Below are 144,179 nucleotides of genomic sequence, written 5' to 3' on the forward strand. Positions count from 1 at the left end.
GTTAAGCATCTTTTCATGTACCTGTTGGCCATTTGTATGCCTTCTTTGGAAAAATGTCTATTCGGGTCCTCCCCATTTTTAATAGGACTATTTAGTTTTTGGCTATTGAGTTGTAGGGATTCCTTATATATTTTGGATATTTATCCCTTAACAGATATATGGCTTGGAAATAAGTTTTCCAATTCCATAGGTTGCCTTTTCATTTTGTTGATCATTTCTTTTTTTTTTTTTTTAAGGTTTTATTTATTTGCGAGAGAGAGAATGAGAGACAGAGAGCATGAGAGGGAGGAGGGTCAGAGGGAGAAGCAGACTCCCTGCTGAGCAGGGAGCCCGATGTGGGACTTGATCCCGGGACTCCAGGATCATGACCTGAGCTGAAGGTAGTCGCTTAACCAACTGAGCCACCCAGGCGCCCTTGTTGATCATTTCTTTTGTTGTAAGAAGCTTTGTAGTTTGGTCTAGTCCCACTTGTTTGTTTTTGCTTTTTGTTGCTTGTGCTTTTGGAGTCATATACAAAAAGTTATTGCCCAGGCCAGTGTCAAGGACATTTTTCCCAATTTTTTCTTCTAGAAGTTTTATGGTTTCAGGTGTTGTGTTTAAGTCTTTAATACATTTCAAGTTAATTTTTGTGAGTGATGCAAGTTGGGGTTCAATTTCATTTTTTTGCATGTGTGAGTAACCAGTTTTCCCAACACCCTTTATTGAAGGGAGTATCCTTTTTCTTTTTTTTTTAAGATTTTATTTATTTATTTGACAGAGAGAGAGAGACAGCTAGAGAGGGAACACAAGCAGGGGGAGTGGGAGAGGGAGAAGCAGGCTTCCCGCCGGGCAGGGAGCCCGATGTGGGGCTCGATCCCAGGACCCTGGGATCATGACCTGAGCCGAAGGCAGACGCTGAACGACTGAGCCACCCAGGCGCCCCGAAGGGAGTATCCTTTTGCCGTTGAGTACACTTGGCTCCCTTGTCAAATAATAGTTGACCATATATGTGAGGATTTATTTCTGGGTTCTCTATTCTGTTCAATTGGTCTATATGTTCATTTTTATACCAGTACCATCTGTTTTAATTACTATAGCTTTGTGATATACTTTGAAATGAGAAAGTGTGCTGCCTCCAGCTTTGTTTCTCTTTTTAGGATTGTTTTGGCTATTTGGGGTCTTTTGTGGTTCCATATAAATTTAAAAATATTTGTTCTATTTCTGCGAAAAATACCATTGAAATTTTGATAGGGATCATATTGAATCTAGAGATGGCTTTGGGGAGTATGGACATTTTAACAGTCTTAATTCTGTTAATCCATTAACATAAGATATTTTTCCATTTATTTGTGTCTTCATTAATTTCTCCCGTCAAAGTCTTATAGTTTTCAGTGTACAGATTTTTCATTTCCTCGGTTAAATTTATTCCCAAGTTTTTTGTTTTGTTTTGGTTTTTTGGTGCTATTGTGAATGGGACTGTTTTCTTTATTTCTTTTTCAGATATTTCACTGTAAGTATATAGAAACACAACTGATTTCTATATGTTGATTTTGTATCCTGCAACCTTACTGAATTTGTTTATTAGCTGTAACTTTTTTTTTTTTTTTTTGCGGAGACTTTAGGATTTTCTATATATAAGATCATATCATATACAGAGACAATTTTGCTTCTTCCTTCCTGGTTTGGATGCCTATTATTTCTTTTTCTTGCCTAATTGCTCTGGCTAGGACTTCCAGTACTATGTTGATTAAGAGTGGTGAGAGTGGGCACACTTGTCTTGTTCCTGATCTTACAGGAAAAGCTTGCAACCTTTCACTGTTGGGTAAAACAGTAGTTGCAGGCTTGCCATATATGGCCTTTATTATGTTGAGGCACTTTTTCCCTATACCCAATTTGTTGAGAGTTTTTATCATAAATCATTGTTGAATTTTGGCAAATGCCTTTTCTGCATCTATTTAGATGATCATGAGTTTTCTCTCTCATTCTATTAATGTCGTGTATCACATTTATGGATTTGATATTTGAACCATATGGTTCAAACCATATTTGAACCCAGGGATAAATCCCACTTGATCATGCTGTATGACCTTTTTAATATGCTGTTGAATTTGGTTTGCTAATATTTTGTTGAGAATTTTTGCACCTATATTCATCAGGCATATTGGCCTATAGTTTTCTTTTCTTGTACTGTCCTTATCTGGCTTTGGTATCAGGGTATTCCTGGTCTCATAAATGAGTTTGGGAATGTTTCCTGCTTTTTGATTTTTGGGGAAGAGTTTGAGAAGGACTGGTGTAAATTCTTTAAATGTTTGGTAGAATTTCACCAGTGAAACCATCTGGTCTTGAGTTTTTCTTTGTTGGGAGGTTTTTGATTATTTGTGCAACGTCCTTACTTGGTATTGGTCTGTTCAGATTTTCCATCTCTTCATGATTCAGTCTTGGTAGGTTGTATGTTTCTAAGAAGTTATCAATTTTTGGTTGATTATCCAATATGTTCGTATATAATTGTTTATAGTAGTCTGTGATGATCCCCCATATCTCTGTGGTATCAGTTGTAATGTTTTCTCTTCCATTTCTAATTTTATCTGAGTCTGCCAAAGCTTACTCTCATTACTGTTGTGAGCATACATAGGGAGCTGACCACGGGTAGGGTGTGTGTGTGTGTGTGTGTGCATGCACATGTGTGTGTATGTGCACATGTGTGTGTGACGTACATGGAGTGCTGGGGGTGCCGGTTGGGAAGATCTGAGGGCCAGGAGTTTCCAGGGGCTTGTGGGTGGGCTTCTTGATAGAGTCTGTGACATGGTTATTAGGATCTGCTTCTCTTTAATGCCCTCAAGAATCCCATCTACCTCTTTCCCAGTCACTCTCTGCCCCCCAGTCATGCAGTTCATAATTCAACTCAGTTGGTTTGAGAGAGAAATGGGCCTCATTGGTAGCATCCGGCATTATCTGGGGAAGCCGGATGTTTACTCACACATGTTCACCTCACTACCCCACCCCTTGCAGAAAAATCATTCTCTTGGCCCTAAGCTGTCTTGCCTTGGGGGAAGGATAGTGCTGATAAAGTCAAACTATTCCTCTTATGCTGTCCAATGTATCCAAACTTGGATTTTTTTTCTCTAGTGCTCCAATCTAGAACATGTCTGCTAGAAACTTGGACTTCCACAAAGATCTCTCATTTGTGGGTGATTGTTTAAGAGTGTGTTCTCCAGCTGCTCCCAGGCCACAGCCAAGAGAGGCCGAGACGAGAGCAGTTTCATGGTCCACTTCAGGGTCCACAGTTGGAACCAAGGTCTGTATACCTGTTACTCATAGCATAGGGGTGGGTGTGGGATGTGGCAAGAGTATTTCTGGATCCCTAGGCATATGGTGCTGAGTCCCACAGCTTCCACAAAGGCAATTTTGGGAGCCAAAGACACTGTATGGATGCCAAATTGTTGAGGTGGGGAGGTACTCATGGGGATGTCTTATTTGGTCATTTTGCTGGTATCACTCCTAGTTTGAATAATTTGGGGTATCTCTGGGGCATGGGAGCTGTGCCTAGCTGTTTGCCTTGGGTGATTAGGGCGGGGGACAGTGGCTTTAAGTGTGACAGTTGGATAAAGGAGATGGTTGGGGTATGTGCTATGGATTGGTTGGTTTGCTTATGAAAGGTGTGCTTGCAGGCTAGTTGTTGGCTATTTTAGGAATTAGCTAACCCTAAGAAGGGCAGTCCAAACATGTTTGAAGGCAATAGAAGAATAAAAAAAACCTATTCTCTTATTTTGCCCAATTAGATTTATCCTATTTAGCACATTGATGAATTCATATGGTGTCATTTGGGTAGTGGGCCTGGGTTGAGGAGGGAAGATAGACCTTAATTTTTCCTTTTACACTTTTATAATTATTATGATGTTCATGTATTCCTTTTATAAATCAACAAGTATCACATCCAGAGGAAAGAAAATCCTAAAAAGTATAAGAAAGAAAAGTAAGAGTTGTAAAGTGCATATTTTTGGGTTTCACAATGCAAAAGACTACAAAAATTGCTGCTGCATGTATTTGATGAAAATTTTGCATTTACTCTTTCACTACTACTTAGTTTAGCCTTGATCAGAGTCTCTGCAGGGTGGGAAATAGATTGTTTTCTTCCTCCTTTATATTGTCAGTTATTTCTCACATAAGCAGGTTTTCAATGATCTGAGTACCACTGAAAGTAGATCTGTCATAACTACATTGATAATTAAGGTTATCATCTTAACCAGGACACATTTGAATGTGAAAGTGAGTGCTATTAATAATTACATTGGGACCACAAGCATAAACTGGAACAGTCTTGGTCAAACTGGGAAATATGTTCACCCCCAGCAAAACTCTTCTTCATTAGATTCCCCTTGCTTGAGGGCTGCATGTCAAATTCTTCAGAAAGTCACCCAGCCCTATATGATTTGGACCCAGGCTGCCTCTCACAGAACCCCATACTCCATTGTACACTTGGGCAGCATGGAACTGCATGTAGAGCCACCCACTCCTGCGAGCTACACTCAACCCTATGCTAGCTTCTAGGACTTTGTCCATGCTGCCCTCCAGCCAGAATAAGCTCTCTCTCCCACAGATGATACTTATCCCCACTTTAAGATTTTAAAATTTTCCTTCATGAAGTCTTGCATGCCCTCCTGTGCAGCCCTGTGCTATCATGTGCTTATTTTTATTGTCATCTACCATATTGTTTATATTTACCTATTTAGTTCTTGATCCCTTCACTGGAGTATGAGTTCTTCCAGGGAGTGAGAGCTGCCTTTGTCTGCTTCTGACACACTATCAGACACTTAGATATTTGGGGACTGAATGAACGAAATGGGCAAATAATACACTTCTGATCCACCTTCTTAAAAGCCCAGAGTCTTCGGATGGTAGAATGACTATTCTTAACAAGAAATTCAGTGTATCTGCCTGGAACATCCTTTTTAGTTTTTCTTTTGGTCTTAATGACATCATTAATGTGGGCGCCTGGGTGGCTCAGTTGGTTGGGCGACTGCCTTCGGCTCAGGTCATGATCCTGGAGTCCCGGGATCGAGTCCCGCATCGGGCTCCCTGCTCGGTGGGGAGTCTGCTTCTCCCTCTGACCCTCCTCCCTCTCATGCTCTCTGTCTCTCATTCTCTCTGTCTCAAATAAATAAATAAAATCTTTAAAAAAAATGATATCATTAATGTAAAACATGGTAGTCAGGTTAAATAATTATTTTGAGATGATGGGTTTTGGAAGCATTGTGGTTTGAGACTTAGTTTTGAAGATCAGTTCTTTCTCATATATCTGTGTTCTTTACTGGTTTCATTTTTTTCTGAAACCCCTTCAGACAGGGTAACTCAGTCCTGGAGTTTTGAGTTTTAGTTATTTATTTAATTTTTTCCCTTGACATCTAGCAGTTGGAGTTGCAATCTGCTATTGAGAAGTTGAGTTAGCTATGTATAGATATGTGGACACTTCCTGGATTCAGAAGCAGGCTTACTGATTCTAGAATTGCTTATGGAAGATGTGAAGACAGGAAGGGAATTATAAGAATGATAGAAATAAGTTCTATCAGTTTATAGTAGAGGAATATTGCCAGATTGCCCAGTTTTTAATTTTATTACTCAAAGGGAATTTAGAATTCTTCTGATTTGATAGAGTACATAACCTCTAGAAAGGGAAACAACCTAAATATCTGTCAGAAGGTGCTAGCTAATAAATTACAGAAAATCCATACAGAGGACTAGAATGTAGCCATTAAAATTAATAAGCTAGACCTATAAGTGCTGACATGGAAATAGGTACAAAATATATTAAATGGAAAAATATAGGATAATTTGTAAGGTATGCCACTATTTTTTGTTAAAAATAAATAAGTATGACAAGCTAGAAACATTCAACTGTTTGAATTATTTTTTTAAAGGATTTTATTTATTTGAGAGAGAGAATGCAGAGTGAGAGAAAGAGAGCATAAGCAGGGGTGGTGGTGATGGGGGCTGGGGTAGGGGTAGGGCCAGAGGGAGAGGAAGAAGCAGGCTCCCTGTTGAGCAGGGAGCCCCCATGTGGGGCTCGATTCCAGGATCATGACCTGAGCTGTTGGCAGATGCTTAACCAACTGAGCCACTAGGCACCCCTGAATTATTTTTTTTCTTTTCATTTTTAAGTAACTATGGAATCTCATGCAATTGTAAGAAATAAGAGAGAGAGAGAGAGACCCCCATATGCCCTTCACCCAGTTTTTCCCAAGGGTAACATTTTGTATAACTATACTACAATATTGCAACCATGAACTTGACCTCAATATAATTCATTGACTTTATTCAGATCAAACTATTTTTTTAAAGATTTTATTTATTTATTTGACAGAGAGAGAGAGCGAGCACAAGCAGGGGAGTGGCAGGTAGAGGGAAAGGGAGAAGCAGGCTCCCCACTGAGCAGGGAGCCCAAAGTGGGGCTTGATCTCAGGACCCTGGGATCATGACCTGAGCCGAAGGCAGACACTTAACCAACTGAGTCACCCAGGCACCCCAGATCAGACTATTTCAAATTAATTTTTATTTTTATGAAAATTATACAAATACATGTTAAAAATTTAATACTAAAGACTTATTACTTTTAAGGACTAAAAGACTTAGTCTCCAGTTATCTACTTCTGTATAACAAACGACTCCAATATGTAATGGGTTAAATGAACAATAATTTTATTAAGTCTCGAGATTTTGTAGATCAGGAATTCAAGCAGGGCTTGGCTGGGTGATTTTTCTGTTCCATGTAGCATTAACTGGATCTATTCACTGGTGTCTGGTCTGGTCTGGTGACTCAAAGACAGCTTTGTTCACACGTCTGCTATCTTGGAGAGATGGCTATAAGGTTGGGCTCAGCTGGTTCTCTCTCTCCTAAAGGCTTCTCCTTGTGGTCTCTCAAGGGATGTGGTTGGTCTTCTTACATGTTGGTTCAGGGATTCATGAGACCACAGTGGAAGCTCCTAATCCTCTAAAAAGCTAGGACTGGAAATGGCAGAGTGTCCTGTCCACTGGGACATTATTGGTAAGCAGTTATAGGTCAACCCAAATTCATTCATTGGGAGGAGAAATAGACCCTTCTGTGGGAAGAGTGTCAAAGAATTTGTGGCCATCTTTAATCCACCATAGCTAATAATGAAAAGAGGAAGTCCCTTGCCTTTACCTCACCTGATACCTATTCCCCAGGGGCTACCACTTTCAACTTTTAGCTTGTTTTTACTGGTATTTAACTCCTCTCTTTGAACAATGTGCTTACAATGTCATTTCCCTGGATTTAACAATTTTACACATTATTTTTTGGCTTCTTTTCAGGGTAAATGAAGTCTTACCTCAATCTCCCTCTCTCCTTCTCTCTCTCTCCTTCTCTCTCTCTCTCTCACGCACACACACATACACACACACACACTTTCCCTTCTCTGATTAACCCACTAGAGCAATGTCACAATTTGGACAGTTTTAGATAATTCACTAATTCTCATTATTCCCCTGCAGACAAGCTCTTCTTTCTCGAGCTTTCTGTCCTCCTATTTCTATTTGCACTGGTTGCTCTAGGCCTGCTGCTGTTCTTTATTATTCTGGGAAATTTCTTTGCCTCTCTCCTGTGTTAGAGCCTTCTGTTTTACTGGATCCTACATTTTTTTCTTTTTTGGTTAACCACCTTATTTTACTTGAGTCAATCTCTTTTGTCCCCAAAACTCATCTTGGGTTTGTCTTTTCTTTTTGGCATTTGTAGAAGTCATTTGTCTTATTTGGGAATAGGAGAAAAGTAGTCGTGAATGTTTGGGCAACCTTCTCAAGCATGGAAAACAAAGCTCTCTCTTCCCTTCCATAGGTGGGAGATCTGGAAATCTATTTCTGGAGAAAGGTCTTCCTGCTTTTGAGGAAAAGGAACCATTGCTATGGGATCCTGGTTTAATGGATAATCTTGGCTCCACCTATTAGCTCTTAGCAGCTACTGTTAGAAAAAGAGAAAAGATAACTTTTTTTGGTAGTGGCAACAGGAGAAGAGGGACATAGGTTTAATTGGGAGAGGTTGAGGACGGGAGCAGTAGTGTGTATGGAAATGCAGAGATGAACACAAGGGCGAGGAGAGAAGGGTCACTTCCAGAGAAGTTCAAAGTCACACCATTGATGGTCCAGGTATTTACTGGGAATTTTGTATTACTGTCTTCAAGTGTCCTGCTAATAAATCATATAGTCACTGTGGGTATGGAAGCAATACCCACCTAAGTTTCCTTTCCTTGGCTCTACAGCAAATAGAGAAAGTTATTCTCTTACTTGTACCCTACCTTTGCCTCCAGGACAACTATAAGACCGAAGGAATCCTTGGATACCTAGTGTGGAAGTTTGTGAGTTGAACTGAGCGTGCTTGAGCATCTCAAACTAGAACAAGAGAAGTAGACACTTAAGCTATACACAACAGTAGGGTCAAACTGAAATAATCTAAAGTGTGTATTTCTGTAACATGTTCCTTTGGAGTTACTTAAAATCCTGGTGATTGCAGAAAATCATTATTTAAAGCTTATTATTAGAAGGTAATGTCATCTATTCTAGTTTATAGTTTCATTTTTATGGTTGTATATGTTTAAGCAATTTGAAATTCATAAGATAAGCCCCACCAGAGTTGTTTCTCTTCTGAAGAGTCTTCCTTCCTTTTCCTTATGCCCACGATGGCATCTAGGTGCAAGGAGGAGCTTATTTATCCTCATAGTTTTGGAAAAGGGTTCCTTGACCAAGTAATATCATTCTCTGTTTTTCTGTTGATCACCAGTTGGGATACATACTCACCTCTGCAGTGAGTGACTTTTGTCCTCACTGCATCCACTGCTGAAATGTCCAGTCTTGTCCTCCATTGGCTCTCTGTCCTACCCTGTCTAGCCTATGGCCTTTGGTGTCATCTCACTTTTCTCTATAGTAACTCAAAGGCAAGCTCTCTGGCTTTTGATTCTTGGCTCCAGGAGCAAGTATAGGAACACCTACATCTTTTCCACATCACATGGTAAAGTATGGGAGGCGTGAGGATAGCTAATACAATCCTCCCTGTCTAACAACTCATGCTTATTTCTCAGTAGCTGCAGACCCACATGTTGGTTTAGGTCAGCAGACACTGTGAGATGGCCGCTCATGTGTTCCAAAGAGAAACTGCAACGTACAAGCCTTTTTCTACACAGGGCACAATTTACCAGTCTGAGGCTTTTCTCTCTTGTCTACCTGATTTCTGTTTCCACAATCAACGCTTCAACTGGCTAAATCTTAGGGGTATGGGATGTGAGCTCTGAAACCCAAGGGAACCTAGGTGGGATATGCATATTGTTCCTTCTTAAGCTTTCCCACTGCTCAGTAGAAGAGCAGGTATTTTTCCTAATCTGGTGGAATCTTCTCTCATCATTTTTTCACTGGGGACTTTTGTTTTAAGTGGTATCTGCCATTCCCTTCCCTTGGGTGATTAAGCCTTAATGGTGGAAGGAACTTTAAGGAAAAATAATTCTGGATTACTGAAAAGGAAAATGTTCTGGGAAGCAGTGATTTCTCTCATTACCTCTTTGAAAATGATTTTTCTCATTACTTCTTTTAAACCCACTCTATAGGTCCAGTCCTATACCTGTTCTGTTGAAATTTTGGGCCAATCCCATACTTTTTTGGGTCACTCTTCAATAGTTATAAAGCCCTTTCTTCACAATAACAGTCTCATATCAACAATAAAAATGTGCAGGCCAGTGTAATAATCAAAGCCTCATATGCTTATCTAATTGTCATATAGGTTTTGGCTCAAAAGTCATCTCCCAGAAAAAACTTTCTTTGACCATCCTATATTAAAAGTATCCTCAAGGTAGCTTCCTAGCCATTTTTTCTTTCATATCACCTGATGTAATTAATTTAACATATACATATTGAGGGCTAACTATGTGCCATCCAGAATTATCCCAGGCACTGGAGATATTACAAAAAACAAGATAGACCAGGTCCTATCCAGTAGGAGGGGGGCAGACAATAGACAAATAAACTTAAGTGAGTAAAAAAAGTATCACTTAGTGATATGTGCTGTGCAGAGAATTAAAACAATGATATGGTAGTGACTGGGTGACTAATTTACATTGTATGGTCAGGAAAGTTCTCTCCGAGGAGGTGACATTTAAGCTGAAATCAGAATAACAACCTTTTATTTGTTGCATACTGTGTAATCAACAGAGGCAAGAGCTTGTAAGATTGTACGTCATGCAGCATAATTCCTAGATGAGAGTACTCGAGCGTAACCACACAACATTCCCTGGAGTACTGGGGCAACCTGGTGGAATGCTGTGTGATCCCAAGCATGGTCAGAAATTCTACCGTTATTTTTCCTGAATCAATTCACGGTTCAGTAGCACATTAAGTTCCCATGACCCTTCTACTTTTTGATTGAAGGAGATTCTGGATGCTGGGCTGATGACAAAAGTGGATGACTGTACCAATTAACCAAGCCCAAGGAGTTGTGCAATTTGTAATGCAATTGCTGTGTATCTGCAGATGATGTAGCATCTGAGAAATAGAGGGTCAACATGGAGGAAGTAAGGAACTCAGGCTCCCTTCTGCCCAATGAACTTTAGGCCTAGGTATATTTGGAAATGGAGCACTCAGTGGAAGGGGAAGAGTTGGAAAGCAGTCTACCATTTTATAGATTCTCTATGGACACACAGGAAGGGAAGCACGTTGGATGGCTTCAGGGCTTACCCTCCACCAGCTACCCTGACTGACAGATTTAGAACAGTGTGAAAGACTCTTTAATGTTGAACAGCTATGAGATTGGGAGATGTTTATAAAATAAGGGCTTTAAAGCATAGTTATGTAGATAGTATGCATCTCCAGCTTATTGGAAATTTATTTTCCCTGGTAGGTTCCATAAGAAAATGTGAACATGTAATGAAATGATTTTGGTTTTTCTTGTGTATTTATTGTATAACTGTGATGATTAATTTTATGTGTCGATTTTATTTTCACTTTTCTGGGCTAAGAGATGCTCAGCTGATAAAACATTTTTTCTGGGTGTGTGGATGAGAATGTCTCTGAGGAGACCAGTATTTGAATGAACAAAGTCTTCTCTGAGTTCCTATAGCTAGGAGCTGACCAAAGTGAAGTGTTCGCCATACAGGTGCACTTGGTATCTTTCCAGGTTGTTCTTGTAAGGTATGATTTAAAAATGACTCTCTTCTACCTACAGTACAAATAGGCTCTACTCTTGTCCATAAGCCTAAAACATAGACAAAGGACAGTCATAGGTTGGAAGATGTATAGTGTAGCCTTATTTGCAGTAGCAAAGGACTGAATAAATTAAATGTAAGATAGTAGGAAATCACATGCCTGAAGAAATAGATGCTATTGATTAATTAGTAAGGCAGAATCTTCCTCCCTCCATCCCTTCCTTACATTTCTTCTTTCCTCCCTCCCTTCCTTCCCTCTTCCTTCCTTTTTCTTTCATTTGCATATAGTTGACACACAAAGTTTTTTAGTTTCAAATCTTTCCTTCTATTAAAGGCTGCCATATCTGACTCCTCTATCTTCTCTGGGAGTTTGATCCATCAATTACCTTCTTTTTTTCACCCATCCACGATCTCTTCCTTCCCCTGGCCTCAATTCTTCCATCTTAAAAATGCTGAGGTGGTTTTTCTCTTAAAGAAACAAAAGCCTTTCCTTTGACCCTGCTGTTTTGTCAAGCTGCCATCCTAGTTCTCTGGGACTGTCATTGCCCAACCCTTTGAAAGAGTGGTCTGTGCTTGCTACCTGCACTTCCCAACCCCAGGCTGACTAATTGCATTACCTCTCTCATTGATTTCCAGCTTCATAAATGACTGACCCTTTCATTTGGCAGACACTTGGGAGAGGCATGTTCTCCTAAGGGTAAGTATAGTCACATTCCATTAGAAGTAATGTTGCATGCACAGAAAACCTTAGATCTTGCAATGGAGCTCCTAGAGTGGTCTGTGTGAGCATCCAACAGAAAACATGCTCTTTTATAACAAATGGGAACAAAGTTGAGGGCGAGGAAGTTTGGACTGCCAATTAGTAAAGAGATCTCATACATCCTAAGATGCCCCAGATAGAGAAATCAAAAGAGTAGTTTCAAATATGAGCCCCAATTCAGTATGCTAAAGAATCTAATATGTTCATTGTCGGAATTTGCCAATCACATTTGCAGTGAAATAAAAAGTGTGCTCTCTTTGGTCAGGTTCCTCCAGAAGCAGTCCTTGAGCCAAGGATTTGGGCGTAAGTGGTTTGTTAATGCCCAGCCCCAGAAGAAGAAACCAGTAAGGGAGTAGAAGAAGCAGACTGGGGAGACGGAAGAACCTAAGAGAGGTGAGGTTTCAGGTGAAGTCACAGACTCAGCCCCATCTCCTGGGGTGCTGGGTGTTAGCCCCACCTGAGGCACGAGAGCTGGACTTTTGTCCTCTCACACCAGTAAGTCGTTGTCTGCAGGTCATGGTGGGGGTTGTAGGTGGACATAAAATTTCCAGTCACTTATTCTTCTCCTTATAAGCTAGGGGGCTCCCATATCCAAGGGCAGGTGCAAATAGTAGCAAAAACCATGAAGCTAGGGATGGGTGAACAGAGTTGGTACAAGGGATCCAGAAGGATCTGGACAGGTCTCTAATAGCATCTGTACGTATGCCTAAAGGTATATGCACCCCCAATGTGACAGCGCCAGTGTACAGTGGTGTAGCTGCAAGGCACCCAGAGCCCTGAAATAATAATGGCTCCACCCAGACCTGGTGGGGACAGTCTGGCAATACATAAGGACAGTAACTGTGCAAAATCCCTGTGACCCAGCAGCAATCCTACTCCTCTATAATTGTCCCGGGGAAATCACACCAGTCTCCATGAAGACTTGTATGAAGATGTACAGTGGAGCCTTGTTTGTGGTAGCAGAGGACTAGATAAAATAAATGTAAGATATATATGTAAATATAATATATTTAAATATATCATACATTCTATTTAAAGTCTCATGTATAAAGATTCCCCCTGCTTGACTACATGGATCATTCATTAATTATTGTTTTGTTCTGGAAGGGCTTTAAATACATTACAGATCTATTTTGTATACGATTTTTATAATTTGAAGAGCGAAAATTCTTTTGAAAGAAAGTATTAAAAATTGAAGAATTAGCTAAGCTAAAAATGTGAAAAAGCAGCAGAAATCAGGAGCAGCAGGATATATGGACGATATCCTCAAAGATGAAGAAAGGAAATGGTGCAGCTGTTCTCCCTTCCCCTTCCTAAAGCCATGTGGGGTTTTCTTCAGGAAGTCACCCTTCCCCCATCCCACCCCCAGTTGGCCCTGTTTGGCCTAAACTGATCAGCAGAAATCCCTCCCTCCCAACAAGGTCTTGATTGCAAATGAAGAGCAGTGATCCAGGCCTAACCCCATTAGGCTTCATAAAATAGAGAAAAGACTGGATCAAAGAGATCAGTTTTGCATTAGGCACAAATGTACGCCTGAAAAGCCTAAAAGGGCCCATATGTTCCCTTCACCTGAACACATTTAGCAGATTTTCTCATTTCAAGATATTTAAAAAACCTAAGCATTTAACTGCAGTTACTCTCAATGGTCACACTTTGAGAGAAAAAAAGAGCTAAGAGAAATGGGTTTATTCTGTAAAAACTTGCATAAGTGTAGTGAGTCAGGGCTGTGTCCTGTAGGTGCCGGGGCCTGTGATTTGGCTGGTCATATGATACTTTGCAGTCTGGGCAGCGCGCATTACTGTCTCCCATCTGGGATAACACCAAATAGACAGTTGTACCTATCATCATAGAATCCAGTTCAAATAAAAGACGGTCAGTCCACATAGATAAATTAGGAAAGAGGACTGTGGTTTAAGGCCAGAAAGGAAGAATTTGTGGAATACTCTATATTCCCTCAGGAGATTCCATGACTCTTCTTATTATAGTTAGGTTTGGCAATGCCATTCCTAATTTATTACCTCCCAGGAAGAAACAAGGAAATCTACTGAATAATACTGATGCTAAAAGCTTGGGAAACCATGAGATATTAGGACTTCTGGCTTCATCAAATCAAAAGTGATCCATGCTAGTTTGCTTGAAGGGGAAAGCCTAGCTTTGCTGTTATAATGTTATTTTTGGTTCTTGATTATTCCCTGATTCTAAGAACTGTGTCTTCTCCTTTCAGTTTTAGAAACAAAAAAGTCAGAGTGTCAGTGCTGACCAAATATAGACAAACCAGTGTCTGTAAAAAGCCAGTCTCTAAAAAACATAAAGAGACAAACATATAGACATAAAGACACAAACATATAGACAAACCAGTCTTTAAAAAACATAAAGCCTCTGAATTCAAGCAATAAGGAAAAAGTACTTAGAGGAAAGTGTGACAGAAGCTTCTCCAAATGTAAGATTTATTAAAAAAACAAATAAAAACATGGGACGGTTTTCAATATGAAGACCCCACTGGAATTTGAGAGACAACTGCATATGGTGGACTTGTATCCTGATTTAACTTTGCTTGTTTGAGGAATGGAGAAAAATCAATCAAGAGAGTGCTGTACTAGATTATGTTACAAATGAAGGAATCGTAGTAGTCTCAGAATTCAGGTCTGGAGAGGTTTGGGAATAATGGTAGTGCATTTTCTTCATTCCACACCTATATATTGTTTAACACTATATTATGGACTAGTAATACTATTAAAAATAATGATAGAGATAATAGACTAGCAAAAGATTCATATTTGTCTTGGCTCTTTCCTGGACTTAATCTCCAATTTGTTTCATTACCTTAATAATTTTAAATGCACTGATATTAGGTTTATTTTTGAATGGAGAATAACATGTATTTACAGGCTTAAGAAAGCTCATAATGTACAGACAATAGTCTATTGCTTTTTATTATGCTATTCTCCTGGCAGTGATATATTTTTGCATTAAAATAAGAATCATAGAAGCAAGAACCCTCACACTTTTGTTCACTAATGTGTTTGTTCACTAATGTCACCAGCTGAAGTTTAAAGAATTTTGACTACTTTGTCTTTGTGCCTTTACTGGCCCTGATGCTGACATCTACTGAGTCATCACTAAGCACTTTAGTGCATTTATTTATTTATACATCTGGTTTCCTATTCCCGGCAACTCGCGCAGCGTAATAATGGAGGCTGTTCACTACATTTGTATTGGGTGAAAAGATAAAACAAGGGGGAGAAGGAAGGAGGGAAGAAAAGGTAGAGCATAGGGGATTTTTAGGGCAGTGAAACTATTCTGAATGATCCTATCATGGTGGATAACTGTCACTACACATTTATTAAAATCCATGCAATGTACAATATAGTGGACCACAATGTAAACTATTTAATAATATTGTATCAATATTGGCTCATCAAGTATACCACACTAACACAAAATGAAATAATAGGGAGAACTCTTTGTTTTTTAAGATTTTATTTATTTATTTGAGAGAGAAAGAGAGAGATAGCATGCACAAGCGAGCACAAGCCAGGGGAGCAGCAGGCTCTTGCTAAGCAGGGAGCCCAACGTGATGTGGGACTCGATCCCAGGACCCTGAGATAATGACCTGAGCCGAAGGCAGATGCTTAACCGACTGAGCCACCCAGGCGCCCTTGGAAAACTCTTTGGAGGGAAAGGGGAAAAGAGGGCAAGTGGGAATTGTCTGTACTTTCCAATCTGCTCTGAAACTCTAAAAAACATAAAGCCCCTGAATTTAAGCAATAAGAAAAAACAAATCAAGATAATTTAGATGAGATGTTCTTAGAATGTATGTATCATAAGCAACAAAAACCCAAATGTAATTAGCGTAAGCACAAAGGTGAATATATTGGTTTGCTTACTCAAGCCATGGGAATGCATCAGGGAAAACTGGCACCAGGAACTTCTATGCCCTCTTCCATCTTTGTAACACTCTAGGTTGACTTTCCTCATAATGTCCAAGGCATGGTGGCCAGCAGCTCCCAGGCGCATGACCTACTAGGTGTGCCACAGTGGGAAAGAGCTCTTTCCTATTGGAAAGTTGTTACTGGAAAATTCCCCAGGGGATGCTGGTCAAGTTAGCTTAGAAATATGAATACCTTTAGACCATTTATGGGGGTCGAGAGACAGGCTCCAATTAGGGTATAATGTTTACAAGGCTGGAAACAAGTAGGCATGATAGGAGCCTATTGTAGTTTTTCTGGCAAGAGGCATTGGTGGCTTAGAAAAGGGAGGTAGAGGCAGAGAGAGAGAAGCGGTCAAATTAGGAATGAATGTATATGTATATTATATATATATATATATTTAAGATTTTATATATTTATTTGAGAGACAGAGTGAGAGAGAGCACAAGTTGGCCTGGGGGGGGTGGGGGAGAGGCAGAGGGAGAGAGAGAAGCAGTCTCCTCGCTGAGCAGGCTCCTGAGATCATGACCTGAGCTGAAGGTAGCTGCTTAACCGACAGAGCCACCAAAGTGCCCCAAGAATATATTTTGAAGATAGGGCTGTCAGCATGTATTGAAGCATTGAGTGTAAGATATCAGAGAAGGAATGGGCAACGACTTCAGGTTTTTATCCTGACAGCTCAAAGGATGGAGCTGTCTTTATCAAAGCTGTGACAGTTAACGTTATATGTCAACTTAACTGGGCCGAGAGACACCCAGAAAGCTAGTAAGATAATTACTTCTGGGTATGCCTGTGAAGGGTATTTCCAGAAGAGATTAACATTTGAATTAGGAGGCTGAGTAAAGCAAATCTGCTCTCACCAGTGTGGGCAGGCATCATCCATCTGTAGAGGGCCTGAAAAGAACAAAAGGGCAGAGGAAGGGTGAATTCTCTGTCTTTTCTTGACATGGAACATCCATCTTCTTCTGCCCTTGGACTTCGGTGCTCCTGGTTCCTGGGCCTTTGGACTCTGGGACTTCTACCAGCAGGCTGCTCCATGGTTCCCAGGCCTAGGCCTCAGACTGGAGTTATACCATCAGCTCCTCTGTTTTCTTCAGGCCTTTGGACTTGGACTGAATTATATCACTGGCTTTCCTGGTTCTCCAGCTTGTAGATGGCAGATCATGGCATATTTCAGCCTCCATAATCATGTGAGCCAATTCCCATAATGAATTTCCTCTTCTTTCTATCTATCCATCTAGCTAGCTAGCTATCATCTATCTATCTATATGTCCTATTGCTTCTGTTTCTCTGGAGAACCCTGACTAATACATGAGCAGAGGAATATTAGGGCAGCACAGATTAGAGAGCTATGAGTAGCTTAGTTTTACATATAGTATGTCTGTTAGCCATTCAATTGGAGATGTCAAATAAGCACTTGGATATATGTGAGTCTCCTCATCCAGGTATCCACCTGATGCATTGTTTATTGTCCAACTCCCTCCTCTAGAATGCCAGCTCCATGAGAGCAGGAACTCTGCCTGTTTTGTTCACCACTATGTCCCCAGTACCTAGAAGAATGACTGGGGCAAAGTAGATCCTTAGTGAAATATACTGGAAAGGTGAATGAAGGAATGGATGAAAGAGTTAAGTGTTCTGTATGACAAAGTGGGTTGCAAATAGGATATAGTTAGGAAATACCTGTTTGAAAGTAAAATTGCTTGCTGGGCTATTACTAGGGAGATGTTAGCAATAGATATCATGTAATCAACATTTTCTGTGTAGAACTATACAGAAATGAAGAGACACTTGCAAGGCTTCTGTAAACTTTTATTTTATACTTATGGGCCACTGCCAATGCAGGGGCCTTGGCTTCTGGCTCATTTCTACAGATTTACTTGGAAAGGTGTGATAAAGGTAGAAATTGGAAATATTCCTTCTAGTAAACCATGGCTACTTACTGGTCCATAAACAAAATGCTCATTGAAGCCTGTGTGTTATTCAGAAATCTATGACCTTCTGAACTTATGAAATGTATTTTTTCATATGCAAGAGAGAAAACATCTTAAAAAAGAAGACAATCGTCTACACAAAATGCTGTGAACTATGGCTTATATTATAGGTATATATCACTGCATGTGATGTACCAGTAAGTTATGGAATTCGACTGCTAACACGTAAAGGAGCCCTGTGATTGGATCAACTGGAACCTGATATCATTTTATACATGACTATGCTAAAATATAGCCCAACAAGTCAGCTTAGTTAATTTATCATCAGCAATCTGGTGAAGTCTGATGGGAAACATCAGACCTCTTGTCAGTTTCATCAGCATACTGAGTTGAGGAACCAGGACAATATAATACTTCAATATTTAATGACTTTTGCTGTAGCACAGGAAAAAGTACAATCTCAAATGCTGTTTTATCAAACCAACCCACCAACCAGCTAAACAAACACTATTGTTAACCCATGATTCATCCCCATTCATGCTGCCTCCCATATTCCATTTGTAATGGTGACATGTTCACAAGAATTATGAACACAGATAGATTAAAACTGACTAAGGCCAGTGGTCATGATGAGCAACCGCTTAGATTCCACTCAGAGTGTGTCCTGTGGTACGACTGCAGGGCAGTATTATTAGATTACATTAAATTCATACATACCATCACACACATGCATATATCACACACACAAGTACATTCCATAAAGACAATCACAGAAAAATTGGCTAAAAGAAATGTACAGTTGTTTATATATATTTATATACACACAGTAAAAGATTTTCTGCTGTACTCACAGTCTGTAAACATCTTGGAACATGCCCAGCAAAAGTCACTGTGGGCCCTTTGAAATGGTGACCATGTGAGAAGTAGGGGTGGGGGAGGTGATTAGATTCATACTGGAAACCCAGAGAAGTGAAGAACTGTAAGTTCATGGTGGCATATGGGGGTAATTATATTTCACCGACATGATAAACTCAGCTGGCCACTTTGAAATGGTTTCTTATATGGAAAAGGGAATGACCAAAAAAGTGTTATCGACAGTTAACATTTTTAGAGAAATCAAGAGACTATGAGGTGATATGTAAAACATATATGTATGTGTATAGCAATTACCAATTACCAAATACATGTTACTATTACCAAAAAAAACAACCCCTCAATGAAAATTTCCAAGTCTTCTAAAAACATTCAGTTTCTTTCTACTAGTTGTGCTTTAGACATCAATACATTCCACTGAAAGTCTTAGGTATGGTTGAATGATACACACATTTAAATTTTGGTACATGATACTGATTTTACATAAATTTATCTACAGTAAAAAAGATTGGGCTTGTGAAAAATAGAACTATTTGATTCAAGCATTATTTTAAAATTTAACATAAAAATATGCTCCAGATCTCCTGTAATGAAACACCATTACAAAAGAAAATATAGGTTCTTAAAAATTCTTTGAATAGCAGCTATTACACTGCCACATGTGGATATCAGTCTGGGCTTTAAGTGCCTATATCTGCTGCAGCTTAAGAATTGATGTTTTAAAAATAAAAAAGTGACATGAAAAACATTAACCTGATTGCTCACCTTACTGTGTCTGGCCAATTCAAAAAAATAGAAAATCTTGTCATATTCGCTAAATTTTCATGGTAACCAGTTCTCACTGGACATTCCACAGAACTGCCAGGGAAGCTGTTATGTACTCAAAGACTCTATTTTCATGCAAAAGTAGTAAATATCCCTCTGATTTAGTCGAACAGTCTCCTTTCCCCCTGCCAACTCCCACCATTTTTTGGTGCGGAATATAACATGCAGAATATGTAAATTAGATAAATTAAAGAATTAAGATTCATTGAATTTGTTACCAAAACCAGTCTACCCTCCGATGTTTTGGAAAGCATTTTTCTGGGTTTGGGGCTGAGTCACGGGAGAAGGATTGGAGAAAAGATTTCTGGAAACACAGTTGCTGTGTGATTTTTTTTTTCTCCAATAGAATTTGAAGGATTATTGATTAATATCTCTTAAGATGTTTAGTTAATACTGTCCTTATGGCTGCTCCTCTCTGTGTTGTGGTTGTTTTGTTCATGGTTCTTCCATTGTATGCTTGTTCCATTCATGGGGACTGAGGTCATCAGACTTTTGGACTGGTAACAGCAACAGCAGAGGCAAGACTGGGGGAAGGAAGAGATTCTTAATAAATGGGCCTACCAACCCATTCCCAGCAGAACACAGAAGCCTTGGGCTCCTACCAAAAAATGTGAGGACAGAATGTGAGCCTGAACAGTAATCTAGAGTATGGAGCCTGTAATCTCTAGGTAGAAGTTCAACAGTCCATTCTAGTGAAGAGAAAATAGATTCCTTGTTTCTTGTTTTAGTGATTCACCAAATCAAAGTGGAAGGGAAGGCAATGTTGGCCCAAGGGAGCGTGTCCTATGACTTGGGGTGGGCATGGGTGGAGAAGGGTCCGGAGGGGCCTGGCATTTCTGCAGAGTGCATCACCTGTGTGGCTCTCTGCTTTGGGCACCTCATGTGATGCTCCTCACAGCCTTAGGTGGTACGTGCTATTTTCCCCATTTTATTAATGAGGACAGGGAGGCTTAGAGGGGAAATAGGCAGAACTGGAATTAGAACCCAGGACTCTCTAGATTAAGCTCTTTCTCCTGCATATGCTGCCTCTGTATGAAGATCAGTCAAAAGGTAGGTTTAATTTCTGAGTTTGTACTTTGATTTTCCCTTCCCCTCTAATTAGTATGTAAATTTATTAAAAGGATGTTAATTCCAGATATGATGGATTAATTATGACCAGCATTTTAGTCAATCCTTCCTTGGGCAGAATCTTTCTTAGAGCACTTCATGACTTGTAAACATTATCAAGTAGACTTCAAAAAGGTAGCGGCTAGAACTTCTATACCAAGATTCACCTGTTTGTAAGATTCTTTGGTATGTTTATCTCCTTCTAGATGGTCCATTCCATGAGGGGAGCCATGGGGTTTTTCCTCTCTTCTCTATCCCTAATAATAAAAAACTCCTACTGAGAGCTTACTATTGTTCCAAGTGCTTAACATATATTAACCCACTATCCTACCTATGAGATAGATACAGTGATCATCTGATTTTACAGATGATCGAACTGAGGAGGCAGGAGGGGTACCACCTGGACCCGAATTAGACAGTTAGCAAGTACAGAGCTGTGATGTAAATCAAGATTGCTTGCTTCCAGATCCTGCACCCTTGACCTCTATACTACTCTTCTTAATATGTGCCATAAACTGAGGTGAAACATCCTGGCCAAAGATAACAAAATCCAGTTAGGATTAATGCCATGCTAATCGTCCCAGGAACTGGAGAGATGATACCTCGGGAAGAAGTACATGGAGCTTCTGGAAGACATGGATTGGCTTAGCTGCAAGGAAGTTTGAAGAACAGAAGGAAACTGATTTCAAATGAAATTACATTAGTTCAGATTGCTAGGGCAATAAGCATTTTCTTTTCTTGAAGAGGCTATTATTAAATATCCTATTATTTAGCAAGATCTTTTTTAACAGCAGATTTCATGTTTTGTTGAGGCTGTGGTTAACATCTAAGATAATGTGAGGCATGACTAGGTTGTGTGTATTTTCTGGAGCCTAGAGCTTACAGTTGAGCATTTCTTTATAAAGCAGCATACAAAATTAACATGTTATTAAGTTAGTTCTTTTTATTTGAACCCCTGAATATTTTGTTGTCTGAATTGGTATTGCTTTTTGGACAATTTTTCTGACAATATTGCTTTATGCTGACAATCTGACCCTCTGTCTGGGTAACAAAATAGGATTTTCACTTCTCTACTGGAAATTAGCCATGATTGTTGGCTACTTCATGTAGTCCTTTGGTTGTCCTTAAAAAGATATGTGTAAAACAGTCTTACCTGGAAACAATTCTTAAATTTCTTGCTCACAAAGTATAGAGCTATGGGGTTTATACAGGAATTCATGGTTGCCAAGTTAATGCCGATGTAATCCATGAGCAGCAAGAAACTAGAACAGAAGAAAATAGTAGAATAATTAGACGGTAATGTTTTTCAATCTGCTAACTAGCATTTATCCCTAGAATAAGCATTTTTCTTGCCCAGGAGCCATTCCTTATAGGTGGCAGTCAGAATTTTTTTAAAGTCCTTGTTTAAGTGGCAGTTTCAGTTCTGCAGAACATTTACGGATATACCTGCCACTTGGTTAGCTCAAACCATGACGCACAGCCCCAGGAGGGGTGCCGCAAAATTACAGATATGGCTCGCACAAACTCTGGGATCAGTCACGGGCTATGTCAGCGAAAGAAAAATAATCAACTCTGCAGTTTTAATTTTCAGGGCTAATGAGATTGTAGACTAGATGGTTTTGTAAAAGTATTATAAGCTCAACAACCGGAGAAACTCCGATTTCCTAACGAGTACACGGGCCCGTACCTAAGTAATTCACATCGGTTCTTGTCCATCTCATTGTACACGGTTTTCTTCAAAATACGGCTCAAGTGAAGAGGGAACCAGCAAAGAGCAAAAATGACAACCAAGCAGAAAACTGTTTTTGCCACTTCTCGACGCTAAAGGAAAGCGAGGGGGAAAAAAGTACAATAAGTTTAGTGTTTTTCTGCTAGAGGAAAGAACCACACAAAGGAAGCAGTAGATAGCAGAGAAAGAATTACTTTAAAAACGGCCAGAACAGCGCTCTTCCCAGTGCCTCCATCTCGTCAAGATTTGAAGTCCAACTTTCTAATCAAGGAGTTGCTAATGATTCTTTTGGGCAGCTGCCAGGGAGGATGGTGGCCTCAAGCTGGTTGTTAGGGTCAGGACAGAAGTTCCAGGTCAGGGAAATGGGAACTGGCTGGAGTTGAGTGCGTGTGCGCGTGCGCGTGCGCATGTAGGTGACTATATGGGGGGAAGGGTTAACTAAAAGCCTAACTAGCATTAATGACAGCATGGCAGTCAAGGTGACAGAACCTAGCATGATAAAAAACGAACAAATCTATGAAGATATTTAGAAAGCAGAAGTAGGGAATAGAAGAGAAAAAGCCAATAGCAATGTGTTTTCTCCATTTCTTGATGTTGAAGAAAGCTAGCATTGGGAGTTCTTCTGCTTTTAAAATTCTTTTATTAATGACATGTAGCTTCCAAAGACCTCTTGTTTGCAAACAGAGGGATGAGGGTAAAGGATTATCAGCAATGACGATTAGAACGACTGGGACATGTTGACCCCGGGCCGACTTCGGTTTGAAGGTTTACATAATTTAGAGTTCAAGGGATTATTTGGATGCTGGTAGCAGTAGGGTTCAGAAAAATCATAGGTTAGGAATTATCTGCAACCAGACATTTGTGTGCATCATGCTTGAGTATTACAATGCATGCATTTGAAAGCCTAAATAGGAACATAAAATGCAACTTGTCTGTAACTGGGATCAGTTAATGTCAAAATAAAATTGATTGAAAACAGAATTTGGCAGGGTAATGCTGGTTCAATCCAAAGCATATAGCATTAAGTATGGGAAGCCTACAATAAACCCACATGATTAATAGAGCCATTTAGAAAGATTTCAAGGCAGTTGTCACCAATTGCTGCTCTAGCCCAAAGGACTGGAGTTCTTTAATCTTTCAGAGTTATTGGGTGGGAGGCTGGGCTATGGCTTCAGAGAACATACAAGCTGAGCAACAACTGAGAAAATGAAGAGTTCCAATCTGTAGGAATAGGGGCTCATTTTAAAGGGTACTTTTGTGTACATGGAAAGACAGTATGACCGGAAAAAGAGAAAAGGAGGGTACTGGGGGAGAGGCTATCTCCCTTGAGCACATCCTCAAAGAGGACGATCCTTCAAAACCTAATATTAATATGTTGCCATGGCAGTCTGGTATTTGCTTAACCAGTATCTATTCTCCGGTTTTCCTTATTATCAGTCAGATCCTTGATTTTGTTGCTGCAGCAAGAGAGCTCGGGCTAATCATCTGCAAGGCCACCCGACACAGTCTGACCACGGAGATCAAGTAGAAATCGTTGTGTGAGGTTTCTGGGAAAGCTACTAAAAAGTGGAGGCTAGTCCTCTGATGCACACACACGAAGGTGACCTATATTCTTTCCCTTTTTGCTGCCTGGAAATCTGATATAATGGTAGAGTTGTATCTCCTGTCTTCTAAAGGAAAAGTCAGCAAAAGAGCTGAGCCCTGGCTTCTGAGTCCCTTGAGCACTGAACCAGTGACATCTGATTTTTTTGCTGTGGGAGAAAGAAGAAACCTTCACTTGCTTTACTCAATGTTATTTTGGGTTTTCTGCTACCAGCATCCAAACACAATCCCTAACTGATAAAAGTTGCTGTCAGAATAATGAAGAGAAATTCGAGAAAACCACGCAGGAAGCATGACCGAGAGCCATATACTGGATACTGGTCAAAGGGTGGCAGGGCTTTTCACTGTGAGCTTAGCTCCCCACAGTCCCAGTGGAAGGCCTTCCCAGCCGGGCCTGCTCTCCTGCTGTTAGAACCTGCTACAGCTTTGGGTGTGACACTAGGCAATGCCTCATAGGACCAAGACTTCAGTTTTAATCTCCATTTGGATGAGCCAATCTCATAAAACAAGTGTATAAGGACATCTGTCCTGCCTATATCACAGGGTGCTTGGAGGAATCAAATAAGCAAATAACATGCTCTTTGGAAACTTAAAGAATGCTATGGAAATGTGAAGCAGCATCCTATTATCCTCGTGACCAATCCCTATTCAATTATTTTCAGAGCAGGTACCATTCATAGCTTAAACAGGCTCAATCATGGTACTAATGAAAAACTCAACATTGAAAAACACTGTGTTTTTGTTTTTTGCTTTTTACAAATCTATTCTAATTAATTACCTCCACTGCAGGAGTGAGAGGCAAGAATTGCTTGATATATTTCCCATCTGGAGCCCTTGAAACATGTCTGAACAAAGTCATACTCAATATACTTTTTCTGTTAAATTTTACTAAAAGATAATAGCTACCATTTGTATGCATGTTAGATTTTACAAAGTACATGTATGCACTTAATTCCTTTGATTTCTGTAGTGATATCAATTCATATACTATTATGCCCAATTTACAGATAAGAAGCTGAAGCTCAGAAAAATCAGTACAGTAGTGGAAAGGAGTTGCTGATGAAGAATGGTGTTTGTGTATGGCAATTGTAGAGGGCAGATTTACTGGCTCCATCAACAACTCATTAGCTTTTTGTGTGGTTGGGTATTCTTACATCTCTGCTGAGACTGAGAACTTACCTGTAGTCCTGCTTTTACTCTTTGAATTAATATATATATCAAACATTCTCTGGGTACTTACCCAGAGTTGAGCTCTGTTAGACACTGTATATGCATTAGGTAATCCCCTTGATGTATTATTATATACGTTTTATTTAATTTTTTAAGACTTAAAATTGAATTAATATTTGTACAGAAAGATGCAGGCCTTATTATACATATTTTATGAAGAACTAGAGGTTCCGAGAGAGTAAGCAATTTGCCCAACATCACAGAGCCAGCAAGTATAAGTGTAAAGGTTTGCCCTCTAAAGCCATGGCTGTACCTGTTCTATTTGCTGCCTGGGGATGGGGGTTGGAGGTCCAACAGCATTCTCCTGTTGATATGTACAATTTTGGGGCTCTCAAAAATTTGACCTCTTTTTCTGTACCCAATCCCATATCCTATCATGAGTCTTACCTTAGATATTTCTCTAATGAGGTTCATCTCTTTTTCCCACACCCCAAATGCATGTTGCCCACACCATGTTCTTACTGGGCTCTTGTCCTCGCACCTAAAATGCCCTGTCTTCTCCCTCCCCATCAAACCCATTAATCCTTTATGAACAGTTCAATCTCCCTCATTCATGACAAGTGGCTCTGTGACTTGGTCTTACATCCTCCTTGGCTTCCCACAACACAGTCTACTTCTACCATACATACCTTGTGATTCTGTTTTCCAACTGTTTGTATTTTATTTCTGCACCAATACTGCAAAGCTTGCTTCTTTGTGTCCTGGCACAGTGCGAAGCCCAGTTCAATTCACAGACACACAAACACACATGTTGAATATACTCTTGGCAAACTAAATAATAATTCCTCTCTATTTGGCCCTGCCCCCAGGGCCACCTGTTTTATCGGCAGGCTCTCCACATTCACAAAAGAAATTCCTGGGGCTCCTGGGTGGCTCAGTCGTTAAGCATCTGCCTTCGGCTCAGGTATTGATCCCAGGGTCCCGGGACTGAGCCCCGCATTGGGCTCCCTGCTCAGTGAGAAGCCTGCTTCTCCCTCTCCCACTCCCCCTGCTTCTGTTCCCTCTCTCGCTGTCTCTCTTTGTCAAATAAATAAATAGAACTAAAAAAAAAAAAATTCCTAATATTATAACTATAAAGAAAACAGTTATAAGACACTATATTTTTAGGAAACCAGGCTACATCGGCTAAATACAGTATGTAGGCTTTCTGTTGTCTGGGACAAATCAGTCTTGGCCAAATTTTCACGAGCTTATGAGGTTTACCTGTTTAAGGTGCTCACTGAGGGCAATTCTCAAGCTGCCGTTCCTTCTGTTTAACATCTCACAGGTCATAAGGGTGTAGAAGATCGCAGTGCACACCAAGGGCATGCAGAAATAGAACCCGAAGAGCCACCAGTCCTTTACATCTTGGTAAAACTGTAAGGTGAAGAAAAGGGAGAGAAAAGGAGGGACATTATAATCTAAATTTATTGGGCAGTGCCTCTGGTAGCTTCAAAATCTTCACGCCTGCAGGAATGTTTTTATGTGCACGCCCTCTGGTTGTGGCAAAGGGCTTGGGGCTGAAGCTCAGAACTCAATTAAATTGGAAACTCCAAAAATCATCCTGGATTTATAAAAGCACATGAAGGAATGGCACTTCAAAATAAATTATCCTGACAAAGATACGTTTTATGAACTGAAGTTGGTTTTAATTACACAATGGGAGAGCCCTAGTCAAGAAAAAGAATTCCCTTCCAAAGCTCATAAAGCATGATTTTGAGATATACAGAATATGTATTTATCTTTACTTATTGATGAGCCTCAAAATTTTGCTAGTGCCTGGTTTCCTTTTGCCCCTTGTGGTTAAAGTGTACTTAATGTGAATCTTGTTTGGTAACAGCGAAGGTTATGAATGGCTTGTCTGTGTAGCTTTGGTTCCTGGGAGTTAACCCTTTGCCTGGTATGCTTGCTATGTGACCTCGCAGCCGGCCAGTTTGAGCCATCAAAAACCATGCCCTTTCTCACTGTTGTAATACTTATCACCTGGAAACTATTGAGGCCGAGTATCTTATCTAAAGGCATAGTTAGCATTATCTCCTTGTGGGCAGGATTTGTAAATGCAAGGATTATTCAGTTTTATGTCTTTTTAAAGGAGAAAATTTAGTACCCAATAAAAAATGGAAATTAGAAAATTATATCTACATTCTTCCTCCCACTAAATTAATCACCAACTTAGAAATGCTTTTCCCTATGCTCTTTCTCCAGATTGTTTATTTACGAAGGATAATGGGGCCTCCTGTATCATCTCAGTTCCCACAGTAAAAAATAATCATGCTGCTCTGTGAAAAACTGGACAGTTGCTGAATATAGAAAGAGGCCCAGTAGGCTACATTTGTAACATGTCTATTAAAATAATCTATAAATGGTTCCTGAGGAAAAAAAGTTCTGGGCAGAGGTTCTTAACTGTTCTTATGCCATGGATTCCTTTGGATGTCTGGTGAAGGCTATAATCCTTTCTGAGAATAACACTTCTATATGCATAAAATAAAATAAGATTACAGTGGTAACCAATTACATTTAAACACAGCTATTGAACTATTGAAAATAAAATTCTGATATAGTAATAAAGGTGTTTATTAACAAATTAAGGGAAAAATCTAATGGTGGTTCTAATAACTATCAGAAGTTGAAACAATGATGAGCATAAATGATATTTCAAGATTATCCAACTGTTATTGTGACATGAAAATGTCTATTATTTCTATTAGTGGAAATATAATGGTTTTGTTAAATATGATCATGGTTTGTTGTCTACATTCATAATAAAAGGAAATGATAAATTTCAGTTAGAAGTTAGTGAAAATAAATATGTAATTTCTTTTCCATTTAAGTTCACAGACCCCTGAATTCTATCCTAAGGTTAGTGCAAACTACCAAAGGAGTAGGTTTATTCAGATGTGTTCATATAAATATCTCCCTCTCCACATCACACGGTAGAAAGATTTCAGTACTGAAGTCGAAAAACCAAAAAAAAAAAAAAAAAAAAAAAATCAGAACTCTTTGTTTAAGTGCACACAAACACTCCTTTGAGCACCCCCTTCACTTGTACCCCCGTCTTCCAGATGCATTGATGACCGGGTGTGAATGCTGCAGAAGTAGCTGCAGAGCGTCTGGAAGCTGACCCCTGAGGGGTCTGGGCAGAGTCCAGCCCTGCAGAGGCCTGTAGCGAAAGGGGTCACATATTTCTTTTGAACTGATGTCATCAGCCAGGGTGTGGGGGGACCTCCCTCCAGCCTAGGTTAGGGCAAAGTTGAGGAGGAAAGAATGGAACACAAACTGGGGAATCAAATGAGGAAAAAAGAACAGGAGGAGAAAAAGAATCTGAAAACTTCAGGCTTGGAATGGAATCTAAAAAATGATCAGTTTGAACTCCTACCCGTTACTGAAACCCCCTAAGGTAGCTAGCCTTTGCTTGCCCACTCTATACGGGAGACTCAGTCTTTGCAAAACAGCCCATTTCATTTTGTCTAGTTCACATGATTAGTAAGCCCCTTCTTGACATTGAACTCCTGAAGGCTAGTAAGCCCCTTCTTTTTTTTAAAGATTTTTTATTTATTTATTTATTTTGAGAGAGAGAGAATGAGAGAGAACACATGAGAAGGGATAGGGTCAGAGGGCAAAGCAGACTCCCTGCCGAGCAGGGAGCCCGATGCGGGACTCGATACAGGGACTCCAGGATCATGACCTGAGCCGAAGGCAGTCGCTTAACCAACTGAGCCACCCAGGCGCCCTAGTAAGCCCCTTCTTATACTGAGCCTCTTCTTTCTAACACTTTAGTCAGGAGTATCTAGATTGCTTATTCCCAGTGCCCAAATTCTGATAACCTCCTGCCATCTACTTTGTTCTTTCACTATGGAGACTGACTTAATAAAAAGGTCAGTAGATAAACAGAATACCTTCATTTTTACCATTGCCAGTTTGGCAGTTTTCAAGAGCACTTTTTTTTTAAAATTTTATTTTATTATGTTATGTTAATCACCATACCTTACATCATTAGTTTTTGATGTAGTGTTCCATGATTCATTGTTTGCGTATAACACCCAGTGCTCCATTCAATACGTGCCCTCTTTAATACCCATCACCGGGCTAACCCATCCCCCCCACCCCCTCCCCTCTAGAACCCTCAGTTTGTTTCTCAGAGTCCATAGTCTCTCATGGTTCATCTCCCCCTCCGATTCCCCCCCTTCATTTTTCCCTTCCTACTATCTTCTTTTTTTTAACATATAATGTATTATTTGTTTCAGAGGTACAGGTCTGTGATTCATTAGTCTTACACAATTCACAGCACTCACCATAGCACATACCTTCCCCAATGTCTATCACTGAGCCACCCCATCCCTCCCACCCCCCACCACTCCAGCAACCCTCAGTTTGTTTCCTGAGATTAAGAATTCCTCATACCAGTGAGGTCATATGATACATGTCTTTCTCTGATTGACTTATTTCGCTTAGCATAATACCCTCTAGTTCAAGAATACTTTTAAATTTAAAATACGAATTTCCAAAGAGGAGAACTGGTCAACTGTAAAACCACTAATTTTGTGAATTTTCCATGTTAGGAAAACATACCTGGAGGTGTCTGTAAATGATTAAATGTGGAATCTGAGCTGCGTGAAACCTACATCAAAGCACTAAATTATGCCGATTTAAGAGAAATAGTTATCCTTTTGGTTTTTCTCCTCAGTCCACATTTGACTAGTTTGGCAAAGGAAATGTGCATTTTAAACATGTTTTCCAATACATTCAGTTACATAATTAAACTTTTCAGAGAAACATCAATGTGGTCAGGTATATTAAACGACAAGGAAATTTGTTAAACTAAAACACTTTTTTTTTTAAAAGATTTTATTTATTTATTTGAGAGAGAGAGAGAATGAGAGAGAGAGAGAGAGCACATGAGAGGGGGTAGAGTCAGAGGGAGAAGCAGACTCCCTGCTGAGCAGGGAGCCCAATATGGGACTCCATCCCAGGACTCCAGGATCATAACCTGAGCTGACCTGAGTTGAAGACAGTCGCTTAACCAACTGAGCCGCCCAGGCGCCCCAAACTAAAACACTTTTTAAGAAGTTCTGCAAATTTATGTTATTTGTATATTACATGCAGAATTTGTACGAATATAAGTACAGGCAAGTATGGCTTCCTACTTTAAGTTAATAAATCTATCTTTTAAAAAATGTGAGCAATGTGCATTTGCCCAAGTAACATAAAATACCTATCAGCATGCCTGTCAGATGGAAATTGTTGTGCTGTATTACTTATTATAAAAACAAATAGCACATCTGTCTTTTTTTCTCAGTTTGCTTCAGTATATGTGCTACTGAATTGAACACTGAGTAAGTTTGTTTCAGATTCTGAGTTGTTTGGTGCAGAACAACAGTCGTGTCTACAATTGTGCTATAAGAGTGAAAACAAAATAGTTATTCTGTTCAAGAAGCGAAACCCTCCTGTAACATGTACTTTTCACGCAACTGAAAAGTGTATGAGTGAACTGACGGAGTAAACCACGCTGGGTATTGTAGAGACTACATTGTAGAGACTACCATCAAGTCTTGGTGATGGTAAAGTATAAATGAAGACCTCCCCTTCCCCCCCAATTAATTTCCTTTATACTCTCCATACCTCCATGAATTTTGACGTGGCATTGAGCATACAGGTTTTGTGCTGTTCACCCTTGTATTCAAAGGGCACCATGACGAAGCCGATAGCTTCAGGGATGGCCAGGATAAAAGAAAGGATCCAGATGGAGACTATCTCAATGGCAGTGATCAAGGGAATCCCAATTCCCTGGACTCGACTCCAGGAGGCAACTGCTCTGTACCTGAAAAAAAAAAAGGGGGGTGATGGTGAAGGAAAGTAGTTGTTAGGAAATTTAAAATTTATTTCAATTAAAGAAATTAGAAATGCTGGAAAGATCTTCCCCTTGGCCAATGACGAATCATAGGCTTTTTACAAACTTTCCGTGAGCCCTGATGTGAAAAATAAGTGGCATCATGACGAGTTCCACCCCTTTGGGAATCAGCAGGCCTAAGTCTGAGATCTTCATTTGGGGTTCAGCAAAATCTTGTGACAGGTTATAATGTGGCAGCATCAGATAGATTTGCCTGTGTTTTTTTACATGGGGGGAAGAATTGGATGATGGAAGGAGTAGTGAAAGCTGCTGGTACTCATTCAGGTCATATCTTATTTCTTTTTATATACTAAAAAAGAAACTTGAGGGAGGTGGGTGGGGGATGGGCTAGCTGGGTGATGGGTATTAAGAATAGCACTTGTTATGATGAGCACTGGGTGTTGTATGTAAGTGATGAACCCCTGAATTCTACTCCAGAAACCAACATTACACTGTATGTTAACTAACTAGAATTTAAATTTAAAAAAAAAAGAAACTTGAAACATTATCTATGAGGTAGATCTAGATACCCTTAAGTGAAGAGTAGCCATAAATAGTCCATCATCTTCTCCTTTCCTCTACTCTCACTCTACATCTTGTACTGTGGCCTTGTGCCATGTGACAGCATTAAAAAGTAAACATTTTTGGCAAATGTCAAAGAATGACTGTATCTCTCCCATTATGGTCCCATGCTAGAATAGATAAAATGGAGTTAAAGATACCTTTGTCCCTAATCTTTAGAGTTTACAATCTAATAGAAAAGAATGGTTCATACCAAAATATAGAACATAAACGTAACAGAACAATGATGTCAATCAAAAAACAAACTGGCATTAAGAAGTTGTTTACCTTATTTTTTGCTTCAATATTTTTGTAATAATAAGCACATTTTGATGTCAAGTCTAGAGAAAGTTTGGTCTCAGAAACTCTGCTTTGACCTAATGTGATGGTCTGATGCTAACGACTTTTAGACCTACTATTAAGATGGGACCTGTGACGTGGTATGGTATTTTTGTGGCTTCATTCTTGAAATGTTTTTTGCTGTTGTAATGGAAAGGAAACATTCTCTTTTTATAGCTTTCATTAGATAATGCCAGAAGAAGACTGTAAAACAGACCAAGGCATTGGGGACAGGTGCACATGGGTTTGTAGGATATGTGACTTAACGTCAAAGATTTGTCAGTGAAGCCAAGGCAAGCTACCTCTATCCCTTATATTTAGTGTTCCATTTCAGTACATCTATGAAAACACAAGTCATAGGAATTATGCTACCTAGTTCTTCACCGTAGATTAGAACCTATACTTTGGGTATGCACGATGATGCCACATGGCATAGATATAGCACGATTTACTGGAGAAATGTCTTTTGCAAAAGATTTTTAGGGTAAATAAGATTGGTGTATGACACAAATCTTTAAAAAAAAGTCTGGATTAGTTCAGAAGAGAATAAAATACAGCTATGCAAACAGACCAAGAAAATCCTTTCACGATATAGCCAAGGTTGCATTTTTAAATTTATGGTTATTTCCAGTGGGATAAGGACTGCTATTTATTTTGCTTTTTATTTCTGTTTACTTTTCTTTGTTGCCTTATTAGACTGGCAGCCTGATGTCCAATAAAAGCTAAAAGGAATGGAGACAGGATGTCTATATCCTGAGGCTGTCAGTGAGTTATATCTATTTCTTTTCTCCTTTCCCTTAGAGCAACTATCAGGAAAGGTGATTTAAATAAAATGCTTTATCTCCTAAGGGAGTAAGAAAGCCAGATTTCTTAGGCAGGATTGGCGATAGAAGGCAGTTTGAGTAAGAAAATATGGTCAACATGCTCTTATGATGAATACATTCAGAGAGCAGCTTCATTTTATAATGTGCCATGAGTTCCCAGAATATTACATATTTATAATTTAATGTAAATTCAACATTTTAAATAAACAGAAGTAATGTTTAGTGTGTAGTGTAGCAAACCCACATGACTGAGAATTAGATTATTTTCATTTGTAATCACGTTGATTTTGATTACATTTCCATGAGATGAGAAAACAATCATAAGAACAATTAGAAACAATCATTTGTGATGATGCAGGCAGGGAAAGGTGTGGAAAATCAGAAATACTCGATGTTTCAAAAATGGTGTCTATTTGGAATATTATGATACAACATACATATATGCAAATATGTTCTCCTCACTAGGTGTGATTATTAACATCCTTCAGTGGAGTTGGTGTATACATATGACATCCTCACTTGCCATAGAAAATCTGCAAGTGTAGATTCAACGACTAACAACTGATAGTCCAGAAATGATGTCTCCTTTTGGAAATGCGTTCTGCACTTGGCTTCTACTACATTCTTCTGGTTTTTCTCCAACTGATCCATCTCATCTCCTTGGCTGGAACCTGCTCAATTCTCAAACTCTTAGCATTGGATTCCTCCTTAGTCCTTCGACCTCTTTTCTACTCTATTGACACAGTTTCTTTTAGTGATCCAGCCAGTCTCATGGCTTTAGTATCATTTAAATTTTCTAAATACTGATAATTAATTCCCAAATTTATAACTCTAGCCTAGAACCTCGCCTCTAGCTCCAGACTTGTCTATCCAACTGCTTGACCTAGATGGTCACTCGATATCCGGTAGGCATTGGAACTCACCCAAGCCAGACTCCTGGTCCTCTTCCATGACACCCACCCTGCCCTCTCTCCAGTCTACCATCTCATGCCCAAAATTTGAAGTTAGCTTTCACTCCTCTTTTTCTCTTCGTTACCACAAATCCAGTTCTTTAGCAAACCCTGCAACCTCTTCCTTCATGATGCATCCAAATGCAACCACCTCTCACTACCTATCCTGTAGCTTCCGAACTATTCTTCCTGCATCCACTTTGTCCTCCTGCACTCTGCCCAGAGTGAGCCTGTTAGCTCGGAAGTCCATCACGTCATCCCTCTGTTGAAATCCCCCAGGGGTTTCCCACCCCAGTGGGAATGCCTACTCGTGTCCTCAGAGCTGCTTCCTCATCTCCTTCTTTGCTCACTTATATCTTTTCACAGGGTCCTTCCCTGAATATGCTATTTGAAATTGCCAGAATCCCCTCCAGACTTATCCTGACCTGCTCACACCGATTTATGTTTCTCCATAGCATTTACTACCATGTAACCAATCAAATATTTTATTTATTTTGTTTATTGCTTATGTCCACCCTTGTCTTTAAAATATAAGCTCCATGAGGGCAGACATTTTATATGTTGGTCATAATACCTAGAATAATAGGTACCAAATCAGTATCTGTTGAATTAAGTGTCTTTGTTTGTTTCCTGGCCATGCATTTATCTTTATTGGCTAACGCCAATAAAACACACTACATTCTGAGCATTTTCTTATTTTTCAAGCTGTCCCTGACTAGGCAACAGATAAAAAGCTATTACTTTTAGAATCCTAGAATCAAATAATTAAAAAAAACCCATGAGGGACCCTTGGGCTGCTCTTTCTCCCCTTCATGTTCTACTAGTTGGGAACCTGAGGATTAGAGTGTTACTACATCCTCTGCCTGGTCTCCTGTGAATGTGTGGAGCCTAGACCAGGGCTCTGGTCTGCCAACTCCCAGGGGAGTCTTTTCCCATGACATCACCTTGTGCCATGTCATGTGATGTACCGAGATAAAAGTATAAATTACGTGTTTTATTTATGTAAAGATGTTTGTTACTGTATATGTCTATAAATATATTCTTACATGTTTTCAAGGCCAAAGGCATTTAATGCATGTTTTTGAATTTTTGAGGTACCATCTGGGATGGTCACTAAATTTTAAAATATTTATTATTGAATGTGCTTTAAAACAATATAAAATAAAACAAATTCAAAAGGTACTGCTTCAATAAAATCCATTTTTATTTCCTCTTATTCTTTGTCTATTTCTATTTGCATAAGCATAATCTAAGTATATATTATAGTCATATCAATTACAATTTTATTTTTAGTTTTATCCACTTTTCATTATAAAAAATGCCCCTGGTGTGCCTGGGTGGCTCAGTCAGTTGAGCATCCGACTCTTGATTTCAGCTCAGGTCATGGTCTCAGGGTCCTGGGATGGAGCCCTGAGTTCTCAGTGGGGAGTCTGCTTGGGATCCTCTCCCTGTCTCTCTGCCCCTCCCCCCCCCCCCCCAGCTTGCTCCCTCTCTCTTCTCTCAAATAAATAAATCTTTAAAAAAACACCCTTATGCTTCTACAGAAGCATGGCATTTATTAGTTTAATAGCTACACAGTATAACTGTATATTGATACAGTTTACTTAAATATTTCTCCTAAGTTCACATCGATTCTAGTGTCTCAAGGTTGTGAATTACCCATCTATAAATATGTTTGTACATGTAGTTTTTTTTCTCTTTTTGAATGATTTTCTTGGATTAATTATCTTGAGTGGGATTATCGAATCAGAGAAGGACACAGTAGCTGAAGTACTTTAAAAAAGTTTCTATCAGGTGCCTATCAATACCTGCCTACATTAGAATTTATTATTTTCCCTTCAGTTCTGCCACTTCCATTAAGTCTTTGCTTCTATCCTTACCTATGCACATTTTTAACTAACAGCAAATGCAATCATTTGTAATGTTTGTTTATGATTTATGCCTCTTATGTGATAGACAAACCAACTGCCATACAAAGGTTTGGAGGCAAAATACCAGCAGGAAGAATTTGAAAGAGAAACCAGGCATGGTGGATTAAAACATAGCGGTGAGTACTTTCACACTTCTTCAACAGAGTCTTTCTTTCTTTTTTTAAGATTTTATTTATTTTTTGACAGAGAGAGACAAGCGAGAGAGGGAACACAAGCAGGGGGAGTGGGAGAGGGGGAAGCAGGCTTCCCGTGGAGCAGGGAGCCCAATGCAGGGCTCGATCCCAGGACCCTGGGATCATGACCTGAGCCGAAGGCAGATGCTTAACGACTGAACCACCCAGGCACCCCTTCAACTGAGTCTTTCAATTGGGCTGGCCTGTGACTGCTTGGACCCGCTAAGTAGAGCTGGAAGGATGCTTTGTGGGTTGTGGGCCTGGCCTCTGAGCAGAGCTGCAACTCCACCCTGGAGCCTTGGGCCTGTCTCAGAGGATGTGCTGAGAGGTGCTAGACTACAGGAGAGGGAGTGAGGCTCTGATGAGCTCAGACTTCCAGCTGTTTTTGCCAATGGGCTAGTCATGTGTCTTGGACCCAAGAGACAGGCTTAGCCACCAGCTGAAATCCACCAAAAGACCCAGGCGAAGTGACAAGTTGCAGAAGAATTGCCCAAATTCCTACCCCACCACATGGTGAGATAATAATAAAATGGTGGTTGTCTAAAGCTGCTAAGTTTGGGGGTAGATTGTTATCAAAGAAAAATAAGATAACAAAATTAACCAGTTGCTGGATCTTGTCAATAGGATTAAGATAAAAGAATACATAACTATGTGCAACAGGGCACAGACCCCAAAATGAGATCCCAAGTTGCCCTATAGTCAGCGTTGGCTTTGCTCTGTCCCAACCCTGGGTTCTCTCTTCTGGCTTTGACTCCCCTTTCATGTTTCCCCTACTGTCATGCAGCAAAAGGAAATCATATCACCAGGAGAATAAGGACAAATCAAGTCTGACTCTAAAAATGCAGTTTTCCAGAAAACCACTTTCATGTTTCTTGACTTAGGATAAACCTTTGAGAACATCATAGAGACCACTGAGCAATTACTTGAAATGCTGGGATGAAGAGCCTACATTGACTTTTGAATTTGAGGCTTATCAAACAAAACTGCCTTATTCATAGGTCTCTGCAACTTTTCCAGGTATCTAATTATACATCCTTCCTGGAGCAGTTGTTAAGAGAGTTTTATATTTTTACAGCCTCCTTCCACAGGCAATTTTTAACTACAAGTTAGAGCTGTACCCAGACCTTTTTACTGGTCAGACCCCATCATTTTCCACTTTAAACATGACAGTTAACTTTACAAAGAACAGCATTGAATTCCCCTTCCATTCTGCCTCGTCTTTTTTCCCCCCAAACAAACTCAAAGTAACATCTGAAATTTGTCACTTATGGCATGCAAAAATACCTATTTTAATTGTTGGTAATGGCTGATTAGTCCTATTTTTTTGGGAAAAATTCATTCAGGTTAGAAGTATATTGCCGTAGCATTAAAAAAAAATTTCACTGATAAAGCTGAGTAGAGGTCAAAATTGTTTCTAAATTTCCTCAGTCTTTTTTGAAATTCCTGTTTTATCTTTTTCTTAAGTGACTAAGGATGCAAAGTAAAAATCAATAAAAGTTAGATTTGAGGAGGAATTAGTGAAAAGGTAGAGCTGAGGCAGGTCCATAGTCGATATTAACAATGAGAGCTCATCTTTTCTGGGGCAAGTCATGGGTTTCCTCTTACTTTCTTGTTTACTTTATTCAGATTAAAAGCTGATAGTGAGACAGCTAGATTTTTTCTTTCATCTTTCTGTATTCCATATTCATCGAATAATCAATAAAGTAATAAAGAAATTGTATAGAACTTGGATATATATTTTCTCTCATTATTTTCTCTCAAAAACAACTCTGAAATGAGAGATATATTTAAAATGTATTTTAAAAAATCATGGGAACTCTTCCTGAACTGTAATTTGATTCATTCAGCTCTTAAGAGGAAAGCAGGGATTCCCAAACTGCAAATTGTTTTGTAATAGGTTCCAATTTCCCTCTTTTTACTTCTTGTTTTGTTTTTATTTTTTTAAAGAGGGATTTTCTAAAAAAAAAAAAAGTAAAGAGGGATTTTCTTATTTTTAGTAGAATATAATGCAACCAAATCGAGGCCCAAAGCAAATGGTATCTTATCTTCTGGAATTAAGTGTGAATGATTCATTCTCTAGTGTGAAAGCTTTTGAAATAGAAATGTCAAAATAGATTCCCTACATTCAGGTCCCAAAGCTTAGAGTCAGTACCAAATGAAATGTAAAAGTAATAAAAAAGGATCCAGGGAACAAAGAGTGTTGAGTTTATTACCAAGGAAAACCTCCTAGATTAAGACAGATTTTTGTGGCAGTGGAATTTTAAAATGGTTTATCGTCTTGATCTAAAACTAAGCCCAAGTCTTAATGAAATAGACACTTGACGCCATTTCCTCTTTCCTTCTTTTAACCAAGAACATGTCATTGGATACACAACTGATAATTTGTGATGGAACATTTAGTTCATTTTTCTCCATGCATGAGATGGGAGCGGGGAGGATGTGGTAAGGTGAGGTGAGCCTACACCTGACATGAGAACTTATGACCGATTCCCTCTATCCCCTCCATCCCCTCCATGCCCCAACCCCCCTCACCCCATGACAGTAGAGTTTCTACTGGGGAGAATGAAACTGTGCAAAATGGTTGCTTGAGATTCCCCCAAGGAAGAAAGAGAGGGAAGAACAATGCAGGGTTTTGATGATTTAGGTGATTTAGGCATCCTGTAGCCTAAATACCTTCATGTATTTCCTTTTCCCTTGTCCTCAGGTTGCTGTCTCCACAAGTGTGAAGACTCCTAAGGGTCAGCAGCTGGGCTTTATTCTTCATTTCTGTGCATCATCCCCTTCCTGCCTGAGCCCCTGTGGAACTAAATTATGAATTATGCTTCTCCATCTAGGGATAATTTATTATACAATATGTCACTAAGGAATAAGTGCCTTAAAATACTTTTTCAACTAAAAATTGAGTACCTAGACTTACATAAAATATAAAAGGGACCACTATAACTATGCCACATAACACAGTTCACAAAATATACTCTAAATTTTCTCACAAGAACATATATCACAAGGATGACAATTTGCCTACATTGCTTACCAAACCAAGCAAATTCTTTCTTCTCTCTTTTTAAAACATTTATTTATTTATTGGTATTGAGGTATAATTGATGTAAGACATATTAGTTTCAGGTGTACAACATAATGATTCAGTATTTGTGTACATTATGAAATGAGCACCACAATAAGTCTAATTAATATCCCTCACCACACATAGTTATAGAATTTTGTGTGTGTGTGGTAAGGACTTTTGAGATTTACTCCCTTAGGAATTTTGAAATATGTATTACAGTATTAACTCTAGTCATCATGCTGTACATTACATCCCATGATTTATTTATTTTATAACTGGAAGTTTGTACCTTTTGACCCCTGTAGCCATTTCACCCCCACCACCCTGCCCTTTGGCAACCACTAACCTGTGCTCTGTATCTATGAGCTTGTTTTTTGCTTAATTTTGCTTGTTTTGTTTTTTAGATTCTACATATAAGTGAGATCATAAGTATTTGTCTTTCTCTGTCTCACTTATTTCACTTAACATAATGCCCTCAAAGACCATCCATGTTGTCACAAATGGCAAGATCCATTCTTTTTTATGGCTGAATAATCTTCCATTGTTTATATCTACCACATCTTCTTTATCCATTCATCCATGGATAGACACAAGTTGTTTCCACATCTTGGTTATTATGAATAATGTGGCAGTAAACATAGGGCTGCATATATCTTTTCAAAATTAGTGTTTTCATTTTCTTTGGATAAATACCCAGAAGTGGAATTGCTAGGTCATATGGTAATTCTATTTTTAATTTTTTGAGGAACTTCCATACTGTTTTCCACAGTAGCCACACCAATTTACATTCCCACCAACAGTGCACAGGGTTCCTTTTTCTCTGCATTATTGCCAATACCTATTGTTTCTTGTCTTTTTGATATCAGCCATTCTGACAGGTGGGAGGTGATATTTCATCATGGTTTTGATTTGCATTTCCCTGATCATGAGTTCTTCCTCTCTTTTGGCTTCTCTTTTTATCCATGCCTCTCAGGGGATTTTACTTACATGTCTTAAAAAAGATGTTATTATTTATAGGAAACAAGAATTGTCCTTGTCTTCATTCTGTTTCTCATTCTTTTTTGTCATATGCTGATCTTGTCTGGCTTTGGCTTTTGGTTGGATGTTTCCTCAGAAGTGCAGTTTTCTTTTAGGATGCTGGGTTCCTCTTTCCCAGCGCTCGTTATCATCCTGGTTTTTAAAGCCTTTGGGACAAAGTTTAATTTTTTAATAAAATGATATTTTCCCAAATATGATGGTGTTTTTGTAAAGGCAACAATAGGGATAGGAGCAGCTCTGGGCTGGGCAGGTACATGTATTTCTCCATGTACAGAAGCTTCTGTGTTCATGTTTATTGCCTATGTGCTTGTGCTTTAGAGCTGCCTGCCCATAGAAAATTAGCCTTGATATAGAACACAGGTCACAGGAATGAGCTACATAAATGAGATAAATAAAATGTATAAAGTGGCATAGAGTAAATAAGGAAAATGGGTAACAGGCAATAAAAGTAAATACACTTTCAGTAAATAATGTTCTACTCCTAGAACATTACAAATACCCATCACCCCACCCCTAGATATAACTACTACTACTATTTGTCATGTTTCCTTCAAGGAATTTTATATTCATATACCTATACATGTCAGTTATATTTAACCTCCTTATCCATTGGCCTAACATGGGGCAATGAGATTGCTATATTTTCCTGTAAATAATTTTATAAAGAACATTTTTGTGCATGAATTCTCTGTTCAAATTTTTTGGATTGTTTTCTTAGAATCCATCCTAAAAATTGTAATTACTGGGTCAGAAGGTGAAAGCATTTGTAGGATTTTACCTTCCTGAAGGGCTGTTTAAATCTCTACTCCTACAGATATTGAGAAACATGTTTTCTTAATTGGAATTTCTTTGATTACATGAACATTATTCATATGTTAATTAGTCATTTAAGTTTCTTCTTTGGTATTTTTATATTCATGCCCCTTTTATATGGAAGTCTTATGATTTTAATTACTATCTGTATGGCCTCCTTAATTACCAAGTATATTAACATGTTGTAGTTTTGTAACAAGTATTTGCTGCAAATATTTCCCCCAGCTTCTTTATTTGTTTTTTAAATTTATGAATGCTTGATCTTCATGTTTTAAAGTTTTATGTCCTGAAATCCTTTTATAATTATATTCAGAGTTTCTGCCATCCTTTTTAAGTTCAAAAAGTCCTCCTTTTCTAGTGATCAAAAAGATGTTAGTCTACTTTCTTCTATACGGCTTGAGTTTTTACATGCTGGAGCATAGTGATTAACAAGGCGGATTACTTATAGTTGATTACTGGCTCCAACATTTGGTCACCAAATGGCCTTGGTTAACCTCTTCCAACCTTAGTTCCCTCAACTATAAAGTGAGGGTGATTACAAGACCATCACAAGGTGGTGTCGTAAGGACCAAGGACAAGAACTTCTGTAAAGTATTTTTAACAGGGCTTAGCACATACTAATACTCAATAAGTGGTAATTATTATCAATATTATTATTGATATATAGTAAAAGATAAGACTTTAACATGCTTTTTTCCCCAGATGGCTAAATAGCACTATTTTTTCTTTCCCCATTATACTCAAAGTGATTTCAGTCTATATTACATTCTCATACACTATAACACCTATTTCCGGCTTTCCCATTTATTTCTCAGTATATTTATAATGTATGTGCCACACTATTTTTTTTTGTTTTTAGGCTGGGGAGGAGGGAACAGAGGGAGGGGCAGAGGGAGAGGGAGAGAGAGAATCCCAAGCAGGCTTCACACCCAAAGTGGAGCCCAATGCAGGGCTTGATCCCTCGACCCTGAGATCATGACCTGAGCCAAAATCAAGAGTCAGACGCTTAACTGACTGAGCCACCCAGGTGCCCATGTGTCACACTGTTTTAAATACCGTAGCTTTACAACATTTAACACTATTATATAGGAAGAGTATGCATGGAGGAAACATAATTCTTTTTTAAACTATCATGATTATTTTCTTATTTCTTTTCCCCACAGGGATTTTAGAGTTATATTGTAATTGAAAATTTAATTGGATATTGTAATAAGAATACATAGCTACATCTCTAAATATACGACTTGATAAATACCGGAAACATTTTATACCTATTAGTAATGTCAGAGATATAATTTAAATGCTTTAATTTTTAGATACTACAACACTTTGAATACAAGACGAAATAGTGTTATTGGGATGCTAGCAGTAGGAACAGCAGAGTGAGAATTCATTAGTGAATAAAATCCAGTTTATAAATGCTTACTCAATTTCTTAGGACATGGCCAAGGGTAAAATAGTCTGTTATTTCTTCAAGTGTAAGGGACACAGTGGCCAACTACCCTCTGTAAATGTGTTCATACAGCGGCCCTTAATGTCTGCTGTGATGGAGAAGAAAAGCACCCAGACCTCAGGTTTTCCTGCGAACTACGGAGAATCCGACTAATAAGGGAGAAATGCTCTCTGAGCTTGTGTTTACCACTGCATCGGCAGCATTTTCGTCAGCAGCATCATGACATTTTAAACTACTTAAAGGAATTTTTTGTGTGTTGTAATTTCAGCAATACATTTTTTTGCAATACATTTATTTTTAATAACACTGTTAAACATTTTGTTTTGTGTTTCACAGTTATTCCAGGCATACATTTATAACAAAGGTGCCATGATAATTTTCATTTACTGATGGAATGAGTATTTTTATGTTTTAACAATAATGATTTGGTCCCCCAAAGTAATTGCAGATGATAGATAACAGAATATCTGTAAAGGCTTAAATGTTCTTTAAGAAAGGGAGTCTTTTATTTCTATGATGATGGCACTCAGTTTCTCTGACAGAATGATTGCCAGAGTGTGAGAGAGAAAAAATGGAAACCTCTTCTAAATTGTGGTAAATCAATTAAAAAGGACATTAAAGAGCATTTGCATAGGATAATATTCAATATAAAGGAACATTATAGACTGTGTTATAAAGTTCCTAACTTCATTCTTTATAGTTACTGCTATGAAAGTTAGGAGGTGCAGAAAATACCATCTAGAAGGACTTCTTTAGAGAAGTTTTGACATCTCTGTTTGAGGAGAATTCCAGAAAGACTTAGAGATACTCGATAGGTTTTTCAGAATCAGATCAAGGAGTGCTTCTGTTGTTGCCCTCTTTTTAAACATTGTGAAATATTTCAGGCATTGAAAGACACATAGAAAAAAATATAACAATATTATATATTCACCACTCAGCTCAAGTGATCAAGTATTATACATATAATTGAATGGTATCTTCTATTTTCTAATGAGAAATCTACCATTGAAAATATAGCATTTGCATGTCCTAAAATCTCCTTTTCCAAGGTTCTTTCCATCCAATATGTGCATTTCTCCTTTGTTGTCATAGGGTGCCAAATGGCTATAACTGGCAAAATGCTCTAGATACGAATTGTCTGAGCTAAAGATGGCTAAAGATCAGCAAATGTGTAAAGCGATTCTAAACAGTAGGGTTAGATTGTTCATATTTTAATTCACTTGAAACTAACAATTGTCCTGGGCACCAACTCTCAAGCCTCCTTGACTTCTATTCCTTTTGAGAAAAATGCTTTTCGAAACCTAACAAGAGTGGAGGGAGAGAACCACATTACCTGTCAACACTGAGAGCGCAGAGATTGAGGACGGTGATCCCCACTGAGGACTTTTGCAAAAAGGGGAACAGCTTGCAAAGAAATACGCCAAAGTCATTGTGATCAAAAGGCCAGCGTCCGGCCAGAAGCTGAAAGAAGGAGACACCGTGGTAAGAAACAGCAGAGCTGGCATGGAATACATGGACACTTACATTTCTAATTATCCTCTGAACTTCTAAATTGTATTGTTCATTATGCTTTCCAGTTAGCAGGGCAGCAATACAGCATTATTATCATTTAAAAAAATATTTTAAAGCCTTAGCCATTTTTTTAATCTGGAAAAATGTAAAGAATGATAAATATAATAACAGAAGAGATGAACCTTTGATCTTATGTGAAGTAGTCGTACCACCTACTTTTCATTTTTTTTCTTTCTTTAAATTTTTTTTTTATTATGTTCAGTTAGCCACTGTATAGAGTACATCATTAGTTTTTGATGTACTGTTCAGTGATTCATTAGTTGCATATAACACCCAGTGCTCATCACCACACTTGCCCTCCTTAATACCCATCATCCTGTTACCCTATCCCCCCACCCCCTCCCCTCTGAAACCCTCAGTTTGTTTCCCAGAGTCCAGAGTCTCTCGTGGTTTGTCTCCCTCTCTGATTTCTTCCCATTCAGTTTTCCCTCCCTTCCCCTGTGGTTATCCTGTGCTATTCCTTATATTTCACATATGAGTGAAACCCTATGATAATCGTCTTTCTCTGCTTGACTTATTTCATTTAGCATAATCCCCTCCAGTTCCATCCCTGTCGATGCAAATGACCACCTACTTTTCAAAGAGCTGCAAAAGGTTAGGGTTTGGGTGACAGTTTGACTGAGAAGCAGGCAGTCATCTCTTAACTAGTTTTACTAAACCATGAGTAAAGCTAGTTTTCAAGTAGCAGTGCTGGAGGATTATATTATCTCTTGACAAGCAGCACGGTCTCTGAATTCGAGGTGATAGAGAATCCTGGAAAAAGGAAGTGGTTTAGGACGCACTGACTTGTCAGCGGCTTAACACCCTTAACACCATTTTGGACTTAGCTTTTCCTCTGTGCTGATGGGGCTGACTCTGCTTCACCAGGTGTGTCGTAAGTGGCCTTTCTTTAGGCTTAAACCTCCCTTTATCATACAGAGAAATGTGGTTACTGTGATCTGTTTGTAGCATTTGCAGGAAAGTCTATTCTTCCATGTTGACAATTTAAAACCTTTGTTGGAAGGAAAGGATGGATACCCTCTAGTGGCTATGGTAAGTAGCAAGAACATAAAGTCCCCTGTGAGTTGCTGATATTTATCTAATTAGGTATTATAGCAGGAGCAGGGGCTTGAATACTAGCTCAGCTACCTAAAAGGGAAGTCCCTGCTGAATACATGATGTCTTTTCAAGAGTAAAAATGGTATTGATTTCCTTTCTAATTTTTGCTTAGTGACTCAGAATTGAAACCGACTCCACTCAATAGGAAACACTATCCTACTAACTTGACAAACCTGTCTTTTTCTTTTTTTTTTGCGAAGTACCTTTTGCCTTAGTAGCTCTGAGTTGAGCTTTGAATTTCTGTTTTGACATATCTAAAAGATAATGTGAGGTCTAATTTCATGGTCAATGTGGTCATTAACATAATACTCATTTTGAAAATTTAGTAATGTAGGGCTCTCTAAAATTCTATTTTTATGGCTAAAGCCTTGTGTGACTTATTTCAGAAATCATCTCTTTTTAGTCTTCAAACATATTTCCCTTTCATTTAAAAAAAATTTTTAAATTTAAATTCAATTTAATTAACATATACTGTATTATTAGTTTCAGGGGTAGAATTTAGTGATTCATCAGCTGCAGACAACACCCAGCACTCATTCCATCAAGTGCCATCTTTAATGCCCATTGGGCAATTACCCCATTCCCCCACCTCACCTCCCCGTCAGCAACTTTCAGTTTGTTTCCTGTATATTTCCCTTTCTTTTGAACAGTTTTCTGAAAGGACCTCCGAATTGAAGAATCCAATTCTGTCTCTCATCTCTCTCTTTTTTTTTTTTTCCCTTGCACTCTGATGAGTCTTGGTTAGTATCTTCCCAGAATTTCTGCATAAACATTTGTCCAAGGACAATTGGTGGGCTCTTCACAGGAACAATGCCCTAAACTCATGACAGTTTAATGAAACTAACGAATAATTATACCATTGCTGATTGCTGGTTGTTAAGGCTTGATGCAACTAAAGATATAAAACACTGTTTCTGAGATGAATCCCCCCCCCATAAAGAGAAGAAAACCTGAAAACTACTTTTTATAGAATGAAAGTTTAATATTTTGTCCCACAAGTGTAATTCTCCACTGAAGACTATAGGATGTAATTAAAATGTGTAGGGATTTTTACAGGATATGCTTTGGAACGATTGAGTTGTTATGGTTGGTTCATATCAGAAACAGAGTATCCTGAAATCCACGTGGATGGATTTCCCAATTCACACATCCAATAATGAGAGAAAAGGATGTTTCTTGCTTAACAAGGGAGACTCTGAAGTCCTGTGAGGGTCTAAATAACAAGGGCTAAGAAAAATGATCCAGAAAAAACCACAACTGAGCATGTATTGTTTCAGACCCTTCCAGTCTCAGTTGAATTTCTTCCTTTTCCATGCTTGCCAAAGCTTTCAGTTAGGGTGAGATGTAGAGGAAGGACTGAAGGGAAAGATATCACAGAATTGGTGGGCACCAAAAAGATCACAGAATTGCCTTTCTTTGACATAAGTAGAGTTTTGTTATTTTTGTTGTTATTTTTCCTTTCCCCAGGAGTGAGCATTGATTCTTCTTGGGAATTAAAGACAAGGGGAAATGAAAGAAATCATCGGAGAGGGGCGACCGGGTGGCCCAGTCAGTTAAGTGTCCGACTCTTGATTTTGGCTCAGGTCATGATCTCAGGGTCATGAGATTGAGCGCCGAGTCGAGTCTGGCTCCGTACTCAGCAGGCAGTCTGCTTGAGATTCTCTCTCTCCCTCAACCCCTCCCACCGCTTGCACTCTCTCTCTCTCAAATAAATAAATAAATCTTAAAAAAAAAAAATCATTGGAGGAAATTTCCAGACAATCACAGTGCAGACTTCTCTAACCTATATCCACTTCATTCTGAAAGGATGGATGGACTAACTGTCCTAATGCAGCTGGACATTTGCAGCTTTCCTGCAAATGCTACAAACAGATCACAGTAACCACATTTCTCTGTATTTGCCTTGGATCATATGAGTTATTTTGTGAAACAACATTGTCCTTATGGAAAAGGGGCAACTACTTTTATACGCTAGAGTATTTCATATCTTTCTGGGAAACCTTATTTAGGTATAAATGGTCATCTTATTATTTTTCAAAAAGGGGTATTTTGATAATCTTACAATTTATATGAGGTTGTGACCAGAATTTGAAAGTTGTTAGTGTCATATCAAGGATCTTTTAAATTATACCACTACAGGGTGTATCATTTCAAGTTTATTTTGCACAGCTAAAGAGTAGCAAAGGATGCCAAGTAGCATAATAACAGTATCTTCCTATTTACTGTATTTAACTAAGGTAAATAGTCCTGTTGGGGGAAATTAGGCCACTGCCGGGGGTAACTTCTTGACTTCCTCAAAGAGGCCCCCATTCGCTGCCCAATCTCAGTAGGTTCTGCTTATTAATCTTTTCCTCATGGAACCAGTGTGGGAGTAATTTTACGTTCCAAGTCTCAGATCACTCTGGTTTAGCAATAAAGCATATACAAAAGAAAGAGGGAATCAAAGAGGCATAGAGTGTAGATCACCTATTTTTCTCTTATTTAGAAGAGGTATTTTTGAACTTCTGGAAGACTACTTACTGGGAATGCATCCTTTCTGTTCTTTACTAGCATTTAAAATTGAAAACACAATATTTAAAATGGTAAAAATTAAGCTGTATAGAAACATAATGAAAAGCAAAACTTCCTTCCAGTCAAGGCCCCTAAACTCTCTGCCCAAAGGCAACCATTGTTAATTGTTTAATGTTTTCTCCCAGAAAACTTCCTTTGTACATAAAAGCATATGCCCTTAAAAAAGTAGGAACATATGGAAATAATATCTTTTAACAGTCTTTTATGATCTTTTTTGCCTAGAGTACTTTTCTGGTAAGCAGTTCTATTGCCTAATTAAAAGGTTTTGATTTTTAAAAGCACATCAGTGAAAGAATTCAGACTAGGATAGGAAAAAATAAGTAACTGGATAGGATAAATCTAGACCACAGCAAAGGAACTAGTTGATTTCATTAATGTTAACAAGCTACTATCAATTCAACGAAAGAAAAACCAAACTACTCTGGCAAACTGACAAGTTGGATTGGTTCAAAGGGTTAATCAAGCACCAGGTAGCCACAGCTTATTTTTGCCATACAAGGGCCTATGCTATTATGAACCCTCATATTTATAACTTCCAAGGACATCACATAGTCCCTAGCACATTGGCATTGAATGAATTAATAATCCCAACTCATTAATTCAGGAAAATATATTCATATTTTGAAATTAGATAGTATCAATTTTGCCCTGAAAACACATTCATCTTGTAATTTACTTTTTATTTAGAAGTTGTTTATCAGTATCCCAGAGTAGAATTTCCATTCCTTACATTGAAAGAAACCATGCACCTGCTAATGAGTTGTTTGAGGAAGTAGGAGAATACTGTTCTATTTAAGACTTCAGGTTAAAGAGGAGCTGCCACAAACTCTTTGGAGACCTCACAGTCTGGGCTGTGATGAGAATATCCAGCCTGATAAGAACCACAGAGCAGACACTTGGACATGATGCACATCCTGTGGTGTGATTGCATTCTCAAGTGGATACAGAGGAACACCACAGACCAATCGCTGGGACAGTAGAGGGCTGTCTGCTGAGTATGGATTTTATTGAAGGATAGTTTCCTTGGTTCTAGTCTAGGGGATTTTTCTACAGTTGAAATATAGTTGAACTCCCTGATCATCACTTGAAAACTTAAGGTACCTCTAAATGGCAAAATTAATGTAGAAATTTGTATATGTGTGGCTGATTTTGATTATGTCTAAACTATTATAAAATTGACAGGCTGCATTTTTTAACTTGTCAAAAATAGGTTTACCTAAGGACTTATACCACATGGTACACTCATAAGCAACCTGTTTTTAGAATGACTAGATCCAAAAGCAGGATCTCTGTCCACCACTATGTTTAGTACAAAGCAATGTCTACTTGGTTGGAACCTCTCAGATATGTGCAATGTACCTGTTTATGTCAGTTTTCTGGAACATAACAACCAGAAAGTAAGCAAAAATATAATGAGCCAGTTGGTTGATGTGAAATTTATGCCCTAAAGCTCATGTACTTTCCTTATGGGCAAACTGCCTGAGTTCACCACGGGATGACTTATTCTTACTTTACACCCAGTGCTATAAATTTGAGCGTTCATTGTTCTTTATTCCAGTGCACATCTAAAGCTGCTCATTACTAGGAACCCTCCAGAGTAATAGTTCTCCGTCTTGCCTGTACATTAGAATGATTTAGGGAGGTTTTAAGAATCCCAGTATCTGGGCCATGCCCCTAGACTAGTACTTCTCATCTTGGGGCAATTTGCCCCCTGAAGGACATTTGGCAATGTCTAGAGACATTTTTGGTTATCACAATTGGGTTGGGGAACAGACGCTACTAACATCTAGCTGGTAGAGAATAGGCCTCCCTAGTGAATAATTATCCAGCCAAAAATGTCTATAGTGCTAAGGTTGAAAACCCTATTGTAGACCAATAAGCCAGAATCTCTGGGGTTGGGATACAAGCCTCAGTAGTTTTTAAAGCTCCCAGGTGATTCCAGTGTACAGCCAAGGTTGAGAATCATTGCTCCACTGTAGTGGGTCCAAGCTTTCACAGCATCAGAATCACATGGAAGGCTCATTAAACCAGATTGCTGGGCTCCATTCCCAGAGTTTCTGATTTAGTAGATCTGAGGTGGGGCCTGAGGATTTGCATTTTTTAATTTTATTTATTTATTGTAGTATAGTTGATATGTAGCATTTGCATTTCTAAAGAGTTCCCAGGTGATGCTGATAGTGTTGGTCCATCAACCACACTCTAGAAGCACCATGGTCAACAAAAAATGATAGCTGACAGTCAGATAGGGCAGGAGGAGCAGAAATAGTATAAAATATAGACATATGAAATCAAAACTCACAACAGTTTAGGGCCTGCATCCCAGTACCTCCTCACCCCAGTAGTCCCTAAAGGCATCAGTATGTAAAAGTACAGTTCAATACCGGGTGACTTCACTGTTATGCAAGGCCCTAATATTATATAGCCTAATGTTTCAGGCCTCATCAGATTGGCACCACAGAATAAGGCTGTTTTTCCCCTCAATTCAACTTAGGTTGTGAACTCGTAAGACTTAGGTTCAAGTCCAAGATCTACCTGTTACACACAACTAATGAATCATTGAACGCTACATCAAAAACTAATGATGTACTGTATGGTGACTAACTGAACATATAATAATAAAAAAATCAAGATCTACCTGTTACTGTGTGACCTTGGGTAAACCCCTGTAAGTCTCATTTCTATATTTGTTAAGTTGGGTGGTTCTCATGCCTCCAACAATGGAATAATGACCACCTGGGGGTTCAATCAGAACAATGCATTAAGGAGGGCATGTAGTGCATGGAGCACTGGGTGTTATTCGAAAACAATGAATCGTGGATCACTATATCAAAAACTAATGATGTATTGTATGGTGACTAACATAACATAATAAAAATAAATTAAATTTAAAAAAAGAACAATGCATATGAAAGAATTCTGCAAACTGAATCTGTACCACACATTAGTTATTTTGAATTGCTATAATTTGTAATAATAAATGGAAATGTACCATTTATGCACAACTTAATGAAAACAAGGATAATAGAAATGAATTTGCCCCTCTTTATCTATTCCAGATGTCTTCTCCTGCCATTTAATGCTATTACTTGCGCATTACTTTTGTTATTGTCATGGCATCTTAATAATGGGATAAATAAAACCAGTGGCACATTTTTTGTGTGTGCTCATTTTCCTTCCAGCCCATCCAGTGTGGCTGAGGGATTCTCTTCCTCCCTTCATCCACTCCACCCATCCTAGACAGGAATGAGGGAATTATGGAACACAGTCAATAGTAGCTGAAAATCTCAAATTAAATGTTCTCTTCTCCTCAACATGAATTCTGGTAGTGCCATTTGGAATTGAAGATGATGGACCAGGTACCAGGGTTTGAAAAGTGGGGTTCTAAGGTTTTCTTCCTTGCTGGGGGAGGGGCTGGGATGTAGAAGTTGAATAGTCAAATCAGTAGTAAACAAGAACATCTTCCAATAGCATAGACTGAGTTAATTATAAGGCCTGTGCTGCCCAAGACAGGCCTTTAATGTGAACATGCTCTCTGGCTGTTGCAAATCTCAAATCAGATACAATAAAATAAATCACTGTGCATGACTGAGAAAGGATTTTGCTTTTCCTTTATGTTTTAATTGCTTCAGGATTGAGGCAGAGTTTTTTTTTTTTTTAAGATTTTATTCATTTATCTGAGAGAGAGAGAGAAAAGCATGAGCAGGGGGAGTGGGAGAGGGAGAAGCAGGGAGCGGGAGCCCGATGTGGGGCTTGATCTCAGGACCCCAGGATCATGACCTGACCTGAAGTCAGACACTTAACAGACTGAGCCACCCAGGCGTCCCGAGGCAGGGTTTTCATAGAGATAAATGAAGTAAAAACCATGGCTTCTACTCTATCCACACACATTTTCCTCCCAGAGGCCCCTTTTGCCTCCCGACCAGCCCCAAATTTGGAGTGTATGACAAATGCTGAGCAGAGCAGCAACTCCATAAACATTCTCAGTTCTGGTGCTGGGTGCCGTCAGTGACCTAGGGGGATGGGAAAGCACTTCTTTTTCATTAAAGCAAATGACTTGGCATAGCAGTTAAGAGCGTGAGCCCTGAAGCTCTCTTCGGACTGGACTTAAGGCTCTGCTATTTCCTGTGTGACCTTGGTTTGTTGATTAACCTCACTGCTTTTCAGTTCCTTCCTCTACAAAATGAAGACGGGGTGGCAGCTACCTCGGAGTATTACTGTAGGCAACAGGTGAGACAATCCAAACAGAGGGATTAGCAGAAGTAAGCATCTGGAAAAGTGAGCTATTTGTACAGCCGATTGTTATCAGTCTCTACTTTTTGTCCTGTTTTTCCATGAGAACGTGAAGGTGGATCATCCAGGTTACCAGGGAGGCAGGGTGGTAGAAGATGACTGAAGCATAAAAGACCTCATTCTCAAGGAAATCACTACCTGGAAGATGAATAGAGATAACAGTTCCTAAAGAAGCTGTAAGCAACATCCCGTGGCAGCTCAACAGAAGGAGAAGGTGGTCTGGCACAATGGCAGAGAGAATAGGATCTGGAATCTGCGATGTCCCCTGGCATCACTTAGACAAGTTAACTGTGCCTCAGAGAAAACTGGAGATAAAAAGAGAATCTATGCCCTCCGGTGGATGTGGGTATGAAATGAATAAATCCATGCAAAGCACTCAGAACACGGCCTAGCCCATCACAGATCCTAAGTGTTAGTTCCCGTGAGGCACTGCTCCCGCTACTCTGCACTCCCCTGGAAAACATGGAGTTGTTGCTACTCCTCGCTGTCCGCATCTTACACTATTGAATTGTCAGTGTTTCTGTTTGCTGAGGTCCTAACTTTTTAGAATCTGAAATACATAGCTATTAAGAACAACCAAGTGGGGACGCCTGGGTGGCTCAGTCGGTGAAGTTCTGCCTTCAGCTCAGGTCATGATCCTAGGGTCCTGGGATCAAGTCCCATATGGGGCTCCTTGTTCCACAGAGAGCCTGCTTCTCCCTCTGCCTGCGTCTCCCCCTGCTTGTGCTTTCTCTCTCTGAAAATTAATAAAATCTTGAAAGAAAAAAAAAGAACAACCAAGTGGAGGAGAGGAAAGAAAAAGAGAAAAATACTTTTTGAAACCAGAGTTCCAAAGCCATGAAGATTTCTTCCTTAGAAGAAAGATGGTTTACCCAAGATAATGGGCTTATTATCCTCAACAGTCTCAGTTACCTGAAGGCTGGGAATGAAAAGAAATATCTCTTTCGAATAACTATTTCCTGTAAGGATGCCAATCTAGAAGCAGGGGACCTGGACTTGTGCTTATTTTGCATGCAGAAAACCAAAGGATCATTAGGTGGAGAGGAATTAAACTTCTTTAAAGCAGAAACATTAGAAGGACTTAATATCAAAATTACACAGGTTAGTGTCAAAGATATGTGTCAATACTTTAAGATTTCATTCACAACAGAGAGAAGATTTATGTTGGAAAAAATGAACCTGTTTTTTCCTGAATGGAGAAAAGATTTTACATATGTGTCATGACTGGAGGCTTACATTTTCTTGTAACAAAGTGCAAGCATAGTTAATTATAGAAAATAAGTGCTCTGACCTGGACACAGAGTAAGGCCCAAAACCTATGAAAAATTTTATTGTTTCTTTTATTCAGCAGCCTCTATAGTAGTACATGCTGGTACTTACTTAAAAGAAACCTGCAGGCAAAACCAATACAGAACAAAGCAAAACAAAACAAACTGGTAGAGATCCCCACATATAGATTTACGGAGTAGCTACAAAAGACTTATCAAGAATTGGTGTTAAGTAAGAAAAAGGGAAAGCCAATGGCCTAGTTGAAGGCACACAGCTTATTTAATGATTTAATGTACAAAATCTTAAGAACTGGAGTTAGTCCTTCATGGTGAAGTATGTCACATGGTCATAGGAAATTAATTATCCTATGTGTAATTAGAAACAATGATCTAACCAAGAAGTGGTATGGAGCATGAAGAAATGGTATCGTATGTGTCTTAGGGGGAGGGTAGGGAGAATACAATTGATGCTGAAGCTCATGTGTTATAGTACCTAAGGTTGAGGTGATTCTGAATATGTAATAACAGAAAGTCATTCGACAATAAAACTTCAAGATTTCCAATAGCTGAGGCATAAAGTGAAAAAAAAAATACCTAAGATGTCCGAATTACCAGTCATGTAATGAAACTTCACAGAAGAATGACATGCATTTTAACAATTCACCATTAAAGTTTTGGAAGCCTGGCTATCTTCTGGGGAAGTGTGATGTGTGGTATAGAGAGTATTAAAACCACAAAAGTTGTATTTAATGGGAAGAGAGAAGAGTGGAACATCTTGAGGGGGAAGTTGGAAATCCTGACTTCTAGCTCCAGTCCTGTCAGAAATCTTTGGGCCTTGCTTCCCTCCTCTGCCAAATAATCTAGTTCTGGCCCAACATTTCTTATCTCTAAATTCTTTGCCAGCTCATAAATTGTGTGATTTGTTTTTCACATCAGAACTCCAGTCTGTAACTGGTTTCTCTGAAACTATTATCAACTCAATTTATCCCTAATCCTTACCTCAATCCTTCCCTTGATTTTGGATGATTTTTTTCCAATTTCTCTTTTATCTTTCCCATCTATGACTCTTTTAGTCCTCTTTGCCCTTTTTTCCTACCCAAAAGGATTAAGGATGTCAAAATCTGTGGGACTACCATAGATTGAAGCGTTGAGACTATTTATTTACCTTGAATGTATTTTATTCAAGAGTAAAGGTATTTTATTACTCTCTAGGTAAAAGCTAAAATATATAGTAAATTTTTCCAGTGACTTATAAGCATCGTATTTTTTTTTTAAGATTTTATTTATTTATTTGACAGAGAGAGAGAGAGAGAGAGAGCGCAAGCAGGGGGAGTGGCAGGCAGAGGCAGAGGGAGAAGCAGGCTCCCCGCAGAGCAGGGGGAGCCCGATGTGGGACTCGATGCCAGGACCCTGGAATCATGACCTGAGCCGAAGGCAGTCGCTTAACCAACTGGGCCACCCAGGCGCCCGGTATAAGCATCGTATTTTAAATATAATCCTGACTACATATAAAATGCAGGAAAAATAGTAGATAAGTAGCTTTCTTAAGCTTCCAGTCGAGGGTCTGTTAGTGTAATAGTGTAAAATTAAGGCTTTTAAAAAAGTTTTGAAAATGAGTTTGATATAACTTTGTCTTATTTATGGTTATTCGGAAATGACATAACATTAAATTGTACTACTCAAGACCAACAGATTACAACCTAGTGTTGCTTCTAATCTTGCTATTTGATAAGTACTGCTTCTCTAGTGTAAGCATTTTGTTTATTTTTAGTGCCACCCAGAACAGAAAACATACAAATTTGGAGTCTAATGTAATTAGTCTACAGTGACGCCAAGGTTCCTTTTCTAGATAACTTGATTACTAAGAGATACTTGTACTTGTCTAAGGAATATTAACTGCCATGAAAATCAGCTATTTAATTAAATGTTATTAAGACAAGTTTGGTAAATAACACTTAATCTTAAATTTTAAAAATTGTTTCAGACTTGGACAGGTGCTTAGAGATCATCTAGATCAGTGGTTCTTTTAAGTGTTGTCTGTGACTCCTGAGGATCCCTGAGAACCTTTCATGGGGTCTGCAAAATCAAGATAACACTAGCAGATTACTGCCTTTTGCCCTGTTGGTACAAAAGCAATGGTGGGTAAAACCACAGGTGCCTTAGCATGAATCAAAACAGTGGCACCAAACTGTTTTAATAGTCATTGTATTCTTCACCATCACACACTAGCAGCAAAAAAAAAAGTTGCTGCAAGAGTAATGGTGAGGAGTTCAGCAGGGTCACAGGATACAAGAGCAATATACAAGCAATGGAAAATCCAAAAATCCAAAAATGAAATCAAGAGACAATTTCACTCAAAATAGTGGCAAATACTTAGGAATAAATTTGACGAAAGAAATGTATGACATGTACTAAAAGCTCTGCAATACTGGAGAAATCAAAGATTTAAATACATGTTTACGGATTGGAAGAATCGATATTGTTAAGATGGCAATTTTCTCCAAACTCATCTAAAGGGTCAAAACAATTCCTATCTAACTTCAAGGAAATGAATAAGTTTATCTTAAAAATTTTTTAAAATTTTATTTATTTATTTGAGAGAGAGAGAGAAAGAGAAAGAGAGCATGAGTGGGGGGCGGGGAGAGGCAGAGGCAGAGGGAGAAGCAGGCTCCCTGCTGAGCAGGGAGCCCGATGTGGGGCTCCATCCCAGGACCCTGGGATCATGACCTGAGCCAAAGGCAGACACTTAACCGACTGAGCCACCCAGGTGCCCCATCTTAAAATTTATATATAAATGTAAAGAACCTAGAATAAGCAAAACAATTTTGAAAAAAAAAAGAACAAAGTAGGATTTACAATATCTGTTTAAAAATTACTATAAACTTCAGGACAGGATGGTATTGACATAACAACAGACACATAGGTCATTGGAACAGAAAAGAAAGTCCGGAAATAAACTCTTAAATTGATCATCAAATGAGTTTTGACAAAGGTGCCAAGGCAATTCAATGACAAAATGGTAGTCTTTTCAAAAATGGTGTTGGAACAACTGGATATGCTTATGCAAAGAAAAAATGAACTTAGTGCTTACCTCATATCCTATACAAAAATTAATTGTGATCATATATCTAAATGTAAGAGCTAAAACTATGAAACTGTTAGAGAAAACATTGGAGAATTTTTTTGTGATCTTGATTTAGGCAAAGATTTCATAGATATGACACCAGAAACATGATCCATAAAAGAATAATTTGATAAACTATACTTAGTCAAAATTAAAAATTTTCGTTCCTCAAAAGACACCATTAAGAAGATGAAAAGAAAAACCACAGAGTGCAAAAAATATTTGCAAATCATATATCTGATGAAGGACTTCTGTCTAGAGTATATAAAAAACGCCTATAATTAAAAAATATAAAGACAAATAACAATTAAAAAGTATAAGAGATTTAAATAGACACTTCACCAAGGTAGATATACAAGTAGCTAAGAACATGAAAATGTAAAATACTCAAAATCATGAGTCTATTAGGGAAATAGAAATTAAAACCACAATGAGATACCATTACAACTCATTAGAATGGCTATAATGAGAAAGACTGATAATAATAAGTGTTGGTGAGCATATGGAGGAATTGGAAATGTCATATAATGCTGGTGGCACTGTAAACTGGTACTATCATTTTTTATATTAATATGATGCAGCAATATTATTGATATTCCTCCAATGTTACTCATTTGTTTGTATTTAGTTCTATGCATTTTTGGGATGTGTAGGTGTGTGTATCCACCACCAGTCAAGATATGGAACAGATCACAGATCCTTCATCACAAGGATCCCTTATGATGTTCTTTTATAACCACACTCCCTTTGCCTCCCCTTTCCCATTCCTAACTCCTGGGAACCAATTATCTGTCCTCAGTCTCTATAACTGTCATTTCAAGAATGTTATATAAATGGAATCATTTAATATATATTCTTTTGAGATTGGCTTTTTTTCACTCAGCATGGTTTCCTTGTGGTTCATCCAAATTGTTGTATATCTCAATTGCTTGTTTGTTTTTAATCTTGAGTAGTATTGCATGAAATGGATGTACCATAGTTTGTTTAACCACTCACCCACTGAAGGACATCTGAGTTGTTTCTGGGTTCTGGCTACTACAAATAAGCTACTATGAACATGCGTGAACAGGTTTTTGCATGAACATAATTTTCATTTCTTCGGAATAAATGCCCAAGAGTGCAATTGCTGGATCTGATGGTAATTGCATGTAGTTTTATACTAAACATCCAAACTCCTTGCGAGAGTGGTTCTACAATTTTTCATTCTCACCAGCAATGTATGTTTATTCTATCCATTCTGATAGGTGTGTAGTGATATCTCACTGTGGTTTCCATTTTATATTTCCCTAATGGCTGATGATGTTGAACATCTTTCATGTGTTTATTGGGTCATCTGTATATCCTCTTCAGTAAAATTTCTGTTTATATTTTTCCCCATTTTCTATTTGGATTTTCTTGTTGTTGTTGAGTTTTGAGAGTTTCCTATATATTCTAGGTATTAGCCTTTGTTGGATTTGTCGATTGCAAATATTTTCTCCTAGTCTGTAGCCTTCTTTCATCTTCTTGAGAGGGTTCTTTGCAGAGTAAAAGTTTTAAGTTTTGATAAAGTTCTATTTATCATTTTTTTTCTTTTATAGATTATCCTTCAGGTATCAAGTCTAAGAACTCTTCACCCAGTCCTAGATCCCAAAGATTTTCTTCCTTTTTGTCCCTAAAGTTTTATACTTTTATATTTTCATTTAAGTCCATAGTTTAAAAAATTATTCTTAATTGTGGCAAAATATACATAACATGAAAATTACCAAATAGCCATTTGTCATGGGTCAGGGATATCTTTAGCAGAGAAGAGGTAGTTAGAACAGAATGAGGGGAGGCACTGAGGATCAAGGAACCTAAAAAGGGATTGAATGATAAATATTAAGCCCTAAGGCACTTACTTTTCTCCATTCATTCATTTATCCAAAACTTCTGGCTAAGCAGTAACATTTTATTAGATGTAATCAATTCTGTACCAGCTTTGTCTTCTGGACCATTTCCACAAACTATGAAATGTTTATCATTTCATGAGAGTTAATTAAGAGTTATTGTAAACAAGTAAAGAATTTCAAAAACATAGTAGAGGTGGATTCTGGTCTATCAGCTGAGTGACTGCTTTTATTATATCATCCTGAAAGCAGAACCAATTTGAATTAGTATCTCTGTAAGATTATAAACAGCTCAGTGTTCTGGTTCATACAATTGGAACTAAAAATGTTGACTCCTCACATTCTGAGAATCTATGTTCCCTGCCTCTTTCCCTCCCTCCTTCCACCTCTTCTTCTTTTCCTAAATATATATGAACTGTCTTTTGTGTACCTGATGAATTACAACCTGTGGAAGAGTTGAGTCCCAGGGATGGATCTATCACCCAACTCTTGTCTTCTTTCCTCCAACCCCTGTAGCACCTACTTCTTTCACCCAACAACTGAGAAAGGGCTGATATATACAGAGAATATCAACGCCACAAAATTACATGTACACACATACACACACACACACACAGTGTATAAAAAAGGAACACAGAGTATTTCTGATCCTTTCCCTACTTTCCCCTTTGTGACATGGCCCTTTGGTCCATTATCAAAGAAAAATTCCTTGAATTTTATAGCACAGAGATAAAAAAAAAGTCATTTATTTTAAATTATGGCCATGTAATTTAATTGGCCTATCAAAGATATGTAAAGTGTAGTGATTTTCTGATAAAATAATTTCAAATATGTAAAGGTTTTGTCTTTAAGATCTTTAGAGAGTACCTTTTTTTGGTATGAAATTTCCCTAAAATAGATGGAAAAGTCTTCTTTACTTCTTTTTCTTCTTAACTGAAATATGAATGCCTGTCCAAAGATCTGGTCACCTGGTTTAGTGCTGCTCTTAATTGTTTGAAAGACAATATAATCAATATCTCTAAGTTCATGACAAAGCATTTAAAACTTCTTCAGTTTTGACCACAGATCCATGATTTGTCCAATAGGCTTCATGGACACCTGGTCACTGAGACGCTCAATGAGGCCAAAGTTCTGAGGCACAATAACTAAATGGGGAAGACCAAGAGACGATCTTCTATTTGATGTTAGTAGTCACCTCGGGAACAAGCCTACTATGCATCATTATGCCTAACATGACTCCATAAGATGGGGGGCCCTTCATTATTCTTTTCATATAAAAATAATGACTTGAGAGATCTAGTGATTTATTCAAGATCAGTCACAAACCATTTAAAAAAAACATATTTTGATTTCTTGGGATTATGCCCATTTACTTTTTGGGGGGATTGAAGGCCTAAGCCACTTAAAAAAAATCAAAGGTTAGGAAGATGTAGTAATATTTTTGAAGTTCAGGTCTTGAGCTTTGACATGCTAGGGAACAAAATGAAGAATGAGAGGCAAGGATGAAAAACAGGAGCAGGGTAGTTGGTGAGATGCCACAGGGGTTGAATAGGTTTTTTTTGTAAATGGCCAGATAGCAAATATTTTAGCCTTTGCAGACCATATGATATCTGTCAAAACTATTTATGTAAGTGATTGGGTATGGCTGTGTTCCAATAAAAATTCATTTATAAAAATAGGCATTGGGTGGGGTTTGGCCCACTGGTTGTAGTTTGTCCACCCTTGGGTCAGAGAATCAGGAGAAAGCAGAAATGGTAAGTACTCAGGGCTTGCAGATGAGATACTGGAATCTCCCTTTTAGTGTCTACTACCTTCCAGATTCACTTCCCCTCCTTTATGCTGGCCCAGGACTGGAGGCAACTTTAAGGTCAGTCCATAACACCAATGAAAATATTACTGTGAAGCTAATTATTTCTTTGGAACAAAAAGCAGGAAAAGTTTCAACACATCACCTGAGTTCAAATGCATTTTCATAAGATTTCACACACTTCTGAATACCTTCTGGGAGTATGTATTACCTGCATTGTAAGACCATTGTTAAGTTCCATTTGAAATCAAGTCGGTGGTTTTTTTTTTTTTTTTAATTTTTTAAATTTTATTATGTTATGTTAATCACCATATATTACATCATTAGTTTTTGATGGAGTGTTCCATGAGTCGGTGGTTTTGATGAATACAATTTCTTTATCAGGAGGCTGCAATGCAAATTTTGTAGATGACATTAAGAGGGATTTTATTTTGTCTTCATAAACTACATTTTACTACTGGTAAATTTCTATAGCAACCCTCCCTTACCAGTGTAGTAACCAGATTATAACTAAACCTCCAAGTTTTACCTAGCAAGTGGCACACCCAAGATATGTCACTTAACAAAATTAACCTCAGAGAGATTGTGTGGAAAATTTCATCAATTCAACTTAAACTCCCACAACGCTTTACTGTCTACAATCACGGTTTAAAAAAGCATTTTTTGAATCTGCGTTTCATGGTGTGTTTTAACATTATAAAATAAATAACCATTTATTATAGCCATAATGGAAAATGCTCAAACCTAATTTTATTTCTGTAACTCTAGAAATTAATTTGACTAGTTTTGTTTTAGATGCATATATTACTTTGGGAGAATGAGAAATGACAGTGTTTCTGTTTTTAAATAAAATGTTAATAGGTGTTTCGCATTCAAAATGTTTTTCATGTGTATGTGTTTGGTGGTCTCAAAAACTTTCAACAAAACACCAAAGTATAAAACTACAGTGGCATTTGGGCTAACTTGATTGTATGTGTTTGTATTCTCAAACAGAACGTACGCCACTAAAGTCATGGCTATCCTAGCTTTGTGTTTTCTATAGACACTGAGCTAATGTGTGAGTTGATTTGGGGATTATTCATTATGGAGGCAGTTAACAGATTTGCTTGAAAGGCAAAGAAGAATTACAATGAACAAAATTCACACATATACCACACAGGTCTTTAGAGCATCTAGAATTAGAAAAAAATTCCTGTTTAGGAAATACTGCCCAATTCCTAATACTGTACCATGTCCTGGTAAGTTCTCCAAAATTACTGATCAAAATTTATATTAAAGATTTATAATCAAGATTTAAATTAGAATATATATTTAATATATAGGTATATGTTGATATGTAAGGATTACATATGTATTTTTATATATACATATGTAGGTCATATATGTGTGGTATATATATATTTCAGCATATGTATGCATACAAAGATGTTTTTGAGAATATGCATAAATGCACTATTCTTATTAGCTCAAAATTAAAAACGATTTAAATGCCTCTATATAGTAGAGTGGATAAATAAATTGTGGCATATCCAGACAAGGAAGTACTATGGAGTAATGAGAATGAATAAGCTACAACACAACAACGTGGGTTACTCTCACAAATATAATGTTGAGCAAAAGAAGCCATACAAAGAAGAATATATATCATATGATTCCATTTACATAAAATACAAAAACAGGCAAATTCATGCCATTAGAAGTCAGGAAAGTGGTTGCCTTGGGAGTTAGGGTGGTTAATGACTGAGGGACTTCTGGGTGCAGGTAATGTTCTGTTTCTTGATCCTGGTTACACAGAGTGTTCATTTTATGAAAATTCATGGAGCTGACATGTCCATTTTTCTGGATGTATATTATATTTCAATAAAAATTTAAAAAAGTTTACACAGTATTATGGCTCTTACATTATGTAACATTTCCCTAATTTTCATAGGTTTTAGCTTCTATAAGAAAATCAAATTCGGGGAAACGGTGGAACTATGCCGAGAAACGGTGGGAATATGCCAAGAAACAGTGTTTATGACATAAATGACATTATTTTAAAGGATAAATTTTGGAGTGTCCTAGACATTTTTATTTTATGGAACTAAGTTAAAAGTTCACAGCAGTCAGAGATTTTTTTTCTTTCTCTCTTGGTACAGACATTCTGCAGAATTTCTTCATCAGATAGAAAACTCATGTGGGATGGGGCATAGTACAGTGTTCAGTATGTGGCAGAGATGTGTGCTCATTACCTTTCACACTTTGACAGGCTATGACTGTGGACACTTTTAACATGTTCAATAATTATTTGCTTTACTTGTTGCTTTTATAATTAGGGCCATTCAAGTTCCATACTTAGTTTTTCTTTCTTTTCTCTCTTTCTTTCTTTCCTTTCTTTTTCTTCTTTCTTTCTTTCTTTCTTTCTTTCTTTCTTTCTTTCTTTCTTTCTTTCTTTCTTTCTTTCTTTCTTTCTTTTTCTTTCTTTCTTTTTCTTTCTTTCCTTCCTTCCTTCTTTTTTTCTTAGAGAGAGAGTGAGAGAGCAGTGGCAAGGGACAGAGGGAGAGGGAGAGAAAGAATCTGAAGCAGGTTCCACGTCCAGCGTGGAGCTCAGTGTGAGACTCCATCTCACGACCCTGAGATCATGACCTGAGCTGAAATCAAGAGTTGGATGCTTAACTGACTGAGTTACCCAGGTGCCCCTAAATAGTTTTAGTCAATAGAATCACTTCACAAAACATAGAGTTCTTATGAAAAATTTTTTTTAAATTGAAGATTTCTGACTTCTTTTTAAATATCAGTTGAGACTTATTCTCAAATGTCATCCATTGTGTTTCACACTCCCCTTTTAATTCTTGTGCATTTGCGAAACCTAGAAAGGAAAGTCTAGGAATGCAGCATTTAGTTTCATCAATAAAATCTGATGTTTCCACCCCAAATAAAACTATGGACTAGCCATAGACACTCATTTTCTGTCTCATGTTCACAGAAAAATTGCCCAGCCTTCCCAGCAAGAACTGGGTGAGACATCTATTTGGCAAAATGTGTCCCTCTGAGCAGATAAGCAGATGCATGTTTCTAGACAAGCAGTTCATCAAGAACTCAACCTTTCTTTTCAGTTTATTATTTTACTTTCCGGTTCCTTTCTGTCGGTTGACCTCACCAACATGACAGTGAGTATGGAATACAAAAATCTGTTTACCAGATGTGCCAATGCAATCTGCAAGATTCACAACATAGATGCTATTCTGGAGAGCAATCTCTGAATCGCACACATTTTCCTTTATGATGTGTTACTTCTGTCTTAAATAAGCAACTAAAGAAGCTGTTGGGTTCAATGGAGGAGAGAAAAGGGTCTGACTTTATTTTTGAAGACAGTCTTTGAAATTATATTTCTGTACAAGGGATGGCATTTGGATGACTATAAAGTTTGCCTTATGAGATAAGTGGGAGACAAGCAGGATGGCTGCTCAGAGACAGCATGGTCTCTGGGATGAGACTGGATCCTAATCCTGGCTCTACCACTTGCTAGCTGTGTAACCCTGAGAAAATTCGTTAAACACTGCATCTTGGTTACTTCATTTTCAGGCCACAGTAGTGAATCACAGGCTTGTTGTGAGGATCAAATGAGTTAGCCTGGCACAAAGCAAACACTAGTTAAGCCGCAGGTAATGCTACTCTCATGTTATGCATTGGTATACATAACGTATTTTAAGACTGTATATTTTTCCTTCATTGATTCAGGAAGTGCTTCTCAACCTAGGAGCGAGAATGCTCTTAAGATATAAACGAAATCATGTCACCATCTGCTCTTAGGCTTCTAAAGCTTTCCATCTCGGGGCTACTGGGTGGCTCAGTCGGTGAAGTGCCTGCCTTCAGCTCAGGTCATGATCTCAGGGTCTTGGGATCAAGCCCCGCATCGGGCTCCCTGCTCAGTGGGGAGCCTGCTTCTCCCTCTCCCTCTGCCTGCCACTCTGCCTACTTGTGCTCTCTCTCTGTCTCTGTCTCTCTCTCTCAAATGAATAAATAAAATCTTAAAAAAAAAAAAGCCTTCCATCTCACTCAGAGGAAAAGGCTAAGGGCTTTATAAAGATGTACAGGTAGGGTGACCATGTTTCCTGGTATTTTTAGGACAATCTGAATTTATGCCTATTGCCCAGATGCAATTATTGACAGTATCTGCTTTCACTCTCAAACTATCCTGGTTTGGATGCTAAAATGTATGGTTACTCTATTATTAGGCCCTATGTTATCTGCTTCCCCCATCACATACCTTATGCATCTGTCCCTGAGACCTCATGTTACTACATTCTCCCTTCCACTCACCACTATGGCCTCCTTGCTGGTCCTTTACACCTCCACGCACATTCCTGCCTCCGGGACTTTGCATTCACTCTTTCCTCCGGCTGGAATGCTTTTACCTTAGAGAGTGGCATGGTTTGCTTCTTTTATATTTTAGGTTTTTATTCAACTGTCACCTTGTATTGAGGCATTCTTTAGCCACCCACTCTAAAATTAGTATCTTCTCCCCCTTCTTTCTATTCCTCCTTCTCATTTTACTTTTCTCTTTAGCAGTTATCTCATATGCTATATATTTACTTATTTCACATGCTTATTGTCTTGTTCTTCTACTAGAATGTAAGCTCCATGAGGGCAAGGATGAGTGTTTTTCTTCATTGCTATTTCCCCAATGACTGGTATATAGTTGGAGCTCAATAAATATCTATTGAATGAATAAAGGAAGAACATTTAGAAAGATCTGATGTCACTGAGTAACCAAATGGCCAATCCATTGCCATCCCCATTATCTTCTAGTATAAAACTTGATCTAAAAGAATAGGGATCCTATGTTTGGGATCCATGTTTAGGATTAGTGTTATGAGAAGCATGATTTGACTGGTTTCCATTACTGATGCTCTTTTCTAAGCAACTTGTTTTAAAAGTTAAGGTGGCAAACTGTCAATGAAACTCATAGAGATGCTTAAACTCTAAAAGCAACCTCTATTTGCCCATCTAAAAATAGTATTAAATCTTCCGGAGGGCACACTTGATCTTTGCGTCCCGAGTCCAGGAACACTGGGGACTCCAAATCTTAGTAAACATTTCAGAGCACGTGGTTTTGTAAAATTTTTGATGTTCAAGTTTAAAAATAAGGCTACCAAAAGTTAATATGAATGATACTTACATTTAGTCCTCTTACTGAATTCACTTTCAACCATTAACTTTGTAATGTAGGAAAGTTTTTCCAAGAAAAACTAGACCTAGTTAAAAATAAAATTGTAGCTATAGAAAGCAGTTATTCTAACTCCCAGGAGAGTATGGTAGCTCCAGAAAGCAGTTGTAAAATTTCTGGCAGTATATCAAATTTATTTTGACAGAATTTCTTAGAACAGTCCTTATTTAATCACTCTAGTCTTAGAATCAACTTCAGAGACAGTAAAGTTGATTCCCTATCCTCTTTCATTTTAGTGCGCATACTCTTTCTACCAACTGCATAAACCTGTATGATAATAAAGAAATAACACTCATATCCTAGCAACTCGTGAGATGAAGACACCATAGAAATATTTTGGAACGAAATAGCCCGAACATTTGCTTTTATTGATCCGAGTACTCGAAGCAGCACAACATTTACACACACACACACACACACACACAGTGTATCTTGTGAAAATTGTTTTCTCAAAAGTAAAGCTTTTATGCATCCCTATTTTATGTTAAATTTAGAGCACAGCAGCCTCTTCTAGTTGCTGAAGTGTTTGATGGAGGAATATCATCAGCCATGATGCCTTTTACATCTCAACACCTTCCTAATGAGAACAGGACTGAAACCATCTCTCCCTCCTCAGCCATGGGAACAATCTTGCAGTTATGGACGGTTTCCATCCCCCATCCCCCTGAAGTAGGGATGACTGTGCTCTGAGCCAAATGCCAAGGGTTAGCAGAGTAACCTCACATGAGAATAATTACTTAACATGACCATGAGAGAAAGCAATGAGGTTCCCAGACACAGGAAACGAAAAGTCAGAACAAGAGGTAGAGTTGGAGAGGTTTCTGAAGCCTTTCCAGACAGCAACTTCCTTGTAACGAACAGCAAATTGGGTAATAAATTTATCACTCTGTCATTTCATGTGTACAGATATTCTGAAATCAGCTAGTTAGCATAATGAACTTTTGCAATGCACATGTGTTTTAGCAATGCCAGAAACTCAACCTATTTCCTGTTCTCTAAAGAGCAAATACAATCTTTAATAACATGAATGTTCCTTTTGATATCCCAAATCACTTGTAGGTTTAATATTTCAATCCCAATCCCAATTCCAAGTGTGCTCCAAGAATGCATATTGCACAGAAACTTGAAAAAAGACTCTTCAATTGTCTGTAGATAGCAGAGGAAGGTACATGATACAATGCCCAGACAAAGGCAAAGGGGGAAAATGATCCTGTTGTTATGTCCTGCTCTGCTTGGCACACACATCTCGCAGATTTATGGACCCTGAGACGTTCCTGGTTTGCAGGAAAAAAGTAGACATTCAACAAATTCAAAAAGAACGCCAGCTTTTAGATCTGGAATTGTGTGGGAGGAAAACATTCTTACATAAGCAAATATAGTACATTTTCTTATTTTACTCATTCATCAAATATTTTTTAAGTTGGGGACCACGCTGGTTGCAGGAGATACACTGTATAAATGAGAATGATGGTAGCTTGCCTCAAGGAACTTGCAGTCTAGTGGGGCAGACTGGGAAGTCAACTGGTAAATACAATAATCAAGTATATGTTAAATGTTATTTTGGAGCTAATAGAGGGTGTCATGGGAGCCCATGAAAAAGGCAATAACCCAGTTTGAGTCATAGATACTTGCCAGACAGAGAGATAAACGTTTAAGCTGAGATTTGAAGAATCCAGTGGAATAAGTTGGAGGAGGCATGAGGGAAAAATATGCCAAGTAGAAAGACCATCTGGGTATTCTCAGACAGGCCAGGTTAGCTGGAGTAAATGGAGGTAGAGGAACGTGTGCCCAGGGGTCGCCAGGAGGGAAGGCAGGGTCAGAACTACCCCACAGGAAACATTTAGCTGGGATGCAATGCACCAACAAGGGGCAGAGATATTGGTCAAGGGACACACTTTTCTTTAGAAAAATTCAGGGAATACAGTTTTTATTCCTAATTTTATGATTATAGCACTATTACTGCAGTACATGAGAAAGATCTGTTTTTATTTGCTTGAAGATGAGTAAAAAGGAAACACCACCATTATCACATCTGCAATAATTTCGTGGGCAATTTGATCAACTTGGGGGACTAGGATGTAGAGACCACAGGTAATATCCTATGTACATAAATGGAGAGGCCCTCCAACAAATTATCATCGTCATCATCATCACCGCCAATATTTTACCGTGAGGATCTCGGAGAGATCTGATTAGAAGTGAATTTTAACAGTAAAGACCCTAATCAAATCAAATCATACCGAAAAGCACTTACGGAACAACTATCACGTTTGAGACACACAATCTATAAGTTGTGGCAATTTAACTTTGAGGCAGAAGTTGCCTTGATGATTTGATGTGTCAGCAAACAACTTTTGTATGGCTGCCCCAACAACAGGATGGATTCCAGTTGCACAAGATGTCAAAGGCTGTGTGAATACGGAGATAACTGGCTCCAAGCTAATGTCTCTGGTTTCCACATTGCTCAGATCCTCTGCCAGAGCAACATATTGAGTCTCGATTTTCCATTGCAAAATATTCCTGATAATTTCAAACAGAAATTGGATTTGTTTATTTTTCGTTGTTGTCCTCAGTAAGAGGTGGATGTTTAGAGTGGACCAAATTAGTAACCGACAATCAGTTATGGGATTCTGTCACTGGCTGGTTAGCTTGTTCTCACAAATCCGCTTTTATCCCCCATGCTGAATGGGGACATTATTCACCTACAGTATGATCTACGATAGCACTGGTTTCTACTCCCTGCGACCATGCTAGGGATTTCTACGCTATGCTGTTGGACTCAACTTCTTTCCTCTTCCCTTGGCCACCATTCTAATCCCCTCAGATCTACTCCTGTCATACACGTATTACCCCACATTCCTGTTTCTACTGAATGGGCTGAGATACAGTGGTTTATGGGCACATCTGTGTGCATGTATGGGTGAGCTGCTATCCTGAAAGCACGTGATGCCCAACTTTGGCTTACCCGTGCACACACATCACTTGTAGGGTTTCCACTCTACTCAAAATTATAACCCACCTCCCTATAGACAACACTCCAGGGTGTTAACATAATCTCATGGAATCAGTAAAAAGTACAACCATTAGATTCTGTACTTCCAACCTATATTGGCATTTAGTAGTTGGGAGGTTATTTGTGACCCTGAACACAGATACAATGTTTTACTTGTTTTGCCATTGTAATGAATGTAAACAATTTATATACAGATTAATTTACTGGCTAAATTTGTGCATTTCTTGAAAATTCATGTATCAGATAATGTAATCTTTTTTTTTTTTTTAAGTTTTTACTTATTTGTTTGACACAGAGAGAGAGAGCACAAGCAGGGGGAGCAGCAGGCTCCCCGAGGAGCAGGGAGCCCAATGCGGGGCTCGATCCCAGGATCCTGGGATCATGACCTGAGCTGAAGGCAGTCGCTTAACCAACTGAGCCACCCAGGCGCCCCAGATAATGTAATTTCTTGACAATTCAAATCCATCATCAGTTTAGTTTACAAGGGTGGATATTTGAAAGGGTCTGTAACTCCCTTTCCTTCTTCTCTCCTGTTTTTGTCAGTCTTCTTTGTAATTATTGATATTCTGCTTTTTGCATAATTTAAAGTTAGAGTAATCCTTTGATAAACTTAGTAATAACTTTTCTTCGACACTGCCATTTGCAAGGCCCTTGTATGCTCAAAAACCAAGAAGGAAATTGGCATTTATTTGCTTTCTTTGGTTCCTTCTGCTTTTATTGTCTCAGACCGTCTGATATTATCACCAGGTAGCTTGTCTGTGTGCGCGAGTATAAGCCAGGGCCAGAGGAGTCTCACTCCACTTTTTTGGCATATTTCTTCTCTCTGCGGCATATGTAACTCCAGACTCATTTTTTTCAATGTAGGATCTGTAAATGCTTCAGAAGCAGCCACTCAGTGACGAGGTCTAGCCTCTCTGAGAATGTCATTGATTTAGGGGTAGTGATGGCATTTTGACCAGAGCTGTGTATGCATGCTGGGAGCTGGTAAGAAGTAGGTGAAATATGGTCAGAGGAAGGAGGATCTTGACTACTAAACGTGGGAGCTCCCGGGTATTTTTTATTAAAGCAACGCTCAGTAAGTAGAAGTGAAGACCAGTAGAGGCTGGAGGAAAGAACCTCTGAAGATAGAGAGATCAATTAGGAAACTTCTGGAAATCAGGTGTAGAATGACCCCTCTCTTCCATGCTCACAGACCATCAAGAGCCACTCAGTACTAAACAAAATGGTAAAGTGAGATGGACAACTGCTACTTTGCCCCACAACGCAGGGCAGCTTGCCATGGTCAGAGGAGTCCACAGGTCTGATACGTGAGACTCCAAAGCATCAGACTCTTACAGCAGGAGGCAGCTGTGGACAAAAGGCATGAGGGCTGGGAGCTCACATCGTTTGGAGGGATTTCTCTTGACTCTCCTGGGCAGAAATCGGGGAAACTGCAACATCTTATGGTCTCCTAACCTAGAGGACAGGGCTGACAGAATGAAGGAGAAATAACCCCTAAGTATTGTGAGGCTTTTTAGCTTACTCAAACGTTTTCTTCTTTTCCTCTGGAAGGAGATCAAAATAACTAAACCGTATACATATTATTTAACCCAAAAGGTTTACTTTCTAAAATGAATGTTGGTTAAATGACTCATTACATGAGTTTTAGAAAAAACAGAAATTACACAAATGTACTCCTGTGATGTGAAAACATGTTAAATTGTCCACATTATTTAGAACTATAATAAGGTATATAAAGTCTTGGATTCCCAAGAGGGAAGAATCGTATGGTCAAATGAGGACGTGTAAATTATTATCCATTGTTATATGAATGTAAAACAAAGTTTTATTTGAATTTTCACCAATTGGAGATATTCCAGATGATCTGACTTCAAATGTTGCTATGGAATGGAAATGACGTTTAGTCTGGTGATTGGCAGGTAGTACCTCAAAGACATAAACAAGTCTCCTTCCCAGCAGTTGCAGATTTTGATTTTCCAAAAAGCTTCTTTGCAAATGGTCAAATGGGAATAATTAATTTGGAGATAATTATTCTCCTGAGCCCTGATGGGTTGGTTAGCTAGTGTGTAAGTATGAATGATCAATGTTTAATACTCTACAACGTAACTACTGAAGTAAAATTTTGAAGAAGAGTCATATAAACATTTTACATCTATTATTAAAGAAAGATGTCATGAGAAAGTCAAGTGTTTACACATAATATTTCATAAAGAGAAAATCAATAACCTTTTAAAAAAAATTAAAGTTCTGTAGCATGTGCTAAACATTTTAAGTTAATTGCACATTTTAAGTTTTGCATCATAGTTCAGTTCTAAAATCCCATTTTAAGTTCAAATAGAAAACATATGTTTTCATGCTATTCTGTGAAAAGAGATGGTATATATTTTTTAAATCATTTGTTGTCTAATTTCCCCAGTGTTGCAAAGAGTATATTGGAGTAATTCTGAAATGGTTCTTACTTGTAACATTCAAGATTGTGATCAATGTTTTCAGCATTATTGTTAGCACTTCATTGTACCGCTGCTTTTCCTGGGAGGCGAGTATAATTTTGCCACCGCTTAAGTGTATCTATTGGAAACCGAGTGCCTCACTTAAAATTTATCATGTCTTCAAACAAAAATTTGCCATTTAAAGTCATACTGCAGAATATTATTGCTCAGAATAGCTTTGTTTTTTATGGGTAATTACATAGAAGAAAAAAATAAAGGCTGAGGAAAAAGCACTTCTCCTGGGCTTAGTTGGAATAAAGACATTCCATAACATCTGGCATAGAGCACGTGATTTCACTTGAGTTTTAGGTCATTTGGATTCTTGCAGCAATTTCCCCTCACAACCGCTAGACCAAGTATGAAATATCTAATTCTTTTTGGCTTTAGTTTGTTTCAGTACTAACCGGCCCCTGAAGCGAGTTGATCACAGTGACAGTGGGTTAGTTATCTTCCTCGGGGCTGAGGCACCAACTTTGTCTTACTTGTCCTGGGATCCTGATTGCTTTGCTCAGGGGTGGGGACACAGTGGGTCTGAAAACTCCATAAACCAAAGAAACGAAGGAGGTGACAGTAAACTGATGCCTCATTTAAACAGCTTTAGTGACAGTGTTCAACAAGGTTAGCACTGGCCCGCCATCCCGTGGACCCCACTGACTCTACGCCACCCAGATCAGTGAGGGAAGCCAGCATGCCCTTCCATCATCAATCCAGACAGTCAAAATAAAATGGATACTTTTCATTTCAAGACCTACTGTGGATATCTGGCTGCTGAACGGCAGCACCTTAAAAAGGTAATAGAAACTGAAGAGATACTTATTTTAAGTACTCTTTGGGCTCAATAGATCTCACCCTGCAAACTGAATCTCAGAAAAATCCAGTTGCTTCCCACCATTGCCCATCCACTTAGCAAGCTCAGGGCTGGCATGAGAATCTGCTTCGCTAAAGACCATGACTTTGAATAGTCAGCCCAGAAATACGATTTTGTTAACAATCAAGTTAGCAAATACGTGCAACATTTAACAAATAATAAAATTTTTAAATGCCACCGAGTTCTAAGGCTGCAGAAATCACTCTTAGTAAAAACGTGGACTAAAATTCCAAAGGTCGGCAGCAACTCTCTTACTGTGGAATCAGAGCATATGTTCAAACCTGCAAATATATTTGTGGTTACTTCCTACCTTAAACACATTGATAGGGAGATCAATGACCACATAGATAAGGTCTCCAAGGGCAAGGCTGGCTATCAGCGCGTTGGGGCCATTCCTCATACACTTGTTCTGGTAAATGATCCTGAGCAGAGTTGCATTCCCCACCATTCCCACGATGAAAATAGTACAAGATATCACAGTGTTAATGTATTTGAAAGCTGAAGTAATCTTAGTCTGCTGCGGGCAATACTTGTGCATTGAACCATTGCTAGGTAGGGCTAAATTAGTGGGTCGATGAGTGGTAACCAGGAAGTTGAGTTCCGTCCCATGAAAAACGGTGAAGTCATCCACTGGAGTGCTTACGTTTGTGTTGTAGCTCTCAGGATGATCACTGATTACACATCCAACCAGCGCTACCCAAAACGCCACCTTGAGGCAAAAGGTTTCCATCGCGATGCAAATTTGAGGAAGTGTCTCTTACTGTGTTGCCTTTATACCCTCCCTTTTTTTTTTTTTTCACCTGGAAAAGAAAGGAGGAAAAATAATTTTGGTTACAAAATCCAGCTGCCAATTAAATTGTAGTCAATGATCATTTATTACTTCAAGTAAAAAGTAGTGTATATTTGGTAATTGGATAAGATCATCTGTGTCAGGTTATCCCATGGCAGGAAAAAACAAAAGAGAAGACCAAAGCTCCATTATGGCAAATTCTTTATCTCTGTCTCTGTCTCTGTCTCTCTCTCTCTATGCCTCTCTGCCTCCTCCTCTTTTCCTCTCTCATCTCCATCCATAGCTATCCTTATATCTAGATTATAATATGGATGAGGATATGCCGGTCTTTTCTTTAGTAGATGAAAAATTACTTTTTTCTCTCCATTACACCTAGGCTGATAAGAACCTGAATTACAAAAATCTTCGAGTTGAGATACAAAATTTTATTTATTAATGGAAGAGAAAAGGCATTATTTGCCAAGTAGAACTCACACGGTATTAATTCTAAGAATCACCCAATTCTGTAATTCAATATTCCAAAATGGGTTCTGTTTTGCACATGGTAAATAATGGATGTGGGAATAAAATACAGCACAGGTAGCCATTTAAAGTGTTATAAAATGCTCTTTTGAAATCAGAACTCTGGTGAACACCATCGATACATTTAACAATCTTCGTTTCAATTAAAAATTATATAACTGATAAAGACAAAATACTTATTTTATTGAAAATCTTGATGAATAATGGGTACAATCCACCTTTCTGACAGGAACTTTTTTTCTTTTCCATTCCTCAGAAATTATTATTACAATATTTGCCAATGAGTGAAACTGGGAGTAGTGGCTTTCTCAGGCCAGCCACAGTATTTGGCTTTCCAAGGGACATCTGTCCCATGCTCTCTTTTAAACATCCCATGTAGCTACATTTAAAAGGCCCACTGCACCGAGCACTTGACATGCATCGTGCCATCTAATGCATACCGTGCTCTTGTGAAGGCGATACACAGTTCCGTTATAAACAGAGGGAACCAGAGGCTCAGTAAGGGCAGGTAGCTTGTCAGGTCCACGGGGTAGTGGAAATGTTGATTGTAAGGCAGGTTAGTGTGACTCTGAGCCTGAGCTCTTAGCCACTAGACCACACTATCTCTCATTCTCTTGCCTTCTTAGCGCTAAAATGTTTCAACGGAGTCTCCAGAGTTTTGATGAAGCAATAGGCTCACGAGGACGATTACATGTTTTCAAAAGATCATTTGTGGTTTATGCTTAATTGACTTGCAGAGAGCAAGTGGTCCTTCCTGCTCAGAAAGTCTAGGTTTCTACTTTAATCCTTAAAGATGTTGGGGAAAATGAGGGGGTTGGTGGTAACACAGTAATCAAAGGTAAATAAAAAATGGCTCCTCCCATTTAAATTTTTTGTACATTTTCTTCCCCATGAGTTTTTAATGATTCTTTAAATGAAGACCCATAAGCTCATTAATGCAGTGGCATGTGTCTATGGTTTATATGTCCAAGTCATAATTTAATTTTTTTTTAAATTGTGTCCTTTTTCTTGGTCTATTTATGGTTGGTATTAACCACCTTTAGGAATTTTGACAGTTGTCTTGGGAAATCAATAGAGCTTATGTTTAGAAAATATATAGATGAAATAAGATTTATTCAGTTTGCATGAGAGACGATGGACTCTGAAAAACAAGGAGGGTTCTAGAGGGGAGGGGGGTGGGAGGATGGGTTAGCCTGGTGGTGGGTATTGAGGAGGGCACATTCTGCATGGAGCACTGGGTGTTATGCACAAACGATGAATCATGGAACACTTCATCTAAAACTAATGATGTAATGTATGGGGATTAACATAAGAATAAAAAAAAAGATTTATTCAGTTTGTATAGAAGGTCTGAAGTAAGTACAAGGTGCAAATACCATATACTTTTGCTTTCGCCTGAGATTTTTCCCAGGAACCCGAAACAATAATGACATTGTATGTATATTAATAATTTATTATATATGCATCTGACTTGAGCTTTACAACTCTAGGTAGGCAGGGGCAATATTCCCATTTTAATTGGGAAATTGAGTCTTGAAGAAGTTAAGGCTTCATGGCCAAGAAGGGGCAGGACAGGTATAATGCCTCACTTTGCTTTGCTTAATTATAAGTAGTTTGCCATTGTTTCCTGCTTTTTACAGTTTGGAGTGAATAGTTGACCGAATGTTGATAGACCCACAAAATGCCACTACTTGCATTCCACAGTGGAGACCAGGACTCGAAGAACAAAGCATATCATCATTCTCCTCTTTAGATCATAGCTATGGGAGAAAAGAAATCCTTCAATACCTTGTGCTATTTGATGGCTAAAGCCTCCCACTTTCCCAGTTGGAATGGACCCTTCAGTAATGTTTCCTTAAAAATAAGAGAGAGAAGGCCTTTCCTGGAAATGGAGTGGTTCTTTGCCCAGTAGAGTCCACTAGGAGAATATTTAGTGAACTGACCTGGCTATCATGGGTGATTATGACACTCAGGAAAGGTACCACTATAGTGTCTGAACATTAGCATGATGGTTTGCTTCATCGGCTGATTATGCAGGAGGTAAAGAGGCCAAGGCTGTGGGTTCTTACCAAGGTGTGAGCTAGCTACCACCAAAACCACTTTCCTTCCTCCTCCAACAATGACACCACCACATCATTTCTGATGACATCTCCATCAGCTTTCTGCATGAATTAAGCTGCAGAGCTAAGGGATACTTGGCAAAGGTATGTGGGTATCATATTATCATTGGGTGAAAAATACAAAACCAAACAAAAAAACCCCTCTCAAATGCATGTTCCTTCAAGGATGAATCTGTAGCCGTTTTCCATGGATCTAAGCCATGCTGTGCTTGGAACCCTCAGTCATAATCAGACCTAGTTCTCTAGTGAAGCATCTCAGGTTCAGCCCAAGGTTTATAGATTCAGCCTTCTTCGAATTTGGTGGAGTTCAAAAGCTATTATTAAGGAAGAGGACTGAATCCTTAGGCTTACACTGTAAGCATTTAACCTCTTGGATTCTCAGGATTAAAGGTCGCCTATATAATTAGTAATTTGGAAATTCCAACCTTACTGAAATGGCATAAATTTAAAGCAGGTAATTTACTGAAATGACTGCCAAGGTATTTCTCAATTAATTAACACTTAGCACAGAGGGGGTACTAGGTCGGAGGGGGGGAACATCTACAGGAGGAGAGAAAAAAAAAAAAAAACCCAAATAAATAAACCAGAAACTTTTTACTAGTTTTCCGTGGGTTCTGCTCTCTGGGTAATAAATAGCAACTGCTCTTACTGACGACGCCTGACTATAATATGCCTCCCACCCCACCCCCTCCGCCGCCAACTCTATCCGGGAACTCTATTAGGATGGTGTAAACAGAGGCTGATTATCTAGAAACAGCCGTTGTTTTCTGCACGTGAAACGCAACAAGTGCCCTTTAAAGGAGAGCACAGAACAAAACGCCCAGACCTCTGCAGGCAGGTTTCCAAACTAGCCGCCCTGGGGTTTTTCCAAAACACATCAGTCCCTCACACCGAGTGCCCTTGGCTACCCTTGGCATACCCCGAGCGTGCGGGGAAGAGAAGCTGGCGAGTCCGAAAAGGTAAACTTCACAAGTAGGCTTTGGAGCCACCGACAAGGGCGTGATGTTCCACAAAGTTCTCGCATGCTTGGGGAAAAAGGGAGACCCAGGGAGAACCGCTGGTTTTCCTCTGACTAAAAATCCGAATCCCGCCGGGGGAGGCTGGGGGGCTTTCGATCAGTCCCCCCAACCCCCAAACGTTTCCGGAGCGCGCCCTTCCCGGGGAGGTGCCCGCCCCGCCACGCGCCCTTGGGCAGGTGGGTGCCAACCCCTGTGCGGAGGGTCGCCAAGCGGCGGGCGCCGGGCTCGCCTCTCCTCCTAGCCGAGGGGCCCAGGCAGCGAACCCCCCATCCCCACCGCCTCCCGGCTCCCTGAGAGGAAAGAGTTGCACCGACCGTGGAGCTTGGCGGGCTCAGACAGCTGCGCGCACCCGGGCGGGAGGAAGCGGAGCCGGCGAGGGTGGGTGGTGGACGTCGCCCGGCTCCCGCGCCGCGGCGGCCCGGGAGGCGCAGCTGCCTCCGCTTCAGAAAGCTTCCTGGGCACGGCTTCTCCTGGGAGGTCTTCCCGGGCCTCCAGCCTCTGGCCACCGGGTGGGACGGAGCCTCTCCACCTCCTGCCCGCAATCGCCAGACCAAAGGGATGACTGTACGCGCGCGCGCGAAGGCTCGCAGAAAAAGAAAACTCCAGGGGAACACGCCTCCCGTCTGTCCTCCCCTTCTCCTCGAAACACTCCCAGCCTGTCTACTCCACTCTGGGACAGCAAGAGCGTCCCAACCTCCCAACCCTCCCCAGGCTGCCACTATAAAGCGCAAAGCGGCCGCCCCCTCCCAGGCCCTGAAGGGCAAGAGTCTTTTAACTCTTTCCTTCCCGAAATAAAGGGGGGTTTGGCAATCGAAGGAGGAGCGTTTTACCGACAAGACTCAGAACTGAGGAAGGCCTTGCTGACAAACCCATCCCCGTCACAGTCAGTGTAGGCAGATTTGATCCGCGAGGGAAGGACTACAGCTAGAGCCAGGGTCCCAGGGTAGGGCGGTCTCCTCTGCATTCCCTGCCTCTTGGCTTGGCTTATATGCCCCCTCTTAAGCTTATCGCATGTTCAAGAGCCACCTGAGACAGCAGTTGACTGGATCAAATTTTGCTTCTATCTCCTCTCTAGAAGCCTGCACCCCAAGGCTCCATACCGCTCCAGGGTAAGGCAGGAGAGTCTGTGGAAGGGTCCAGTGTGTGGCTCAGAGAAACTCGCGATTCCTCAAGAAATCCAAACACTGAGGGTGCAGACACTGCAGAAGGTGGGTCTCAGCATCTTTCTATGATAGAGTTTTATCCTAAATTGGGGAGTGGGCGAGGAAGTGAGGGACAAAGGCCACTGCTTCTGACATACAAGAAAAAATTGAGGGCTCCTTAGAGGAAGTTCTCCCTTGGAGTCCTTTAAGGCACTACTGGTGTGAGACATATTGTGGAAAGGTGAGTTTGGAGCACTGGTAACATTATATCACAGGCTGTTCTGGCTATCTACTGCAGCTAAAGAAATTCACCCTAAAACGGTAGTGGCTTGAGACAACAGCAGTCATTTACTTTACTCATCATTCTGCAATCTGAGCAGGGCTTGGCTGGGACAGCTCATCTTTGCTGGGGCTGGAGGCTCCGCTTCCAAGACGGTTCACTCACTTGGTGATGAGTGTTAGTTTTCTCCCTGTGTGTCTCTCTACAAAGTGATTTGTAGAGAGTGATCTGTAGGCTTCCTCACAGCATGGTGGCTCAGTTCCAAGAAGGAGTGTCCAAAGAGTTGGAAGGTGGAAGCTGCCAGTTTTTTAAGGTCTGGGCCTAGAGACTGGCACAGTGTCACTTCTGCAGAATTCTATTACAAAGCACTCACTGATCCCAGATTCAAGGTGAGGGGATATTGACTCCACCTGTCAATGCAAAGAGTGCAAAGAATTTTTAGGGGGCATCTTGTAAAAGAATCGAAGAGATGCACAGAATATCACCACTGAGTGGGGCCTTAATAGTCATCTAGTCTGACTGGACTAGGTATTATCCTGTGTATTAATCTACTCTATCTATAGCTTTCCCATGACATCTCTGTCAGTCAGCCGGGATAACCAATAGCTTTCATAAATAAGTACCTTAGTTTGCATTGAAAAAAAAAGGTACCCCTTCAAGCACATGGTTTGGCAAGCTGGGAATATTTCCAGGGAAGAAAAAGTTATTGTTTCCTCCAGAAGAGGTAGTTCTACACCAGGGTTCACACGTCAGAATGTGAAACGTGCTGGGTTTTAGGCCCTACTCACGCTGTGACCAGACACACTTGGACAGTGCACAACTTGTGTAACTGAGCATATTAGTCTATCCAGTCTTTGGTAGAGCACATCCATCGGCCCCTATATCCTGGGAACAGCTCATCCCACTGTGGCACAAGTCTAGTTATTAAAAATTCCTCTTCCAGATGTGCCTGGGTCACTCAGTCGGTTAAGGTCTGCCTTCAGCTCAGGTCATGATCTCAGGGTCCTGGGATCGAGCCCTACGTTGGGCTCCCCGCTCAGGAGGGAGTCTGCTTCTCCCTCTCCCTCTGCCCCTCACCCCCACCCTCTGCTCATGTGCATGCACTCCCTCTCTCAAATAAATAAATAAAATCTTAAAAAAATTCCTCCTCCACACGCATTAGGATGTCTATTATCAAAAAAGCAGAGAACAAGTGTTGACAAGAATGTCTAGAAATTGGAACCCTTGTGCATTACAGGTAGGAATGTAAAATAGTGCAGTAGCTGTGGAAAACAGTATGGCAGTTCCTCAAACAATTAAACATAAAATTACTGTATGATCCAATAATTCTGTTTCTCGGTATATACCCAACTTAATTGAAACCAGGGACGCAAACAGATATATGTACACCCATGTTCATAGCAGCATTATTCACAATAGCCAAAATATAGGAATAACCAGAATGTCCATCTGTGGATGAATGGATAAATAAAATGTAGCATACACACACACATACACACTCTGAAATATTATGTAGCCTTAAAAAGGAGTAAAATTCTGATACATGCTCCAATGTAGATGAAACATGAAGACATTACACTAAGTGAAATATGCCAGATGCAAAAGGACAGCTGTTGCATGATTCCCCTTATGTGAAGTGCTTAGAGTAGTAGTCAAAATCAGGGACAGAAAGTGGTATGGTGGTTGCCAGGGCCCGGAATTGGGGGAGGAATGAGGATGTGCTATTTAATGTGCTTCAGAGTATGTTCTGAAGATGGGTGGTGATGATGGTTGCACAACAATGTGAATGTACTTAATGCCACAACGGTACGCTTAAAAATGGCTATGATAAATTTATATTACGTATATTTTGCCACACAAAAAAATTCTCCCTGACATTAAGATGAAATCTACCTCTGTATCTTACCTGTTGATCTACCGTACACGCTCCTAAAATAAATTTAATGCTTCTTCTAAGAAAGATCTTCAAATATAAATAAATACATTTTGTGTGGATCGCCAGCATAGATCTGCCTTTGTAAGGGATTGGGATTGCCTCATTCTAGGTGAGAACAACACTAACTTAGTTGTTGGAAGTTTATATTCTTGTCTTTTCTGCTTTACCTTGGGGAAGATGACTTCCGTAGATTTAAATCTGTTTTCATTTAAATTAACTACTTCCACTAACCCCTCTCCCCATATACAGGACTTTATATACTCACCCCACTTTTATATTCCCTGCTTTGTACTTTTTTTTTTTTTTTAAGATTTATTTGTTTATTTGAGAGAGAGAGAGTGTGTGTGAGAGCGCGAGCATGCAGTGGGGAAGGGCAGATGGATGGGGAAAGAGAATCTCAAGCAGACTCCCTGCTGAGCACAGATCCTGAAGCTGGGCAATTTCATGACCCTGAGCAGAAACCAAGAATCAGATGCTCAACTGACTGAGCCACCCAGGTGCACCCCTGCTTTGTTCTTTTAATGAACATATAATTAATATATTTGACTAAGTTTCTCAACTTGACTTCCAAGGATTATTTCTTTCCCCTGGAAGGGTAGGTTGAATGCAGATTTGCAGGTCTTTGGAATTTCCAGGAGACTTTCTTAATCACACTTGACTTCTGGTTCAAGCAGCTCATAAGTGGAGCATTACTGTAATGGTAGTTACATTGACTTTTCTCAGCATCATATTATCATTATTGATTTCCTGAATAATAATTGCTGAAGATTAAGAAGTACTCAAGATAGCACTTAAAAGCCAAGTTCTCATGTGCCCTTGGGATAAAAGTTCTTAGGAATTTAAGTTTCTTGATTCAAACTTGCAAATCCATTTCACAATTGCTAATTCTTAAGATCTTCAAACTTGAAGTGCAATAAAAGATTTGCATTTCATAGTATTTGCTAAAAATGTTGTGTTCACTTTCAGGGCCCCCTGGGGGAAGAAAACATGAAGGGGTTAGGGAAGAACCACAAAGATAAAGAAAGGCTGGAAAGCTGGTTGTGAGAGGAGAAGGGGAGAAGCTGGGGACATGCACATCAGAGACCCGGACGCATCACCATAGCCTTCACACTGGGCAGTGTCAGGGTCAAGGCTTGCTGTTGACAATGTACCTGGAGAAGAAAAAGCAAGCCCAGTGAGTTTAAGTTCCATTTTTAATTGAAATTCACTACAGGCAGTTTTTTTTTAATTTATTTTTTATTTTATTTGATCATGTTATGTTACAGTTTGTTTTTTTAAAAGGAAGTATTCCCAAATGTTAGCTTGTGATAGGTTGCTGAGGATTCTAAAGTGTTTTCTCACTGCAATAATGTTGCACATGGTGGCCAAGACTGCAGGTGACCTCATCCAAACCTACTAAGGCCTAAGGCAGCCCAATGTTTTGTAAACCACTGGTGGCCTCATTGGAGGGCTAAAAAAATCATTCTATCTTAGCATTACTAATGATTAGGCAAGCAGATATTAGTTGTCCTCTGATGACATATTCTGTCTGGCCACAAATGTTTAACTTAAGACTTTAGCTATTCTAGTTTCCAGGAAAGATAGGAGATAGACCTACAAGTTAGACAAATGCCGTGAGGAAACAAATAGACAAATCCAGAAAGTGTGACATTTTACAGGACAGCTAGCCCCATCTCCTCAACAAGTCAGTCAATGAAAAAGGGGTATTTTTCTAGATTAAAAGAGACTTAAAGGAGCATGGCAACCAGCTCCATTGTCCTGAGGGTTCAAGATTTTGCTAGTGAGGACTAGAGGTCAAGATGGGTACTATGAGGACATCATTGTGACTCTGACTCTTGAATGCTCCTTTAGGTTGGTATGGGCTTGGGAACTGTGGGCTGCACTTGTAATAAAAGACAACAAACAGGATTATGTGTAAGCTTGAATAAAGAGACTTAATCAAAAGAGGTGGTAGCAGGTCCTGTGGAATAACCTCAGAGCAGGAGAGGTAAGGACAATTAGCTTACAGTTTGTTCTTTAGATATGTCAGGGCAACTTACGATAGATTTTGAAATTGGCAGAGAAGATCACTAGGTGTCCTGTCTAGTGCATTTTTCTGTGTTATCTGTGCCTTCCATCACCTTTGTGAGCTCTTTTACAACTCTGTAAGTTGTAGAAAACTGATAGCCATACAAAAGATTCTTGAACATTGAAATTAAAATTAATTTTGATTGGTAGAGATGCAAGCGATTCTTGCCTTTTGGATGTTGACCAGTTGTCCTAGTCAGCTCATGCTGCCCTAGTAAAATACCACAGACTGGGCAGTTTAAACAACAGAAATTTATTTTCTTACAGCTTTGGAGGCTGGAAGTCCAAGATCCGGGTGCCAGCATGCTCAGGTTCTGGCTTCTTGCCGGGTCCTCACATGGCAAAGGGAAAGAAAGAGAGAGAGAGAGAGAGGGAGAAAGGGTATATACTCCGGTATCTCTTTTTATACGGGTACTATTCCCATCATGAAGGCACCGCCCTCATGACCTCATCTAATCCTAATTACCTCCCAAGGCCCTGTCTCCAAATACCATCACATTGGAGGTTAAGGCTTCATGGGCTCTGATCAACGCTTTTAATGTGTGGAGGGGTATATTTGAAGGGGCAGTTTTCCACACCACCAAGCAGTTCTCCAACATCAGCTAGGTGTTCGACAATTCAACTCAATGCTGACACTATCTTCCCAGAAATAGCATCAGACTCTCCAAGTGAAGGGCTCAGTCCCAAGAAATGGCACTCCACTTAAGATGCCAATCACAAACCCAGGTTGTTGTCTGTGCTTCTTACTGACCGGCTGTAAATCAGAGGTTCACACACCCTCCTCCTTTGGTTTGATTAACTTGCTAGAGTGGCTCACAGAACCCAGGAGAGTTGTTACTGATTTATGACAAAGGATAGCAAAGGATACTAATCAATAGCCCAATAAAAAGATACATAGAGTGAGGTCCTAAACAAATAAGCTTCTGTCTTTATGGAGTTTGGGGCCCAGCACGGTGGTATGTGGGAGCCATCTGGTTCTGCAATCTGGAGGCTCTCTAAACCCTCTCTTTTTTGTTTTTTTATGGAGACTTCATTATGTAGGCATCACTGGTTAAATCATTGGCCATTGATCATTGATTCAGTCTCAAGAAATCAGGGCATGGACTAAAAATTCCAATCCTCTATTCATGGTTGTTTCCCTGACAATTAACCCCCATCCTTAGTTTCTTTCCAAAAGTCACCTCATTTACATAGCCTAGTTGTGTTGGAAAGGGGCTTGTCATGAATAACAAGACACTCATTTCACCTTTATGGATCTGAAGTGTTTTTTTTGGCATTGAGGTCAAGAGACCAAATACTATAACAAAAGATTCTTATTGCTCAGGAAATTCCAAGGCTGTTGGGAGCTGTGAGCCAGGAATTGTTGATGAAGACAAAATACATGTGAGACATATACTTTGGTCATCTGAATGACCAAATACATATTCCTTATAAATCACAATATCACAAGGTTTCAATATATGAATTCAAGGGGGAAACAAACATTCAGTTTATAACACTTTGCCCCTAGACTCCTTAAATGTATGTCCTTCTTGCATGCAAAATACATTCATTCTAGCCCAACAGCCCCCCAAATTCTTAATTCATTCCAACAATAACTCTAAAGTCTTAGGTCCAAAGTCTCATCTAAATATCATCTAAATCAGGAATGGGTGAGACTAGAGATATGATTCTTCCCTAAGGCAAAATTCCTCTTCAGTTGTGAACCTGTAAAAACCGTGCTTCCAAGATATAATGGTGGGACATGCAGAAAGTAGACAGTTTGCTCATAATAAGAGGAAGTTGTAAGATCACATCATCTATAGGCTTTTTATGCTTTAGGAGTCTATGATTTATTTCTTGTGGAGCTCACAATTTACATACCGGTTTTTTTTAAGATTTTATTTATTTATTTGACAGAGCACAAGCGGGGGAAGTGGCAGAGAGAGAAGGAGAAGCAGGTTTCCCACTGAGCAGGGAGCCTGATGTAGACCTTGATCCCAGGACCCTGGGATCATGACCTGAGCTGAAGGCAGTTGCTTAACCGACTGAGCCACTCAGGTGCCCCTACAATTTACATATCTAAATAGAAAATAGGAGCAAGAAGACAGGTTAGTGTTGAAGGGGTTAGGAACAAGTCTACCCAAAATGTGCCACTTTGGCAGGTAGACTATTTTGAGCTGAAGGCAATTAAGACCCAGCAGATTACCTTTCCCTTAAACTACCTAAAACATTTTAGATAGGGGGCCTGCCCCAGAAAGAGGGCTACTACTGAGAGATAACTTTTTTTTTTAATTACAATGACCTATCTGAATGGCAAGACAAACATAATCACCAAACATCTGCTTTTCTCATCCTCTTGTGACTCACCCTTCTCCTCTTTGAAGCCCCAGGCCCTTATCCCCTTCCTTAGCTCAAGATGGCATATAAGCCTCAATTGTCTGGTTTGTCCTGGGGTCTCATTGTTTTTGCGGGGCCCCCATATGTATGTAATTGAAATTGTTTTTCTCTAGTTAATCTGTTAGATTATTTTTAAAAAATATTTTATATATTTGGTACACCTGGGTGGCTCAGTTGGTTGAGCGTCTGCCTTCAGCTCAGGTCATGATCCCAGGGTCCTGGGATCGAGTCCCATATCGGGCTCCTTGCTCAGCGGAGAGCCTGCTTCTCCATCTGCCCCTCCCCCTGCTTGTGCTCTCTCTCTCTCTCTCTCAAATAAATAAAATCTTAAAAAAAATCATTTATAAAAATTTTTTTTTATATATTTATTTGACAGAGAGAGACACAGCGAGAGAGAGAACACAAACAGGGGGAGTGGGGGAAGGAGAAGCAGGCTCCCCGCGGAGCAGGGAGCCCGATGCAGGGCTTGATCCCAGGACCCTGGGACCATGACCTGAGCCGAAGGCAGACGCTTAACAACTGAGCCACGCAGGCACCCCTATTTGTTAGATTATTAAACCAGCCAGAGAACTTAGAAGAAAGGTAGATGGAAAGTTTTTTCCTTCCTCTCCTACAGTGTGTTTCTTAGTATAAAGCATAAGGGTAAAGAATAAAGTGGTGGTGGACAGAGCTTTGGTGGTTTGGTGGCCAAGTTTAAAGCAGAAATCCTAGAGATATTTAAAATGAAGAAAAACAAAATAGCAGCCAGCTTATGCTATATAACAACCCCCACCCCCAAAGGAACATATTGGATTAAAACAACAATAGTATATTAGCTCATGATATTGTAGGTCAGCAGTTTTGGTTAGATTCATCTGGGTGGTTCTTCGGCTGGTCTCGGCTAGGCTCATTCATGTTGTAGAGTTTCCTCATGTATGTGCAGTCAGCTAGCATTTGATGGCCTCACTCACATATCTGGCTCTTGGCTGGAGCAAGGGATTGGCAGGACTATGTGTCTTCCATCATCAAGCAGGCTAGCCTGGCTCATTCATCTGGTGGTATCAGGGTTCCAAGTGCAACAAGCAAGGGCAAGACCCAGTAACCAAAGAGTCTTCCAGTGTCATCTTGCACCATGTTTGCTCTCATCCCATTGACCAAAGCAAGTAACATGGTCAAGGCCAGAGCCAGTATCAGTGGAGACTAACCAAGGGCATGGAAATAGTGAGAGAACTATTGCAGTCATTTTTGCAAACAATCTCATGAAACCAAGAACTGTTTTGGGGGAAAGGGTGCAGAGTAGATCTAGAGGGTGAAGCAGGAGGAATAAAAAAAATATGCCTATGCCAATATTTATTGACTCTATGCCAATATTTATTGAGTAAATACTGTGTACCAGGTTCTGTGCTAGGAATAGAGATTTTAAAAACCAGTAATGAATAAGACATAACCGTATTCTAAAGAAGTCTAGAGTCTAATGGGTGAAAAGATATATAAACAGCTTAAAAACAGCCCACCAAGGATTAGGATAGAGCTATCTGCTAGACAGGGGCTCGGGGAACATTTTCTGTAAAAGGCTATCTAGTAAATACTTTGGCTTTGTGGACCCTACAGTCTCTGTCAAAGTTACTGGACTTTGCTTTTATTGAAAAAAAGGAACCATACACAGAATGTGAACAAAAAGGCCAGGTGAGGAAGATTGACAGTGAATCCATCAGGGTACCAGGAAAGGGAAGCCCTGTTTGAGGGGCAAGAGAAGTTTATGTAAGTGGGAAGCAGATGACTTCAGTTTTTAAACAGTTTGAAAACATTCAAGTGGATGTGATTGATATCTAAGGGCATATGGAATTATAGGCCTGGGTCTAGGTGAGGCCTTCAGGCTTGAATGAGGGTAATGATCAGTAACTGAAGTCGTGAGTTGGAAGCATTTCATTTTGAGACTAAATGTGAAAAAGAAAAGGGCCAAGAAGCCAGGATGAGCCTTGTAGAAAGCATTCAATTAGAGTAAGCAACAACCAGAAGCTTGTGAAAAGAGAGGGAAACATCAGAGAAAGAGCCAGGGAAGGGCCATGTCTGTGCTGGGAAGAAAGAATAGAGTTATAGGAACGAGTGGGTGGTCAAGAGAGGTCAAAGGGAATGAAGAGTGAGAATGGGGTGGGGACATGGGCAATAAGGGGGATATTGTTCTAAGGATGTCAAGCTGGGCCTTTAGGCAAACTCCTCTGCTTTACACACATTCAAAATAACTTAGTAATTAGAAACAGTGCAAAAAGACATGCAGGGACATTGCTAAGTAGTGAGTATAAATCTTTCTGCTAAATTTATTTTTGTAATATGTGAAAGAAAAGTCAACACCATCTACAATTAGCATGTACTACATTGGGCTTTTTTTCAAGACTTCTTGGTAAGTTTGGAAAAGGAATTTTATTGGGGAAAACAATTCTACTTATATTTTGCAAGCAAAGGCGAACAAGAGACAAAGAAGCTTGCATGTAAGGTAAAGTTTGAAGCAAAGCCTCTTCCTAATTTCTTTAATTTATATTTTTGAAATGCTGCTGAGATGTTTTTCATGACCTCACCTGAATCCTGAGTTAAGGAAAAATGACTGAGACTTCCAGCTTTTCATGTATTTTTATTGATTAAATTTAGGTAGTGTTTAATGCAGTGTGTTCTGCAGCAAAATGTTCCAAATTTTTTCATCTTAATTTGTCAACCAGAGCTTTAAGTCTGCTATTCTGAAATCAATATCCAAAACTGGTTGATGGGTTTTGTGCTGTGAAGAATTTAGAATTGAGGTTTCACAATTCCATTCACAGCGCGCACAGCCAACAATAGTCATCTCCAGTGGATATGAAGTATTCTCATCCCTCACCTGGGAGACATAGAGGTGGCTTTGCCTGAAGGATGATGGACAGATTGGGCTGCATCTCAAGGACCTTTGTTTACAGCTTTCTGATTTGAATATATCTGGGAGGACATCTGTATTTGTTTGCTAGGACTATCATAACAAAATCCCACCAACTGGGTGGCTCAAACAATAAAAAAGTATTTTTCACAGTTCTGAAAGCCAAAAGTCTGAGATCAAGGTGTCAGCAGAGTTGGTTTCTTCTGAGGCCTCTCTCCTTGCCTTCCAGATGGCAGCCTTCTTGCCTGTGTCTTCACATGGTCTCTCCTCTGCATGAGTGGGTTGAGTCCGTGTGTGTCCTAATCTTTTCTTCTTATAAGGTCATATTGGATTAGGGCCCACCATATGATCTTGTTTTGCCTTAATTATTTTTTTAAAGGCCCTATTTCCAAATACAGTTAGATTCTGAGGTACTGGCAGTTAGAACTTCAGCATATGAATTTTAGGGGGTAACATAATGCAGCCCACAACATTTAATATTTGCACCCATGGCTTGAAATGCCTCAATTTTGTGGACATATTTAGCACACCCCACTACACTCCAGGCTCCATAGCTCTGCTCCAACTTGCCACTTCATGTACTGACCTTTGGGTTTGCATGACTTAAGGTGTTCAGGTTGCTTTATGTGCTTTTAAATGTACATATTTCTGTGGAAATATTTTAAAGTAGGCTATGGACATCATAGCATTCACTTCTAAAATAGAAGAACATTTTCCTATTGAATTTATTTATGATTTTATTAAATGCTTATTTTTTTATTGAATTTATTTGTGATTTCATTAAGTATTTATTTCTTCTCAAGCATATGAATTCAATTATGATGTTTTCCCAAGGCACTTATTTTTTGCTGTCCTCTTTTAATCAAGTGTGCATAATATCTTCTGTCAAAATGTTGGTGTTCTGGGGTGCGTGGGTGGCTCAATGGGTTAAACGTCCCTCTGGCTCAGGTCATGATCCCAGGGTCCTGGGATCAGGTCCCACATCGGTCTCCTCGCTCAGTAGGGAGACTGCTTCTGCCTCCGCCCCTCCCCTCCACTCGTGCTCTCTCTCTGGCTCTCTTTCTCTCTCTCTCTCTCTCAGATAAATAAATAAATAAATAAAATCTTTTAAAAAGTTGTTGGTGGGATGCCTGGGTAGCTCACTCGGTTAAGCGTCTGCCTTCAGCTCAGGTCATGATCTCAGGGTCCTGGGATCGATCCTGCATCAGGCTTCTTGCTTGGCGGGGAGCATACTTCTCCTGCTGCCTGCCGTCCCCCTGCTTTGCTCTCTCTCTGACAAATAAATAAATAAATAAATAAATAGATAAATAAATAAAATCTTTAAAAACTAAATAAAAATTGAAAAAAATTGGTGTTCCATCAACATTTTATAATTCATAAAGCATCCTGTGGTTATGTAACATTAGAAATGCTGATGTAGGTTTCTCAAGGATGTGGTTATGTGTCATTATTCCTCATTTTAGTAATACTATGTTGATATTAGTCACTACAGGTAAAGTTTATTCATGCTATCTTTTTGTAATTTCTAGCTATGTGAGACTTAGAAAAAAATCATGCCTTGAGTATATTAAGTTTTAGAGATTGTTTTTGATAACATTTTGAGCTCTTTTACTTCAAGCCCTTACCTACTTTATTCCTTGGAAATGTTCTTTAATGTTCTTTTTTTCATTTCTGGTCTGTGGCAATATTTCTCTAGAACATTTCTTGTCCTTTTATTTAATGGCTGCTAGGAACTATCTTGAGTTCATACACAAGACTTTGCCTCATCCCCTCCTTCTATCTTTATTCAGAGCCAGTTCTAGAAGGCTGAGAACCACTGTGTCTGCTTGCATCTACGCTCCCAACCCTGGACCCTGCGAGGATCTTCACTGTCTTCTACCCCAAACTACAGGAAACTGAAACTCCTGCATGTCTTGTCTCTCCATTGGCATTACAAATGGAATTCTACTAGTCGGTATTTATCATCTGTTACAGGCAAGGCCCTACTTTTGAGTCTAGGTGCTCTTGGGGGTTAGTCAGACAAATACATTTGACCACTCTCAAGCAAGTGTTATCCATTGAGCCTTCTGTAGGTGCCACTCACGCTGACCAGAGTACCCTCCCAGTTCCTTTTCAGGAACACCCTTGCATCTTTCCATCACAACCTCTGATGCACCTAGCTGGTGAGCGCTTTCCAGACTTGGCCAGCTGAGTCCACTTATGCTTATCACTCTGGGGTTAGAATGCATCCATTTTCTCTGTCTTTTAAAGTACTTAAATGCTTGTTTAATTTTATTCATTTTTAAAATTATCCTTCTTTAGGCTTTACAACGGAAGAGAATATAATAGATGTAGTCCCTGGTCCCACAAATTTTAAAAGCTAAAAGGATGACCATGCATAGTAATCATGCTGCCCACCCTAGGATGGAATATTTCCATGATTCTTAGAACTGGACTTTTTTTTTTTTTTTTTTGGATAATAGTTTGCATTTAATTCACTCAACTTTTTCAAATTGCATTTATAGCCAACATATTTTTAAGCTTCAGAGTATTCCCATGAGAAAAGTAGGGCAGGTACAGGCAAATCTCATTTTCTTATCAGTTTTCTGGAAATTACATCATAAGGTAAATCGTTGTAAGGAGAGCCTATTTTCCCCAAAGGAAAAATTTAAATTTGGAAGTTTCATACCTTATTAAAGACTCCCACTTATCTTGAGCTATTTTAAAAAGTGTAGTAGCTGTTCAATAAAAAACCTGACAAAATGCTTTCTCATTTTTTTTTTTTCTCACTGGCAACGTTCTTAAAAAAATAAAACCCAAGTTTCACCTTTACTCTCTTCAACATCCTCAATTTGCCCAAAGTTATGAATGTGGTTGCTTGATACCAGGTATTTAAAAACTTCCATCCTTCACAGATGTTGGACTTCCAAACATTTTGTTGACAGATATTGGATATCAGGGTTCCTCACACTTCATTGATATCTATAAATATTGTTACTGGGCTGTAAGCTCAGCATTTTAAAAATGGAGCATTATCACAGTAGCGCCTACAACTGGAATAAGATAGGGTCTTAATTTAAGTACATATACTTTGGATGGTGGCAACGATGAATTACTAAAGGCTATAAAGTTAATGTGTGTATTAATTATCATTACATGAATATAGCTAGGAGCAAGGAGGGATCACTCATTGTAACAGGAAAAAAGGTTGAGTATAGGGGTACAGTCGTTCCCCCTTACCTATGGTTTTGCTTTCCCAGCATTTCCAGTTACTGTGGTCAACCAGAAGCAGCTGATCCTCCTGATGAGTCATCAGGAAGGTCAATGGTAGCCGAACGCTATGTCACAATGCCTGCGCCTTTCACCTCGGGGCATCTCATCACTCAGGCATTTTGTCATCTCCCATCATCACAGGAAGAAGGGTGAGTGTGGTACAGTAAGATATTTTGGAAAAGAGACAGAGCACATTCACATACCTTTTATTACAGGCTATTGTTATAATTGTTCTATTTTATTCTTAGTTATTGTTACTCTCTTACAGTTCCTAATTGATAAGTTAAACTTTATCGTAGATTTGTATGTATAGGAAAAAAACGGTATATACAGGGTTTGGTACTCTCCACGGTTTCAGGTAGTTACTGGGGGTCTTGGAACACATCCATGCGGATAAAGGGGGGGACTAATGTGCAGCCACATGAATGCTGGTGGAATTTGTGGTAAAAAGGTGAGAAAGCTATTTTCAGTTTGCTTCTGTTTTCTCAGTGAAATAGGAAGAAAAGCCATTAGTTAGAAGTGACAACAGAGAGAATAAAATGGAGTAAGCTTTGCTAACAGGGTTATTTGGAATGGAGCTAGGCGGACACTGAAGATGTGGCGCTTATGCACGTCTTTGTCTCCGCTTCTCGGAATTTTTGCTGAACTCAGCTGAAAGCCAAGGCATCTGTTATATGTTAAGATGGACACAAATGAACTTTCTGCCTAACACTAGTCCTAGCAACCAATCATGTATAGATTAGTGTAACTATACCAGCACCAATCACATTTTGTTTGAAACAACTTATGTAAATTCCCTCTTTCCTCTTTAAAAGCTCTAACCGCCTTTGTCTCTCTGGAACATGCTTTCAATTTTGGTGGGGTCTGTGTCTCCAAATTGCAATCTCTAAGACCCTAAATAAAGGCACATATTTTATTTTGGAGCTTGCAATTTTGTCTTTTGGTAGTTGACAAAAGTGAGGATTGAGGATGAACTGGTGGTTTGAGAAAAACGGGGGGGGGGGGGGGGATGAAATTATGGTCTCTTCTCCTAGACTCTAGGGGAGTGATGGCCTAGGGTATAATGCAGGAATGCCAGGTAACACAGAAGGCCCACCAGAGCTTTGGGTTAGCAGTATCAAAATGGGGTTACACACTATTGAGTGCTCTTCAGGCCCAGAGGAAGCAGAGGCTTGATTTTCATAGTAGTGGGTCTCAGCCCCAGGCAGTTTTGCCCCCAAGGGGACATTTGGCAGTGTCTGGAGACGTTTTTGGTCATCACAGTTGAGAAGGTATGTATGTGGGAAGAGTTCTACTGTCATCTAAGGTTGGAGGTCTGTGTGGTGCATTCTGGCAGTCACAGAACAGTAGAGAATTTGGATTTCATTGTAAGTTGGTGGGAAGTCATTGGAAAATTTTGAATAAGGGAAAAAGACGATCCGATTTCTTTATAAAAATGTCACTCTGGCCTAGCTAGAAGTCAGGGACGCTGCTAAACATCTTACAATGCATGGGGGAAATGCTCCATAACTGAGGATTAGAGACCTCCAAATTCCAAAAGTTCAGATGAGAAATTCTGGCCCCCAGGTTCCTAGTGCAAGCATTTTCTTTGACCCTTGATACTGGGTCCTAATTCTTGTGTTTCTGTAGAATAAAGCCAACTGTGACCCAGGATTAAAAATAAAATCCTCACCCTAACCAGATTATTACTATTAAGTTTATATGTAAAATTACTTATAGGTTACAGGCATTTGGTCTTTATAAATACTCTACAGTGCACTTAAAGTGTTTGTGAACTGCATAATTTCATAGACGTTTAGCTTTTAATGGTTACTCTGACTGATGGAGGTACACTAAGGATACAAAACTCAGGAAGACTCATTTATTTCCTTCTTTCATGTATTTCCTTCACTCTTGTTGATTCTGGATGTACCCTGGAGGGGTGTGTGTGTGTGTGTGTGTGTCTATATGTATCTATGTCTATGTGTATGTCTATGAATTTATATTTTTAACGTGAATTCTCTGTTTTAATTAACATGGCTTTATAGTTTGTTTTGATATTTGCCAGGGGAAAAATCCTTATTATTTTTCAATTTTTAGGCCCCTTTTCTGGGCACATTTATTGTTACCAGTAAACTTTAGAATCGACTTTTCAAATTCCATTGAAAATAGTTTGGATTTTTGTCAGAATCATACTCAACTTGTAGCTATCAGTTTGGCAAAAACTGATACCTTTACCAATGGAATCTTCCTATATAAAAAAGAAGAACATATTTTGATACTTACTCAGGTTTTTATAAAGGTTTTTCTAAAATATTTAATAATTTTCTTATACTTTTCTGGTTTGATTATTTAAAAATATATGTATATATAAAATTTTAATTATTATAAATATGATTTTTTATTGCATTTAATGGGTTATTGTTGGTTTTTTTAGTAATGTCATTATTTTGGTATACTTACCTTGTATCTTGATGTTCCAGAAAACTTATTAGTTCTAAAAATTTTCCATTGATTATCTTGAGCTATAACTATTCAAAACACTGTCTATTATCATTCTAATATTTATGCTTCCTTTGGTTTCTTGTCTTATTACATTATTTAGGAACTAAGAATAATTTTAATAGTAGAGATTTGTCTTTTTCTTAATTCTTTCTTATCTTTTACCCTTAAGAATGTCATTTGCTGGGGCACCTGGGTGGCTCAGCCAGTTAAGCATCTGCCTTCAGCTCAGGTCATGACTCCAGGGTCCCGGGATCAAGCCCCACATTGGGTCTCCCTGCTCCACAGGGAGCCTGCTTCTCCCTCTCCCTCTGCCTGCCACTCCCCCTGTTTGTGCTCGCGCGTGCTCTCTCTCTGTCAAATAAATAAATAAAATCCTAAAAAAAAAAAATGTCATTTACTCTATGTTTTAGATACATTCTCTTTGTCAAATTAAGGAAGTATTCTATTCTTAGCTTACTAAGAGTTACAAAAGAATCAGAGATGGATATAAAATTTTGTGTGTGTGTGTCCATCTATCAAATGGTTCTTTAATATATTAATATAGTGAATTCTGTGAATTAATTTTCTGATGATAAACCAGTCCCTGCATAAGCTCTATTTAGTTATAATGCTTTGTTCTTTTACTCTAAGCTAGATTTGATTTGCTAATATTTTGGTAAGAATTTTAAAATTCACATTTGCAAGTGAAACTGGTCTATAGTAAGAACTGTAAATTCACATGCCTAAAGGAGTCACATTTGTTAAAAAAATCAAGTAGAGTAGATGAGGCTCGTAAAGAAGAGAGACTGTTACAATAGAGAATGGATGTTGGGTCTCATAATACTTATATTCAACATTAAAAAAATGCTATGTACACATAATCATTGGCAAGGTAGATGTGACCCATGGAAACCAGCTAGTAGCATTTGATATATGTGTATGTGTTTGTGCTAGCCTCATAGAAGGAGCAGGGAGATTTTTTGTCTTTTTTAAGTATCTAGGGACAATGTAAATAAATAGAGATTAGTGGTTTTATTGAGACAAATTTATACATGAAACAATCTGGGTCCTTTGCCTTTTGGGGCATATATTTATTCCCCTCCCCCATGCATTTAATTTATCCTATGGTTATTACCCAGTTTTGGTTTACAGCTTTTTCTGGAACTGTGAATATTTATGTTTTCTAGGGACATAACATTTTGTCTAGAATTTAAAATTTTCTGTGTAAGAAGACATGCTTTCTTTTAGCGTATGTTAGCTAGGAGCAATTGTGCAAACTGAGAGACCCCCAGGATTGCCAGTATAAGGAATATTTGGGTGTGAAAGTTGATTCTTGTGTGTGTGTCTCTGTGTGTGTGTCCATTGTGGATGTCTGGAGTTACCTCAGACTCTGCTGTGCTTCCATTTACCCTGCCTAGTTAGATCCTCTGGAAGTGAATACCCCAGCCAGAAGATTTCCATAGACAGAAAGAAGGGACACAGTTGGCTCAGCTGTTTTATAGATATTTCCTTAATTTATTATCTTCCACTCTGCCTTCCACATTTGTAGATTCAGAGCTTACAGTTTCTCTCTGATGGAGTCCTTAGAGATGGATGTCTCTCACAGTTGTCTTTCCCACACCTATTATGTGTTCCAGTTTTCTCTGGTTTGCATTTTCCATCCATCTGATTTCATCTGCTTTTTATTTCCTCAAAATTTCTGGTCTACTGATTATACTTTTTCTTGTTTCCAGTGCTATTAGGGATTTATTCCTTAAATATATATATTTATTTACATATAAAAATATATTTATTTATTTCAAATGGGGTTTGGGAAGGAATGAAAAGTAAACATATATGTTTAGTCTGACCTTGAGCTGAAAACTTTATGGGTTCTGTATAGGAATGGCTATTACTTTGTTAAAGTCTTGTTCAGTCTCTTTTCTAACAAACATACTTTTCCTCTCTCTGTTGATGAGTTAATATTAGATAGAGGTTTTTTTTTTAAATAACATTATGGGATTAATGCAGTATTGGTGAGAAATATTTTTTAAACATTTCTAAATCCTTTTTAAAAGATTTTATTTATTTGAGAAAGAGAGAGAGAGCAAGACAGTGAGAGAGAGAGAGAGAGAGAGAAGGATGACAAGCAGGCTCTCTGCTGAGCCGGGAGCCTGATGAGGGACTCAATCCCAGGACCCTGGGATCATGACCTGAGCCAAAGGCAGACACTTAACCGACTGAGCCACCCAGGTGCCCCAACGTTTCTAAATATTTAGATTCCTTATTATGTTTGAACCATGAGTTTATTTGAGCATTGAAAGTTTTTTTTTTTCTTTTTAAGTAAAAATTCTGTGGTGCTTTTGATAGTAGATTCAGTAAGGCCAGTTTAGAATCCAATCACTACGTCAGCTGGGAAAGGACTGATATATAACCTCTTTGGAAATGGACAGTACTGGCAGATCCATTGTCTTCTGCTTAGATACTCAAATGGGACCTAAGCAATGTCATGAGAGGGCCGTTGGGTTTGGAATTTGTTTTGCCTTTAGCACTTACTAGCTGTTGGACCTTGAGCAAGTCCTTAAATTTCTGAATCTCACGTGCAAAATGGCAGAGATAACACCTTCCGATCCCTATCTCACAGATGTTGAGAGAATAAATGTGAAGGTCCTTTAAGAAACCAAACTTAGGTAAGTATAAGTTAGCATTAAGTATTCTCATACTCTCCCAATGACTATCTTCAAAGATCAGATTTAATTATTTATTTTTCTTTTTAAAAGGTTTTACTTACTTATTTGAGAGAGAGAGCATGAGAGTGCATATGAGCGGGGGGAAGGGCAGAGGGAGAAGCAGGCTCCCTGCTGAGCAGGGAGCCCAACACGGGGCTCCATCCCAGGACCCAGAGATCATGACCTGAGCCAAAGGCAGACACTCAACTGACTGAGCCACCCAGGCATCCCCAAAGATTAGATTTAAAGAATGAATAGAATTCTTGACTTCTTTAGAGAGATGGCAACTTGAATTCAAATGTTTATTAGTTTTTATTATTAAAATGAGTACTTTGGTATGAGGAAGAGACAAGTGCAGAATAAGCTCTTTGTTTAGTAATGTAGAACAATTCATTAGATCTGATGAAAAATAGAGGTTTGTTTTCATCAATGTTTCAAAATTATGCTTCCCAAAAGGAACCAATTTAGAGATGTTTTCATAGAAACATCTGGATAGTGGGTTAGAAATGTTTAGAATGTCCTAGTCTAAGTATTTAATTTACTTTGGCTGGCTAAGCCTTTTCTCTAGACTAGATACTTAGGACTCACCTTTCCTTGGTTAGTTCCTACAGTAAGTACTATAAGCTGAAGAGACTCATTCTTTTGTGTAGAATGCCCAGTCCAACAGTCTGTATGAGTCAGTGTTCAGCTTAAGAATTCTGCCAGGCAGGGAATTGTAAAAGAAAAAATTTTGAAGTCAGGCCACGAAAGCTCAGAATTCATTTGTGTCCAGATACTTCACCAGGGAAAATGACCTGGGGTATATTTATTGCAGAAGAAAATCAAGCATTCTAATGAGGAGGATTAAGCCTTTGGAAAAAGAGAAGACTTTTTGTTTCATTAACAAAAAGTCCTTCTCTCTTATCCAACCTTCTGTGAACTGAAGTTATGGAAACAGAATACTCCAAAGAACGAATACTGTCGAAAGTTTGTTTGTGATGGTTGTGGAGGAATGGCCTGCCACAGGAGAGGAACAGAGTAAGAGGTGCTGAATGGAAGGTTCACGACTGTTCCGTGTTTTGGTGGCTAAAACATTAAAAATTTAAAAACTGATTCTATTGGTCTAAATATATTTCCTAATTTGCCAAACTCTTTGGGATAATAAATAGATTACATATGTGCACATTCAAATGTAGACTGTAACAGATTAAAAGTGTGAATTAACTTAAAACACTTTAAGGTTTTTTTGAGCATCACCAGCTCTCAGTTTTCTTCTTTGTGATACTTTCAAAGTATTGGGGGAGTATTTTTTTAAAAAAGGAAAAAAGATAGGATAACTACTTTACTGACTGTTCAGAGCAAATGCAATAATCTTTTTTGACTTCACTCCCCCCCACCAGTCATGCCCCAGCATTTCTGTTCCCATTTATAAAAATTACTTGAAGGAATTCTCTATACTCATTGTCTCCAACTTCTCTTTTCCCATTCTCATTTAAGTCCGCTTAACGTGAACTAGTCCATACTAATTGACTATGCATGACCATGAGATTCTTTTCGGTACATACTAGTATGCACCACGACAGACAAGCAGGGGTTTGCTATTCTTCTACCATCTCACTACCAGTTTATCATGAAAGCTGGTCCCAGAGCAAATTCTCATGTGTGTATAACATGTATTAGAAGGCAGGAACAAAAAGTATGTAAAAATCTCAAATCTTCGTCTTTTTAGGTGTTCTGATCACAGCTTGTTTGGAAATGTCATATCAAACATTACAATATCCTAGAGGCACCATTCACACAAACAGAATGGCTTGAATTTAAAGCTGGACATGGGACTGATTAGAGACCTTGGCTAGGTTGCCATCTGGGAGTGTACCAGCTACAGGGCATGGCAGACTTTTATACCATCTTCAAGCAAAACGGGAGCAAAATGTTTTAGGCAATCCACATTGTGGTGACTCTCACCGATTTCACCTATAAAAACCCATTCAAATCTTCACAATGATTATAAGCAAGTTCTCTGGTGTTAATCAGAGATAAAAATCACTGAAATGATTTTAGTAGCTTCCTTTGTAGAGTAGGCTTTATTGTTTTAGTTGCACCAGAATCACAGAGAGAATTTGTGAAAATACACATAGCTAGGCCCCACCCCCAGAATTTCTGATTCAGTTGGTGTGAGGGGGGCTTGGGAATTTAAATTTCTAACAAGTACCCACGTGATGTTATTTCTGGTCTGGGGTTCTCAGTTTGGGAACCTTTGATATTGCGATGGCAAGTCTATTCATGTTCAGTATTTCTTCTTAAATTAATTTTGATAAATTTAGAAGATAGCATATTTCACCTATGAAATATGAACCTTAGAACCTTAATTCATTAATTTTTGATCCCGATCTTTTCTAATGTACATATTTAAGATTATAATTGCCCCCTTAAGTCTCACTTTATTGGCATCGTGCAAGTTTTATACGTAGTATTTTTGTTGACATTCACTTCTGAGGATTTTATAAGTTCCAGTATAATGTTTATTTCTTCAGTGAATTATTTAGAAGTATGGTGTTTAGTTTCTAACTGTATTTTTTACAGACTTTTGTTAGTCTATTTTTGTTGCATTCCTGTCAGAGAATGCTATCTGTATAATATTAATCCTGTGGTAGTACATGAAACTTCCCTTGTAGCTTAGGGCATGGTTAATTAATAAGATTTCCATAGGATGGCTGGAAACATTTTAAGGCCTCCAGACATCCTCTTCTCTACTTAGTCCTCTCCTTCTGTCCATTCTCTAAGATTCTTGACCAGTGGTTCTCAAACATTACAGTGTATCACCATTGCCTGGAGGACTGTTAGAACACACATTGCTGGGCTCCACTACCAGGGTTCTAGATTCAGTAGGTCAGGTGTGCTTGAGGGATTTTGCATTTTTAAGTTTCCAGGTGATGCTGAAGTGGTTGGTCTGGGGAATCACACTCACAGAACTGCTGGTGCATACCGTAATGCCTCCTCTATTTCTCATGACTTTGGTGTCTGATGCCCCTGGTTTTGACTTAAGACCCAATTCTGATCTTTGCTATCCTAACACCTCTACAAGTTTGCTGGGGTTGTTTCAAGCAAGAAACTGAGCTCTCTTCTATAACTTGATTCTAACTTCTAATTGCTCCATTTCCTTTTTTTCCAGACATTGAGCTGTACTTCTACTGATCAATCATATTATCGGTTAGTAATTTCCAAACCTTATTTCATAATAGGAAGACCTGTGGATTTTTCAGACATACATGTTCATGACCTTCCGCTAGAGGTTCTGGGATATGAAGTGGCCATGTGTAGACTTTAAATGCTCCATAATCGATTCTACTGTATAGCAAGGATCAAGATATATTGACCATATGTGTTGGTAGTAAAGGTTGCCTTTTTAGCTTTGTTGCCCGCTCTGCCATTACCTCACTTATTTGAGAACATATTAATATGAGATGCTGGAAGTATCTCCAAGTGGAAGCCTTAGTACATTAGAGTAGATATCGAACTCAGGAGATAGGCTAGATATTGATATGGAATTAAGGATTGTGAACATACAAATTAATATTGAAACTATAAGATTGGATGCACTGCCTATAGGGGAAAGGATGGGGAAGAAGAAAATAGCATCAAGGACTAAGCCTTGGGAAATACAAAAATGGATTGTCAGAGAAAGAAGTAATACAGTGAAGAATCATTTGTATAGGAAAACCAATGACTTGGGAAAAATGATCAATTTAATTCACTGTTTTCTATAAAATCAACTCTCCAATTTCTGTTAATAGTGATATCATACTGCTGTTTGTCCAGGTTCAGAGTCATCTTTGATTCTTCATTATTTCTGACGCCTCAGGCAAATTCAGTGACTGAGATGACACTCATTTTGTAATGTTTCTCAGTCATCTCTTCCTTCTCTCTTACTACTTGTTAGAGTCTTTGTATCTGCAAGTCTCACTTGTCATGAAGGTCTATAACTAGTCATCTAACTATTTAAATCCATCATGCACGTTATTGTCATATTCATTTGCCTAAAATGTCATTTTGCTATGTCTATTTCTTGCTTAAAAACCTCAGTGGTTTTGTTGTCATTGTTACCAATAGCCAATCTTTCCAATCTTGTATTTCTCTACTCCAGGCAAACTGACTTTTCTCACCTTTTTGCTTTTGCTCTTACTTTTTCCCATTAATCTCCTCTGCATTTAGTGAAATATTATCCTTCAAGACCCAGATTAAATCTCACTTCTTTGGTTATCCTTTGGGTTCATTCTCTGAAGCCGGAATGTATGGATTCAAATCTGAGCTCTGCTACTTACTAATTGTGTGATGTTGGATAAATCATTTAACCTTTTTGAGTTTCAATGTCCTCATCTGTAAATGAGGTTACTATTACTGTATTCTTATACTCTCTATAAATATTCAACAATAGGCTTCATTGGCTGGAACACATAATTTTTTCCCTCAGAAATAAAACTTTTTTTTTCCTTTGAGAAATACTCTTTCTGGCTACAGTTTTAAAATAACAACAAGCTTATAGGGCACTAAAAAGGACCTTTGTGATTATAGCTTCTAGAATTTGGCTAGAACAAGAGAAACAGTATCAAGAAGCACTGGCAGCCAAGAACTAATGATTCTGGAATTAATTGACATGTCTGGGCTAAATTGTCTTCAGAGACAGTGGTTAAAGTAACAAAGAGGTAATAATTATTTACTCCAAAGAACTACATGCTCAGTCTTGGCAGTCTTATAATGAATAAAATATTCAATAGATACTTTAGGTTTATATTTAAGTAGAATATGAAACAGTGTTCATTAAATTTAGGAGAAAAAGTGTTCAAGTGACTAGGCCAAAAGCAAGTAAAACATTCAGGCTATACAATTTGGAAATTTAAGCCAGCCAAGGCTAATGCTTATCCCTTACTTATGGCCATAAATAAATCAGCCAACCTTGTCTGACATTAATTTTCTTTTCTAAAATAACCATTATTTTTTACATTTTTTTTTCCCAGAGAAGAGATCTTCTCTTTACATTTTTTCCAGAGAGGAGATCTATTGCATACTTGCAGTGTGACCTTGAGTTAATATGACTTTGGGCCTCAATATAGTTACCTATAAATTGGAGCTGAATTCCATAATCTCTAAGGGGCATTTCTACTCTAATACATCCAATAGTATGTAACAGCATGGGCTTCCGCCCCTAATTTATTTGGCTGTTTGTATTTCTTTGAAGTCTCTCTAAGTAGGGATTTCTTTTTTCCTTCTTTCCCCCCTCCCTCCCTCCCTTCCTTCCTTCCTTCCTTCCTTCCTTCCTTCCTTCCTTCCTCCCTCCCTCCCTCCCTCCCTTCCTTTCTCCCTCCCTCCCTCCCTCCCTTCCTTCCTTCCTCCCTCCCTCCCTCCCTCCCTTCCTTCCTTCTTCCCTTCTCTCACTCACTCTGTTCCTCTCCCAACCACCCACCCAATCCCTATAAATACATCAATAATTTTTGTGGAAGGCACTGTGCTAAGTGTTTTTCATACTATTCCATTTACTCTTCCTCATAATTCTGTTGTTACTCTTATTTTACAAACGAGGAAACTGTGGCTTGGAGAAGTTTTGTAACTTGTCATATCACAGAATCGGTGAGTAGTGAAAAGGGATTCCCATCCACGTGAGCCCATCTCCAAATCCAAGCTCTGTCTGTCTGTGCTTCTCATCTTGTCTCTTTTCTTTCTTATTTCTGTACCTATAGTTTCACCCATACTATCTATTTCTTTTCTTCCCACTTTGTTTGGTTATGGCAGCAATAGTCACAAGGCTTGGAATACTTACGCGAATGTAATTCCTGTTCTTTTATAACATAAACTTGATATGTTATATATTCCAGAATCATACACCTTAAACTCTTTTTTTTTTAAGATTTTATTTATTTATTTGACAGAGACAGAGATACCGAGAGCAGGAACACAAGCAGGGGGAGTGGGAGAGGGAGAGGCAGGCTTCCCGCGGAGCAGGGAGCCCGATGCGGGGCTCGATCCCAGGACCCTGGGATCATGACCTGAGCCGAAGGCAGATGCTTAACAACTGAGCCACTCAGGCGCCCCCATACACCTTAAACTCTTAAGTAACTCCTTGGATCTCCAGAATTTCTGTTGTCTCTAAAACTTGTTTTTCCTATTTGTTCTTGAGTTCTGCTTTTAAAGCAGGATTTTCAGCAATTTTCAATAATTTCTTTCTAAAATTCACCTTTTCCTAGAAAATCCACCTGGATCTCTTTCTCTTGACCTTCATGAATGCCTTTTGGCACCCTTTCCCTTGATATCTGCATTCTCTTGTTTTGTGTCTTCGTATAATCCTGTATCTTTCACTTCTTAATCTTTTCTATAGCCTTTTTCACGTGCCTGTGTAATGCTTTTAGAGAGACTCTTCTCTCCATCATTCCAAGGAAGAGGAATAAATCCATTCCCCTACTTTTGACATTAAAATAGACATAGACCCACTGCACTCCAAAAAGCTTTGACTACAGTAAAATATCCAAGTTATCTTAAAACCCCACTGGCATTTTTTTAAAAGATTTTTTATTTATTCATTTTAGAGAGAAAGAGAGCGGGGAGAGGGGCAAAAGGGGAGAATCTTCAAGCAGACTCCTTGCTGAGCGCAGAGTCCCACATGGAGCTCAAACTCATGACCCATGAGATCATAACCTAGCCAAAACCAAGAGTTGGACACTCAACCGGCTGAGCCACCCAGGTGCCCCCATGAGCACTATTCTTCCATTCCCCCATTCTTTGGAGAATGCTCACTTATTTATGAAGATATAGTTCTCTATATTCCTTAGTAAATTTGAGGATAAAAACCAATTCTACTGGATGCCACCATGGACTTGCCTCTGGCTTTGATCAAAATGGTAAAGTTCACTTATGACTAACTGACAGAAAGTTAAGACTTTAGCATATTGTCCATGTTCTTATACATTTTTCTATAAGAGTACAAATGTAGCATCACCAGTATGCATATTAACCTCTCATACGTAAAAATTGAAGGATAGGTTTATGCCAAGATAAAAAATAGCAACCTTTGAGAAATAAAAGGCAAGCTCCTTCCACGAGAGCTCAACTGTTATCAATTATTGTTTAATCTAGTGATGAATGCTTTTTGGAAAATTTACTACCAGAAACAAAGGTTTTCTCCCTTGAAGCATTTGTATGCTTTCTTTCATTGGCATTATATAACTCACTGTGTTTTCCTTTTGGTCTTGACTGCCAAGAAGCTTGGGGCCAAGCATGGAGCTCAGTCACAGTAACTGTATTATCCTTTGTGGTTAAGCATTTGTTTCTTTCTTCTTTTCTGGTTTTAATTTCTATTCCAACAGTATTTATGCCCAACTTTAACAAAAAGCTACATCAAATTCCCTCTTTGTCTCTCCTTCAAATAGGCAAGAAATAATAATAAATACACCATAATGGATTTGTTGCTTTGGATAAAATACAATTCATTTTCATTTTTTTCGAGGTCCAAATTTGCTTTTAGGTTCTACCTGTCTGACAGTAATTTAGAACTTGATTTGACTTTGCATTAAAATACACACACCTGCACACACACTCTATAGAGCAACCCTGTAACTAAGTCTTTAATTTCTTCCTCTTTATCAGAAAGGATGTGGTGGTTTTTCTGTTTGGCTCTTTTAATTAGCTATGGCCTACAGCATTCCAAGGGCTCCCCTTCCAAATCAAAGGGCTCGGCTCTTTCCTGCTTCACTTCCTAGTGGCTGATATCTGGGGGTGTTGGGTGTGGGAGTGAGGCAGACGGGATTCCACTTCCGGTAGGTCCCTGTATCTGTCTTCTTGAACCAGCCAGGAACAAATCTGCATAGCAACCTGGTCATTTATTCTTCTCATCAATTTGTTTCTTTAGCCAAATTATTATTCCATTTTGCCCAGTGAACCCAAAGTTCATTCACAACCTGCTTAAGATCTCTCTTTGCTGGTATTCTTTTTTTTTTTTTTTAAAGATTTTATTTATTCATTTGAGACACAGAGATACACAGAGAGAGAGAGCATGAGCAGGGGGAGAGGCAGAGGGAGAGGGAGAAGCAGGCTCCCCGCTGAGCCAGGAGCCTGATGTGGGGCTCGATTCCAGGACCCTGGGATCATGACCTGAGCCAAAGGCAGACGCTTAACCATCTGAGCCACCCAGGCGCCCCATCTTTGCCAGTATTCTTAAAGTACATATATATATAAAAGTATATATATACACACTTTTATATTTTTATTATATAATATATAAAATATATATAATATATATGTATTTTTACATATCATATATTATATATATTACACACACACATATATATTCACACATACGTATTCCAAACAGTATTACAATTACCTAACTTTAAAAAGTGTTCATAGTCCCACTTTCTCAATAAATTATACATTTTAGTATTTATTTATTTATTTATTTTTAAAGATTTTATTTATTTATTTGACAGAGACACAGTGAGAGAGGGAACACAAGCAGGGGGAGTGAGAGGGAGAAGCAGGCTTCCAGCTGAACAGGGAGCCCAAGGACTGGATCCCAGGACCCTGAGATCATGACCTGAACCAAAGGCAGATGTCTAAGGACTGAGCTACCCAGGTGCCCCAGTATTTCCTATTTAAAAAGTCAAACTCTTTTCGTATATTATAAACCTACTGAAGCAAAATAGAACAATATTTAAAATAAATTTATGAAAATGGTACTCTTGCAGCCTAGGTTAAAAAATAAAAATCTTTTTTATGATGAGCAGATGTTTGTATTTGCAAAGACTTGCTTTTTTTCCCCCTCTCTCTCAGTTTTCACTGATCTCTTTCCATCCTTTGGTTTGGTTTTCTCTTTTCCCTTCAACCTTAGGGATTCCTTGGGTTTTTCATCCAGTTTATCTTCAGCATTGTAGAAATCTTACATAGAAATAACCTGTATTTTGTCTTTTGTTATCAGATGTATCATTTACATGTTACATGTTGGCTTAATGTATGTGCCCCCCTTCCCCTTTTCATACCAGATGCCAAAGAGCCAAAAAGGTTTGATGAGCAACCTTACCTTGCATTTTGGAACAGCTTTTTTTCCCAGCCTGTCATTTGCATATAACCACAGTATTTGGGTAATTCCCATAAAATGTCACAACACTGAATTAGGCATACTTGTCAGCAAATCTTGTCCATGAAAAGTGGCTGCTGCCTATGGCAGAACATCCTGGACTTTGGTCAAGGAGGTACTTGCACTTTCTCTCAAGATTAAATGTCTCAAGACTGCATATTTTGAGAACTCAAAAGACCCTGTCTTTTTCTTTCTTCTGGAGAAATGAACGGTCCCTTCCTCCCCTTGATGGACCAATGACTCCTGAGTCGGTTCCAGAAGCTCCATCATTCCTGCATGCCAGCGTGGAGTCCTTTGCTTTTACCTAACTTGGAAAATTATAATTACTGATGCTCTCTGAAGGGTTTGTCTTAAATGGGCAAAGTTTCTCCTTCTAGGGGAAAAGATTCTACGGAAATCTGAATTTCTCTGACACAAGACATCCAACACTCAGGGCTTGCTCTCTCCCCATTCCCCCGCCCCTTGCCCAAGCTTTCTCTGGAGCTACGTGCTGCCCTCCCAACCCCAACCCCAGAATGTCTGGAGTGGACATAGTGAATGGCAGTCAAGGCTTGGAAATCTCAGTCTTAGAAAAGTGGGGGTGTGGCCAGCACCGCCACTTCTAAATCAGGAATCAAAAAGACCTGAGTTACAGTTCCAGCTCTGCCAAAAACTGTCTAGGTGACCTTAGGAAAATGACCTAATTTCTGACATTCCTTTTCTTCATCTATAAAATGAGATAAAACTACCCTGCCTACCTCACAGGATACATAAGAATGGACTATGCTAATGTAGATGGAAGAGCTTTAAACACAGCATATTCTCTTATTAGAGTATGCCGTGGGGGATAGAGTTTACCACTTTGCACTTGGCTAGGAAAGATGCAGTAGCAGAGTTAGAGTCTTCTTGCAAGAATGGGAAGTTGGAGGCAACTCTGGGAGAGTGAGCACATGCTGGTACTTGCTAAAGTGTCTCCTTGACTGGATGCCCTATCCTTTTCTACTTCCCTGTGACATTTCTCCCCTGCCTTTGGGGTCCTGTGGGCTAAAGTCATGGTGCCGCATTACAGAATCACTCGGCTTTCAGAAAAGCTGTATTAGCAGCTGAACCTGGGCCTGTGAAACTGTCCCTCTTTGGTGCTACTTCCATCCCCCTCCATCCCATTTCATTTTAAGCATATATTTGATGTGTTAGGTGCTGGGAGAGAAAAATGACACACAGTAAATTTTTGAGTCAGAGCTCACAAGTAACGAGAAAGATACACAAGTAACACTAACCTGACATGTGATGACGGCTCTAATTCTGTAAAGACTATATTCTGAAAGTATAGAAGAGGAGAGATTCATTCAAAGTGATTAGTTTTGAGAAGGCTTATTGAAGACGGGATTTGATGGTTAGTACTTGGCAGACAGACTTTTGGTGGGTATATAAATGGGAATGAGTTGGATTAATTCAAAAGGAGGGATGAATTTGGGAGGTGGGATGCAAGACAGGGGAGGTGAGGGTAGCAGAATATAAGTCTAGAATGTGGAAAGGTGGATAGGGGGCAAAGTGTAGAATGGGGCATATTCTCATATGAAAGAATTTACTAGTGTCATTTCCTGAATTTACATTGACTCTTGGAAACTAAGTCACTTTAATTATACACAATTCTTATACTTCCTATGAAACCCAAATATGATGGGATTTGGTCCATGAAATCTTTTGAAGTCTAGCTCAAGATTGGAAATAAACCAATACTTTTGTGGACTTAAATAATTGCATTTTTTATAATCTTTTCTCCTCAACTGGTAACTGGTAATCATGGAGTTTAGTGGTGTCTTGTGGAATAAACAGATGCGGGGAGTGTGGCTTATAATATTATAAGCAGGACTCTTGGTTTCTGACTGAGTGCTTAGAAAAAGTGCCTCAAGGACTATGCCAAGGTGAAGGCAAAAACCTGCAGTTGGATATTAGTGCCTGTGACTCACAAAGTTTATGGTTAGACTTTGAAATAAGTGATAAAGGAAATCAGTCCAAAAACCTGCTACCTGAATATCTAATATCATTGGGGGGAGGAAGGATTTCTATGGATTTATAAGTTAATTTCTTCTTGCTCAGATAATACCACTGCAGGCTATATATTCATCAGTAATGAATGTAAAATCAGAAATAGTTAAGGGCAGAAGGAACTTTCTAGTGGAAGTATAAACTTATATAGCTCATAGACCATGAAGCCCATGGTCTGGAAGAATTTTTTTTTCTAGAAGTCAAGCAAATTTCCTTCTCTTCTGCATACCAAACACAGAAAAATTCAAGCTGGGTTTAGAAGCCTGGAAAGGTTCTTTTATTATTATTATTTATTTTTTAAAAAAGATTTTATTTATTTATTTATTTGAGAGAGAGAGAAAGAGAGCATGAGCTGATGGAGGAGTAGAGGGAGAGGGACGAGCAGATTCCCTGCTGAGTGCAGAGCCCCATGCGGGGCTTGATATGGGGCTCAATCCCAGGACTCTGAGATCACAACCCAAGCCCAAGTCAGATGCTTAACCGACTGGGCCACCCAGGCGCCCCTGGAAAGGCTTTTTAAATGAAAACCATTTTTCCCTCCATCTGAGCTTGTTTTTTGAGATGCTTAAAGTAGTTGACAAACGTCTCATTTATTTTCCGGATTTCCCAAGTGGTCATGTAATCTGCGAAATGTAATTCCAAATTTTAGTATTTTGGGTAGGCTTTGGCAGGGGGCAGCTGGGGAGAAGAGAAAGCCTAGCGTTTCTGCTACTCCATGTCCTAGAGCAATCCTCAGTGTTGACATCAGGCATCCTGTTCTGAAAGCTCATGGAGACTGTGCTCTTGTCATAAACTGATGTGGGACAGGTGACCAATGGCCACGACAGCCAGGTCTGCCTTTATTACAGCCTTACTAACATTACAGTCTCCACTGGTGATGCTGTTGAGTTTGAGGAAATTAGCCAGAAAGGGAGCTGATAGTGAGGCCCCAAACACTAGGGACCTGGAGCTAAAGATTTCAATCTCCATCCCCTTGTGATGGTTAACTGTGTCACGTTGACTCAGCTATGGGTACCCAGTTGTTTGGTCAAACACAGTCTAGGTATTGCCAGGGAGGTATTTTTTTAGATATGATTTAGATATGATTAATGTTTAAACCAGTAGACTTTGAATAAAGCAGAATACCCTCCATAGTGTAGATGAGCCACACCAAATCAGTTAAAGGTCTTAAAAGTCTTAGACTTCCAAAAGAAGAAGGCATTTTGCCTCCAGACCGCCTTCATACTCAAAACCACATAAGCTCTTCCTTGAATTTCCAGCCTTCTGGCCTGCGTTACACATTAAGAAACACCAGCCCTCGCAGTCACATGAGCCAATTCCTTAAGTAAATCTCTATTCTTCTATCTAATCCCTGACTAATACATCAGCTTGTTTCTTTGTTTTGTTTGCGGTGCTTGTTGCTTTCGTTGCATAGTCAGAGCTGATATTCCAGATAGAGCTGAGTGTGACAGTGTGCTCCACAGCACCTCACTTCTGTCTCACTGGTATTAGCTCCCCCATCAGGTCAAGAGATTGACTAATCAAAGTTCAGGGTAAAGACTATGGCTGTGGAATGAAGCGTGCTGCACATGGGGCCTGCTCTGTTTAGCTTCAGCTGCTCTGTTACCCGTCTTTCCCTTTTCGTTCCTTAATGTCACGTTCCATTTGAGGTTAAGCTGTACTGCTCTTTGCTGGGGAGAAGGAATGTAAGCTTTTTATTAATGGGTATCGTGTTGTCCTGACCTATCCTTGTTTTGTTTTTTTTTTTCTTTTCTCTTTTTGGAGCAGACATGGCTGGAGTTTTACCGATGGCAGTTCAAGATTTCACTTTTTGATTTGTTTGGAAGTGGAGTCAACCTTCTATTCTTTTTTTTTTTTAAATTATGTTATGTTAATCACCATACATACATCATTACTTTTTGATGTACTGTTCCATGACTCCTTGTTTGTGTATAACATCCAGTGCTCCATGCAGAACGTGCCCTCTTTAATACCCATCACCAGGCTAACCCATTCCCCCATCCCCCTCCCCTCTAGAACCCTCAGTTTGTTTTTCAGAGTCCATAGTTTCTCATGGTTCGTCTCCCCCTCCAATTTCCCCCCCTTCATTCTTCCCCTCCTATCTTCTTCTTCTTCTTTTTTTAACATATAATGTATTATTTGCTTCAGAGGTACAGATCTGTGATTCAACAGTCTTGCACAATTCACAGTGCTCACCATTGCACACACCCTCCCCAGTGTCTATCCCCCAGCCACCCCATCCCTCCCACCCCCCACCACTCCAGCAACCCTCAGTTTGTTTCCTGAGATTAAGAATTCCTCATATCAGTGAGGTCATATGATACATGTCTTTCTCCGAATGACTTATTTCGCTCAGCATAATACCCTCCAGTTCCAACCATGTCGTTGCAAACGGCAAGATTTCATTCCCTTTTTTTGATGGCTGCACAATATTCCATTGTATATATATACCACATCTTCTTTATCCATTCATCTGTCGATGGACATCTTGGCTCTTTCCACAGTTTGGCTATTGTGGACATTGCTGCTATAAACATCGGGGTGCACATACCCCTTTGGATCACTACATTTGTATCTTTGGGGTAAATACCCAGTAGTGCAATTGCTGGATCGTAGGGTAGCTCTATTTTCAACTTTTTGAAGAACCTCCCTACTGTTTTCCAGAGTGGCTGCACCAGCTTGCATTCCCACCAACAGTGTAGGAGGGTTCCCCTTTCTCCACATCCCCACCAACATCTGTCATTTCCTGACTTGTTAATTTTAGCCATTCTGACTGGTGTGAGGTGGTATCTCATTGAGGTTTTGATTTGGATTTCCCTGATGCCGAGCAATGTTGAGCACTTTTTCATGTGTCTGTTGGCCGTTTGGATGTCTTCTTTGGAAAAATGTCTGTTCATGTCTTCTGCCCATTTCTTGATTGGATCATTTGTTCTTTGGGTGTTGAGTTTAAGAAGTTCTTTATAGATTTTGGATACTAGCCCTTTCTCTGATATGTCATTTGCAAATATCTTCTCCCATTCTGTCATGTGTCTTTTGGTTTTGTTGACTGTTTCTTTTGCTGGGCAAAAGCTTTTTATCTTGATGAGGTCCCAATAGTTCACTTTTGCCCTTGCTTCCCTTGCCTTTGGTGATGTTTCTAGGAAGATGTTGCTGCAGCTGAGGTGGAAGAGGTTGCTGCCTGTGTTCTCCTTTAGGATGTTGATGGACTCCTGTCTCACATTTAGGTCTTTCAACCATTTTGAGTCTATTTTTGTGTGTGGTGTAAGGAAATGGTCCAGTTTCATTCTTCTGCATGTGGCTGTCCAATTTTCTCAACACCATTTGTTGAAGGGACTGTCTTTTTTCCATTGGACATTCTTTCCTGCTTTGTCGAAGATGAGTTGACGATAGAGTTGAGGGTCCATTTCTGGGCTCTCTGTTCTGTTCCATTGATCTATGTGTCTATTTTTGTGCCAGTACCATACTGTCTTGATGATGACAGCTTTGTAATAGAGCTTGAAGGCCGAAATTGTGATGCCGCCAGCTTTGCTTTTCTTTTTTAACATTCCTCTGGCTATTCGAGGTCTTCTCTGGTTCCATACAAATTTTAGGATTATTTGGTCCATTTCTTTGAAAAAAGTGGATGGTATTGGATTGGGGGATACCCCAGTGCATTGCATTGATGGGGATTGCATTGAATGTGTAGATTGCTCTAGGTAGCATTGACATCTTCACAATATTTGTTCTTCCAATCCATGAGCATGGAACGTTTTTCCATTTCTTTGTGTCTTCCTCAATTTCTTTCATGAGTATTTTATAGTTTTCTGAGTACAGATTCTTTGCCTCTTTGGTTAGATTTATTCCTAGGTATCTTACGGTTTTGGGTGCAATTGTAAATGGGATCGACTCCTTATTTTCTCTTTCTTCTGTCTTGTTGTTGGTGTATAGGAATGCCACTGATTTCTGTGCATTGATTTTATATCCTGCCCCTTTACTGAATTCCTGTATGAGTTCTAGCAGTTTTGGGGTGGAGTCTTTGGGGTTTTCCACATAAAGTATCATATCATCTGCAAAGAGTGAGAGTTTGACTTCTTCTTTGCCAATTCGGATGCCTTTTATTTTTTTTTTGTTGTCTGATTGCTGTGTCTAGGACTTCTAATACTATGTTGAATAGCAGTGGTGATAGTGACATCCCTGCCGTGTTCCTGACCTTAGGGGGAAAGCTCTCAGTTTTTCCCCATTGAGAATGATATTCGCTGTGGGTTTTTCATAGATGGCTTTTATGATATTAAGGTATGTACCCTCTATGCCTATACCCTGAAGAGTTTTGATCAAGAAAGGATGCTGTACTTTGTCAAATGCTTTTTCTGCATCTATTGAGAGGATCATATGGTTCTTGTTCTTTCTTTTATGAATGTATTGTATCACATTGATTGATTTGTGGATGTCAAACAAACCTTGCAGCCCAGGGATAAATCCCACTAGGTCGTGGTGAATAATCCTTTTAATGTACTGTTGGATCCTATTGGCAAGTATTTTGGTGATAATTTTGGCATCCGTGTTCATCAAGGATATTGGTCTGTAATTCTCCTTTTTGATGGGGTCTTTGTCTGGTTTGGGGATCAAGGTAATGGTGGCCTCATAAAACGAGATTGGAAGTTTTCCTTCGATTTCTATTTTTTGGAGCAGTTTCAGAAGAATAGGTATTAATTCTTCTTTAAATGTTTGGTAGAATTCCCTTGGGAAGCCATCTGGCCCTGGGCTCTTGTTTGTTGGGAGATTTTTCATGACTGCTTCAATTTCCTTAGTGGTTATAGGTCTGTTCAGGTTTTCTATTTCTTCCTGGTTCAGTTTTGGTAGTTGATACATCTCTAGGAATGAATCCATTTCTTCCAGATTATCTAATTTGCTGGCATAGAGTTGCTCATAATATGTTCGTATAATTGTTTGTATTTCTTTGGTGTTTGTTGTGATCTCTCCTCTTTCATTCATGATTTTGTTGATTTAGGTCCTTTCTCTTTTCTTTTTGATAAGTCTGGCCAGGGGTATATCAATCTTGTTAATCCTTTCAAAGAACCAGCTCCTAGTTTTGTTGATCTGTTCTACTATTCTTTTGGTTTCTATTTCATTGATTTCTGCTCTGATCTTTACTATTTCTCTTCTCCTGCTGGGTTTAGACTTTATTTGCTGTTCTTTCTCCAGCTCCTTTAGGTGTAGGGTTAGGTTGTGTACTTGAGACCTTTCTTGTTTCTTGAGAAAGGCTTGTATTGCTATATACTTTCCTCTTAGGACTGCCTTTGCTGTATACCAAAGATTTTGAACAGTTGTGTTTTCATTTTCATTTGTTTCCATGAATTTTTTTAATTCTTCTTTAATTTCCTGGTTGACCCATTCATTCTTTAGTAGGATGCTCTTTAGCCTCCATGTATTTGAGTTCTTTCCGACTTTCCTCTTGTGATTGAGTTCTAGTTTCAAAGCATTGTGGTCTGACAATATGCAGGGAATGATCCCAATCTTTTGGTACCAGTTGAGACCTGATTTGTGACCTAGGATGTGATCTGTTCTGGAGAATGTTCCATGGGCACTAGAGAAATGTGTATTCTGTTGCTTTGGGAGGGAATGTTCTGAATATATCTGTGAAGTCCATTTGGTCCAGTGTGTCATTTAAAGTCTTTATTTCCTTGTTGATCTTTTGCTTGATGATCTGTCCATTTCAGTGAGGGGGTGTTAAAGTCCCCCAGTATTATTGTATTGTTGTCAGTGTGTTTGCTTTTGTTATTAATTGCCTTATATAATTGGCTGCTCCTATGTTAGGGGCATAGATATTTATAGTTGTTAGATCTTCTTGTTGGATAGATCCTTTAAGTATGATATAGTGTCCTTCCTCATCTCTTATTATACAGTCTTTGGTTTAAAATCTAATTTGTCTGATAAAAAGATTGCCACCCCAGCTTTCTTTTGGTATCCATTAGCATGGTAAATGGTTTTCCACCCCCTCACTTTCAATCTGGGGGTGTCTTTGGGTCCAAAATGAGTCTCTTGCAGACAGCATATTGATGGGTCTTGTTTTTTAATCCAATCTGATAGCCTGTGTCTTTTGATTGGGGCATTTAGGCCATTTACATTCAGAGTAACTTTTGAAAGATATGAATTTAGTGCCATTGTATTGCCGGTAAGGTGACTGTTATTGTATATTGTCTCTGTTCCTTTCTGGTCTATGTTGCTTTTAGGCTCTCTCTTTGCTTAGAGGACCCCTTTCAATATTTCTTGTAGGGCTGGTTTCATGTTTGCAAATTCCTTTAGTTTTTGTTTGTCCTGGAAGCTTTTTATCTCTCCTTCTATTTTCAATGATAGCCTAGCTGGATATAGTATTCTTGGCTGCATATTTTTCTCATTTAGTGCTCTGAATATATCCTGCCAGTCCTTTCTGGCCTGCCAGGTCTCTGTGGATAGGTCTGTTGCCAATCTAATGTTTCTACCATTGTAGGTTACATATCTCTTCTCCTGAGCTGCTTTCAGGATTTTCTCTTTGTCTCTGAGACTCGTAAGTTTTACTATTAGATGTCGGGGTGTTGACCTATTTTTATTGATTTTGAGAGGGGTTCTCTGTGCCTCCTGGATTTTGATGCCTGTTTCCTTCCCCAAAACAGGGAAGTTTTCTGCTATAATTTGCTCCAATACACCTTCTGCCCCTCTCTTTCTTCTTCTTCTGGGATCCCAATTATTCTAATGTTGTTTTGTCTTATGGTGTCGCTTATCTCTTGAATTCTGCCCTCGTGATCCAGTAGTTCTTTATCTCTCTTTTTCTCAGCTTCTTTATTTTCCATCATTTGGTCTTCTTTATCACTGATTCTCTCTTCTTCCTCATTTATCCTAGCAGTTAGAGCCTCCATTTTTGATTGCACCTTATTAATAGCCTTTTTGATTTCAACTTGGTTAGATTTTAGTTCTTTTATTTCTCCAGAAAGGGTTTCTCTAATAACTTCCATGCTTTTTTCAAGCCCAGCTAGTATCTTTAAAATCATCATTCTGAACTCTAGTTCCGACATCATACTAATGTCCATATTGAGTAGGTCCCTGGCAGTCGGTACTGTCTCTTGTTCTTTTTGTTGAGGTGATTTTTTCCATCTTGTCATTTTGTCCAGAGGAGAATAGATGAATGAGAGAACAAAATGCTAACAGGGTAACAATGTTCCCAGAAAATATACTCTGAACAAATCAGAATAGACCTGAAACCAGGGGAAAAGAAAGGGAAAGAAAGAAAAAAGAAAACGGAAAAAAAGGAAAAAGAAAACGATAAAAACAAACAAAAACAGAACAAAACAAAAAAAACAGAATACGATCAAATATGATCAGGCTGGTGCATAGATCAGTGCCACACACTAGATTTTGGGTGTATTTTGGTCTGTGAGAAGAAAGTGCCTCCCAAAATTTTAAATAAAGAAAAACTTATATATGTACAAAAATAAGGGTTAATACAATGAAGGGATAGAATATGACTGTAAAGATGAAAATTATAAAAGATTTTATAAAAGGAATTGATAAGATAAGAAGTTGTTTGAAAAAACAAAGAAGAGGATTTAAAAAAAAAAAGAAAAAAAAAGGGAGAGAATGTGATCAGGCAGGAGACTAGAACAAAGCCATACACTAGAGAATTAGAGTATATTTTGATCTGTTAGAAGAAACTGTATCTCAAAATTTTAAAGAGAGAACAACTTATATATATATATGCCAAAAATAAGGGTAACTACTATGAAGGGATAGAATATGACTCTAAAAATGAAAAATAAAAATGTTTTTTAAAAAAGGGATTGATAAGATGTTGGCTGAAGAAGGGAAAAAGGAAAATTCAAAAAAAAAGACAGTTAAAAAAAAACTTTGAAAGACTAAAGAATCATGGTAAAAAAGCCATGAATTCTATGTGCAGTATTCCCCTAGCGCTGCCGTTCTCATTGATGGGTAAACTTGGTCTTGGCTGGCTGTTCTCACTGATCTTCTGGGGAAGGGGCCTGTTGCCGTAGTTTCCAAATGTCTTTGCGGGAGGTGGAATTGCCCTGCCCTTGCCGGTCCAGGCTAAGTAATCTGCTTGGGTTTGCTCTCGGGAGCTTCTGTTCCCTGCAAGCTTTCCGTAGAGCTTTGGAGGAGGAGAGTGAAAATGGCAGCCTCCCAATCTCCGCCCCGGAGGAGCCAAGAACTCGGGGCCCCGCTCCTCAGTGAGCCCCCAGAGAAAAGCATCAGTCACTCTCGTCTCCCTGGTCTCCAGCCGCATTCCGTGCTCACCTGGCCTGTGACCGAGCATTTCTATCTCTGGCACCCGACCCTGTGTGGAGTCTCCAAACCCAGCAGATCCCTGCAGTGTGCTCCTGTGCCGCTCCTCCCGGGAGAGGAAGGTGAGTCTCCCCGGATCTGCCGCTTGTTGGGTCCCTGCTGGAGGAGCAGTGGCCTGACTGTGCCATGGATCACGGTTTATGGCAACCCCAAGCTGAGAGCCCGCGCCTCGGCTCTGTCTCTGCAGCCGGCTTCCCCACTCTGATACCTGGGAGCTCTGCTGTACTCAGGTACCCCCGGTCTTTCTGTGACCCCTAGGGTCCTGAGACCACACTGTCCCAGTGAGGGTTCCACCCCCCACTTAGCCACTGGAGCAACGTCCCTCAGTGGAGCAGACTTCTAAAAGTTCTGATTTTGTGCCCTGTGGCTCTATCACTTGCCAGAAGTGGCGGACGGAGGCCCCTCCCCCGCCGTCTATCCTCCCGAATATCGCCTCGGATTCACTTCTCCGCATGTCCTACCTTCCAGAAAGTGGGTGCTTTTCTGTTCAGAGAGTTGTTGCTATTCTTTTCTTCGATCTCCTGTTGAGTTTGTAGGTGTTCAGAATGGTTTGATCTCTATCCAGCTGAATTCCTGGAACCAGACGACATCCAGGTCTCCTACTCCTCCGCCATCTTGCTCCGCCCCCCTCAACCTTCTATTCTTTACATTTTTGTTTGGTAACCAAACCATGTCCAGTTCAGCACTGTTCACTAGAACTTTCTATGATAATAGAAATCTTCCTCCATGCTGTCCGTTATGGTAGCCGCTAACTACGTTTGGCTATTGAGCACTTAAAAGGTGGCTAATGTAACTGAGAAACTAAATTTTAGATTTTATTTTACTTAAATCATTTAAATTTAAATAGCCACGAAAGGCTAGAAGTGATCATATCGTGCATTACAAATTGAATTGAGTCTCCAAACCTCCATTTATGGTTTGTTTTTACTCAAGTGGATTAGTTAGGGTTCTCCAGAGAAACAGAACCAGTAAGATATATACACATATATAGAGGAGGAGATTTTTATAGGAATTGGTTTAAGTGGTTGTTATGGAGATTGAGGTGTCTCCTATTCTGTTGTCTGCAAGCTGGAGAACCAGGAAAGCTAGTGGTGTAATTCAGTCCAAGTGCAAAGACCTGAGAATCCGTGGGGCAAATAGTATAGTCCCCACCTGTGCCTGAAAGCCCAAGACCCAGGAGAGCTGATGTCTGAGTGAAGGAGAAGGTGGGTGTCTGAGCTTAAGTAGAGAGAGTGAATTTGCTCTTCTCCACTTCTTGTTCTATTCAGAGCCTCAAGGATGGTTGTTGCCCCCCTGCAGTGGTGAGGATGATCTTCACTCAGCCTACTGATTGAAATGATAATTTCTTCTGGAAAAATCCCCACAGACACACCCAGAAATAATGTTTCACTAGCTATCAGGACATCCTTCAGTCTAGTCAAGCTGACATTACAATTAACCATTGTACTGAGTGAAGGCAAATCTTTTCATAGATCAATTTAGTGATAAAAAATAGAATAAAAACCTTCACTACTTGTAATTGAGGTCCTCAGCCCAGCAGCAATAGCATCATCTAGGAGCTTCTTACATAAATAAAATCTGAGGCCCCACCCTAGACCTGCTGAATTAGAGTCTGCATTTTTAAGAGATGCTCAGTTGATGTGCTCATTAAAATTTGAAAATTACTGATATAAACCAACCATACAGTCTTCATGCATGAAGGTAGGGGAAAGCAGGGAGGTATTGGTCAAATTGTGACTTCTTCTCAGTACCCTCTTCTCATGTGACTTCTTCTGAGTACCCTCCCCACATGCCTCCAACCCTGGTTCTGTCATCACCTTCTTAAGGGAAGTATTAGGAATCTCTCGTGCATGTTTTTGATTTTTCAAGATGCTAAACCTGCTCATAAACTTCTAATTTCTTTTGCTCTGTTGGAGTAGAGAGTAGCATGTCTGAAAATTAGGATTTTCTCAAAGTGAAAAACCATTGTTCCTGAATAAGTATATAGTTGAGCTTAGTGGTACCTTATGTGATATAGTTCATTGATAAAAATCTCTCCAAAGTACAAATCAACATCTACCTTGGTTTCCTGTTTATTATCAATCACATCAATTATATCATATTACTAGCATTAAATATAATAAATGTTGAATGCTACAATATTTGTAAATACCATATACCTAGCACTGTCCTACCATTAACTGGGGGGGACTGAAAACTACATCATATGACAGAGACTAGAGGTGGTAAATTGAACATTTACTGGATTCTAAATTACATCTTTAGTCCCTCTAGGCATTGGTCACCCCAACCAGTATGATGGGAAAACCAGATAACTGCTGTTATGTGTCTCAAGGTTTTTTAGTTCACAATCTATGGTCACGTATTCATTAGCTTCTAAAGCCAGTTCTAAACTACTAGAGTTTCCTGCTACCATGACAGGTGTTCCATAAAAGCCACCTGCAGCAGAACTGCCCTGTCTTTTTAGGACATAAGTGGGTCATAGTGAGTAAATCATACTGACTTAAAATTGTACTGGCACTACTCGAAATGCTGTTTATAAAAGAACTAATACCAAGTGCGTAGAAGGACATCGTGATCTGTGATTTTGTGTTAGCCTCGATGCCAGCACCTTTTTGTGTCCCTACTGCTGTATTCACTTTTCTTTCTCACCTACTTCTCATACATGTTATCTTCCTACACTTTATGCATCTTTGTAAGCTACTTTTCGGTAACAAAGTGGGGATGTAAATTCAAAAATAATAGTTTGGATTAAAAGTCAAGATTTAGTTAATTTGGGTCAAGATTAAGAATTGCCATCTGGCCCATGGATTCATCCATTTGGTTACTTATTTAAGCACACATTATATGCAAATGTTGGGGGGGGTGTGCCTGTGTGGCTCAGTTGGTTAAGCCTATGACTCTTGGTTTCCGCTCAGGTCATGATCTCAGGGTCGTGAGATTGAGCCCCGAGTAGGGCTCCCTGATCAGCAGGGAGTCTGCTTCCCCTCTGCTTCTCCACATACCAAACCCCAACCCTCCCACTCATGCACTCTCTCTCTCTCAAATAAATAAATAAATCTTTATTATATGCAAATATTGGTACACTGCTCTCTCCCCCATAGGGAATAGATGGGGAGAAGATGGAATTCTTCACATTCATATGCCACAGGTTAAAATTGACTTTAGGCTTTGCAGTCTGACAGGTTTGAATCCTGGGTTGGTCATGTATTTGTATAGATGAGATAATAAAACTTAACTTGGAGGCATCCCTGACTCTCTCAGAAAGCAGATGAGGCCTTCTGTACTCCTTTTAGAAGGTGGCCTTGGCAGGTTGGAAGTACCTGGAGGTGGGGGGGGGGGGGGGAGGAAGACAACAAAAAAGAAAAGAAGCCCCTGGAATGGAAGATTCTGATTACTGAAGCCACATTCAAGGTGTGATGTCATGATTTTGGGGAGATCTGGTCCCAGATATAAAGAAATAAAAAAATTCTTTTTAATTTTTTAAAATTTAAATTCCATTTAATTAACATATAGTGTATTATTAATTATTATTCAGAGGTAGAATTTAGTGGTTCATCACTTGCATATAATAACCAGTGCTCATTCCATCAAGTGCCCTCCTTAATGCCCATCACCCAGTTACCCCAAATCCCCACTCAACTCCCCTCCAGCAACCCTCAGTTTTTTTCCTAGAGTTAAGAGTCTCTTATGGTTTGTCTCCCTCTCTGTTTTTGTCTTATTTTTCCTTCCTTTCCCCTATGTTCATCTGTTTTGTTTCTTAAATCCCACATATGAGTGAAATCGTATGATATTTGTCTTTCTCTGACTGACTTATTTCGTTTAGCATAATACCCTCTAGTTCCATTCAGGTTGTTGCAGATGGCAAGATTTCATTCTTTTTGGTGGCTGAGTAATATTCTAGTTTGTGTGTGTGTGTATGTGTGTGTGTATCTCACTTCTTTTTTTTTTTAAAGAGAGAGAGTGTGTGCACAAGAGAAAGGAGCGCACATGAGAGATCGAGAGAGCACAAGTAGGGGGAGCAGCAGACAGAGGGAGAGGGAGAAGCAGGCTCTCTGCTGAGCAGGGAGCACAATGCGGGACTCGATCCCACGACCCTGGGATCATGACCTGAGCCAAAGGCAGATGCTTAACTGACAGAGGCACCCAGGCACACCTATACCACATCTTCTTTATCCATTCATCTGTTGATGGACATCTGGGCTCTTTCCTTAGTTTGGCTATTGTGGGCATTGCTGTTATAAACATTGGGGTGCATGTGTCCCCTTTGAATCACTATATTCGTATCCTTTGGATAAATATCTAATAGTGCAATTACTGGGTCATAGGGTAGCTCTATTTTTAACTTCTTGAGAAACCTCCATACTGTCTTCCACAGTGGCTGTATCAGTTTGCATTCCCACCAACAGTGTAAGAGGATTCCCCTTTCTCCACATCCTCACCAACATCTGTTTCCTGAGTTGTTAAATTTAGCCATCCTGACCAGTGTGATGTGGTATCTCATTGTGGTTTTGATTTGTATTTCCGTGATGTCAAGCATTTTTTCATGTATCTGTTGCTGGCCCCAGATGTTTTATATGTTTCATAGAAACACATATTAGTAGCAGGTGCTGTGGTTGATATTCTTTCCTAGGTTCAATTTCAAATGGACTTATAGGCTGAAGAAGCTTAAAAAGATTCTCATGTGCTCTGGCTGAAGATCATGCGTATGTCTGATTCCCCGGAAGTACCCACAGCTTAGTGAAGTCCTTTTCTTGAGAATTGCAGGAGTGTAAGTTCTTCATCTGTACTGTGGTTCTGATCATACTCAGCAGCACTCTGGCACTTGCACCTGTGCTGGCCTTCAGTGTGCCATGATTCACATGTGTAGTAGCTATCCGGACCAAGACATGGGGTAGAGATCCTGACTTGTATGCCCCTTAGGATCAAGTGATTTCAACATGGACTTGTCCTAGACGCTTGACAACCATTCAGTAGAAAATTAAAGTTACGTAAAATGTCACTACTCAGAGATAATGGTTTAAATTTTTGTGTATTTGATTTCAGGGATTTTTTGGGAGGGCACATTTACACATTCATTCACACATATTCATTTGCATATGGATTGTATTGGTATTTACCAATATTCTGCTTTTTAAGTAATAGGAGAAATAAAGTAATAGGGAATAGTGAATGTTATTAAATATTTATGAAAACAGGATTTTTAATGGCTATATTCTTTCCAATTATACAGATGTTGCATTACTCACTGAACCATTTTCTTATTGTTGGATTTAGGGTTTTCTCAATTTGTTGCATTATAAATAGGATGTCATTGCTACTGTTACATATAATATTAATTCTTTTTTAATTTTTTAATTTTTTTTATTTTTAAGATTTTATTTATTTATTTGAGAGAGAGAGAATGAGAGACAGAGAGCATGAGAGGGAGGAGGGTCAGAGGGAGAAGCAGACTCCCTGCCGAGCAGGGAGCCCGATGTGGGACTTGATCCTGGGACTCCAGGATCATGACCTGAGCCGAAGGCAGTCGCTTAACCAACTGAGCCACCCAGGCGCCCCAATATTAATTCTTTTTTATGTGTAATTTTATTTTATTTTATTTTTTGCTCTTTTATTTTATTTTATTTTATTTTATTTTATTTTATTTTTTCATCATGATAAGTGTACGCTTTAATTCCCATAACCTATTTCACCCATCCCCTTAGGTAACCATCAATTTGTTCATTTATTTTATTTTATTTTATTTTTTCATCATGATAAGTGTACGCTTTAATTCCCATAACCTATTTCACCCATCCCCTTAGGTAACCATCAGTTTGTTCTCTATAGCTAAGAGTCTGTTTCTTGATTTGTCTCTCTCTCTTCCTTTTTTTCCTTCTCTCGTTTGTTTTGTTTCTTAAATTCCACATATGAGTGAGATTATATGGTATTTGTCTTTCTCTGACTAACTTATTTCGCTTAGCATTATACTCTCTAGCTCAATCTATGTTGTTGCAAATGGCAAGATTTCATTATTTTTTGTTGCTGAATAATACTCCATTGTACATATATACCCCATCCTCTTTATCCATTCATCTATCAAAGGACACTTGGGCTGCTTCCGTAGTTTGGCTCTTGTATATAATGCTGCTATAAATATAGCGTGCATATATCCCTTTGAATTAGTGTTTTTGTATTTTTGGGGGGTAAATATCCAGTAGTGTGATTGCTGGATTGTAAGGTAGTTCTATTTTTAATTTTTTGAGGAACCTCCATACTGTCTTCTAGAGAGGCTGCACCAGTTTTCATTCCCACCAACAGCGTACAAGGAAGGGTTTCTTTTTCTCCACATTCTCATCGACATGTGTTGTGATATTAATTCTTTCTTAATACAATATGTATGTAGGGTTTTTATGTTCCCAGTGGCAGTGGCTGAAAATATGTATCTCTCAAGACTCTTGCAAGCACTGAGAATTAACATTTAAAAGATGCCCATTTGATGAGAAAAATTGTCTTAACTTGTTAATTATTTTAATTAGCTTTTAATTTGTACTTTTTGTGTTTTAATTGAGGTATAATTGACACATAACATCATAGTAGTTTCAGGTGTACAACATAAGGATTAGCTATTTGTATATATTGCAAAATGATCACCACAGTAAGTCTAGTTAACATCTGTCGCCATATTTAGTTACAAAGTAATTCGTACTTTTTTATATTGTCACGTAGGACTTTATGTTTATTCTGCAATTTTTATTTATTTATTTATTTATAAAGATTTTTATTTATTTATTGAGAGAGATAGTGGTAGAGAGAGAGCATGAGAGGGGGAGAGTCAGAGGGAGAAGCAGACTCCCCGCCGAGCAGGGAGCCCGATGCGGGACTTGATCCCAGGACTCCAGGATCATGACCTGAGCCGAAGGCAGTCGCCTAACCAACTGAGCCACCCAGGCGCCCCTTATTCTGCAAATTTTAAAATCTATTTTATGGTGTTTAAATATTGAAGTGTTAAGGTGTTTCTTTTAAAAAGAGTTGTATATTTCCCATACTCAGAGTTGTAAACTCTCATTGCAAAAAATCTGGAAATGCATAAAAATATATAGAAAAAAAAGTCATTCTTAATCCTATCAACTAAGGAGTAACTACAGTTGATAGTGTGGACTTAGAAGAAGTGCCTCCATATTCTCTCCTATGCCTACATAAACACATGCCACACACCCACCCACACTTTCTTTTCTGTTACCAAAATGGAAACACATACTGTTTTCATAATCTGATCTTTCTCAACTAAAAATATATTGTGGGAAAAACAGACAGCATGATGTTGTGATCGGGAACATGGCCTTGGAAGTTAGGCTCCCTGGGTTTGCAGCTCAGCTCTGCCACTTATTAACCTTGTACAAGTTGTTCAATTGCTCTGCACTCATTTTCCTCATTTGTTAAGGAAATGGGAAATGGGAATAATTGAGAAAAATAATAAATGAGAACAATTTGCAATCTATTCACAGAGCTGTTGTGAATGGCAAATGAAATAAAGCACATAAAATACTAAGAAGAGTTCATGACACATAGTGACACCCAACAAAAGTGAACTTTTATTATCTTCTCATATCAACACGGATTTATATTATTGGGAGGATAATTGCATTCTATTCTATTATTAGTGGTAGTTGTTGTATCATCTACTGTATCTATTTGTAACATAATTTACTTAAACAAGTCTCTTCAAATACTTCTCAGTTACTTTACTAAGATGAATGTCAGTGGCGTAGCACAGAGTTTAAGAACGTTCTCTTAAGGGTTCTAGAGGGGAGGGGGGTGGGAGAATGGGTTGGCCTGGTGATGGGTGTTAAGGAGGGCACGTTCTGCATGGAGCACTGGGTGTTATGCACAAACAATGAATCATGGAACACTACATCAAAAACTAATGATGTAATGTATGGTGATTAACATAACAATAAAAAATTAAAAAAAAAAAAGAACGTTCTCTTAAAATTATTAGCTATGTCCCTTTGAATCCTGGCTCTGCTACTTACCAGACAGACTACTTAACTTAAATCCAGGATTCCTTATGTATAAATTAGATGTAACAAAGCTCTCATAGGATTGTCTTTTAGTTATCTATTGCTGCAAAACAAATTAGCCCAAAACTTAGTGGTTTAAAACCATTTTATGGTTCATTTATGGTTCATGAGTCTGTGAACCCAACATATTGGGCTGGGCTTAGCTTAGTGAGTCTTTTGCTTCTCTCACCTGGGGTCACTCACGTGGCTAACATCATCTGAGAGCTCAACTATGACTGGGTTGTCTAAATTAGTCTTCCTCTGTCTGATGCTTGATACTGGCTGTTGACTGACGTTGAGTCTTAGCAGGCTAGGGGTCTTCGCATTGTGGCAAGATTTCAAAAGCAGAAAGAGAAAGGGAAATCCTCTATTTGTGACATTGGCTTATATCTCATTGGACAAAACAAGTGACATGGCCAAACCCAGAGTCACTGTGGGAGGGGACTATGCTAGGGCACAGATATAGGAAGGAATGATTCATTGGAGGAGGCCATTACTATAGTAAATATTCTAGTTGTTACAAAGATTATATTTAATTTTATCTTCCTTAAAATATAGATGATGATAATAGTATCTACCTTCGACAATTATCATCAGAGTCAAATGATCTAATACATTTGTACTATCATCCACACATTGTAAGTGTTCAATAAATGTTAGTTATTATATTGAGTACTTTCTTGCTTATTTCCTTGGGAAATGAATTGAGGTATGTACTTGATAAAGGCATTAGATGCCAGTGGCAAATTACATTATTTTCCCACACCTTTTTAGAAACACTGGGCATATCACTTTTGAAAATAATCGTCACTCTGATGGATGAAAAATAACTCATTGTTATCATTTACATTTCTTTGATTACTTATATTTGTTTGTTCATAATTTCCATGGATTTTTGACTATCTGCATTTTTTTTAGTGTTGTGCCTATTCATTCTCCTTGCCCATCTGAAAGAAAATAAATATTTATTCTGGAATCACTTTAGGTTTATAGAAAAATTACAAATATCATTACAGAAAGTTCTTGTATATCCTACATAATATTTTGCATTACTGTGATATATTTGTCACAACCAAGAAACCAACATTAGTGCACTGCTGTTAACTAAGCTTCAGACTCTAGGTTTCAGTAGTTTTTCCACTATTATCCTTTTTCTATTCTGGAGTCTAGTCCAGAGTACTGCATTACATTTAATCTTCATGTTTCCTTAGTCTCCTCTGGTATGGGACTGTTTTTCAGTCTTTGTTTTTATGAACCTGGACAGTTTTGAGGAGTACTGGTCAGATATTGGTGGAATATCTCTCACTTGGATTTGCCTGATGTTTTCTCCTGGTTTGACTGGGATGTTCAGTTTTTGGGAAGAATATCAGAGAAGTAGAATGCCTTTCCCATCATATCCTATTGGGGTGGGGGACACATGCTGTCAACATGACTTAGCACTGATGATATTAACCTTGATCATTTTGTTCTGGTGGTGTTTTCCAGATTTCTCCACTGTAAATTTATTATTCTTCACTTTCTGTACTCTATTCTTTAGAAGTAAGTCACTAAGTTCAGCCCACACTCAAAATGGGCGGTGGGAGTAAAGTGCCTCCTCTAAAAAGGGAGGTGTATTAGTTTGCTAGTACTGCCATAACAAAATACCATAGGTCAGGTGCTCGAGATAGAGCCATAAATAAAACAAGGCTTTGCCTTTCATGGAGCTTATACTCTAGAGAAGGCAGTTAGTCAATGAACAAGTCGGGAAATAAAAACAATAATATAATGTCATACCATAAGACCTATGAAGAAAAATAAAGCAGGGTAAGTGCTAGAGAGCAAGAGGGGATGACAATCTTAAGCTAGCTATGGAAGGCTTCTTGGATGAGGTGACATTTGAGTAGAGACCTGAATGAAGAGAGAAAGTAAGCTCTGAAGATGGCTGAGGGGTAGTGCATTCTAGGTAGAAGAAATAGGGAGTGCAAAGGCCCTGAGGTGAGTGCATGCTGCTATATTGTAGGAATAGCAGAGAGGTCAGTGCAGCTGGAGAGGAACGAGGGAAGCAGTAATAAAAGATGACATCAGAGGTTGTGAGGGACCGGATCCTGTGGGGCCTCATAGGTTGTGATAAGAACTTTGGCTTTATTCTGAGTGTGATGGGGAGCCATGGAAGCGTTCTGAGCAGAGGTGGGACATAATCAGGTTTGTATTTTATTTTATTTTATTTTATTTTATTTTTTTTTATTTATTTGCGAGAGAGAGAATGAGAGACAGAGCATGAGAGGGAGGAGGGTCAGAGGGAGAAGCAGACTTCCCGCCAAGCAGGGAGCCCGATGCGGGACTCGATCCCGGGACTCCAGGATCATGACCTGAGCCGAAGGCAGTCGCTTAACCAACTGAGCCACTCAGGCGCCCCAGGTTTGTATTTTAAAATATGTACCTTTGCTTATTGTGTGAACATTTGGCTAGACAGAGCTGAGAGTGGAAGCAGGCATCCCAGGTAAGAGACTGCTGTAGTGATTCATATGCGAGGTATTGTGGGTTAGACCAGGGTCATAATGGTGGAGATAGAGAGAAGTGGTAGGATTCAGGATACATTCTGAAGCAGAACCAACAGAATTTATTGACTAGGTGGGAGGTGAAAGAAGGAAAGGAATCAAGAGTAACTTTAAGATTTGCACCTTAGCCATTGAGTGAATTAAAGATTCTTTTTATTGAAAAGGAAAACTCTGAAGAGAACCAGGTTCTCTTTTGGACATTGGATGCATATTGATATCAGAGGGGGATGTCCAATTAGCAGATGGAAAAATGAGTCTGGCGTTCAGCAGGGGCGGTCAAAGTGGGAAAAATAAATTTGGAAGTCAGTGATGTATATGCACACACATACACACACACATTCACACTGACAGGTTTAGAAATTACATGGGGTTTAAATATGCACATCTGATTTATATGTAATATTAGCCAATATTTCTGAAGCTAACAATATCAGGGCCTTTTTAACTTATAATTTATTATTATTATTATTATTTTATTTATTTGAGAGAGAAAGGGGGGGAGTGGGTGAAGGGGCAGAGGAGGAGGGAGAGGGATGAGCAGACTCCAAGCTGGGCATAGAGCCCAATGCAGGGCTTGATCCAATGACTCTGAGATCACGACCTGAGCCGAATTCAAGAGTCAGACATTTAAACCAAGTGACCCACTCAGGTGCCTCCTTATTATTTTAATTAACCCAACACACTATTATAATTTTTCTATATCTCAAGTTTCATTTCACATGGTTAGTACATGAAAAATCATGGATTTTATCTATTTTTTCTTAAGAGAAATGGTACTATTTCATGTTTCCATCACTTTTTCAACAATTAAAAGCAGATTAAAAGAACTAAGAAGGAAACTTGGGTATCAATGACATTGTAATGTCCACTGTATTGGTTAAGACTGTATGTTGCAAGTGACCAAAAATCCCATACAATTAAATATACAAGGGAATATTTTGGTTTACTTAACTGGGACCTTCAAGTGGTAGGTCTGGTTTTAAGCATAGTTGTATCCAGGAGTTCAAACAATCTTACCTGCTTTCTGTCTCTGCATTGCTATCTATATTCACTGTCTTTGTCTCTCTTTGTCTTTCAGTATTGCTTACCACTACTTTGTTTTATTCTTTCACTCTCTCTATGGCAACATATCCCTGGTGGACATAAGCCCAGGAATCTTTACAGTTTGGGATGAAAGCACAAAAGAAACATCCATGTTAATCCCTCAGAAAGGACTTGGATGAACCCTTTTTGGGTTTTTATATCGGGATGATGAATTATTCTCATTGGTCAGCCTGAGTGATGTGTCTACAGAGGATAAAGAGCTTTTTGATGGATGGGCTCAATAGAATCTAAAGGAAAGTAGGAGGCATTTCCCAAGAGGAAACCAGGCCACACTGGCTGCCTGCCCACAGTTGTAAAAGTGTCCGTTAGAGAAGAGACTGGATGGAATTTGTAATATAGATGGCAAGGGTAGAGATTTGAGTTGAGTTGAGTTGAGTGAGATGATTTTTAGATCCCCAGAGTGAGTCTGAAGTCCCAGGATTTTTCATTATTCAGTCAATTTGCTTTAGTAAATACTTAAGTATTTTTATACCCAGGTAAGATTTTTTTTTTTTTTGCCTAAAATATCTCCATGAAGTAAACACTCACACACACACACACACACACACACACACACACACACACACGCACGCACACAGAAATAAAGGGACTTATCAAAGTCCAGGGAAGTAGGTAGTGGCAGAGGGAGGACTAGAAAACAAGCCTTATTCCTGGCCCTTTGCTCTTATCCCTAGAGGAGAGCTGACCCAAAGGACCAGGAAGCAGGCAGTCACATTTAAATATTGGATACAAAACTGCTTGGTGAATCCAAGCCTTGGGAACTATGAGGACTCCTTCAGGAGTGAAGACTAGAGACCTGAGCAAACTACATATTTAGGGAGGCAGGAAGAGAGAGTGACCAAAGACTACAGTGGTTTCTGAGCACTTCACTTTGCCTAAAAGCATCTCCTAGAGGTCATGTTGGTTCAGAAATCAGGTAACAAGGAACCCTGGAACGTCTCAAGTTACACAGTGCTCAGTGCAGGATAGTGGTTCGGTGGGTAGGCTCTGGGGTCAGGGCAATTTTGTTCATCTCCTACATTTACTAGTCCTGTGAGCTCTGGCAAATTACTTAACCCCACAAAATCCTAGTTTCTTTATCATTCCAATGGTGGACAATAATCATATTTACCTCAGAAGGTTGTGGAGAGGATTAAAAGTGTTACACACGTCAAGTGCATGGTACGGTACCTGGACCACAGTAAATGCTCAATTAAGTGTTAGCATTTCTTAGAATTATTACTATTACTACCGCTGCTATGTTACTACGCTACACCATCATTGTTGCAAGCACACTGGGTCATTTAGGCCTCTGTCTATTCCAGAATTACAGCATTTCTTCTAAGCAGAACTTATGATCTAGGATCTTTGAGTTTTTCTGGTTTTAGGAAGTATGACTCAGTGACCCTCTGGATTTCTTGCATCTGTTAGACAGACCTTGGTATATAGCTCTGAGCTCTCATATTTCTTGGATAGATACAGAATATGATCATGACAATTGTTCTAAAATCATACAGATGCACACTGGACAGTCAAATGTCGGCAGTCAGGGCTGAATGCCTCCTACTCACCAGCTGGCTGTCAGGAAGGGCTGGCTCAAGAAACTTATGAAAAATAAAATAAATTTCCTCAAATTTCATAATAAGAGACCCCAGCTTTGATGTATTTTCAAGAAGAGAATAATAGCTTCCTCCCTTCTGTTTGGATCATGCCCATCATGATTTCTAGTAATTAGAGAAAAACAGAATTTTAAACAGCAATAGGCTTTCAAAGGAACTTGGGGACAAATTGTAGCAGGTAATAATTATGAGCTACAATTGTCATAGTCATGTAATGACAGGATACTGGGGCTCAAGGGCCTTGCTTTCAAAGAAGGACATTTGAAGATATTTTTCTCTCAGACATAGAGTTCATGCCCAGAGAAAATACTGTTAGGCCACAAATAGCCCCCTATGCTCAGTTTTCAGGTGAAATAAGATCTGTGTTTACAGAACGCTGGCTTTCTAGGTCCCTCTTCTGTATAGACCATTTCAGCATGGAAGGTGTACTCAGAATTCAGGGTGCCTAGCCAAAATCCTCCAGGAGACAGGAATTTAAGCGTTCTGGGGAGAGTTTTTCTTCCATGTGGTACTCGTAAAGAACTACTTCCTGTCAATTTTTTTCAGAAAATGATGGGCCCTTATGTGCGGCAAGGAATTTGCCCAACTACCCCAAGTAGCTGTTTGTCTACCCCTCCCCACAACCTGGATTCAGTTCAGTATTTATACCTTGAATGGAGATGAGCCATTTCTTCCCTCTCTTACTCTCTCCTACTCTCTCTCTTTTCAAAACTTTTTTTACAATTTTTACAATTAGAGAACAATTGCAAAGTTAATACAGAGTTCCCTTAGTCTTCACCCTGCTTCCCATATTGTTCACACCAGACATAACTAAGATACAGTTTGCAAAACTAAGAAATTACGCAGATATGATATTCTTTTTTTTTTTTTTAAGATTTTATTTATTTGAGAGAGAGAGAGCACAAGAGGGGGGAGCGGGAGAGGGAGAAGCAGACTCCCTGCTGAGCAGGGAGCCCGATGCGGGACTCAATCCCAGGACTCCAGGATCATGACCTGAGCCGAAGGCAGTTGCTTAACCAACTGAGCCACCCAGGCGCCGGCAGATATGATATTCTTGAGTGAACTAAAGACTTTATTATAATTTCTTGTTTTCCAACAGTGTCCTTTTTCTGTTTCAGGATCCAACCTAGGATTTAGTTATCATTCCTCCTTAGTCTCCTCAAATCTCTGACAGTTCCTCTGTCTCTCTTTGTCTTTTGTGACCTTGAAACTTTTCAAGAGTACTGGTATTTTTGTAGGACTCTCAAATTTGTAGTCTCTTCAATTTGAATTTTTTTGAAGTTTCTCATGGTTAGATTAAAATTATGGATATTTCCCTCTTTTTTTTTTTAACTCCTTTGTTCCTGGCTACTTTTTCAGAAATACTGATCTTGAATATTACAGAATTAACTAATAAGTTAAAGATAAGCTGTAATTGTATCTTTTGCTGGTGGAGAATGAATTAGGTTGGAAAGGAGCTAAATTTTTTTTTCTTTTTAAATTTTTTATGGATGGAAAGTTCTCCTTAAAGAGAATCAGTAGTTACCGTTAGGCCAAACATAATTTTGAAGATGTTTTGGATATTCCCTTTGTAAGAATGGTTATTGAAGTGCAAGTTGGCTTGTGAGAAATCAAGATTAACTACTACTGCAAGCAATGATAGCCCAGGCAAAGGAGGTTTGTAAAGCCATTATGCTTAAGGCTTTTCAGAAAATGTAACTAAAATGTTGGTTAACAAAAGGCGCATTATGACATCTGTTATTTTTATTTAAGGCAACATTACATTTATTTAAATGACATTGATTACCCATTTCTCTTCACTCTGGGCATGGTGTTAATCTAGCTCATGATGCATTTAATGTAATATTTGTGGAAAGCATGAGTGAATTGTTTATACAGTCTATTCTCATTATTCACAGTAGTGATGGTCCATAAAGTTGCCATGAAGAGTGAATTAACAAATACCGAACCATTGCCCCTAGGAGAAATACAGGTTTAAGTTCCTGTGAGCCTCTGGTTGCAAAATTTTTGTCAACTAATCAATATGTCATTTTGTTTTATGTGTGTTCCTGTTTAAAGACACCTTATTTAACATAGAGTGTTGAGTCATTAACACTGAACTCACAGCCAACAGCACTAGAACTTATGCCTGAATGAAACGTATCAAACACATGTATTTTTGCCGTAAGGCACATCACAGCCTTCTTGTAGTTAGGGACACTAGACAGCACTAGTAACACACTAGGTAGCCATTTTAAACAGTGAAATCACTAACAAAGAGCACAAAAATGTGAAAAGAACACTTGTTTATGAGAATTGAAATAGAGTATCGCTTGTTCAACCTTAGCTGGAAATGTGTGGGTTATGTCTCAAAATTTTCCCTGCTCTGAGCATACTGGTAAGTGATCCTGAAAGCGCTGTATTGATTTTGAGGTTACAAATAAATTTTAGCAGATAGGCAAATTCACAAATATGGAATCCATGAATAATAAAAATCAACTGATTTCTACATCCACACTGTGTGAAGTAAGAGTTGTCTCTATTTCACAAATTGAAAATCCCTAATGTTTAAAGATGTTGAGTCACTTCCCTAAAGCTAGCCAGCTAGTTAGTGGGGCAGATAGAAGGTAAATGATGCTCTTCTAATTCCAAAGGCAAGGCTTCCATATTTGTACTATGTATCTCACTGCATGTGAGAAAGCTAAGCTATCTCTTGGCAAATTCTGGAGTCAGTCAGATGCTGTTCCCTTGCCTATATTAAGTTGTGATAAGATGAGACATCTCCACTTAGATGTTTGTCCCTAGACTGACCTCAAACAGGATTTAAAGTCTATTTAATCAAATACCACTCATTCTGAAACATATATTGTATTTCAAATAGTCTCAGTGTATGGATTTTACAGGAATTACAAGTCAGTATTCTAGGAGAATGGTTACTATATCATCTTTATATATGACCTCTCTTTTTGGAGGTTTTTCCCTAAAAAGTTTATTTTCCCTCATTATTAAAGTAATTCATGCTATTTTAGTGAATTTTGAAAATATAGAAAAGCCCAAAGAATAAAATACAAACCATCCATATTCCTTACACAAAGGAATAATCATTATTAACACTGGGTGTGATGTCTTTCCATTTTTTCCCCTCTTGTTTTTTACATGTATGTATATTTATTCAAATACACATACATATATTAAGAACTAGGGTCATACTCTATTTGCTATTTTTCACTTTTTCACGAAGTAATGCATTTTAGAGATTTTTAGATGTTATTATATGGATATGCCATTGTTTATTGAAGTATTTAGATTGCTTTCAATTTTTAGTTATTTCAAATGCATTTTTAATTGAGCATTAAGATGACTATTAGCACATATTCCTAATTATTATATGAAAATAGAATTGTTGCATCAAAATGTACAGACATTATAAAGACTTTTTGATAATTATTGCTAAGTTGCTTTCAGGGAGGTTATAGCAATTTAATTTTCCCACTAGCCTGTCTCTCTTCTTGTAAACAGAGCATGATTTAGAGACTTTATCTTAAGTTGTTTTATTTTAGGCATCTAAATGCCTTTGAAATTATATGAGCTTATATTTTATTTTAAAAGTAAGATTGAAATTTTTAGAATGTTCTCTAACTGAAATGTAGAAATTGTTCAGATTCCCTTCCTCCTAGTAGTAGGCTGTGTGTGCCATGCGGTATCATATAGTGTACCATATAGTGAGAGGAGATGAGCATTGAGGTGGCATCCCGGGATAACACCTATAGTGTAAGTGGGGAGCACAGGGGAAGATGAACCTATGGAGGGACAGACAGGGAGAGGCCCGAAGAACCTGGGGAACAGGATATCACCAGAACTGGGCTGAGGCAGTTTCCATAAAGCTGTAAAGTTTCCATTACACAACAGTGTAAACGCTTTAGAAAGTATTCAAAAAGTCAAGTAAGACAAGAGCTAAAAGTTGTCCACTTAATTGAGCAAAAAGGGAGGACAGAAATCTGGATTACTGTGGGCTGAGGTGCATGCGTCAGAGACCTGTTTTTTACATGTGCCTGTTTCTGTTTAATTCCTGTGGATTCTTTTTGGAGTATGTGTGTGGGGAGTGAACGTACAAACATGGGCTATTCTAGAAGCAGCTAGCACAGTTTGCTTCAGGCCACCTGCTTTGGGGGAGCAGCAATTCCATAAATGCAAAGAAGCAAATAATTGCAGATACTATCGGTCTGCTTTTGAATCACCATAAAAGGCCAGTTCCAATTTTGTTCTAAAAACGGGCCAAAGTTTTCAAGTGACCCATCATTGATGAAACATCCTAAAGATGGATTTTAACCGGTGTAGTAGCCATGTAAACTCTTAACAGGAGGCAGTCAGTTATTTTAGCAACGAGTCCACCCCTGACCTGTGGTACCAACTGTAACGGCACTTTTTTGTTTCAGCAAGTGTGCAAGTTTACATTTGGGGTTGACTGCTGTTTTCACAAGGCAATTTAGACAGAACCACAGAGACTTGTGTTTGAGCAATTACACAGCAGACATTGCCCAGGTTAAGAGCGTTGCACTGAAGCCTGGTGTCCACTCGGATGCCTCCTGGGGGCAGGGACAATTTTTGATGAAAGGAACAGCTTACGTGCTGAAGTGGCCTGTGGGACTAACCTGGGGAGAGCTGGCTTAGATCTGGGAAGTTCTTCCCATTCTGAGTTTTTTCTCACTTTGCATAAGAAGAGAATGCTAGATGATAGAGCAATAGAAACAGTACTAATGGTAGTACTGCTGTTACTAGCTAATACTCCCCAAGAAGTTACTCTTTTCTAGCCTATGTGCAGAGCACTTGATAAGTAATGTCTAATGCAGTCCTCCCCACAGTCTTATGACATGTAAGCTGTTCGATTTTACAGATGAGAAAAGTGAGGTTCAGAGGAGTTAAGCGGCTTGGCAAAGTCGCTTGGCTGGTAAGAGGGACGTTGAACATCAAACCTTGGTCTCCCTGACCCCAGGACCCTTCTCTCATCCATTGCTACTTCTTATGTGTGTATGGTGGCAGTATGGTGCCTGGCACACAGTAGGTACTCAGCAGATGTTCATTTCCTTCTTTTCTGGGTGGTGGTGGGCCGGGACCACAGGTCTGTTATCTCGTCAGAGAGGATGGCCACACACCAAGGACACTGCCTGGACACTCATCAGTCTAGGCTGGAATGACAAGCATGAGGAGGGCAAAGGTTTCAGGGCTCTCTGGACCTGCTGGGGGATTCGAGAACATTCTGTAACCTGAGTCATTCTTTGTCCTTGAGAGGTAATTCTTTTTTTTTTTTTTTTTTTTTAAAGATTTTATTTATTTATTTGAGACAGAGAGAATGAGAGACAGAGAGCATGAGAAGGAGGAGGGTCAGAGGGAGAAGCAGACTCCCTGCTGAGCAGGGAGCCCGATGCGGGACTCGATCCCGGGACTCCAGGATCATGACCTGAGCCGAAGGCAGTCGCTTAACCAACTGAGCCACCCAGGCGCCCGAGAGGTAATTCTTGCTCACATTCTTAGCAGGGGTTCATGATTTTTGCTATATTAATGAAGGCTTAAAACAATTTTCTTTTAAAACCTGGTTTTTCTTTATCAGTTGAGACTGACTGTAGTTTTGTGGGATGAGGAAGTGTTTGAAAGGAGTGTTCTTTTGCATCTGAAATCCTAAGATTTGTAAGGTTAGTGGGGGAGTTTCTATCAGTTGGGAGCTGAATCAGGAGCTGCTGATTAGGAACTAAGTTTGAGTTCCAGAGGTAGAGGAGAAACTGGCTCTTTTCTCTTTACAGAGACATGAAATTTCATTGCTGCTTCTAGTGCTCAGAGGCCTGAGGGAAAATGGAGAGGATCCAAAGAGGAAGGCTAAAGGTTATGGTTTCCTACTTTTCTGCTGGGACTTGCCTCTGCTTCTGGGGGTGGTTGGTGGAGACTTCAGTGTGTCACAGCCAAATCCTTGCTGGTTGGCAGGGTGGAATGGCGCCTCCTACAGGTCTCTGAGGGAGAGGCATAACAGGTAGTAGGAAGCCACCTTGGGCATCCTGTATCCTGGCCTTTGCCCTCCTCTTACTCACCCAGCTGGGATGCAGGGTACTTGACCCTTCCTGAGAATGGAAGTGCATTCAGGGGCACATATAACAACAGTCCTTTTATTTTATTTTTATTTTTTAAAGATTTTATTTATTTGACACAGAGAGAGAGAGAGCACAAGCAGGGGGAGCAGGAGAGGGAGAAGCAGGCTCCCGGCTGAGCAGGGAGCCCGACATGGGGCTTGATCCCAGGAACCTAGGATCATGACCTGAGCTGAAGGCAGACGCTTAACCGACTGAGCCACCTAGGCGCCCCAACAACAGTCCTTTTAAAACAAAGAGCTAAAAGCCTAATCACACATTTGTATTTTAAATACAACATGGGTGCCTAATTTTGAATTTATGTGTTGTAATTAAGTTACCTAACGTGATCTCTGTAAGGCCTACAGGACTCCAACCATTTTGGAGTACAGCCTGGCAACCACAGGAAAAAAAATGAACTCCAGTGTCAGACTGGCTGGGTGTCTCCAGTATTAACAGGTTGTAGACCTTGGACAAGTCACTTGAGATCTTAGTGCTCCAGTATCCTCATCTGCAAAGTGGAGCTAACAATACCTACCTCATAGAGTTGTAGCGAGGGTTAAATGAGTCATCATCATCATCATCATCATGATTCTATTATTAAGCAATAAACACTATGTAAGTATTAGCTATTATCATTTTTATTATTGTTGTTGTTAAATGTTACAAAATGGCATATCCTTAGAGGGGACTCTTTATCAAGACAGCAACATAAATTATTTGTTAGGGAAATTAGTTGGTGGATTTCTCTGTGTTCAAGCTTTGTGTAACAGTAATGGAAAGTCCACAATGAGATACAACTTTACATCCACTAGGAGAACTATAAATAAAAGCAAAAAACAAAATGGAAAAGAACAAGTGTTGGCAAGGATGCGGAGAAATTGGAAGCCTCTTACATTGGTGGTGGGAATGTAAAACAGTTCAGCTGTTGTGAAAAGTAGGTGGTGTTTTCTCAAAAAGTTAAACATAGGATTACCATATCACCCAGCAATTCTAATTCTAGTTTTATATCCTAAAGAATCGAAAGCAGTTACTCAAACAAAAACTTGTATGCTGTGTTCACAGCAGCATTATTTACAATAGCCAAAAGATGGAAACCATCCAAATGTCCATCAATTGATGAATAGGTAAACAAATGATAGTATATACACACAATGGAATATTATTCAGCCGTAAAAAGGAATTAGGTACTGGGGCACCTGGCTGACTCAGTTGGGAGAGCATATGACTCTTGACCGCGGGGTTGTGAATTCAAGCCCTGCATTGGGTGTAGATCTTACTTAAAAATAAAATCTTTAAATAAAAAAAGGAATTAGGTACTGTGGATGAACTTTGAAAACATTATGCTAAGTGAAATAAGCCAGATACTATATTGTACACATCATATGATTCCATTTATATGAAATATCTAGAATATGTAAATCCATAGAGACAGTAGATTGATGGTTGCCGAGGGCTGGTGTGGGGATATAGGAAGTAACTGCTTAATGGTTATAGGGTTTAATTTTGGGATGATGATAATTTTTTGGAAGTAGATGGTACAACATTGTGAATGTACTAAATGACACTTTAAAATGGTTAATTTTATGTTATATGAATTTAGCCTCAATTAAAAAAAAGCAAATGAGATAATCTGTTCCTGATTATAGAAAATAATTACTTTGTTTACACTATTTTTTAAAGTTATTACTAAAATTTCTTTCTATGATGTCTTTTAAAATTCCACTTTATTGCATTGTAATTTACTTACAATAGAACAAACTGATTTTAGTTCAGTGAATTTTAACAAATGTATATGTACATGTAACTCTCTTAGTTGAACCAAGAAATATGATATTCCCATCACCTTAGGGAGTTTACTTATATCCTATTCAAATAATTAATCTAATTTTGGTTACCAAAAACCAGAGTTGTCTATTCCAGAAATAGAATCTATAAATGGAAACAATATTATGTACTCTTTGGTATCTGGCTTTTTTTCACTCATTATAGTGTTTTTGGGTTCATTCATATAGTTCTGTGTGTTAATATTTCATAATGTTTCATTGCTAAAAGTATTCCATTATAATATTATGCCATGATTCAGTTATCCATTAGCTTGATGGACATTTGGATTATTTCCAACTTTTGGCTATTATGAAAACCGTGTTATAAATATTCTTATATAAGTCTTTTTGTAGAAATATTGTTTCTTTTTTCTTGGGTAAAAATTTAGGAGGGAAAGTGCTGGTTTAAAAGGTAAGTGTATATTGACTTTTAAAGATTGTCTGTTTTGTACCATGTTGCACTGCCAGACATACTGTATTTCTGATTGTCTCCTAACCTTGTCAACAGTTGGTATTGTTAGTCCTTTTAATTTTAGCTATTTTGGTCAGAATAAAGTAATATCTCATTGTGGATTTAATTTGCATTTCCCTTACGACTAATGATACTGAGTATTTTTTCAGGTACTAATTAACTACTCATATAACTTAATTTTTTTTATTCTTCAAGGATAGTTGACATACAATGTTATATTAATTTCTTGTACAATGTAGTGATTTGACAATTCTATACATTACAAACCATGGTAAGTATTGTTACCATCAGTCACCATTTAACGTTATTATAATATTATTGACTATATTCCCTGTGCTGTACTTTTCATCTCTGTGACTAATTTATTTTATAACTGGAAGATTGTATCTCTTAATCCCCTTCCCCTATTTCACCCATCCTTCCATTCTCTTCCCTGTGGTGACCACCAGTTTGTTCTCTGTATTTATGAGTCTGTTTCTATTTTGTTTGCTTGTTTGTTTGTTCCTTTGTCCATTCATTTATAGATGGATGCCTAGTCTGTTTCCATAACTCGACTATTGTAAATAATGCTGTAATAACATAGGACTGCATGTATCTTTTCAAATTAGTGTTTTTGTTTGATTTGGGTAGAATACCCGGTAGTGGAATTACTGGATCATGTGGTATTTCTAGTTTTAATTTTTTGAAAAAGACTCCATACTGTTTTCCACAGTGGTTATTACATCAATTTACATTATAAATATATCTTATTTTATGTCTTCTTTTCAAATATTTGAGGATTTTCTATTATCTTATTTTTGTTGATGTCTAATTAAGTTCCACTGCAGTTAGAGAACAATGCTTTGAAATTTCTTGAAATATCTTAGTGAATGTGCCATATGTACTTTAAAGGGATATGTATTCTGTTGTTAGGCATAGTACTAAATAAATGACAGTTTGGTCATATTGGTCAAATTTTTATATTCTGAGTTTTTCCCCTACTTTTATCAATTATGAAAGATGGGCAATAAATCTCCAACTATAATTGTAATTTTTCCCCCGATTTCCTTTGTTCTTTATTCCTTTGTTATTCTTCCTTTATCTTCTTTTAGGTTAATTGAGAATATTCTATTTTTCAATTACATCTTTTCTTTTTGTTTTTATTTTATTTTAATTTTTTAAAAAGATTTTATTTATTTGACAGAGACACAGCGAGAGAGGAAACACAAGCAGGGGGAGTGGGAGAGGGAGAAGCAGGCTTCCCGCTGAGTAGGGAGCCCGATGTGGGGCTCGATCCCAGGACCCTGGGACCATGACCTGAGCTGAAGGCAGATTCTTAATGACTGAGCCACCCAGGTGCCCCTCTTTTTGTTTTTAGCTATACTTTTTTATTAATTTCTACTCAAATGATTAAAATATGTCATTTATCTTATCACATTCTTCCTTGAATTGATATCATAATTAACTAATTATTATAATGAAAACAATTCCCATGACACTCCCACCATCTGTTCTAATGTTGTCATACATTTATTTAGTTTTATTTTTTTATTTTTATTTTATTTTTATTTTTTTTAAAGATTTTATTTATTTATTTGAGAGAGAGAATGAGAGAAAGAGAGCACATGAGAGGGGGGAGGGTCAGAGGGAGAAGCAGACCCCCTGCTGAGCAAGGAGCCCGATATGGGACTCAATCCCGGGACTCCAGGATCATGACCTGAGCCAAAGGCAGTCGCTTAACCAACTGAGCCACCCAGGCGCCCTTTATTTAGTTTTATATATAGTATATACACCACAAGAGACTGAAAAAGGCAAGCAACAGAATGAGCGGAGATGTTTGTAAAATTTATAACCAATAAAAGTCTTGTATCCAATGTACTTAAGAAAACTACAAATCAATAAAAATGCAGACAACCTAGTATCAAAAGATTTGAAAGGAGAATTTCAAAAAAACTTAAATATTCAATAAATGTACAAGAAAGTGATCAATCATAATTAGTAATCAGGGAAATGCCTGTTAAAATCACAATGAGTAAGCACTACACACCCAACAGAATGTTTAAAATGAAAAAGAACAAAACAAAAACTTTCATACACAGCTGGTGGGGATGTAATTAGTACAACCATTTTGTAAAATCGGCAATAGTTCCTAAAATTGAAGGTATTATAATCTCTATGACTTAGCAGTTCCATTTCTGTTGAAAGGTAGGCATATATGCCCTGAACATATGTCCAAGGATGCTCATAGTAGCTGGATTCATTATAGCCCCAACAAGAGGAAGCATCCCAACTTCCTGTTAACAGAAAAAAGGACACAGAAATAGTGCATATTTGTGCAAAGTAGTATTATTCATTAAAGAAAGTAGACAGACTGTAGTTGAATGGGACATCATGGACGAATCACACCAACAGTAAGCTGCAGAATCTATACTCACAAAAAAAATACACACTGTATGATGCCATCTTTATGAAGTTCACAAACTAAGGCATTTAGGGATGTATACCAGTTGATAAGACTTTAAAGAAAAGCAAGGAAATGATTACCATAAAAATAAGAAAAACATTTCATTTAGGTGAGTGGTGGAATTGATTTGGAATGGTATTTTTTGACCTGTGTGGTAGATATGCAGGTTTGCTGTATAATGATTTGTTAAGTTTTTGTTTTATGTACTTTTCTGTATGTGTATTATATTTCACAAATTAAAGGAAAAAACAAACTTGGTTAGGCTGTTCTCTGAAGGATAACAGTGAAATTTTCCATCCCCTATTGAATAGATCCCTTACTTCATAAATTTATTAACCAATAGATATAAATATAGGCTTCTTCCCAGTGTATATTAAAGAAATATATTTTGAAATCCAAGCAGTGGATCTTTTCTAAGACGTAATGTTCATCTGAAGAATTTTTGGGTTTGGCCAAGTGCTAAAAATTTTGTTGTCTGAATAAATGAATTAATGAAGGGGAAAGTGACGAAGTAAAAAAAAATATAGAATGAAGAGAAAGAAGAGAGTAGAATGTGTGATGAGTTGCTAATACTTTGTTTCTTTCATTTGGGATAATTGGAATTCCATGCTGTCTACTTCAATTTTCCCTACTCTGTGTTTAGAAAAGTAGTTACAAAATTTCAAAAAGCGTTGACTGGCAAAAAGTTGACAACTGGAGTCACATTGCTGTGTACCTTACAAGCATTGCCTTTGAGGCAGTTCATTTCTTCTTTGAACAGCTTTTGATATTTCCATATTTTTTTTGACAAATAGCTGTGGTCTAACCTCAGATTTTCAACCAAAAGCAGTTTTGAAGAGAAAAGGAAGAAACACCCTTATGATGAAAATGTATTTAGGAAAAGGTATAAGGCTTTTCTTTTAGCATTTTTTAAAAATAAGCCCTGTGAATGTAAGGACCCTGAATAGCTTGCTCATCATTGAGTGAGCAACTGAAATACCAAATACTCAACAGAGTTGAATGACCAAATTCTTAACTTCAGTAGAAATATAGATTGTAACATTGATATGTACCTTCCCATTGCCCTAATTATCCTAATATTTTAGTGAAGTCCGTAAGATTTAGTGGAGTGGGTTACCTGAGGGGCAGGGTCGATTTTATATTTAAACACAGACACACAGACGTAAAGAGGTGGCAAGACGTGAAACGCATTCCTCTAGGTTGAATGGAGGTCTTCCCTACAGGAAAATGCAGCCAGAGGGACAGAGGCTCCCGTCCTATTGCTCAGTCAGACTGAATTCAAGACAGCAAATCCCCAACAACACACACACACACACACACACGTAAACACATTCATATCCACCCCTTCCAAGCCATTGCGCCATCTAAATCCATAATGCAATGAGTGGAGATCTAAATGAATGGGCATTTTGTGATGACTGGTTATGAGGTTGGCCTGTTAGAGAGGAAGAACAGTGGTCAATTACTCTTCTCTTTCTTAGCACGAACCTAAGTGAACTTGGATTAAATTCCAAAAAACAAACTTTCATGACGTAGTGAAAAGATTTTGCGTATCATCCCTGTAAACTATATGTTTTAACTTTAGACCCTGAGCTCTCCCCCTTTTTTTCAATTATGTTGTGTTAGTCACCACACAGTACTTCATTAGTTTTTGATGTAGTGTTCCATGATTTGTTTGCCTGTTGAGCTCTCTCTTTAAAAAAATAACAATATAAAAACTTTTCACTTGGACATTTATTTGTAGCACAGTGTTCTATGGCTCTATTTTACTATGTGTTCTCTTCCTCTTCAGACAGGTAAACCTATAGTAAACTCTGAGTCTTGGCACTAATAAAGAGAATGTTTAATTGGCAAAAAGTCACTCACTTGAAATATGTTCTGTTAATGCATTTCTGTTAAGGTGATGGCCAGAAAGCTTCACATTATTGTTAGCCATAGTGAAATTGAAACTATTCTAGACTAGAGCCAAAAGCAGTTTCTAGGGTTTTGGCTCTCTGTTTTTCCTTTTTAGTGTCTTATTTTATGCAAATTCCCAGACAGACATATATCAATAGTTAGTCTATATAGTTGTCTCCCCTTATTTGTGGTTTCTCTTTCCCTAGTTTCAGTCACCTGTGGTCAACTGATCCCAAAGCAGATGTTCCTCCTTCTCAAGTGTCTTCAGGTCCTTGTGAAGTGAATAGTAGCCTAAGGCTGTGTTACAAGTACAGTACAGTAAGATATTTTGAGAGAGGGGCCATAGTCACATAACTTTTATTACAGGATATTGTTATAATTGTTCTATTTTATTAGTATTGTTGTTAATCTCTTATTATGCTTAATTTATAAATTAAACAGTATCATAGCTATGTATATATAAGAAAACACATAGTATATATAGGGTTTGGTACTATCTTTGGTTTCAGGCATCAACTGGGGGTCTTGGAACATATCCCCCACAGAGGAGGGGGAATGGCTGTGTAAAAGAAAAGACACATTATGAGCTTACATGGGATGGGAATCTCATTATTGCCACAAGTAGGCCTCATCTGATATGTTGTTAGACTAATATGACAATGGCTGATTTAGTCTTAAAATATCTGTGTGATTGGTTGTACTTTTGAGTGAAAATAGGCACAGAAGCAGTTCTTGTGGTGAGGGGGAGGGTCATCATGTCATTTTTGCAATACAATTTTTAAAGCAACAAAACCCCAACTATATGCATTTGAGATTAGGTTGAAAAGGTCAGTCAGCACACGTAGGCTTTTGCCTGCCGAAGGTTAAGGGTATTGGAAGATCAGTCTGAGTCACCAAATTGCCTCATTTTATCTGAATACTAGCTTAGGAGCAGGTTACGGTATTAGCTTATGAATGGAGCATAAAGCATGCTGAGGCTGGAGAAATTCATTCTGTAGAGGAAATGCTAGGTAACTAAAATGTTAACTCCTTGCCCATAGTATATATGTATTTTTTTTTTAATCGATGTATGGCTAAACTTTTTTCGAGGTGGCAATTTGCCAAAATTGCCTAAATGTGAAGACATTTACATTGGTAGAATTTATTTCTCTTTTATTTGTTTTATCACTATTATTACTGCTTGTAAAATGTTGGTCATTACATCTCGAATGTTTTAAATTCTAGATGAAAAGAAATTTTACTTTTCAGATGGTTATTTTCATGTATTTTTAATATGGTAATTAGGCATTTTAGATAAATGGTAACTATTCAAATTTTTCTCTTCATAAAACAGTGAAATGTATTATATATATGAATATAATAGTTTGAGTGATAGACAACAAAAATGATAATCAGCTTTTAACAGGATGACATATGTTTTGATTTATTAAATTTCTATGTATAGTATTAAATAAAAAAGAAATACTTTTGTCTCCATAAATAAAAAAAGGTGTCAGGCAGCCACTATGGGTGGCTTTTCTTTAGGCAAAAGAGACGTCATTCTAATTCATTTTCAAACATTCTGTTAGGTAACATGCTTGTTTTCTTTGTCTCTCTGACTGCAGAGATGACTCAAGATATGCCCATGCTGTGGCCCACAAATCCTTCTTTTTATCCTTAACTTAGGCATATATTGTCAGAGAGAGAAAAAAAAGAGAGAAAAGGTTGGGGCAGAGGTAGAGGACAGAGGAGAGAGAGAGAGAATATACAAATGGAAATTTCCAGAAATTAATCAAGATTAAGTAGAACCAAAGAATGCGAACTGTGTACATTCAAATTTTATACCAGGTAAACTGCAAAAAATAGTGTTTAGAATACATTAAATTGAGAAAACTCTGAATTGTTTGCTTATGGAGAAATCCCTTTAACTATGAAGACAGAAAGTACAAAGTTTCTATGTGATGGCTTTCTAGTTGTTGGCTTCTATCTAGGAATATCATCTTTCAGCACAAGGAGAGAAGCCTAACATGACAATAAAAAGAAGAATTTTCTCTTTTTCATTGTTTGGAATTTGTCTAAACATAAGGATGAATATCAAAGGTAGAATCTTGTTCCCAAAGTTACTCACTTCCACTGTAGGAGACTGCTGTTTTATCATAACTCCTGGGTATGTTTAGTGTTAGTGGCTTTGCTACAACTTTCATAAAAACCATTCATTCATACATTCATTCATTCATTCATATATTTATTCATTTGTTACTTAATTCATACAGCAAATATTCATTGAGTAGTCTGTTAGGCAAAAGTCCTGTTCTCTGGAGATGTACTGGTAAACAAGACAGACAAGGACCTTGCTCTTAGGTTGCTTATATTAGATATGGAGACAAACAGAAATCAGCTAAACAAACAAATGAACAAGCTACTTCAGATAGTGAAGGAAATAGCGCTGCAAAGAGAGAGGGATTGCCTCATTGTATGTGTGAGTTGTGGGGTAGTGGTGACCTGGGAAAGCAGGTCTGAGGGTGATGCATAAAGTGAGTCATGAATGACAAGTAGAAGCAAACCATGCATCTAACCTGGGAGCAGAGTGTTCTAGGCAGAGGGAGCAGCAAGGTGCAGAGCCCCAACAGGTACAAGCTCGATTTCTTTGAGGAACAGAAAGAAGGTTGGTGTGGTTGGAGAAGAGCGATCATATAAAGGAATGCTAGGAGGCAAGGTCAAAAGGAAGGCATGGCCTTGTCACATGGGGTGTTGGAGGCTAGGCTTTATTTTATTTTGGATGGACACTGCTGTCTACTTTGTGTTTGTCATTATCGTCTCAACATAAACAGTTGTAGCATGAAAAATCTGCTGTGTTGGTAGTTTCTTCTATTCAATGAAAAATAATCCATTTAATTAATTTTTCTCTTGCTGAATTGATTTAAAAAATTATTTATCAGGTAGGCAAAGCCTTTGGGTTTGTCTTATGCTGAAGAGCATAAGAAAAAAATGAGAAGAATGTAAGTATTTTAAACATTAATGCAACACCACAAGGAAACTATAAGGCTAGAAGTTGGCTCTTCTACAACTCCACTGAACTTTAGGCGTGCCCTTTAGCTAAGTCTAACTGGGCCAAATAAAACATAAGGCTTAGCACATCTTGCTCAAGAATATTGGAGAATCTGTAACTTCAACATGTGTGATTCATATTCTCATGACAGAGTTGCCATTAAACTTTGAGGCTAGTGAAATATGGACAAGTGCCCAAGAAAGCTCGAGTATGGGCCTGTCCCAAGAAAGCAGGTTCTCACTCGTCATAGAGAGGGAAGTTCAGAGGAGGAGCTGAGGTCAGCCTACTCTATGCTAATCAGTTAATAGCAGAAGCTGAGAGCTGATCAGGCGACAGGCTTATGGATATAAAAAAAGTACCTTTTTTTTTTTTTAATAGAATCTTTTTGACTACAAAGGTTTAGAGAGCAACGTGTGACTTTATTCGAGGGTGATGTGAAATTTCATTTTCATTTTCCTCAAAGTAGCTTATATTCCTCTTTTTTCTTTCTTGTTGATAATTCGTGAAAAATACAGGGGGTCTGTAGGGTTTAGTAAAAGGATGTATTTCAAACTTTGAGACAGGAAAAAGCAATCTTTTCCTAATAACTTTTTACTTGTTCCGTTTAACTTTCCAATCACTTGATCAACAAATATTTATTTTAAGTGACAAGCTCCATAGCCAAATCCACCTCCAATCCTTCTTCTGTGAAGCAGTGCTCTATAACACGTGGGGTAGAGAGTGTTCTGAATTACAGTCCACCACAACGCACTCATGACCGTGTTCCACATGAGACATTTTGGTGGATTCCATTTGGGA

The 144,179-nt window shown here is 38.8% G+C and overlaps 1 protein-coding gene across 1 annotated transcript; it reads right to left on the bottom strand.

The window, feature by feature from the left end:
• Positions 1 to 18,566: 18,566 nt before the first annotated feature.
• EDNRA (endothelin receptor type A) lies at positions 18,567 to 76,155 on the bottom strand. Its single transcript, XM_021698775.2, has 8 exons — positions 76,112 to 76,155; positions 71,657 to 72,146; positions 43,506 to 43,633; positions 30,756 to 30,954; positions 26,361 to 26,513; positions 22,284 to 22,417; positions 21,750 to 21,858; positions 18,567 to 20,013 (listed from the first exon to the last, which is right to left on the bottom strand). The coding sequence occupies exons 2-8, from the start codon at positions 72,074 to 72,076 to the stop codon at positions 19,873 to 19,875; spliced, it is 1,284 nt and encodes a 427-aa protein (XP_021554450.1). The 5' UTR covers positions 72,077 to 72,146; positions 76,112 to 76,155; the 3' UTR covers positions 18,567 to 19,872.
• Between the last annotated feature and the right edge of the window lie 68,024 nt (positions 76,156 to 144,179).

Source organism: Neomonachus schauinslandi, chromosome 2, assembly GCF_002201575.2.
Source record: "Neomonachus schauinslandi chromosome 2, ASM220157v2, whole genome shotgun sequence".
Taxonomy (NCBI): Eukaryota; Metazoa; Chordata; class Mammalia; order Carnivora; family Phocidae; genus Neomonachus; species Neomonachus schauinslandi.

Bases quoted from the DNA above. Each gene is read 5' to 3' on its own strand.
- EDNRA (XM_021698775.2), bottom strand. From the start codon at position 72,076: ATGGAAACCTTTTGCCTCAAGGTGGCGTTTTGGGTAGCGCTGGTTGGA. The intron at 21,859-22,283 runs GTACGGGCCCGT...CTTCTGTTCTAG, and splicing joins AACCGATGTGAATTACTTAG to TTTCTTGCTGCTCATGGATT. The intron at 20,014-21,749 runs GTAAGACTGTTT...TCCTTCCCCCAG, and splicing joins AATTTAAGAATTGTTTCCAG to TCTTGCCTCTGCTGTTGCTG.